Source organism: Mytilus galloprovincialis, chromosome 13 (genome assembly GCF_965363235.1).
Source record: "Mytilus galloprovincialis chromosome 13, xbMytGall1.hap1.1, whole genome shotgun sequence".
Taxonomy (NCBI): domain Eukaryota; kingdom Metazoa; phylum Mollusca; class Bivalvia; order Mytilida; family Mytilidae; genus Mytilus; species Mytilus galloprovincialis.
Window position 1 is genome coordinate 16,798,766 of NC_134850.1, and position 142,762 is coordinate 16,941,527.

General features: G+C 31.7%; 2 protein-coding genes across 5 annotated transcripts in view; both read left to right on the forward strand.

Annotated features, from left to right (window-relative positions):
• Positions 1-20,400: 20,400 nt before the first annotated feature.
• Positions 20,401-119,414, forward strand: LOC143057285 (uncharacterized). 4 transcript variants are annotated; one of them, XM_076230568.1, is made up of 36 exons: positions 20,401-20,886; positions 49,628-49,765; positions 57,532-57,638; positions 73,425-73,529; positions 80,339-80,461; positions 81,268-81,390; positions 86,913-87,011; positions 87,842-87,907; positions 89,932-90,057; positions 91,750-91,872; positions 92,847-92,969; positions 94,225-94,362; positions 95,070-95,192; positions 97,349-97,471; positions 98,123-98,272; positions 99,925-100,067; positions 100,642-100,974; positions 101,462-101,648; positions 103,489-103,614; positions 103,936-104,064; positions 104,351-104,479; positions 105,276-105,404; positions 106,402-106,551; positions 107,228-107,464; positions 107,670-107,798; positions 108,305-108,433; positions 108,758-108,886; positions 109,026-109,154; positions 109,366-109,497; positions 112,410-112,667; positions 112,838-113,095; positions 113,751-113,879; positions 114,372-114,497; positions 115,313-115,447; positions 115,843-115,879; positions 117,528-119,414. In XM_076230568.1, the coding sequence occupies exons 1-36, from the start codon at positions 20,783-20,785 to the stop codon at positions 117,532-117,534; spliced, it is 4,932 nt and encodes a 1,643-aa protein (XP_076086683.1). In that variant the 5' UTR covers positions 20,401-20,782; the 3' UTR covers positions 117,535-119,414. The 4 variants fall into 4 exon arrangements, with proteins under 4 accessions (XP_076086683.1, XP_076086684.1, XP_076086682.1 ...); XM_076230567.1 differs by lacking the exon at positions 115,843-115,879 and having other exon boundaries at positions 20,402-20,886; XM_076230569.1 differs by lacking the exons at positions 103,936-104,064; positions 115,843-115,879.
• Positions 119,415-124,052: 4,638 nt separating this feature from the next.
• LOC143057415 (uncharacterized) overlaps positions 124,053-142,762 on the forward strand; it is a 23,314-nt gene continuing 4,604 nt past the window's right edge. The window contains exons 1-5 of the mRNA XM_076230720.1: positions 124,053-124,133; positions 132,591-133,882; positions 135,446-135,509; positions 138,903-139,214; positions 141,954-142,256. Coding sequence (XP_076086835.1) covers positions 124,094-124,133; positions 132,591-133,882; positions 135,446-135,509; positions 138,903-139,214; positions 141,954-142,256 — 2,011 coding nt within the window. The 5' untranslated portion in view covers positions 124,053-124,093. The remainder of the gene's footprint in view (positions 124,134-132,590; positions 133,883-135,445; positions 135,510-138,902; positions 139,215-141,953; positions 142,257-142,762) is intronic.

The window sequence follows — 142,762 nt, forward strand, 5'->3', positions numbered from 1 at the left end:
ACAAAATATCTTTTATTACTCTAAACTGTTTCTTAATTTAAAGAGAAATGTATATACTTTCCAAGTTACAAAGCTGTTTTGTGCTTTCACCTGACAATAATTCTATTAATTAGATTAAAAATTAAAAAATTCAAAGAAATAATGACAATCAAGCACTTTCAACTTTATTGATATTGTTATAAAGACAATAAAATTTTAATACCCAAGCTCACCTATTGTTTGTTAAAAATTAGGAAGTAGTGATTAACACCTGTAAAAACATTCATGGATGTGTCAATTATGTCCCAACAGACAATAAAACTATACTTAATTAATTTTTTCCTTATTTGTTCAAGTTTGTTGTTAATTGGGGAGTTGGTTAAAATTTGTAGAAAAAAAATCAAGTTATATCTTTTACATAGAGCAATGACACTTGTCTATAGCTATTTTATCAAATACACATGTTAGACTGTACTTGTCTTTATTCTTTTAAATAAGATGAATAAATTAAGTCTTTACAAAAATCACCAAAATTAGCTTTTTTGTGAGGATAAAAAGTTATAAAAAAACTTTGTTATTGCAATCATAATCATGTAATCATAAGTAATCTAAAGTAATCATGATTACTTTAAAGAAAAGTAATCTAATGTAATCGATTACATATGAAATAGGGTGTAATTGTAATGTAATCGATTACATTTTATTAGCAAAGTAATTGTAATTTAATCGATTACATTTTAAAGTAATCGACCCCATCCCTGAAGAACAGTCATAGTCACTCTGATCCTGTGAACAATTCGAACAAATATCCAACTGTTTTTCATCGTCAATATCAGGTAGAAAATCATTAATTTGTCGTGTTCAAAGGTTATTTAAAACCAAAGCGAAACAACAAAACCCAAAAGAAAAAAACAAGGCTTACATTTGTAGGTACAGACTGACCAGAGCAAACGAATACGAACAGGCATCATGCAGATTTTTTATTCACAATGAAGCTGTAGGAAACATGATTTAGTTATGAAAGACCTAAATTTTTATAAGCTTTGTCGTTCACATGTAGGCTCGAATATGGCGTCCATTTTGCTGAACTAGTATACATTATTGTTTAGGGAACAGCTAAAGCTTGAAGTTCAAGTAGGAAACACGATTTAGTTATGAAAGACCTAAATTTTTATAAGCTTTGTCGTTCACATGTAGGCTCGAATATGGCGTCCATTTTGCTGAACTAGTATACATTATTGTTTAGGGGACAGCTGAAGCTCGCCGAATTTATTGGCTGCGTTGATGAAACATTGGAGGACTTGGGCTGTTTTCTGCTCTTTAGTCGTGTTGTTGTCTCTAATTTAATCCTGGTATCTATTATGAGTTTATTTGCACATTCCCCGTTTTCATTCACAAATACACATGTTTTGAAAACAAAACATAGCATACGCACTAGAAGACTTCAACAGCCAAAATTGTTCAAGTTCAATGTTCTAACATGGTTTTGGTGAATTACATAATAGATAAATATAAAGCAGTAAATTGTACACGTTGTAATGCTCTTCAACTTTGTACTCTATTTTGGCCTTTTAAACATTTTTTTTATTCGAGCGTCACTGATGAGTTTTTTTTAGACGATACGCGCGTCTGGCGTAAATATAAAAATTTGATCCTGGTATCTATGATGAGTTTATTCACGTATCATCCAAGAGGCTGTGGAATTTGAGATCAAATTCAGCAATTGTATGCCGTCGTTCTACTTGTTATTAAGCTGTAGTTATTTTTACATGGCAGTGTTGTTTATAACAATCTTTGATTTTAAGGATGAGACCAGTCAGTGATAACTTATTGCGTTGTAATATTTTCCTTCTATTTTGGCTAAACAAAAACCTCAACTATTTGTTTTCCATGTTAAGGAGGTGTTTTTAGGAGTAATTTGTACGTTCAAAATTTCGATATATGTATTTAAGTCCCGTTAATACACCAATTATCTTGCATTAGTCTGGCAAACCACAGTTAAATTAAATTGTTATACCGGTATACTATAACCTTTCTGCACTTGATTCTGAAAGGCTTAAGTGCAGAAACGGTCAAAATACTGTATTTTGAAGGGGAAAATATAAGTGTAAACTATTTCTATAAACTTGACGCACAGTAACTCCTGTAAACAACACAAACAAACATCAAACTGTTTTCCATCGTATCAGTTATAGAAAAGCATTAATTTGTTATGTTCAAAGAATAATTAAAACCAAATCGAAACAACAAACCTAAAAGAGGCTTAGGTTCAGACCTGTAACAAAAGCAAACGTATACGAATAGGCATAAAGAAAACTTTTGTTTTTATTCACAATGAAGTTGTAGAAAGAATGATTAAGTCATGGAAGGCATATATTTTATCATAAAAAAGGGGCAAGATAATAAAGGGACATTCAACTCACAACTTGGAAATAACCTGACAACGCTATGGTAAAAACTAAAAAATCAACAAAAACAATAGTACACAAAACACAACATAGACAAGAGTGCACACACTGAAATGTCTCGCCTTCTTTACTAATCATTGACATTATGTTGATAGTCCTAAACATAAAGCTTTATTACAACTGTCGCATAATCCAAGAAAAGTAAACATTGACCTTTGAACCATGAAAATGAGGTCAAGGTCAGATGAAACATACCAGGCATGCATGTACAGCTAACAATTATTCCATGCAACACATATAGTTGACCTATTGCTTATAGTTTAAGAATTACAGACCAACAACACATATAGTTGACCTATTGCTTATAGTTTAAGAAAAACAGACCAAAACACAAAAACTTAACACTGAGCATTGAACCATAAAAATAAGGCCAAGGTCAGATGACACCTGCCAATTAGACATGTACACCTTACAATCATTCCATACACCAAATATAGTAGACCTATTTCATACAGTATAAGAAAAACAGACCAAAACACAAAAACTTAACTATAACCACTGAATCATGAAAATGAGGTCAAGGCCAGATGACAACTACATGTACCAGTTGGACCTGTACATCTTACAGTGCTTCCATACACTGAATATACTGGACCTTTTGCTAATAGTATCTCAGATATGGACTTGACCACCAAAACTAAACCTGGTTCACTGATCCATGAAATGAGGTCAAGGTCAATTGAATACTGCCTGACGTGCAAGAGGACCTTGCAAGGTACGCACATACCAAATATTGTTATCCTATTACTTATAATAAGAGAGAATTTAACATTACAAACAATCTTAGCTTTTTTTTCAAGTAGTCACTGAACCATGAAAATGAGGTCAAGGACATTTGACATGTAACTGACGGAAACTTCGTAACATAAGGCATTCATATACAAAGTATGAGGCATCCAGGTCTTCCATCTTCTAAAATATTAAGCTTTTAAGAAGTTAGCTAACGCCGCCGCCGCCGCCGCCGGATCACTATCCCTATGTCGAGCTTTCTGCGACAAAAACTGGGGGTGCTCTCATGTGCTCCGGAAGAGTAAGTTTTTTTCTGGTACATGTAGGCTCGAATGTGACGTCCATTTCGCTGAACTAGTATACATTATTATGCTTAAGGGAACAACATAAATTCTACTCCGGGAGCGGGATTTTCTCTCTGCGTTGATGAAAAATCGGTGGTTTTGGGCTGTTTTTTCTCTTTGGTCGGGTTGTTGTCTCTTTGACATATTCCTTGTTTTCATTCACAAATATACATGTTTTGAAAACAAAACAGTGCACACGCACTAGAAGACTTAAACACTCAAAATTGTCCAAGTTCAATGTTCTAAGAGTTTTTTTTAAGAATTACGCAATAAATAGATGAAGAATTTCAGTATAATTTACATGTGAAGCAGTAGAATTTGAGATGAAATTCGGTAATTGTTAGCTGTCGTTCTACTTGTTATTAAGCTGTAGTTATTTTTACATGGCAGTATTGTTTATAACAATTTTAAATTGTATGGATGATAACTTATTGTGCTGTAATATTTTCCTTTTTATGAAACTATTTGTTTTCCATATAAAGTACACAGGAGGCGCGTTTATGAGTAATTTGTGACGAGACAACTCTTAATCTAAGTCACAATTTGTAAATGTAAACCATCATAGGTCAAATATAAAAAAAAAGAAAATGTGGTATGTTTGCAAATGAGACAACTCTCCAAAAGATACCAAAATAACACACAAATTAACAACTATAGCTCAAAGTACGGTCTTCAACACGGAACCTTGACTCACACCGAACAGAAAGCTATAAAGGGCCTAACAAATAACAAGTGTAAACCATTCAAACGGTCTAATTTATATTAAAAAACGAGAAACGTAAAACACTGATGAACCACATCAACAAACAACAACTACTGAACATCAGATTCCTGACTTCATTGTGTTGTATGCGTTGTCTTCTACTTGTATGATCGAATTTGGCTTCAATTTCGCTGAACTATTGTACACATTATTGTTTAGGGAACAGCTAAAGCCCGACTTCGGGTGTGGAATTTATTCGCTGCGTTGATGACACAAAGGTGGCATTATGCAGTTTTCTACTCTTTGTTAGGGTTGTTGTCATGCTTTGAAAAGAAAAAAAAATTGCATATGCACTGGAAGACTTTTAAAACAGTCCAAATTGTCCAAGTTCAATGTTCTAAGAGGGTTTTTGGTAATAACGCAATACATAGATAATAAATTTCAGTTTTTACATGTGGTTTCGTTGCAGACATTATCATCCAAGTGGCAGTGGAATTTAAGATGAAATTCAGTAATTGGTATCTGTCGTTCTATACTTGTTATTAAGCCATAGTTTTTTTTAATTTGGCAGTATTGTTAATTACAATCTTAAATTGTAAGGAACGAGCCCAGTGATAACTTATTGCATTGTAATATTTTCCTCTTTTTTTCTTATCAAAAACCTCAACTATTTATTTTCCATGAAAAGTGCATAGGAGGTGCGTTTAGGTGTAATTTGTGTGAAGTCTCATAAATATAACAATTATCATGCATTAGTCTGCATTAGTTTGCCAAAAACACTTTAATAAATTGAAATATACTTTTACCAATAATATATTTGCTCATGAGACTGAAAGGCGGTCCTCCTGTCCTTTATAACTTAAGTTAAAAGTACAAACAAGGGTTAACTTACTGCATTTATTTCAATGTGTTCGTCTATAAAAGCTTCAACCGATTCCATTGGTCAACATACTGGTACTCTAAACCATAAAATAAAAAATAAATAAAACAGAAACTTAAAACATGCCATAAAAAATTAAGATACATTCGTTTCTATTGATATCATTTAGGAAATAGAGAATATAAAGACGTAAATCTTGGTATATACACAGTTTGAAAATAAGTTACACTTCTTATGTCGCTCAACACTTTTCTTAAAAAAAAACACTGTCATAAAACCTTGATGATATTATTGCAGCCATATTTTTTTACTGACAGAGGATGACAGAGTATCCGGAGAACATCACCGATCATCGACGGAAAAGCTGACAATCGTTGGTCAATAAAGGAAGAGCAGGGTGCGAATCCCTCTTTAAGTTGACCGGCAGTTGATAATATCAGATGAACTACTTCGACCACACGGCAACAGAGTACCCAACCCTCAGATCTAAAATGACTTCAAATTTAACCTGTTTCTTGGATACTTCACCCATGCTACCCTTAACAGCACGACTATGAAGTTTACCAATCATGTTTAAACCAATTATTAGCAAGCAAAACAATTTTTCACGAAAAGCTTGACAAGTTAAAGTGGAATGGCTTTAGTATATAAAGGAAATTACATTTTGTATATGCACCAAAAAAAACTTTTTCATCGTTTGACGTTAAACTTCATAATTTGTTCTTAGTGCGGTGCTTTCTTCAATTTTTCAAAAGTAAAAAGTCAATGCTATGGAAATTCAATACCACATAATTATTATTTCACCCTTTAAATTCTATTATTCTTTTTGCAGTTATCGTCATTATAAATTATAAGTTTTAAAATTATTATCAAATATTTCAATATTCTATTGTAAAACATTCAATACAATTTATGTTTGACGCCCATCAAACAATTGAAAATGAAAACTTAATAATGAAAGATTAACTCTATTCGATTTTCAGACAGCCCACCTATTAAAGGTCAATTCGACTGCTATAAACTTTAATTGTCCCAATTCAAAACAATTTTCAACCAATTTGGACCAATTTTAGATAGTGGTAACGACATTTTGTTCATATATCGAGACATTTTAACATTGAACCTTGACCTCGTGTCAGTTTGGAAAGTTTGGGGGCTCTTACTTTCTTCAAAAATGATATTTTTAAAGGGACTAATTTCTTTGTTGTTTGCCAATGTGCAAACTGCATTGACGTTCTGAGAATGACATATATTATTTTTCTCACAATAAATTGAAAATATTAACTAACCTTTCACATCATGTAATGAAATATTCATATTAGTGTTTTTGACATGATGTAAGCAACAATTGCGTCCTGCCATTTTCATCTTATAAGGCAGCTATTGCGTTCCATAACTAACAGTGACCTATAGTTGCTTACTTCTATGTCATTTGGCCTCTGGTGGAGAGTTTTTTTTTTATTGACAATCATACCATTTCTTCTTACTTTAATATCAAAGGTGAGGTGGCATATACGTCAATGAGACAGCTACCCAAACATATAAATATAAACAAACCTAGAGGTCAAAGTACGGTTTTCAACAACAGATGACTTATCAAGTAGTAATAATTTTGTAACTATGCGTGTACTTCTCCAGTTCCGGCATTCATATTTTTTCTTCTAAAGCAGGACATTTGGCAGTTCAGGATGTATAAATACATAGCCACGTCCATTGCGTTATTGATATATAGTGTCAAGATAGTGGTAAGGTACTTATATATCCCCACAATAAAAAAAAAAGACACTACAGAGCTGAAAGTACTAAAATATATATAAAAAGATAAAAAATAAATAAATATGCGTCTAAGACAAAATATCAAGCAGTACACATTCAACATCATTGCTGTCTACCCGACATATAATATAAATACATGAAAACGATAACAGAATGACCAAAAATATTGTTTAGCAACACAGACCACGACAACAACTAGCACACGACTCCTCCGAAAAATAGATACACTAAAGACGATGTGTTATGATTGCCAATGAAACAACTCTCCATAAGAGACCAAATGACACAGAAATTAACAACAGATAAACAGTTTTTGGCTTTGCTCATTGTTAAAGGCCGTACGACCTATGTATAGTTGTTAAAATTCTTTGTCATTTAGTCTCTTGTATAGAGTTTTCTCATTGGCAATCATACTACAACTTCTTTTTTATATATAAAAAGAGGCAAACTGTTTATACAACACATGGTCCAGAAAGCTAGACTTTATACATCGACATGCTGTTGTATAATTTTTCAAGTTATATGAGCGCAAAACCTTTCCTTTTTGCCATCTGCACCATACAAGTGATAAGCCTTTATTGATAATTGTTCTTTTTCTAGGTTCTTCTGTTTTTGGGGTATTTTTTTTGCTGTATTTTAATGAAATTATTTGACTTCCTCTAAGTATCCTTAGATGTTGTTTACAGTTTAATTCAGAAGAAATTCCGACATAGCTAGATAATACAATTAACTATCTAATTACTACACCAATTCTATATTAATATTCCTGTAATTGTTATAAAATACACCAAATAACATAATTACAAACCTATTAATCTTGATTTAAATCTAATTTAAAAAAAAAATAACCTTTGACGTCACTTTTGTGGCGATGATCCATTCGTGTGACCGACAGTTCGTGATTCTGATGTGCTATTTATGTGTGATGTCCTATATTGTTTTACGTGTTCATTTTTGTTCAGTGGTAAGCATGTCGAAATGTATACTATGGTATTGTTCATTTGTCAATTTCTCTGTCCTGAATGTTCTTGCATTTATTTGTGCTGTATTACTGTCATGTAATGTTAGTCATTTTAGTGTTATATATAACATTGCCATACAGCGCTATGTTTGGCTAGCCACAAAGCCAGGTTAAACCCACCATTTTGCCATAAAATGTCATGTACCAGGTCATGGTAATTGTAATCTTATAGTTCGTTTCTGTGTGTTTTGCATTGTCGTTTTTTTTTTGTTGCACTTCAGTTGTTTCGTTGTTTTCCTCTTATTGTTGATGTGTTTCCCTGGGTTTTAGTTGGTAACCAAGAAACGTTTTCTCCCAATCTATTTATGACTTTTGAACAGCGGCATACTATACTGTTGCCTTAATCTAGTAATTTTTTACGTAAACACATTAGTTCATATTGACTATAGTGATCCGTATATAACTATAATGATAGCACGGAGATAGTAGCAGTGGTGGTATTGGCGTGTTTACACCAATGAATCAGTGTGGATAATTACTAGTGTTTTAATTTATTTATACCACTCAAATTCTGCTGGTATGTCAATATCTCAGGCAATATCAATGGCGTTTTAGTGGAAAAGGTGGGGGTGAAGGAATAAGAAAGAGGAAAAGGGAAGGGGGGGGGTAAAAAAAGTTGATACGAAATAAATCAGTTTTGGTGATCATCACAATTAACATTTAAATTTATACTTAAAACTAGGTATAGGAATTATATTCATATTAAATGATAACTCTGAAAATACCAAAGCCAACAAACAAACATACGATATTTGAATTAAGGGTTGACTGGGGTGTAGAAATATGGATATCGCTGGAATCCCCCCACCCCATTACACAATAAAACTGTGGATGTATAAATACCCAGTCACGTCCAGAATTTTATGTTTCGTGTATCAGCACACTATCTTCAAAATAAAGAACCCTTGCAACAAATCTTTAATGTAAAGAACCCTTGCAACAAATCTTTAATGAAAAGAACCCTTGTAACAAATCTTCAATGTAAAGAAGCCTTGTAGCAAATCTTCAATGTAAGGAACCCTTGCAACAAATCTTTAATGAAAAGAACCCTTGCAACAAATCTTCTATGTAAAGAACCCTTGTAACAACTCTGTGTTGTTTCGCTAAGTAGTCTGTTCCAAGGCAACATTCCTGTCCATATTCAACATATCTGTCCATATTCAACATATCTGTCCATATTAAACATATCTGTCCATATTCAACATATACCAACTTTCTCCAGTGAGAGTCTAAATTTCCCGTACTCCATCCCGATCTAGTACCTATATACTACCTATTACATTTATAATAGTGTTCTCGTCTTAAACATAGATATAAGATGTGGTATAAGTGCCAATGAGGCAACTTTCCATCCAAGTCAAATATTTGTAACAACTTCGGAAAACAATTATATGTCAAAGTACGACCTTCATCACGGAGTTTGGCTCACACCGAACAGCAAGCTTATTGAATAGTTTCCACTGGTCGTAGGGCAAAAAAAAAAATCAATCAATCTACATGAACTGTTAAAATTAAATCTGTGGCATTCATATATTACAGAATCATAAGAACTTATGAAAATTGTAAAAGAAATAATAAGTATAATTTCATACAATTAAACAGTAAACGAAACAGACATTTATATTAATGGAAGATGACAGCACATAAGAATATCTAACTTCTGTTCCAAGTCATGCCAGAATATAAAAAAGTAAAAAAGCAAAACAAAGTAAAACAAATGAGATGTCACATTTAGATATACGTAAAAAGGGAATACAGATTTATTTTATTGGTGGAGGAATCCAAAATGCCTGTAGAGAATCTATTGACCTTCGACAGGAACACTGACATTCTTAGTAAACTACGACATGTTGCCCACCGAGGTGCGTAAAGGAATTGAAGAGATATGTTGCATTAGATGATGACGCTAAACACAAACATTCCTTTAAATGCCCCTCATGCTCATCACAAAATCGAAGTAAGGTCACCAACACGGAAAAGACACAGACTCCCTATCTTGTTACCAATTTTGTTGACACTGATTTGAATGGAAATCTTTGCTAGATGTTGAATTGTCGAAATCATTACATCCATCTGTGGATTGAAACCCATAGAGTTTGGGATTTTACAACAATCCAATGCACAATATTAAGCCTTCTGAGAATTGTGTTTTTTCTCTTGGTCATTTTATTGTCGGTTTTTCTTTGACTTCATGGTGTTTTTTTAATTGTCCCCGTGGTATTGTTTCCTTATAAAATTGTTTGATATAAAAATCCGGAATAATGGTATGATTGTCGTGCAATGAGACAACTATCCACCAAAGTTCAATTGAAATGGATGTATAAAAAAGAAGATGTGGTATGATTGCCAATGAGACAACTCTCCACAAGAGACCAAAATGACACAGAAATTAACAGCAATATAGGCGTAAGCAATTATAGGCAACGGCACGGTCTTCGGCAAAAATAAAAATAAAATACTGTATATAGTCGGCTTTAAACGGCCCTGAAATTAATGTTAGTATGAGACAATTCAATTGAGAAAACAAAAGGACTCATTCATATTAAAACAATTTACGAAAAACAAATATGAGAGGCTTGAACCAACGACAACTACTGAACAACAGAATCCTGACTTTGGACAGGCACATAAAGAATGTGGCGGGGTTAAACATGTTTGTGAGCGGTCAAGTACTTAGAATATTACGGAGTAATGTGAAACAACACAATACTTCCCGTCAAACATAGATCCAACCAATGAGCTTTGATTAAGTACATGTTCAATGCATATTGTTTATTTTTGAAAGCTTTTGAACATAAGTTATAATTATTTATGTTGTTATAACTATGCACTTCGTTTGTCAAATTATTTTTCTCTAGTTTGCCCCCACGCATATCTTACATTTTTCTAAACTTCCTGTGGTCCCTTTTCGTCCTATGTAGTAATATTTAGAACCAATGACATTTTGAAACAATAATTCATAAACTGCACTCCCTTCTTTTATTATGTCCCATGGCAAATTCCTGCCTCGCAAGTTACTTTTGATCTGGCGTGGGTGATCTAGTTCGCAAGTTAAAAAATAATACTCATAATGAATTCCCCTATATTCCTGCTCGAATACGACACTTTTATAAGCATATTCTGATATATGACGAACATGTTATGGTTACCCTAAATACCACACGTTCTTTCGTAACAAATTGTTACCACCATGAAACACTTCTCAAGTACTAGTATGCATTAGTTTGTCTTCTTGTATTATCTTATGTTTTTGTTTTGATGTCTCATTGGTGCATTCATGTTTAACATACTTTCCATTTGAATGATTTTTTATTTGATTTCGTAGATCGAACTCAGTTGAAGGACCAAATGGTGGTTTTGACCTAAATCCCCATTTTAGTGATGACAATATTAATGACGAGAACTGTATATTGAACCGCTTAGTAAATGTTGGATCATCTGTCTGTTTTGTTTTATAAGACGCAAAGGAATTTGCTTATGTCACCCAATACCAATATAACATGTATATGAGTATACAATGTCGGATCCAAAGTTTTTAAAAAAGGGTGGAGAGCATAGATGTCCATCGAACAATACTGCTTTAAAGGAGGGGGCAGTCAAGTTTAAGAAACACATATTCGGATATAAGATGGGGCTCAAGTCTCTTTGCCTCCTTTATCCTGGATTTGCCGCTAGTCTGTGAGAATCGTCTTTTTATGGGCAAACTTTTTTGAAAAATTTCTTTGACATTTCTAAGAAAATAAGAAATAGACATCTGTAACATCCAGACGATATTTTGAAATTAGACTTATAAATATCACCTGAACCTTTCATACGTTAGAAACATGTTGAAAATGAACTCTTCAGTCATGATTTAAGGTAAAGTCTTGCATGATATATTTGCCACTGAACTTTAAGCAATCAACTTAGTTAGTACCTGTATAAAGGGGACACCTGTCTAACAAAAGAACAAAATCTTTAGTTCTGTAGAGTTTCACTCTTCACAGACGTTCAACTGATTTATGGAATTAAAATTGAAAGATATGACAAATATGTCATTGAGGCGTTTTGTTGTGTTTCACAATGACCGACATTCCTAAAAGCTGCCCGATTTACAGCGGTTGTTTACACATGTCGCAATCATCACTTATAGTGATAAAATAACAAGTTAATGAATCTTAGCGAATTTCAAGTTGGAAAAATCTTAGCAATGTTACTGTCAAACTATTCATACCTAAACGTCTGCATGTGTTCCACAGCTGGCGATCTAAGTATCTGATTTATAATAATTTTGTCTTTAGATGATCAAGGAGAGCTATAGACTATAGTATACTAATATTTGATTTCGTAATTGTAAAAACGTGATTTAATGTAATTATACTAAGGTATCAAAATTTGTTGATTAAATGTTCGGAGACCGGAAGTGCATGCATTTCCAATTATAATTCCATCTGATTACACGTTTCGAATCATTGCCAAGTTAACTTTGGCTGTGGAAACGCGTATAGCTTTATATTACAAGAACATGTTCCAAGAGCTTAACAAAGTTATGAATGTGTGCCTTTTCGTGCCAATAATGTTGACATACGAAATTGTATTGTTGTGTGTAAAGTCATTATGTTTATACTCTTACACATTTTGGGCATGTCTGCTCTTACCTATAAAGGTTTTAAATTCCGTTATTAAACTCGGTTCTTAATAATCCTGCGAATCCTTCGAGAAGAATTTGTGAAAGATCAGATAGGTTGAGTCTTGTAGTGTGTAATGGATCTTGGCGGTTTAATATAGTGAACACACGTTTGTCAACTCATGAGGGTATGAGTTTGAACGACGCTCACCGCATAGTGTTCGACTCCGATCTTTTAACACGAGTATTGCCAGTATTCTTTCGTGTCCGTCAATTATGCAGTATGCTGCTCCATTTGTTAAAAAGTCATGGTCACTGAGGAGGGTGTACTCAACAACTGCATGATAGATACATATATGTATATAATGTTTTGTTCTTTTTTTGTTTTTTTGTATGATGTATTGTAAAATTATTATGTTGATTTATGTATGCCTTCAACCACATTTAGGTAAAAATGTGCATTTATTCAATAAACTTATAAAAAAAGTATTCACTTGACAGGTTGTTGGTTCTCTTTGGAAACTCCGGCTCCTTTCATCAATAGAACATAGACGCCCAATATACCCAAGATGGACGAAAGTGGCCTTTTTAACACCAACAATCAATCAAATGATCTACTATGTATCATACAAAATCAAAGCATATGATCTCGCTTTAATATAAAATGAAGAGTTAAAACATATTTTGTGGAGTCAACAGTTGATTAACCTGATGACCAGCTTAGGCCTTAATAACTTAAACACTTTTAAACTTTTTTCGGTTCTTAATGTGGTTTTTTTTGTATTCTACTGCAATTTGCAAATGTCAATGTGGTAACCAAATGAGGCAAAATTGACCAATTCAAACTTATTTTGGGTTTTTTCATATATATCTTTATTCTCATAAACCAAAGTACAATGGTACAGAGACATATACAAATAAATTAACATAGTATAAATTTTAAATACAAATGTAAAATAGAGACATAAAGTGATTACCCAGGAGATTCTAGGCATTTAATAATAATTCTTATAAACTTGCACAGATTGTTTAGTTCAGACGGGTTGCTACTATTCATTAGACCTTGAAATTTTAAAATATTTGGTCTGTTTATAAAATGATGCTTTAGTAGCAGTTGTCTACTATCGTCTATTGCCGAGCATTCTAAAATATAATGGAACTCGTCGCCAATGTCACCGGAATTGCACAAAGTACAAATACGACTTTCTCTCTGAATGTTTTGCCATCTACCAATTTCGATAGGAATTTTTGTGTTCAACGTTCTAAATCTACAAAAAGAAGCAATATTTTTGTCATCTAAAATATCAAAGTAGGTTTCGAAATTTATACTTTTTTTGAATAATTTATAATTTAGAGCTTTTGGAGAATTCTGTACAGTAGCATACCATGTCTGTCTGAACTGGTCAGTTAATCTTAATTTAAGAGTATCATACAACCAGTTTTTACTTATAAAATATTTAGTGTTCCATATATTTGATAGCCCACAATTATCAAGCACAGATTTTACATTCTTACACCAAGCTATATTTCCATTATAACTACCAGTAACAAGATTGTATAGAATAACAGGAAGTTTCTTATTTTCCCCAGTTACAAGCTTTTCCCAATAATTAATAGTACGTAATTTAATAAAAATATCCAGTGGGAATCGGCCAAGTTCCCCATATATCATATAATCAGGCGTCGATTTTTTAAGATTAAGCAGTAATTTACAAAATTTTAGATGAACACGTTCTATAACAGAGGTGTTACCCATTCCCCAGACTTCACACCCGTATAATAATATAGGCTTAACTACTTTGTCAAATAATTCTAGTTGACATTTAATATTCAAATTATGTAATCTCCCCTTTTTAAGAATATCGTACATAGCCCTTGTTGCTTTATCAGCCTGTGCCTTTTTTGCTTTTGTGAAACTTCCTGTTCTAGAAAATAATACACCAAGATATGTAAATTCTTCTACAATATCTAACTCAATATCAGCATATTTAAAACTAACATTTTGTAGTGGTCTACCTTTAGAAAAAATTACTATTTTGCTTTTAGGGACATTGACTTTTAATTTCCATGTATCACAATATTCTTTTAAAGCGTCTAATTGTTTTTGTAGATCTGATTGTGTTTCTGACATAAGTACAGTGTCGTCTGCGTACAATACAACAAACAGTTTTAAATACATACTTAGTTCGTTCTCTATTTGATCTGATAAAGATTTCAAACCATTTACATTTTTGTTCTGAAAAAAGCTTTCTAAATCATTTAAATAAATAGAAAAAAGTATGGGAGATAAATTTTCTCCCTGTCTTACACCTACATTACATGGAAAGTAGTCTGAATATTCCCCATCACTAAAAATTCGTGATTTCACATTTTTATACATATTAAATATAGTGTTATACATCTTCCCATTCACTGTATGTAAAATGAGTTTTGACCAAAGACCAGATCTCCAAACTGTATCGAAAGCTTTAGCAAAATCAATAAAAGCACAAAAAAGTTTTTTCTTTTTTTGTCTCAGTAATTCAAATAAAATATGCAGAGTAAATATACTGTCTATAGTGGAATAGCCCTTTCTGAAACCAAACTGGTTTTCATTTAACAACAAATATTCTTCCAAAAAGTTACTCAGTCTTAAATTCAAAATTGACGTAAAAAGTTTACCCATACAGCTTAATATAGTTATTGGTCTGTAGTTTTGTGGATCTGACTGGTCACCTTTGTTTTTATAAAAAGGTATACCATTACCAACAAGCCAAAGTTCAGGCACTTTTCCAGTATCAAATACAATATTGAACAGTTTTACATAGATTGGCATGAAAATCTGAGTGGTGCTCTTAATATATTCATTAATGACGAAGTCATCGCCACAAGCTTTGCCATTCTTAAGATTTTTGATGCATTTAAAAATTTCATTTTCCGTAATAGGACTGTTTAATAGTGAATTAAGTTCGTTATTCTCATCTATAATAATTTCTTCAACAGCGTCAGGATCTGACGAATTTAAATTTTTGAAAAATTCAAAAAGTATATCAACAGGAATATTATTCCTTTTTTTTTCTTTATACGAGTTCAATATCTTCCAAAATTCTTTAGAATTACTATTTTTCAAAACATTCATCTTTTTTCTCATGGCTTTTTTATGCTTGTTAATAGAAATGTTCATTTGCCTCTTATATTCACGTTCTGTATTCTTCATCTCCTCTCTTTTTAAACATGTTTTATTGTATTTATATCTTCTTTTTGATATTCGAAAGCACCGCCTTTTTTCCCAACATATTTGGTCAAACCAAGGTTTAATAACTTTTTTTCGACATTTCTTTTCATGTCGTTTATAAGTAAAAGATCCAAACACCTTCTCGGCTGAATCCAGCATTAAACCATTTACAGATTCAACTATTTTATTAATATTTTCTTGAGCCAGTATACTGGTATTCAGCATAGTTAAATCATTATTTAATTGATCGATTTTATTTCTATCGATATTTCTCAAAAATTCGGCTTCTTTTTCACAATCCCATTTTTTGAAGCCTTTTCTTTCATGACATGCCAAATCGTTTATTAAAATGTCATCGCATTCGACGATGTTATCAATCGAGTTGAAGACAAGCTTACAGTTCAGAGGCGAATGAACATCGGAAAAAAGAGCAGAAAAATCAAGTACAGACATATTTACAACACATGATAACAAATTGTATGTACAAATAAAATAGTCAACTACACTAGACTGGCGAGAAGTAAATAAACCTTCTTTATCGCCATCAACCCTTCCGTTTAAAATAAATAGATTGTTATTTCTGCACATTTCTAAAAGTAGATTTCCAAAGTGGTTTTTTGTCTTGTCGCAACTATTTCTAATACGTAGCATATGAAACTTGTGTAAATTGTTTGAAAAATCAGTATTAAAATTATCCGATGTGTCATGATTGGTATTTTTTATTTCATAGAAGTCTAAATTGGCAGCAGTTCTGCTGTTAAAATCACCAGTAAGCAAAATAGACTCATGGTTGGCTGAAAATTTTAGAAATTCTTGTTCAATTATATTTATTGAATCTGGTACCTTATAAGTAGAATTTTCGGGTGGTATGTACACTGTACCAATCATAACATCTTGTTCTGTTTTTAAATAATTGGCTGAAATTTTAACCCAAAATACTAAATTACTCTCGGATTCTATTGTTTGCACATAATTTTCTAATTCATTTTTATATCCAAATGCAATACCACCTGATTTGACTTTTGATTTAGTTTTTCTATTTTTCAATTTAAAAGTATAACCTGGTATATCAACATTATCAAAATCATCAGTTTTTGTTTCTGTCAAGCAGATAAAGTCATAACATTTAATGAGTTCTATAAATTCGGGATATTGCATTCTGTTCATAATCCCACAACAATTGAGCGACAATATATTTAAGTCTATTGAACTGTTAACTTTTTTAGAATCTCCATTGGAATCCTAATTGTATGGGTTAGGAGTCGAAGATATGCGTCGGCGTCGTTTCCGGTCTTGATGGTGGTCCGGTGTGCGCATTTGAGATGTGAGACTGTCAGTGGGTTCAATTTCCGAAATTTGGTCGTTGTACATTTCACCATCTACATACAAAATGTCTCTAACTAACTTGACAGTGTGTCCTTCTTCGCGTTTCTGTTTCATAACTGGGTATAGGCTTTTGCGTGCTTGTTCAATTATGTCAGGAAACTGTTGATTAACACCAAACGGTTTTCCTTTAAGCCTGTACGTATTTGAAAGCGATCGTGCCAGATCTTTGTAATATAAAAATCTGGCCACAATCGGTCTAGGGCGTCCGCGTCTACCTGGTTTGGCACCATATCCAAATCTGTGGACATTGCCGAATTCTATCCTGTGTGTTACATGTAGGAATTGCTGTATGAAATCTCTGATAACTTCTTCAGTGTTTTCTCCTTCGGTTTCCGTCAAACCAGTAAAAACCAAGTTATTCTTCATTGATCTGCATTGAAGGTCAATAACGGTGCTCTGTAGAATTTCGTTTTCTTGTTTTGCGTTATTGACGACTGTTTTTATTTCATTTCTTAGCTCCGACGTGTTATCTGCAAGGTCATTTGCTACTTTACTAATTGATGATTTAACCGATCTTACATCTTTAACGTTGTTTTCGTGATTTACCTTGAAATCGTCCATGAAGCCGCTAATTCCCTGTAGGTTATCATTAGCATCAGTTTGAATTTTTTTCATATTTTTAACTTCTTTATTTAGTTCAGTGTGATCATGTTTTAATTGGGACATTTTTCCATCGTTGCTATCACATTTACTTTTTAAGTTTTTAATTTGACATTCAGCTTCTGCAACTTTTGAGTTCATTTCTGTGAATTTTGATAATTAAATTTGTCAAAGTTCTGTTCATTTGATTAACTTGTGACATTCCCTTCTCGATAGTTGTAAGTCTCTCATTCATACCTAGCATTAATTGATAGACATTTTCTAAAGTTACACTTTGTTCGGGTTGCCCGTATAGAACATCTCTGCTGGTATTTAACATTTGGGAGGTATTGACATTTTCTTCTTCCATTTTTTTATCCACTCGTATAGAGCCTCAAATTGCTTTGCGACACTTGACTACAGTTCAGTTTATTGTCCAATACCCCCGGGTTACAGGTAGATTGTTATGGTCTCTGGAATTTACGTATGTTATGAATGAAAGAATATATCACACAAATTTTGAAATAAATCTGAAAATGTCATTTTCTATTACTAAATCAGATAAATTATCTGGGCGGAAGGTCCCACAACTAAGCATAAATTGAAGCATCTACGAATTATCCACAATTACACATCATATATATATAGCAAATATATAGCAAATAATTGACTTATCTGAGGAGCGAAAATTTGTACGTCTCCATCTTACATTGTTTGACACCATTCATTGATTGCCTTTTTAAATATTTGCCTCTATTTGAATTAATGTAAAAAAATATAAGATGTGGTACGATTGCAAATAAGACAACTTTCCACAAGAGACCAAAATGACACACAAATTAACAACTATAGGTCACCGTACGGCCTTCAACAATGAGCAAAGCCCATACCGCATAGTCAGCTATAAAAGGCCCCGAAATGACAATGTAAAACAATTCAAACGAGAAAACTAACGGCCTTATTTGTGTAAAAAAACCGACAAACATAAAGGTAACTCATAAACAAACGACAACCACTGAATTACAGGCTCCTGACTTGGGATAGGCTTATACATAATGTGAATGGTGGCCTATCCAACAGAGGATGGGGCCAATTGTGGTTTTTTTTCGCGTCATAAACTGTGAAACAAAACTTTTCCGGGAATAGATTTAAAAATCACGGGGTATTAGTGGATAAAGACTGGAACCCCTTCTCCACATTGAAGCTCATGTTAAAGAACCACTTTCAGCTTGTTTAAAAAGTTCAGATCCGTGTCAACATTAAACGCAGTAAAAATGGCGCGGTTTACTTTGACACGAAAGTACAGATCCAGTAAGGCAGGTAAAGTTCATTAACCACCGATTTTTATTTTAAATCATCAGTCATATATTTTCATGCTTTGCATAATATTGACGTGAATATATGACTAATTATATTACATGTAAATATTCATGCTAATTAAGCACGACAGCGATAAGTATGAGTGTAGGAGTTCCTAATGAGTTCGATCGAAGAGTTTATCTAATTACCAACAGAAATATTGTGGTTCTTTATACCCTCGCTTGAGCATGCTGTTTCTATTTTCAGTTTGTGAATCACAAGCAGCGGTTGACTTTTCAGGGAGCATGTGGGTCCAAGCATCTTCACTTGTTTCTACAGTTAAAATCCGTAAATAAAATGTTCTGGCGTAAAATTTAGGGTGTGAACTATTGGTTCCACTGCATGGAATAATACAAAACCACATAACATGTGCATATATTAATCTTCCAAAATGATGGTGAATGCCGAACTTAAAAAGCAGGTGTGAGGAAGTCATCCCTGTAATATTAAAAACAGAGGTTCCTTCCTTTATTTTAATGAAAATTATATTAAATGTCGATGAAAAAGATACCTTAATTACTCAAAAGCTGAATATTATTGGTCATTGCATTGAAAACAATTGAATCTTTTCCACAGTAGACAAAAACGGTGTCCATCAATGAGCTTGCAAGAGCAGCACCACAACGGGTGATATTTTGAAAATTGAATATTTGAGTGTTGAAAATGTTGAACAAGTCTCGGATAAATTATGTAAATATTTACAAAAGGTTTTAGATTTTCGTATATCTTTGAACATTTATAATCTGCACAATAATGAATGTCAGTTGATATAGATAAAGTAATTCTGATAAACATATTCCTCAAAGCGAATACATGCAGATTCTGAATCTACTAATAATTTCATTATTTCCAAAAGATATAAAGGCAAGCATTACATGAAATACCAAAGAAAATAGTAATGCAACGTTTTATTACACGAGTATAAATGGAGCACTCATTTACTTTGATTTATACTACAAATCTTGATTTACTCTTATGAATGTAAGCTTAAGAAGCCAGAAATATTAAGATCGGTTGACAAAAATGTTTCAATCTATACTTCTTTATATACCCTCAATCGTCTGCAATTACTTTTGTCACAACGACCCCTTTAAACACCTGTTTAAGTAATCAGAAGATAGTAGAGTACAATCCATACCCTTTAATTACAACTTAAACGAACAATTTGAATGCGGATTGTTTATCTTTAAGGGAGAAAATTTCAACCTATATTCAAAGTTTTGTTGTTTGAAAAAAAATCTTTAAATTTTCATCCAAGGCGTGACAAAACATTGAATTCTTTCCGCCTCGGTTTGACAACTCGCGCGCGACTTGCGTGTCGTCTGCCAGAAGTATTCATTACATTTACTTCAATACATTATGTGTTCTTCAATACTTGAAGTAAGACAGTAGCATAGATTAGCCTAGCTTGTTTATTTTTGTCCTCAAACCAGGTGTAATACAGAATATTTACACTACAACGATTTAGTCAGTACTTATTTAATGTGAGGCAATCATAGTCACTTTAAATTTTCTGTCACATGGAGTTTTTAATAGGATAAAAAATATTGGGAAAATGACAGACCGGTATAAATAAAATTGTACTTGTGCGGTATTGGAAAAAAAGTTTTGAACTTTCGAAATGTAAAGTGTATTTAATATTCAAATTCGTAGTTATTAATATGTTGACTGCATGAGATTAGAAGAAGTGTGATATTAGATTAGTACAAGATAGTGGATTAGTATATATTGTGATAAAATGGATAATTTAATTTCACTTAGTTGGATTTTAATATTTTTTTCCTGTAACTGGGATTTAGTACCTGCACCAAACTACGAACAATATAGATTACGACCGGGCATGTAAGTAATACATGTATATTCATTTTAAAAATGGGGGATTTAATTTATGCATGTATATTTTCAATTTTAAAGATTGGGGATGTAAGTTATACATGTATGTATTCAATTTTAAAAATTGGATGTAAGTAATACATGTATATTTTTAATTGTAAAAATTGGGGATGTAAGTTATACATGTATATTTTCAATTGTAAACAAATTCGGGATGTAAGTAATTCATGTATATTTTCAATTTTAAAATAAAACTGTACTAAGTTACTTAACATATTTAAGTGAAGTTTCATGAGATGATAAAATAATTTGATATTTTTTTTATACATTTCACTTTAACTTCGTATAGTAAATGGATTATATAAAATTGCATGTAAGTAATACATGTATATTCAATTTCAAAATCAAACTGTACTAAGTTACGTAACATGTTTATGTGTAGTTTCATGAAATAGTAAAATAGTTTGATATTTTTTGTACCATTCCACGTTGACTTTGTATAGTAAATGGATTACGTAAAATTATTTGATATATATATATGCAAGATTTCACTTTAACTTTCTTCACATAGAATGAAATTTTACTTATGATCCATGCATATGGAAGACTTCATTCATTCATTGAAAAATTAACTTCCATGTTTTTTTTCTGTCAGACTAAACTGCACGTTATCACAAATAAGGACGCTTTAAATAACATTACAAAGTAAATATATGCATATGCTCTTAAATTTCTGCATTTAAAGATATAAATCAAACATGAGATTTATAAGTTTGTCAAACAGAAGATCTTTAAAGATGTTCCTTTGATATATATATACCTGCATATATAATTATCTTTTTTCTTTGAATGTGGCGATATGAGTAAGATGCGTAGGGTTTAAATGACTTTTGAGCAGGATACGAAAAGCATATCTCTTCACTATTAAGAACTGATGGTACTAATAGACAAATACTTTAGTCCCCGTTAAGAATCTAATTTCATTGAATGTAATGTGGCGATATGAGTTAGATGCGAAGGGTTTACATGACTTTTGAGCAGTAGAAGGAACACTTTTCTCTTCACTATTAAGAACTGATGGGACCAATAGACAAATACTTTAGTCCCAGTTAAGGATAAAAATATAATGAGTTCATACTGTAAAATCATAAGTTAGACAATAAAAACATGTGACCACTGAACGAACATTTTAAACTTTAAAAAAAGTAATTGATAAAATGTGTTAAAAGTTAAGTAAACATTTAGGAACCTTGGAAAAATTTACAACTCCCCTATATACAGTTTTTCCTATATAATCTATAATGAATGTAGTTTAAAAAATGTCGGTTTCTTATTTTTGTTTCTTAAAGCTGATTGAAGGTTAACATATTTATTTATTTTTGAATAATTAAATTCCAAATTTTTCTGTTTATAAAATATCTTAACAAAATAGTCGTTAAGGTGTATAACATTATCCTGTTTAACTTCCTCTACAGAATTATTTGTTTTTAATTTTTTCTGCATGTTTACTGTTTAAACAATGTTTAATTAGAAGACTTCCGAAAGCTTCAAATTTCTTGTCTGTACTAGTACTCCGAACGTAAGGTTGACATGACCTGTGTCAAGATGGCATCATTTTAATATTTTGATATTTATTTTGATAATATTAAACCTAATGAAAAAGACGAATTTACATAATCTATCTTTTATGAATGATTTTGTAAACTGTCAGAGCATGATTGAAATATGATCATATTTTTTGCATATTTTGCACGTTTGTAGATAGTTAGTACTTTTGAATAAGTGTTTTTTGTAATGTTAAACTGGAAAAAAACGTAATTAATTCCGTTCGGATCAGCGTCACGGTATTGACTTTTCTTTTATATTTCTGTGAATTATGGAATTTGTGAATTTTAAAATCACGATGAATTAAATGTTATTAGCCTTAGAGTGAATTGTCGGAACAGACTTGACGAATAAACACATAAATGAACCCTACTAAAAGGTGCACTACGTACATGTGTGCATATTTGATGTATTATTTTAAAGAAAAAAAAATCAATTTGAATTTTAAAGACATTTTAATTCAGTTTGCATTTAAGTGCTTCAGGGACGATTTGTTAATGTTATTTTATTATCTCGTCTTGCAAAACGTCTCGGTAAAGTTGTAACAATACTAATACGTTGTTAATGATTTTAGGACTACTGATTTCGATTTTACTGGTTTGAAATTAGGTCACTTCTAATCAAGATTCTTTGTTACCAGAACATTTATAAAGTTAAACAGAAAATGTTCCAAACAAATCAATGGACGGCAGTTTGACTTTCGCACCATGTTATTATGTTCCCCTGTGTGATGCAAAATTTATACACGTATCAAATATCAAGTACCGCCCGCTCAGATTTGCGGTAGACCTCAGATGCTGACAATGGAGGTGTATTTCATTATTGTTCAAGTGCAAATTAATAAAAATATTAGTGGTGAATTTATAAAAAGCGATTATTGATGAGAGACGTCAAGCTACGAATTGAATATATTTTAAGATGCTGAGAACATGAGATTCTAGTATTGTAATGTTAACAATGTAACAGTAAAAAAAATGACAGTACTTCATTATTTTAGTAGTCGGTTTTCGCAGACAGATCTTTTATAGTACAAGAGTCAAAGTTTGGTTACCTCATAACCAAATTACATTCTAGTTAGTAATAAGAGTGAGACTCACTTTGATCTTATGAATAAACGGTAGTATGATTAAGTGAGATTTGTGAGGTTAATGACCTGATCTTTCTTCTATCTGAATTCTCTAAGATTCGCAGTATGTTGTAAGACCGCCATTGATTCCATGTCGCCCAGCTGACCTAAATACATGTACAGAGGATAAATGGAATTGACGTTGATTCTGATAGAACCGACCGATCTTCAAATACACCTTGCAGGTTTTTTTTTATGTTTCTGCTGATTTCTCAAAGGCAATCATACCTCATACCTCATGCATCTTCTTATTGTTATATTTACAAAGAACTGCAAATCATTGTCGTGGAAAGGGCAAACTTTGAGCATCATGATGTAACTGTATCAACTGAGAACAATACTGCCGACACAATTTTAATCTTTAATTAGGTGCAACACGAAAGTATCAAAAAGACTAACCGTTAGACAGCCTCGTGTAATCCTTTCATTTTATACAGAACAATACTTCAGACAGTATCTACAACTTAGTACATCACGAAAGTATCAAACATGCAAACCTAAGACAGCATCATGCATTCCAATTTGCACAGAACAATACAGAAAACGTCAACATTTAAAATTTTGTACAATAGGATAGTATCTATGTTAGATTTTTTTTATAAAAGGATAAAAAGATATTAGTTGTTTTACTTGTCTGAGTTGACGACAGAAGATATAATTGATACTTGAGGTTACCCGTTGACAATCACACCCTTAATCTCACCTGGAAGGTAAATTGACTTTGATCCTCATAAATTACAGGTAACAATACATATTTTCTGTAACAGATACTTGTTTGATCTTCAGCCACTTGTGTATTAATGATTCTCAAGTGTAATGGGAAAAGATAAGTTTACTTTTTGTCTTCTGATTGCTCCACCGACGTCGTCTATGCAAACAGGAAGGGATTATTAATTGAATAAGACAACATCGATGATAATATTTACTTATGAAAAGACGGTCTTGAATGAATAGATAGACCAATGGATAATGGATCATCTGTTTCATACTTATTTTGACACAAAATCGCTGCTTGAACCAGAATATAACCAGAGCCCATGTTTGATTTGATATCGATGCAAGTCCTTGTGGCCTTTTTCGTTTAAGACGAAACTATGTGTAAAATTTGTATGAAATAGTAAAACCCTTTCCATACAGATCCTCATGTTTCTGGATTACTCAGAGCATTGACTTGTATCATGGTATCATGGTACATTGAAGAAAGTTCCCCGTGCTTTATTTTGTAGTCTGAGCGGCTCTTAAAGTTGCTGCTTTATAAAACTATAAACTATTTAGTTCAACAAAATAAATTCACTGACTCTCTGGAATTATTCAAAATGTATCTACACTGCAATACAGCATGCTTCACTTCTGATTATTCGAGGTCCTATAGTCCACATGCAGTGTTGTCGATCTTGTGTTAGTAAATAAGTTCGAAATGTACTAACGAAGCACTCGTTTCATCAGTATAGAAAATCACACCAGAGCGATATTTATTAGAATATAATGCACGAGCAGAGATTAGATTGGTACTGCAGAAATGTCACAAGGAAAGTAAACATGTCAAAAATGCTGTCTACAATACAAGTCGAGACAATCCCAAGAGCATACACATGTAAAGCATTATCATTGAGAACTAAATACCAAACTTTATGTGCATATGTCATTTACTTCAGAGACATTTATATATAAAGCTTCGAGATTGATTGTTGCTTGCTAATCATCTCTATAAATATGTCATGCATATTTAGAACAAGGACAGGTTCTGCAAATAGGGTCAAATTGAGATGGATCATGAAAAATTGAAATGCTACTGGAAAATTTGGATGGAATTTTGGCCTAACCGAAACACGCCATCTTTGGACCTAATAAATAGTGGCTGAAAGCATTCGTTAACGTGCAAAGAACATGCCACTATCCCATCACAATGCAACCGGCCAATTCTTGTTTGACGTGGCTGCGTAATTTTACATCCTGAACAGCTATTTTTTTGTTTAGTGTGGATGTGCCTCTTTAACATTGGTTTAACCGCCGGGTGGGATAAATTTTAGATGTCCATATTTTAAACCTCTGTGGGTCACTAGCTTTTTGACCACCCATTTCAAACTCGTCTATTCTGACATCTGTATTACATAAGACTTTTTGGCCACCCATTTATAACTCTTAAACTTTTGAATCTGATTTGCATAATCTCAAGACATTACTTTTCATAAAGTTGAATAGTTATAAAGATCAGATTTTTTATGCCGATTTTAGGTCGTCCCCTTCAATCATGCAATACAACAAACACTGCGAAACATTGTACTATCTGTTTTTTGCATGCAGCGTCGGATCATAAGTATGAATGAATCATTCAATGGTACATAAAATAAAAATATTAAAATTTAAACTAAAGAAGACAGGCTTTTGCAAATACTCACCCACCATAAAGAAAGTCTATATTTTGCACAGTTTTAGCTACAGGGAACATATACAGTCTTTTTAAAATTTTATAGTCCCATGTTACTGAAATGTAATTTTAAATGCAACCATAACAGTTAAACTGTATTGTTGAGATTTTCTAATTTAAAATTTATGTTTTAAATATAATTAAAATGTTTATATTATAATCCAAGCAGAAACCTATAAAAAAGAAATAAACTGCTTGGTCACACATGAATGATTTTCATGTAAATTTGACTTCAGAGGTTGGTGTATCTAAATAGAGACACCCTTTTCTAAAGATATAACGATGTTTTCTTTTACCTTTCAAAATAAAAGTCATAGTATTTGATCCAACGCATTAATCATATGTTTGGTTTCCTTTGTATAATTTATAATCTTGCCACTGGACAAACAAAACTGAGAAGTAACTATTTTACATTGTTTGGAAATTTAAATCTGACCTCGTTTGACCCATGTCCAAAATAAGATAACGGACAATATGTACCATTGGCTATTTACTATGTGACTTGGGTTGGGAAATTTGAATCTCACCTCGTTTGACCCTTGTCCAGAATAAGATAACGGACAATAGGTACCATGGGTTAATTACTATGTGACTTGGACTATCTGTACTTAATGTTTTCAAAACTTATTAACTGTCTGTTAAATTGATAAAATGTTTACCTCTTGCAATCTGTTTTGTGGAGATCCAGTTCACTACATCGGAAATAAAATTACTTAAACATTGTAAGGATGGATTTATGTGTGCATATGATTACTTATAACCTGTTGTATGTCGTAAAAAATAAATTTGATTTCATTTTTATTTCTGTAGTAATATAAAACAAATCTCTTATCATTTATAGTTCGACAGTTTTATTGCAACTGTCTAAATACTATAGAACTTCAGTGAAAGAATAAACCAGGATTCAAAATAGTTTTGTTGTAGTTCAGTACCATCCCAGAGATCATAAGAAACAAGTATCAGGACTTTAATCGTTTTATTTCACAACTACTGAATAAGCAAAAACTGCAACCTTCTTTATGAACGGATTATAGTCGTCAAAAAAGAATAAACATAAACATCACATGCAATCCTTTTAACAGAAGATATTTTATCTTAAATTTTGCACAACATTAAAGTATCTATGTTAGATTTTTGATAAAAGGATAAAAAGGGTATTAGTTATTTTGCTTGTCTGGGTTGATGACGGAAGATATAATTCATATTATAAACTAGTTAAAAATTACATCATAAATCTTATCTTAAAGGGAACCCTGAAAAACTAATATAGCTTTATTACGTGGCTTTAATTTTTTTACCAAATGCAACAGGACGTGGATGCGTATTTATACATCCCACAAAGCAAAACAAAAATATGCTTCCGCATGCATTTTACTGCTGAATGGAAGGATGTTCTGATAAACATATTTCTATAGTCAATCAAACGCTTTGTTCCGATAGTTAAAATAAAACTTTAAAACATACAAGTATTAAAACTAAAATTGTTAATGAAAATGAAAAACAACATTATACGTCAGAAGCGCTTCCTTGATTTACCTTTTCCATGAACGTCTAAAGCCGAATACTTGAATGTCAAGGATTTATCAGAACAGTAACCTACGACACAGAGCTATAATTGACCGTCTGCAACATGATTATTGCAGAAATGTAATGAATAACTGTTGTACAATGTAACACTCATTATTTACTGCAATTATACTGAAATTTTCATCTATTTCTGGTTTCATCTGTAGCAGAATGCATTTGTCTTCGTTGAATTTCATATACTTTTTTGTACTAAGAAATCTTGGCTTTTTTTCTTATAATGAATGTAATTATTAGATATTAATAATGACATATGTGTTCCTGACATAATTAGTTTAACACGTGTAGCAGACAGGAAGAGATGTAAATAAATGTGTTTTATCTACATTGTATCTTTTTGTTCTTGTTTATCTGTTTGTACTTTATTATATAAAAGAATTAACAGTAACAAGATCGGATTGCAATACATTATTAGTAACACCTAAGCAATTGTTCAGTACTTCCGCCTACTAGTATATTTTTGGTAGTTCAAAGAAGATATGCCTGCTCTGTTTGCACGTCTTTAGTATAAGTCGTTTAATTTTCGAAAACGAATATCGTACTCAGATTCAGAAATCAACCAATCAGAATACTTGATTTGTTGTTTCGAGCACACATTTTGTAACTTGAATACTGAGTTTATGATCGAAACTCAAGACATTGATGTCATTAAAATTAAGATGCACAAATATCGTACTCAGACTTTGAAATCAAGCAATCTCAATACTTGATTTGGTATTTCTAGCACACATTTTTGAGAATAGTTTTATAATCGATATGCCAGGGAAATATTTATTTTTCTTCTTGATGACCTTTATAGATATATAAAACAAAATATAAAAAAAATCAAATAAAAATGTGGATTTTCAATAATCTTCCAGCTAAATTTCTTCAATTATTTCATTTGGCACAGAGAACAAGTATGTAACAACATTTTCAATTTTAGTCCTATTTTGTGTACTGAGAACTAAACAAAACCTTATCAGGTCATATAATAAAATTGTCCTCAAAATCTTTGAAACGGTAGACAGTTTATGTCAAACTTAGTCCATAAAACCTCCATTAACATTTTCATGACCCTGTATAAGGCTAAACGGTTGAGAATTATCGTATAGAGATACAACTGTGTATATATTACTTATTTCGATTTCATTTAATTACAAAGTATACCAACACAGTAATTCTCTGAAGTATCTCTCGAGTCCCACCTTCCAATTATACTGACAATTTGGTTTAAATCGATTTTAACAGTTGGATAGTTTTAACGATTATTGCATATAAACGTAGTAAATTGATAATTTCTTTTTATCTTTAGAGATATTTATTTCATAAAATAGTTTCACGAATGAAAAATAAGATAAGTTCATAAGCTTGATATATACAAATATATTTAACAATTGAGTAATAAAAAAATAAGAAAATTACATAGACGGAAAAACTTTAGAGTTTGATCAGTACGTTTCTAAATTTATTATTATTATCATTATTGTAGTTGTTTACTTCATTGCTTAAGGGTAAATTATAAATCACAGTCTTCCTTTCCTGTCTGATCAAAACCCTGTAATTATATCAGTGAAATAACTGTAGTTTATTCTTTTGATCTTGAAAGAAACGTCTTTTTAAAAAGACATTCTTTGCTCTCATTATGTAACGTAATGTCGACATTAATGATTAAAAGACTTACGAAACAGTGCAATAGGTTTTAATTGTTAATTGTTAAATACTTGATTTGAGAGTTGTCAGTATTTAAGTTCCCACTTTTAAAGGTGACAGTATTAAATTTATTGTATATTATAAGTTTAATGTAATTTGTATTTTGTATTTTGTTTGTCACAAACTGTACTTTATATGCTTTACGACAACAAAGTTCCCACTTATGGTAAGCAGACGATAAGTATGATTACTGTTCGTTAAAGTATGCACATATCAAGTGCTTCTTTCATAAATTTCAACAAAAAAATTAACAAGCGTAGAAAGGTCATAAAACTTTAACAAATTTTATATGTTAGATGGTTATCTTGTTAAAATTATGAGTGGTATTATAATTTCTTAAGAAGGCACTTGTTGAGTTAAGATTATATTTTTTTATCTGAAAAAAAGTCGGTACGATAGTTTTTGTAATGTCATTGTATATGGTTCAATTAAACGCTGAAGGAAATAAATAAAAAAGATTAATTCTGAATATTTACTTCTCAAATAATGTACCGTCAACGCATGGAAGTTGTCGGTTATTTAATAGTTATTATGTGTGACATCTACACAGCAATCTTTACCACCAAAAAATATTGCGGTAAAAACCCTCGTGTAAGTCATATTTATTTCAGTTTCACTTACGATCAATTAATTATAAGCGCAAGATTTTTGTAAAAGAGTCACTCGTATACCCATTGGATCATTTGGACACCGATTTGAACAAATACCAGTTAAGAATGTTTTCTATTCTATAATACCACGTTTAATGATATAAATCTCCAAGTGTCTCCCTTTTTTCGATTTTTCATTTTTTTTTTTTACATAAAGCTATTCATTAACGTCTTGACATATTGTTTAATTTCAAAAGTTTGCTACTTTTATCTCAAGACCGTCGTTGTTAAATTCAAAGGACAGTAAGTGCACCAACGCAAACATTTTTACTTCATAAAAATAAAGCTAATTTTCAAGATCAGTTAGTCATTTGCGCCATAAAGCTAGGTTAGAGTTGTTTGGCCGAGTTCCTAAGATGTTCCCACTCTGTACTTGCCAGTACTCTAAAAGGACCATATATGCGTAAATACAGATCAAAGCAAGTGCACAACCAACGCATACATAGGAATAAAACCACCATTTCTGGATCTGTTAGTCATTTGCACCTAAAGCTCAGTACGAGTTTTTAAGGTTTTCCTTTATAATACTCATTCACACTAAATATATATGGTAATTATAGGCATCTGACTATGTTGTTTTCAAAGCATGTTTCTGTCTTTTAGCAAGACATTCCTCTTTGGAGATAACCATCACAGTCCTAACGTCGTGTAAACTTTAATTGACAACAATTTTGTTATTTATTTGAGATAAAAGTAACATGAAAACGAAAGCATGTATCTTTCATTAAGTAAAACATGCTTTAATGGCGTTACTCTTTGCTTAATTGCAATAGGAATCGATGGCAGGCGATGTTCTTTCATTCAATGATTTTACCATGATACTACAATAATTAGAAACTGGCGGTTTGTAAAAAAAAATTGAAATCTTTTTTCGTTTTTTTTTTTCATTGCATCGTCAGTAATGCTTTCGAATGTTGAGTTTGAATGTCCCTCTGGTATATTTCGCCTCTTTTCGATACAAACAAAACAGGAAAAGGAGATGTGGTGTTTACGTATACGAGATTATAGCCAACCGACACAAAAATCAAAAGATGTTAGAACTCTAAAGCAGACATACGTCCTAACAAAATAAAAAGACGTAAATTGCTCCGGGTAATAGAAATGTTTTTGATAAAAACAGCGACTATCAAAGATATATACCATAAATAACAAAATTTCTTGAAATGACAAGAAAACATTTACAATGTTCCGAAAGACAACCACTGACTTGATAAAGAAACACGAACACGTGGCGAGCTTGTTGAACTAGATTTTGAGATCTTAATCCCATGTTTTATGTATGGAAGTTTTTACATATTCTCACATTATACAATATAAATTATTATAAAATTTAAGGTTTTATAACGAACTAAAATAAAATTTAGACTTAGAAAGACCATGCCAGCCAAGCAAATGTAACTTAAGTATGTGAAATATTTAATCCCGCACTTAATGGCATATATTTCATTTGTATAAATGGTTCATATAAAAGTAGACTGCCAAGACTGAGAGGCCACAAGTGCAAGATGAAAGTCGAATGTAAATACCAGCATGCTCTTTTCATTAAGAGAAACACGTTTTATGGTGCATGATTATTCATTCATAGAAACTCTCCCATTATCTCTTCAAATAATATGTTGTCATTTTTGAACAGATACAAGACGAACCATTTACTCATTAATCGTAATCAAGAAAACACTACATGAAGTATAACGGAACCACAAAAAACAATAACAAAAAACGGGGGTGTTACGGAACGCAATCGTAACTACTCGGTCATTCTCGTAACTACTCGTCCATTCTCGCGGCTCCTTCGATAACGTTATTGTAGAAGTAACGAGAATGGCCGAGTAGTTACGATGACTACGGAACGATAAGAACATTCTGCTTCAAATGTTGCATCTGATTTGGCTTTAATCATACTTTGGCTATCAATAGTTTGTAAATCTAGCATTGATGTTTCAAGTGAATGTTAATCTTGATTCTCGATATATACATAAATCACAAACATGCACTAGTATTTTAATTCAACCAATGAATAGATGGATTTGGCTATCCTTTAATGGCAGCAGCTCCTGAAGTATTCGAGTAATGAATTTATCCTTGGCTGCTTACTATTTTATATGTCATGACCAAATATTGGTCAGTTATCTAAATATATAGTTCATAGGGAAATTTTAAAAATGTTATATGTTTAAGGCCTTATGAATTGTGTGAATAAAAAAGTTGTTAAATGAAAGGAGTAAATATCTTTAGGTCAATTTCAGGTATAAAGATGGTCAATTATACATTTGATGATATTCACGCCACTGGTTGTGTGTGGTCAATATTAACAACATGGGGTCAATTTCCAAATATAAATGACTTTTAACGAATATATATATAAAACATAAATTTCGATGACCCTTATTTAAACAGTTTAAAAATATACAGAAATCAAAAAAATATTTTTATAGTTATTAAATTGTCAATCATTTCACATCTTCTCATTTTATATGTACTTACCAACTTATCAATCATTCAATAAATCGACCAATCAATCTATCAATCAATCGGTCAGTCAATCAACCAATTTATCGATCGACAAATCAACCAATTTATCAATCAATCAAATAATCAATTAACAAATTAACAAGTCAATCAAACAATTACAACCGAGTTATCATCATTACTATGACTGGCAAAAAAAAAAACAAAAAAACAACGTGTTAACTTCTCAGTTCAACTTTTTCATACAAACATTCAGGTCTAATAAATTAAATCTGGAAAAAAAAATGTTTCCTTCTGGTCATTATGAGGTCAAGCTTGTCACATTTTCACTTTTGATGTTTTTCACGCCATAAGTTGTTTGTGGTAATTTTAGCGACATGGGGTCATTACTAAAATATAAATTATTGTAAAAATACTATATAGAACCTTGACCTCTGCTGAAAAATTGCAGAAAAATAGCAAAATATTTCGTTTAGTAATAACCACTCAATCAATTTACACTCATTATTGTTCTCTCTATTTTCTTACAGCAGTTTGAAGGTTGTTGCACCTTTGTCTGGTTAATTGCACGTTTGATCATGTCTATACTAGCGAATTCCGATGTCGTTTTATTATTAGTATATCTAAAACCTATACTGATGGATGAGTAAATATCTGTTTGTTTTGGAAATGTTCTTTATTTTGTCGTGTCATTTGCTTAACATGATGCAACTTAAAAACTATTCAAATATAATTTGATTGTATACATGCTCATACTGTTGATTGAAATTGTTCTGTTTGTGTTGGAAAGATTCCTCGATGCTTTGTAAGATGCATAGCTTCCTAAAAAATCTCAAAGTTCTAATAAAATGACTTACAAGTTTGTTATGGAAATATTCTTCATGTTTGTCTTGTCAATCGCTTAATATATTGTAATTCAAAAACTATTCAAAACGAATTTGATTAACATGCTCAGTCGATTGTTATTTTTTGTTTGTTTTGGAAATTTTCCAAGGTGTTTACCGTGTTTTATAAGATGCCTATTGTCATAAAAAGTCTGAAAGATCAAAAAAAAAAAAAATGATTTACAATTTTGTTTTGGAAATGTTTTTCATGTTTGTCTTGCCACTTGCTTAGCATGATGTAATTCAAAAACTATTCAAATCGAATTTGATTCACATGTTTAGAAGATTGCAATTGTGCTGTTTGTGTTGGAAGGATTCTTCGATGTTTTTGAAAGTTGCCTACTTTTATACCATATCGACACTTCACCCCAAAACATTATTTATAAGTTTGTTTTGGAAATGTTCCTTATTTTACCTTATCACTTGCTGAGCATGATATGATTTAAAAACTGTTCAAATGGAATTTAATGTTCATGCTTAGTAGATTGCAATTGTGCTGTTTGTGTTGGAACGATTCCTCGATGCTTTGTAAGATGTCTATCTTCATAAAAAATCTCAAAGTTAAAAAAAATGACTTACAATTTTGTTATGGAAATATTTTTCATGTTTGTCTTGTCACTCGCTTAATATATTGTAATTCAAAAACTATTCAAATCGAATTTGATTAACATGCTCAGTCGGTTGTAATTCTTTTTGTTTGTGTTGGACAGATTCCTCGATGTCTTGAAAGTTGCATAGCTTCATACCAAATCGACACTTCACCCCAAAAAAGTGATTTATAAGTTTATTTTGGAAATTTTCCTTATTTTGCCATAACGCTTACTTGCTAAGCATGATGTAGTTTAAAAACTATTCAAATCGAATTTGATTCACATGTCTAGAAGATTGCAATCATTTTGTTTGTCTTGGAAGAATTTCTTTATGTTTTGCCTTCATACCAAGTCGACATTTCACCCCCAAAAATTATTTATTAGTTTATTTTGGAAATGTTCCTTATTTTACCTTCTCACTTGCTTAGCATGATGTAACGTAAAAACTGTTCTAATCGAATTTGATTTACATGCTCAGTAGATTGTTATTCTTCAAAGGTTTCTTGATGTTTTTAAAGTTGCTTACGACATTTCCGTCCCAATATAATTTGATTTACAAGTTCAGTTACACCAATTTCAATGTCTACCTGCCGTTTCGTAAGGCATATAATTTGTCCTAATTGACCGCAAATAATGTGGTATTTTGATGTGTCTACCAGCATTTTATTCACATTGTGCAAACTTAAAAGCTTCGAAGCGACCTAGATGAAAAATGAAAAGAAAAAACACAATGATGACTAAGAAGACACTCTCTACCCTAATTGGGTTGCATTAGCAATATTGCCTCTTTCAATAGGGAATCAACAATTTGACAAGACTTGACCATGACAGATGGAATGTCTGATGACCTCACATGTGATCATTTCACGAAATAAAGCATTGAATCACTATTTTGGTTCTGTATATAATCAATTAAAGAATTGACGATCAATCTTTACTTAAAGCAAGGGTATGTCCAGGGGTGACCATACTAGTCATGCAAAGGATAATTTAATTATTAAAGCGAGACAATACTCGTTGAAGAGACTTGAACTGATGCTATGTAGGTCAACAATCCATTTTACTAATTTGAGTATGGCTGCATGGTACCCTAGTACACAATGATATTACTAGTAGAACATTCTTATTTTAAATTTAAATAATTTTTAATTGTATGCCAGTAAGTTGCTGATTAGAAAGAAAACGTATTAAGGGTTTGCTGAAAATAATCAGTCAAATGGGATTTCAGATGCTAACCCCTTACGTGACAACAGAAAATCTTTGTCAATTGTGAACAAGGATCTACATTTACAATGGAATAATTTGGAATTGCCAAGCAATCAGCATAAAGAGGGCTAAATATCGAAAATTTACATTATTAAAAATGGTTTTAAAATCTTGTTTAAAATGTTAAAATACATGTAAAATAGTATGTTTCATATGTTTTAACCGCAATCATCTTTAGCAGATTTACATGTCATTTTTTGACACTAATATGTTTAAGTTTATTTTTATATTGCACTCGATTTATCTCCATAACTTTTTAGACAGGACTGCACTATATTACTTTCGAAAAGAAACTGTATTTAGCTGACTGTATTATTTTTTAAAACTATAAACATTTTGTTTAGAATAAGACAGGGTTTAACGACGCATGAAGTTTTTGTATATCTTATTTCAATCCTTGATATACAGCTTATAATTCATTATGAAATCCAATGCATTACTATAAAAATAAAGAACAATATTTTTCCCGCCAAAAAAAAGCAAAAACTTTTACAATTTTCGATTGTTTTTATTCTCAAAACAAATGTACTTTTCCATAATATTGATACGGTTATCAACTGAAAAAGGCATCATTTATGAAAATGTTGTTATTTTGAATTCGTCAATTATCTACCTTAAGAGATTCTCCAAGCTAAAGGGCATATTCTTTTAATTGATGAAAGTGGCAGACATATTCGCATTTTTGCAGCATAAAACAAATGAACATCCTTATCTGTACGAAAACAAATACAGTCAACATTAAGTTTGTTTCTAAACAAGGAGAAAGTATGAAATAGACAGCTTCTGTTAAATAATTTCTTACATTGATAATACGTTGTATGCAGCTATTGTAATGGGCATGCATTAGGCTGCATTCTTATCTGAGATGAGTAAACCCCATTTACTTCTCCTTACAAAATGATTGCAATGTCTAGGGAATTTCTGAAGTATCTGAGAATGTCCTTTTATACATTTACAAAATAAATAAAAATAAAAATCAGAAATAGAAATAGAATTTGCTTTTTAGAAAACGATATAGTTTTAAATATTCTTGTTGCGTTAAATTAGCATTTCTGGTCCCTGCTTTATCAAAACTCTCCGAGTTAAGAAGGTAAATAACCAAAGATGTATAAAACGGATGGGAATGTAAAGAACTTAGGAAACCTTTTTGTGGATAGGGTTTGTAAAACGCCTACTTCAAAAAATTGTTTTGTTGAATTAAATGTTTAAGTAATTCCTAGGTTGTGATCATCTTTGTTGTCCTTGCACTTGCTGAGAGTTTTTTTTTATGATCTAAGGTAAAACACAAAAACAAAAATGTTTAAAAACATCTTTTGAAAATCTGAAAAAAGGACTTTGTAAGGGAGCATTTGAATTCAGTCAGAAGTATACCCCAAATCATTATTTGGTCCAAAAGAAAATAAAACAAACAGATGTGTAGTTTGTGTGATAAACTTTTTGAACAAGATTGACTTTGATGTTTTTTTTTTGTTTTTATGTGTTTTTCTTCTCTTCTTTGCCGATATGTTTTAAAAATTAAAAACAAAGAACAAAAATAAGAATGGTTAAAATAACTTGCAAAATGGTCCATTGGTCGATTTTCTTCGAATGCATACAACCTATGTATGTGCCACCAAGATGATCAAATCCGTACTGTAACCTTAGGGCGTTTGGCGGGCGACCATGTAACCTAACAGCCTTTTTCACAAAGATCTGTGACTTTAAAAATTGTTCAAGCCAGTGAATCAGATACAAGTGTAAAACTGTATCGTTTGCCTAAAAGTGCGGGAGTGATACCCTTTTGGAGCCCTATATGTTATATGTACATTTGTTTTCTAAATTGCCATCTTTACACGATTGTAAATGACAATGTTTTACATTTAAATTAGCAATCAGCTATTCTTCTAGATTCACTTCACTTTTTAATGCAAAATATGTGTTTCTTTATCGTTTTCTGTTTATTGATTGGTTATTGGACAGATTTTTCAATACAAGATGGGGGTGTAAACGCAATCTGGAAAATATATGGGAACTGCTATATATTATTGATACATGACGTCAGCTTAGTTCTGGAAATAACCGAATGTTCGCTTGACATTTAAAAAAGATTCTATATTAGAGAGACAACAAATAAAAGAAGAACACTGAGAAGCTGTTTAAAAGTACGCTTTGAATCCAGCAAAATCGGTAAATATACTTCCGGTACGTTGATATTATTGCTGTCGATGGTAGACTGTTGGTTCATATGACGTTGATACTCTTGCCGCGTGGTGGACGGTTAGCTTCGATGACGTCGGACGATATCCTTGCCTTTACTATCCCTAGCCCTAAAACATATTCCTAACTTAATTTAAATACAAACTGATCCATAACTTTGAAGGACAGGTTCATAAAGTAAAACAGGATCATGAAAATATTTGAGTGAAACAGATCGCGTTCACTGAGAACTTTGAAGATTTTACAATGAAATGAAATATAAATGTTGTCATTTAGGAGTGCATTACATTAAGTTAATCAAATTACTATGTCTTAGATATGGAATGAATGCATGTTGAGTGAGTTTTTATAGACATTTCTGCCTACCATAGCATTTGAGTTATTTAGGATATCTGTATTCCTGCTCAAAATGAGACATTTTGTCACGCACGAGTTGTTTTAAGATTCATTAGCGTGTATCATTTACAAAATCTTTGTCTAGGAATTTGATTTTCTGCTTTATTTGTGTAATACTTTCAATTTTTCTGGTACAGTTCTATGTCTATCAGCTTAACATGTTATATAATAATGGTGTTTACGACTGGCAAAACAAAAACGTAATCACATACCAGTAGACTGGTGCACCAGTATACCTTAGTGACAAACACTAACAAGTAGATTGGAGGCATCAAATGAAAATAGCGAGACTTGGAATACATGCAGTAATGTTATGACAGGTTGACAAGATATTTATAGGTGTAACTATGTTGACAAGCAACCCGTATAAAAATAGGAAGATGAGATATGATTGCCAAAGAGCCAGCTCTCCAACAAAGACCAAACGATGTAGTCGTTAGCAACTATAGGTCCCCGTACGGTTATCAGCAATGAGCAAATTAAACTATGAAACCTGCAAATATGAAAAATGTAAAACAACTGAATCGAGAAAACCTTGTTATTTGCAAAGTACAATACTATAATGTTTAGATAAATTGGGCACAGCTTTTGCGATCCAAAACTTACATACTAGTATATATGTATCACTCAGAAACGTGTCCTTCCCCCATAACGTGTCCACATCGACGTCAGCTATAACTGAGTAAAGGACTAGTTATATATCGACAACAATCGATCCCGTTTTGTGGTCGGTCTTTATTGAGATACTGTAACTGAAACATGGATATTTGAAAAATTTCAGTGAAACATCAGCCCATTTTATGTAGATATAGGAAGATGTGGTATGAGTGCCAATGAGACAACTCTCCATCCAAATCACAATTTATAAAAGTAAACCATTATGGGTCAAGGTACGGTCTCCAACACGGAGCCTTGGCTTACACCGAACAGCAAGCTATAAAGGGCCCCAAAAAAAAAAAATACTAGTGTAAAACCATTCAAACGGGAAAAACAACCATGCACCGGTTACCATATGGTTTTCATCTATTGAAAAGCGCTCACACGTAGAAGACAGTTATATGTGATGTTAAACTGTTGTAAACTGGACTTGTGACTTAAGGTAACATTTTTTGACCAATAATTAATAAGCAGGACAAGTTAATGTGACTAAAACATGAGACATATTCATTGCTGTAAAAAACGAATGTCAAAACTTTATATACTGTGAAAGAAAAAAAGACATGACATACATATTATGTCATTGTGGCCATCAGGATGAGAGGGGCAATAAACAAACATAAGTCGAAAAAAACCCAGACGTTATGACTCTAAAAGACAGAAGACGAACAGACATACAACGGTATGCACAACACTATATAGAAAACTTATGTTTTGACAATATAAACCAAACCAATGACCGGGGATGAAATGCGGAAGGGCATGCAACGCTAGCAAAAAACGGAAAATAAGAAAACTGCGGAAACTTAAAATACATTTTTTCCAAAGTTGGCATATAGACATAAACAAAATAAAACGTGTAATTTGTTACCTAGAACCACAGAATATAATTAGCAAACGATAATTACTGCAATTTTCTGGTTAATTTCTCTATTTTGGCAGTGTCAATACGTAATGTTTTAACCTGTAGAGCTTTTGTTGATAGATGCTTATATTTAACAAGAAATAAGACATTTCTAAAATGTCTGTAATAAGCTTTTAACGAGTAAAGGATATGTGATGCGGTTTTGGTTTGACTTTTTGTTGAAGGTCGTAGGGAGACAAGTAAATGTAAACATTTCTGTATAATTAGGTCCTTGGCAGATAGTTGTTACATTGGGAATCATACCACATCTCCATATTTTGGGTTGGTAAAACACATACGAATAGAAATTATTGATATTTTATGAAAAAATAATTAGAAATAAATGAGATGCGAAAAATCCACCAATGAGTCAACAGCCTCACCAATACAAAACAAAACAACAGATATCTACAAAAAATGCAAAAGGTATACTATGTTTTAACCCACCATTTTTTGGAAATACCTGTATTAGGTCGGGAATATAGCTGTTGTTATTCATTTGTTCCGTTTAGTATTAGCGTTTTTTTTCTTCAGTTTTTATGATCTTTCTCTAATTGCTGGCGTTCAGTATATTTGTTATACTATTTTTTCATATAAACAAAATCGAGTAAACCAGCGATTTTCAAAGATTTTTGTAAGGAGATATGTACACTAAGAACATTTCAATACGTAATCTAAAAACTAAAACCCACAGGCATTGAACTATCAAATTTAAGACTTGGTATATCTAATTTTTTTATAGATTTTATCTATCAGTGACACTTAATTTGACTTTTTGACAGTACATTGATGTAGGTCTAGTGACCAATGTGGTTTTATCTATCTTTACTCTATTTGTATATGCATTTATATATAATCTTGGATTAGAAAATGCACTTGATATTGATTAATTGATCAGTTTTACATATTTATTTACCTTATCAATGGTAAACATTGCAGAAATGTATGCATATAAAAGGTTATTTTTAACATATAAAATTTCACTTCAGCGTCATAAAAGGACGGAGATCTACCTCTCTTAATCATATCTTTCTTGTTTGTCGTGTCAAGATGAATTTAATGAAATAAAGCTATAAGTGGCCCCTCTACCCCTGCCATTTTAGAATTTCCAAATTTCCTATAAACGATTGAGATTCATACCCGTCAACTACACGGTTTTTGTTTGTTATGTCAGACAAGATGCATTTAACGCTATATAGGGTCTGTCCAAAGGGTCACACTCATTCCCTGCTATTTGAGAATTTTCATGAATGATATACATAAGGCGAGTATAGAGTGGTTGTCCCAACTCCCTCCCATTTAAGAATGTTCAATTATCTTGAAAATGGTTGAGATCCTCTCCGCTTAACCCCTTACATATTTTACTCAGGGGTTATTCCGACTCCCTGTCATTTAAGTTTCACATTTCTTGCAATAATTTTAAGCTCCCCATCCTAACCCATGTACATATATTTTCTTTAACGACAAGTCACGTTGAATCGGATTATCTAAAGGGTACGTCCCCAGGGGTATATGTATGTATACATGATAATTTTGTGTAGAAGACCTTCAAACAGCATCATGTCACAGTCATTACTTGTTTTTTATTCAGGAATCAAACTACTGAGACACTTTAATGTTATAAATAGCAATTGTATATAAACAAATCATTAAACAGCAATTGCCAATTCAGTGACAATTTAAGTCCATTTGTTTAGGTATAGATAGACGACATTGTGTGACAGTTACCGGAATTTTTCCGATTTCATGTTTAAAGTTCGTTTCCTAAACAAATATTGCATTTCTTAATTAGAATAACGGACGGAATTTGTCTGTGTCTGTTTGTATGCTTGGGAATAGCTGTTTTGAAATGTCTTTAATGAGGTAGTATTCGATCGTAGAACAATTTCACCGATTAGGAACATTGTTTAAGGAATTGATTAATGAGAAACTTACGCTGTATTGTTGTAATTTAAAATTAAAACAGTTTGGTTGTTCTGTATACGTTGTATTTAAAATCAATAAACAAATTTGAAACATGTAAGAATCAAACATCGTTAACTGCATGTGCAATGAGGTTGCAAAAGAGTTTTTTTCAAGATTTTAAGGTTATGATTAGTAAAGCTTTTTTTGTCTAGATCAATTTAAGATTGTTCGGTTTTTTTTGTAAATTTCGTTTTTTCTAAAGATTTATTTAAAAATTTCAAAAAAATGTAGTTTTCTTCATTTTCACCCTATTCTGTATCTGTATAACTATCGAAAAATATCTAGATGAGCGATAGAAAGTAATAATATCGATCTCGTCTCTATCTCTATTTTACAGAAACATTTTTGGATATTTCCTGGACTGACATGTATAATTTTTGGTTATATTTTTGTCTTCTAAAAATGCTAAAAATAAATGAGACCAACATGATAAAAACATTTTAAGAAAAAAAAATCGACCTAAGCAAATTGCTCATCAAACACACAGGGACTTTTTGGTAACCGGAAACAATCTTCTTGTCACACACGTTTTCTACTTTAAAATTACAATCACTGGAAGCTGTTATTATGTCCTTCGGATACCACTGAAAAGTACTTCGGAGACTTTCGATTTCTTCTGTAATTAGATATTATTACATACGGTTCGATGAGCTTTTTCTTTTTTCGTTCTCTATAATTAATAGATTTTCGGGTTAAATAAATAGACTGAGTATTGTATGATAGCCGACTATTATACAATTACGTTTTTCCTTTTTACCATGCCGTACTATTTGAAGAATAATTGATTGTTTTCTTATGCAATTAAATTACTCGAAAAATTCTTGAAGGTATTTTTTTTTCCAATATCTTAAATCAAACAGTATCTTACTACACAATAGCGACAAGGGCGGTAAAGAAAAGAAAAAAAGAAAGATCTAGCTCCTTTTCATACGTGTAATGCATTTTAAGGGGTTGATTTATTCAAACACAATTATAGATTAAGTTGTAGTATATATAGCAAGTGTTCTTTTACTTTTGGTAAAAATAGAAAAAAATAAAACAGTTATATATACTGAGGCTAAAACTCTTGTATCGATGTGAGAGCACATTTTGTAATTTTTTTTAGATCCCTGTTAAAAAAATAACCCAAGTAATTCTGATGATAGTTATCGGTCCATTGTGCTGGGTTTCTGGAAATATTTTGTTCTTGGTTAACCATTGACAAAGGCAAGTTGAATAATTGCCGTTACGTTAGTTGAATTATCCTTTTCTTTTTCCAAAACGAACACATCTTAAAAATCTTTTACTGAAAGTTATCTTTCTCTTTTGTTTTCTCTTTTTATCAACTACATAATTAATTTCTTTGAATTTGGAAATTTATTAATTTCATAACTTTAGAATGGAAACAGAGAATGTGTCATAAAAATTTACATCGGATTTTTGCCGTGTTCATTCGCATTTTGATATCTTAAAGTCTCAAACATTTTTTCTGTGACTATCTTACACATTGATTAAATGTCTAACCTATTAGCTGGTTGATTGATTATTACTTGCATTGTACGGTCAGTGGCAAACCTTTCATACATATCCATGATGACAATGAATCAGCTAGATCTCTAATGTACGTATTAGACAGGTTGTGCAGAGTAGGTGGAGAGAGATGAGAACCGTGGAATTTTAAGTGCCACTTGTGACATTTTCGAATGAAATTTGACCTTATTTGTACATGTTTGTGAAACAAGACGTGTGCTACATTTGGAGCAGAAATTGCTAACCTTACTGGAGCCCTGAGTGTTTGAGGTGTTCGTGTGATCAGTCTTTTGTTCTTCGTCATTTAGTCGTTCTTTGTAATTTTTGCTACGTTTTTCCTATGTCATTGCGTTGTCAATTTGTCTTTCAACATGAGTGTGAATATATATAATTTTCGTATTTTCCGCCTACGTCTTAAAAATAATATGCATAAGTATCAACTATAAAAGTAAGAATGTGAATTACAATACTGGAATATTAGGTTGGTATGAACCTTTAATCGGATTCATTATCTATGTTTAAAATTTACACAATAAACTGCTATAAAATTTAATGCTCTCAAATCTACAATCGACTCTAGTTATCTGTGTGAGTCTTGCATTTAGAATGGAACATTATTTTTTTTCATATTTTCCCAGTATTTGAAGTATTTTTGAAGAAAATTATTGCATTTCCACTAATTTTTTAAAGTATAATTTGAGTTTATCAAGATTATTTCATATTTGAATTAATAATATCCAGTGGCAAATTTTTGCATGCATGTTTAGGACGACTTTTGTAGACGAAACGCGTTGTATGCATGTAAACAGTCAAATATAACAGTTAGAATTCATTGGCTTTGTTGGTTGAAATGTTTTAAGTTTAGAGTGATTAAAATGTAGAAATTTATAACTACAATATGATGTTTGTTGTTGTTCGTCATTTCTGCATGTTTTCTTTCTTGTGGTATTCCTTCAAACGTTTTGCATGTCTCGAAAAGTTAGACATTTTTTCGCAAGGCTGTTTTGTCGTTATGGTTCTACTAACTCGATTAAAAGTATTTGAAAACTTTCCAATGAAGTAGTAAATTACAGGACACCCATTGTGTAGAAACGGTACTTTTAGCTTTAATATTTAGTTTACGAGGTTAGTAGTACTACTTTTTAACTTAAGGGTTATATTATATAAGATATATTACAAATATATCTATTTTTTCTGAATGAAACATTTCATTACAATTAATTGCTGAATCAGCAGATTTTATGCAACAAGGAATTTGTTGTTTAAAATCTGTCACCACGAGCTTTTTTTTCAATAAGTTTTTGTTTTTTTCGAGATCTTATCATTCACCAAAGAGAATATCTTTATCGTTAATACTTTAAATACTACGTTTAACACGATACAGAGCACTGGCATAAAACATATATAAAGAATGGAGCACTTTATATACAAATGTATATTTTTCAAATTGAGTCCAACAATGATAGATTTTCAAATTTGCGTTATCAGTTTTTTGTTCATCCCTCAGCGGGGTTTGAACCATTGGGTCTGTGACATCGTAGGCATCCTAGACCAATTGACCACCTATAGATTATATCTAATACTGCGTTTGGTTTTCCTCGTCGCCTCTATCTACTGTGGTAACACAGAGCATACTGTATAGTAGCAAATAGGCGGTGTACCTTTCAGATCAGCTATTTCTGTCTGTCGTAAAGGATAATAATGATACTTATAATGATACTAATGCCGCAACATCAAGGTTTAATATATACTAACACATCTTGCAGTGGAAAACGTTATTGATGACGAACTGACAAACGACATTGCAATGCTGTAATGAAAGCTTGAATTATAATATATGAGAAGTCTTTTATCTTCATTAATAATTTAAGACATGTCTATTTTAAATCCATTTTATAATCTATCTTAATTAAATGTTTTGACCCTCCCTTCTTGCTTAGTCATTTTGGTGCTACTTTAATTGATAACGGCACTCTGTTATGAATATCTCCAACATCTTTCAATGTTTAACTAGCTTTTGGTATATATGTTGTACCTAAGAAGAGTTATGAAATCAAAGTTATTTCGTAACTAAATGTTACACTTCCGATTAGTGTCTAGTTTATTTTTAATATTTCCGGTAGATGGACATTTGAGATTGCGAATAGCTGCAAAAGACCTGTCAAGATTGCTTAGATTAACAAATTTGATACGGAAATGGAATTTGTTATGAAATTTTTCATTTGAATGATTTGAGTATACATTTTATCTTCCAATAACAGAAAGTGTTATTATGGTAGCTAACTCATATACATGTAATGTACTTTTATACTTTTATGATACAATTTTACCTGTTTTGTTTTTTGGTAAAAAAAGTGAGTCTAATTACCTCATTTGTTTACTTTCTGAATGCACGTATGTGTTTTTTATAAAGATTATATCGTTTAATTTTTTTTAGTTTCACAAAACTGCTTTATAATCCTTACAAAATTTTACATGTTGCACAACCCGTAGCTTAAAAAATATCAGCGAGTCGTACTAAATAATTGTTGATAGCATAATGTTTTCGAATTATAATTTCGTCTTGATATTACTAGTAGGACTTTGTTTTTATTTTTTTGTAAATACCAACTGTGAAATTGACACAGTCCTCGTGAACCTTGGCGCAAATATTTGGTATCACTTATCGTTTAAGCATCGATTTAAAAACACGGAAATTATCCGAAAATGGTACATGGTACTATCAAACATTCCATCTGGCAATGCATTCCAATAACAATGATTAAAAAATTGATATTTGTTTTGCAAAGTCATTAAGATGTTTATCTGTGGGAAAAACAAAGCAATTTTAACTAGTCCTCCAATGACAAACAAAAGATCTCCATTTGTGGAATGTCGTAAAAGGTTGTCGTAAAAGGTTAATAAGTCTGTACTAAGTGTTAATTTGTAATTATGAAAACTTGTAATGGTTTTATATTGTCAATTTTGTACGTGTTTTTACAGCAGTTTGTAAAGTTGTTTTTGACAGATTAACAAACTGCCTAGACGGATACGATTTTGCACTACATTACCCTAACATTGTATAATTAAACACGGATTTAGTCCAGATATCCTTCAACACATATGTTGTACTTTATCCAGTTAGTGATTTTCGACAAAGCTGATTTAACAATTATTACAATTCCAATTTTTTTTTATATTGAAAACGTATGTGTTAGTCAAATATTACATATCTAACTTAAAGATGACTTCTTGGTCCCAATTCGATATTTCACCTCCTACCTCAAGCAAATTGGATGAATCATGTGTACTTAGTATCTTATGTTATTATTACTGCCACGAACCTGTCGACTTCGATAACGTATCCACCCAGATATATTGTAGTTTGGCTTCAGAACACAACAGGCATGATTTAGTAGATACATATCGGTACAGTTAATAATTGTCTCAAACGTATACAGCAGAACTTCCAGGGTCAATGTTGCCAAGAGAAGACTACCAACCCCCTTATTCATTGGTGGCAATAGAGGACAAACCCTTCATACATTGAATACGAAAGACAAAGATCAGCAATCTTATTGCATTTTTATCTTGCTGAACTTACCAAAATCAAAAATTATATTAATATACCGGTTTCTTTTCGTTAGAGGATAACATTTTTTTTCTTATTTCAACTGTGGGCACTAGCTAACTATAAAGAAAATCAATCTGCCCATTGTATCTTGATGCTACCTTTCTTGTCTAGGTTTGGCCTCTTTAGTTTTTTTTAGCCCTTCTACACGTTTGTATTAGATTTTGGACTTTTAAACATATTTTTACCTCAGGAGTTACTGAAGAGACATTAATTGTCGAAATGCCCATCTGGTGCAGTAAAGTTGGTACCGCTTAAATCATTGTGTAGACATTTTGTTCATCTTGAACTTTTTCATAGACACGTATAGCTAATTGAATTACACATATCATATTTGGTATCGTGTCAATACAAAGAAATACGGTACCTATACCGTTGTGTGTGCCGCATTTGACTTGAGTACATCAGTCACGTAAAGATGTTTGAATTACACGTATCAAGCATCAATTTGTTCATCGTGTCCAAAGCAAAATGCAACATACCGTTGTAGTGAAATGCATCACACATGTACAGATGCTTGATAACACGTATTTTAAAGTAAGGGTTTCACTTTCGACATTGAGTCTATGCCAAAATGCCAACTACAGGTTTGTGTACCGTATTAATCTGAAATTCACAAGACACGTATAAATGCTTGAATTACACATATCAAGCCTCGGATTTTATTTGTTCGTCTCGTCAATACAAAATGCACCTACCGTTGTGTGTACTATTAAAGTGAAATGCATACTCATATTTCTGTATTAAAGACCACCTTTCGTGTAATTTATCAAATTTAACACATTCACTGAGTCATTATAGTGTCTATTTTATGGTTATGTAATGAATTACTAATAACATTTCATGTTTTAACGACAAAAATGGTTGTAATTTCATGCAAATTGAAATTTACAAGCATTGTTAACAGTTGTTTTGTAGCGTAAATAATTCATAGTTAACAGGTTGTAATACTATGTTTCACATCAACATATTCTTTTTTGTCAAAGAAAAGGTCTTGGCGTTTGTGAACGTATGCAATTGTAAATAAGTAAGTCGGTAAACATTTTAAAAGTCGGCATACATATACACAATAAGAATCAAACATAAGCTCTGAAGCTTTTAAACCGACTATGAAACAATTGTAGACCGCAACAGTAAAAACAATTATAAAGCAGCACTGTTTGTAATGTTCATTTTAATTTGAGAGCGCCACATATTTAATGGAGTTGATTCCGCGATTGATGGAGGTCCGATATTGCGCGTCCAAGTGCACATTTCACCTTGACCGAACTTTAAATGTACTAGGATTTAATGGGGTTTTCTGCATTACAATTAAGATAACTGTACTGTATTTGAAGATTTCTGGACATCAACAAATGATTTGATTGTCGCGAATAGAGAATTGGCAATGTCATGTAATCGCCATGCAAATCTTCAATAACTGCTATAATAGTGTTATTAAACGCGTGTTTTAGTCCCCTTTAAAAATTAAGTATAGCATAGAGGTGAATAAATATCTTTTGAAATTTTTATTTGATAGTTTCCATCTATGTATGTACTACTGTCAAATTTACTACAGACATAAAATAGAAATAATAAATAAAGAAATACCGAAAATACCGATTTAATTTATAAAGGTCACGCGGTTTGATTTCAAAGACTATGAGTTATAATGCGCTATAATTGTAAGATATAGACATATCAATAAAGTAATTATTTATTTCGCACAACCATTTATCAGATGCAACCTGGTGGTTGGAATGTCTCATTTGACAACGGCTATTGTGTTAACCTCGTTCGCTGATATCATACATCATTGTTCGTGTGATACAATCATTTAAATATTTAATCATTTGATGTACAACAAGTAGATGCATTTAAAATTAATTTAAACAAATTAGTGTCTTTATAAAACATATGGAATATGTCAGTACTAATCAATTAAGATTTGTATTTTTAAACAAATCAGATAAATTCCAGTCCATGTACTGTCGTCTGCAAGTCAAGAAGTCAGTCTGACGATTTTTAAAACGTAATGATGATCTTGCAGCTATCATGTCGTAAAAATACCTGACTCATGCAATCATGTCAATATATTTCTTAGGGTTTCTTTTTTCAATGTCCAATATACACCAACTCGCACTCATCTTATTTTTGGGACACTTAGATGTTGTTTTTCCAATTTTTGCAATACTTCTCAATTTGTCGTTATTCGTAATTTTTGCAAAACTACGATGTCGGTTTTTCAAATTTTCGCAGAACATCGCTTTGCATGGTTATCCTCTTAGTTTGTTTCCTCATTTTTGCAACACTTCGCAGTGTTTTAATTCTATTTTAAGCATCATTCTGCGATTTTTTAATTTTAATTTCCATTGTTGTTCATTTGTATTATCAAATTTTAAGCGTTATATATAAAAAACGTAAATCGTCACAAGTTAAACGAACGAGCGTAAACAATTCATAGAACTTCATGTAAATTCTTCGAGCCTTATCTACATTATTTATACAATAATTACGCAAAATATATATTACTCTAATATTGCAAAACAGGTCTAATGCATTTAATAAACACGATGGGAAGGCCAAAAGCGATTATAATCAAACCTGATTTATGCTCATATCAAATATAAAATTTGGTTAATATCGTTAAAAATTACTGACAAATATTAATAAATTTGATCACTATCTTTACAACACCATGAAAATATACTCCTAACATGCACGTATTAGAGACATAAAGTTGCACAAGAAGTATAGTTTGAAATTAAATCGAATAGATATCTATTTTTCATATCAGTAAAGTATTATCTTTTTATTTTATATTAGAGATAAACAAATATACTATTGCAACAATAAGAGGGTTGCATTTAAATAATGTTGTCCGTTAGTGGAGTCGAATGCTACAAGTACAGCAGTAATGACCTTTCCGGAGCACATGTGACCATCTCAAGTTTTTGGTTGGGTTCGTGTTGCCGTTTACTCAAGTCTTTGTAGACTTGTTTATTTTATTGTCGGGGAGGGGGTGGGGTAGTGGATAAGGAGAATATGAAATAGAATTGAGTTATTGCTTTCACTTCTTGTTAGAATTTATTATCCATGCAGACTGACGGATTCGTTTATCATTTTCGTAACGAAACAAAATAAAAAATATATTCTTCACTTTAAGTTTGAAAACATTCTCGCAGCTTGGGTAAATTGTCAACGATTTCTTTGCCCCTAAAATGCATTTTTATTTTTCAGGCCAAACGTGTGTCCTTATCAAGATGTACAAATGATATTAGTTAGAGTCCCATGTGTTCAAAGGTATACGAGAATGGTTAAAGTATGGAAACCAAATTGCGGAGGTACAAAAAAGTGGTGCATAGGCCATGAACGAAGGTAAGTTATCCTTTGGAACTGTTATAGCTATTTGGAAGCAAACAAAATTCAAAATGTGATGTAATTGCGACACTCACGTGCACCGCGCCGCATTATTCTAATATAACCATAAGTCCTGTTCTGTGATGGATACACATAAAAACTATCTTACTATAAGAGAATTACATGTATCTTTGCTATTTAAAACACTTATTGAATCGATGTTTGAATACTATCACTCAGAAAAGTAAGTTTGTCCATTTCTTAAAGATGGTTTATTAGAAACGCATAAATGGAAAATAAAACTTATATGATATCGATATTGCAAATGAAATAAAACACTAATGCATTAAGAACGAAAATATAAGTGAAAGTATATTCATATGACTAAAAGTGCGAGGAGTTCCAAAGTATCTGATGTTCGGAATAAGCTGTGCAATCTTGTTAAAAGAACAATTAAAATGTTCTATCAGTATCATGTTGTTGTTTACGACTTAGTATCCGACGTTGTTTGGTACGTTTTAAAGACGGCGAATAGCTTACGATGTAGTTTCCTAGCATGACGCGTCAAGAAGAAACAAAGAACTCAAGATATAAAGCAACATTTTTACTGCTTGAATATATGTCTTTATTGATGTTTTATCGTTTACTTAGAAATCAGAACAAAGATTCATATAGAAGACCATAGCGTGAGCTGTTTCATATTTCAAACCTATGCAGTATTTTATTGACAAAGTTTGCGTGAGACTTCACTTTCGTTAAATAATCCTTCAATTCCAGTGCCTTGAATACCAAATAATTTAATAATTATAAGAAACCGTAATAAAAGAAAATTGACAAAACACATCTGCTATTTCCGATCCGTATTACAATTACATGTAACCGTCATTTGTAACGGATTAATTGATTGGTTCTAAATCAAGTGCAGTCCCTTACGTTACTTATTCATTAATTGACTGTTCGATACAAAAAAAGCCGCTTACGTTCATCGATGTCCAATAATTGTACCTTCTGAACTAACGAAATGAGACATGCAATTAAGTGTACGAACACATGGACATTAAAGAACAAACTAGCGTTTCATAATTACCTGTGTTTCCACTGATATATTTCGATTGTTTTCCAGACTTCGTAATTTCTTTCAAGTTTGAATAATTGGATAATTCGTACATTGAAACTTCTGAAAGACAGATCATTAGATTGCTTTATTTACGAAGAGAGGTCATTAGGTTGGGCATTATAAAAAAAACTTTATCCAATTAAGATAACAAATAAATAGTCAAACTGGTTCAGAACCAAATGCCAACATAAAAATAGGAAATTCTACAAATACAAACGTTTTGTCAGTCGGCTTAAATTTGCAATGACAGGATAAAATAAGTAATTAATTACGTCATAAGATAAATGCTAAAATCAGAGCTAAGTAGAATGAAATTAGCTACAAGAAATTTACACGACAGTACACCAGATTATCTGAAGTTATAATGGCTCATACATATTTTGTTTAAAGGAAAAGTCTTCTTCATGGGTATTTCCCCAAAATCCGCCACATATAAAGTTCTTGCAGGGTTGATCTTTTGTTATTTTTTGAACTTTGACATTTATCGACGAAACCATTTTGGTTTGACCATTTATAATGTATTGACAAAAGAAGCATCTCCTGTATATATATGAGTGTATCGTCCATGGTATGTCAGGGATATTTGCCACTGGAAATTTAACAAACACCTTGTTTAACGTGCTTGTCGCAATGCAAAGACCACATGAGGATATGTCAGGTTGACAGGATACGCTAATTTGGCTCGAAGCTGGACTATAATTATACGATCTTACTCCGAAATACAATTAACTATGAAGCAGCAATAACGAATGTTAAGTCTCTGACCGAGAATCAAACGCCATAACCTGCTGCACTCTGGCCAATCACGTTATCCTGAACGAGACCACATAGATCTACATGGTTTCAAGTATATAGTATAACGCCATTTACTTATTTCACCTCTTTAACATCATATATAAGTTATTTGTGAATCATGTAGAATGGCTACATTATTCATTATTCTTATAAATGTCATGACAACCCTTACGTCTTAATGTCATAGAAAAGAAAGAACCTTTACAAAAATAAAGTTTCTATCCGAATTGCCTATAATTTCTTGAGACATATTTTATGGGTCACTTCTTGTAACGAACATCTTGTCATTATTGACATACTGCAGTGAAATTTACATGACATTATCAGCGAAACCTCTAATTACCCACACAACTATAATGTCACTTAATGTGTCTTCTCTCTGCTTTCATGTGCGGCATTCCATCAGCGGTTTTCTATAGACATGGCTTTTAAGGAACTATGTGTCATTGAAGCTATTATAAAACAAGAATGTGTCCTCTGACACAGTGTCCGCTCGCACTATAATTTGTCTTGTTCAGTGAACCCTTCAATCACGGTCAAAACCTCAATTTGGCATCCAAAAGGTTTACATCATGATAACATGTGTACTCAGCTTCAAGTTGGTGTGACCACAACATCAGGGTTAACTACCTTAACCAAAAAATTTGACCTAAGAATGTACTGGTTTCACACTTTCTCATTATCGTGTTCTTAAATGGGCCATTGGTGGCCGAGTGATATAAGGGAGCTACCATTTGATTTTTATGGGGGGGCTAGGATGAAAAATTTTGTCCTGCATTTTTTTTAGCTGTAATCTCTGTCCTGTCTTTTTATTTTTCACTCTGTTTGGTCCTGCTTTTTTTTTTTTTTAGTTTATTCTGACTTTTTTTTACCTAAATTGTCGTCCTGACTTTTTTTTTGGCAATTGTCTCATCCTGCCTTTTTTTTTACTCAAAACTCCTGTCCTGCCTATTTTTTTCAAATTTCATCCTAGACCCCCCCCCCCCCCCATAAAAATCAAATGGTAGCTCCCTAAGTAGTCAAACTACTACACCACTAGTCAGTCAGCACTGAAGTTAACGTTGTGAGTTCGAATTTCAAACCGGACAGGTGGTCTCAACTCCAATCTCATTGACAAGGATGTCATTTTTCCTACTGACGGTCAGTGGATCTTTTCGGGCATTTCGGCTTCCTTCTCGAATAAAAACTGACACAATAGAGTTGAAACTGGCGTTGAAGACCAGTCAATCAATTATGTTCTGAAAACTTGAAGTTAGGGTTAAAAACAGTAATATGCCATATTAGTTGAAAAGTATACACCATAATGAACATATGTATTAAGTTTCAAGTTTATGGGATTACAACTTTATGACAACCTACCTTGACAAAAAACTTAAGTCGCCACGGAACGGAAGGACGCGCAGACCAGAAAACGCAATCCCCCACTGCTATCGTTGGCGGGGAATTACATACTCGAAAGTTACATATATCCATATATTGTGCCGAGTGAGTCATAAACAAAAATGCAAGATTAATTATTGCGATGTCAGGAATTGTAATTGTATATAGATATACTAGTATGTATCAGTTATCCGAATACGAGTTCTTATTGTTGCAATACTTACCGAATCAGATATTTCGCCATAATAAAAATCTCGCAATAATTTGTGAATTTACAGTATCAGTAAGTGTTGTTGGATACTTATGAAACCGTTAATTATGTAGGTTCGACATTTAAAATATTAACCGTTCGCGACAATAGCATTCAAAAGGACCAAAACAGAAAAGTAAGTCAAATTTCATCTAAGATCACCTACGCCTTATAAGCACATTAACCTTTGTCAAATTATTTATCAACTGAAAACGAATTAAGTTATTTCGTGAATTATCTTCATGTCTAGTAAATAATATACTATTTTTTTTAAGTGGTTCAGTTTTAGCAGTTTTTAATTCAAGTTTAAAAAACAACGTTTCTCGAGTATTTAATTCGAGATGATTTTTTAAATGCAAAATAATTAATACAAATTAATGGTCTCTTGGTGGGTCGGTGACCTACCATAACGAAATGTCATGTTCTTGTCAGAAATAAACATAACATCGAATTACCAAACATAGCATTTATATTATCTTGAAAGTGTCACATTATTATGAAGTGGAAAACAATAAGTGAAAATTACAAATGACAGTAAATACGAATAAAGTTTGTGTGAGGTATTCAGCATGAGGTATTCAGTGCACATTTAACTCGAATGATTCTGCTCCCTCTATCGGTCAGTGGGATGTATAGCAATCGATATCATAGTAAGTCGAAATATAACGACTGGATTAGTCGGGTTATATAAGTGCACATTAAGATAAACAGAATGACAAGCAAAGGGAGCAATCAAGTTTCGAAGGTCAAAAGACAGTTACAAGCGAAAACAACTTAGCGAGGTTAGTTCGATTAAATACGACGGAGCAGTTGCAGCATCAATTGAAGATCACATGGTAAACGCCGAACGCGGAAAAAATCGAAAAGTCATACAACAGTTCACAAAGCTAGTCATAGAAAACTAAAGAAAAACTCCAATAAAATACTCTTTCGTATTTAGTTAGGTTCCACTTCTGTGTTTGTTCAAAATGGCAAAGCTGTGCAATAACAGTTACAATATATAGGACTGTGGAATTATATATGTTCATTACAACTATGCTATTGGAATCTATTATATTAAATCGAGGGTGTGTCTTCAAATCATTCGTGTGCATTTCACTAAAGCTGTCAACTTGTCATACGGTTGTCTATTCTTTTCCTAACCATTTGGTGACCCAGAAACAGCTAGATTTCTGTTTTGGGGAACTCCTTTTTCATTTGAATAACTAAATTCAATTCAATAGTTTAATTACCATTCAACACATGATATGGGTTTGTAACAAGAAATTAAATAATGAAAATAAGATATAACTACAAACTAATATATAGATTAGTTTCTAGTCAACAGCTTTAATTGTAGTATTTTACCATCTATACTACTTTGTCACTTTTGGTAACAACCAAATCTGAATCAGTAGCGGTCCACAAACACAGACGGTTTAAAATGGTGGCCCCGTATTAAAAATCCGAAAAAGATAACTTGTAAAGAGATCTCAAACTTATATTCTGGAGCGCTCCTGTAGTAGGTTACTCCAGAAATTAATCGCCACTCGCGTAGACATGGCTTTCCTACGTAAACAATTCCAATATTATATGTTTAAAAGTCTTGTTTCATTTGCCAGTGTCATGGCAACCAAAGCGTTTATACATGTCATAAATTAACCTGCTTCCTTACAATACGGCTATCATTCCTACACCGGCGAAATAGTTCTGTAAGTGTTCGTAAACAGATTTGTTAATAAAATGACATTCGGACTTGATTCAGCTTGTGAGTGAGAAGGCCAAATTTTCTTCTCTTAAACAACCCAAATTACTATAGTAACGTGTATATTAAAGAACCATCTCACGATCTTCCTCTTTCTGTTATGTATCTATAATAAACTTTAAATCATCAGCTTTAAATTTAAAGATATAAAATATTTAAATCTTTCCGAAAGCCTATCATTTGAGCACATATTGTGAGATAAATACGGGTAATACGGGCTTTTAAAACTATAAAAAATAAAACCTCGTAACAATAAACAAAATGAAACATTAAGTATACAAGTAATTGAGAGCGAAACGTGTAAGTGCAAAGAATAATTTGTTCTAAATGTATTTGTTGGGTGGTCTATGTCGAATTTTACTGTGAAAAACTTTTGGATCATAGCACAACACTGATGTTATATCAAAAACCATAAAGCAATTTGTTTAATAAATACAAATATCTACCGGAAGCGAAACTTACTAGTATTACCGAAATTAAGATACGCCGACTAATTAATTTTTGGCTCCGTATTTCCTTTGATGCAAACTTGTTCAAAAACATGTAACAGTTGTAAAGATTTATCAAAACTAAATAACAGTTTTTTTATATGAAGAAATGAAATTCTTTAAAGTATTTATCTATTTTTCGATTCCACTTTTTATTTAATATTCGAAGAAAGGGGAGGGCTCGCAAAAAAGAGGGGAAAAACATAATTAAAAGGATAAATGTAAATGTTTAATCGGTGAAAAGTTAAATCGATCTTTGAAACTTACTAATCTACTACCCCCTACACCCCTCCTCGAAAAAAATAAAAACAAAATAAATTTCTTAAAGTCGGAACATTTCTGTAAAACTACCGATCTATTTTTATAGCAAGATTTATTTCTGTAATAAGAGACTCACAGGACCCATATATGCAATTACGCAACGTATCCTATGTACATGTATAATTAACATTCAGAACCCATCAATTAAATTCCCGATTCAAATAAAAATTCACCCGTACTACAATTTATTCACATGCGTATAATTGTCAATAGGATCGCAGTTAAATAAATCAAGACGGCGCTATAAGCATTAAAATTAATGAGGTCCATTGACTTCTCTATTAATTATTTACAAAACTTCCTTATTTCATTTATTTTTAACTTATTAACAAATTAGCCTTTGGATTTGTCGATAAACAAACAGCATCTTAAATCTAGTTACATCATCAATTTAGTTTCGGAGAAAAAGTACAATTCTCTGAATGAGGGCATGTCTTTTTTACTTTTGGTTTGATTGAAGTTAGATTTCATACCTATACAAACTAGGTAGATAGAAAAATACACTAGAATAAAAATGAATCCACAAAACTGACATGCCTTGCATACTTGCAGTTTGACGCCATTATCTAAACCTTTTTTTCTCTGATGGATAGTCTTGATATCTCTGATGGATAGTCTTGATATCTCGGATGAATAGTCCTTAGGTCTATATTGAATAGTCTTTTGGTCTTTGGTGGATAGTCCTTTTAATATCTAATCAACAGCTGTCTCATTGACAATATACCTACATGTATTTTCATATCGAAGTATCAAGACATAAAGAGTATAGACATAAGAATAATCGACTAAGGTACCTAAGTGCTATTAATATATTGTGAGTATGGGGTAATATTACTGTCACCGGCTGTCACCGGGGAAATAAGGGTGACTTGTCGGGTGTGCAACAAGAGCCTGACTGAATGGCCTCTTGTTACTGAAACTGTGTGATGCACCTGATCACACAACGAACGATTGCTGTGAATAGCAATGAGAACTCTGAATACTGGTGAAAACTAACTACTGAGACTCTGGAACTAGCGATGAATAAACCAATAATTCAGCATGGAATACTAATACTTTTATTACAGATGGACTGTGTTCAGTGTAAAGTCCTGAGTCCAAATCTTGCTTATTGAAATTATAAGCAAGTATTTATACACAATTGAAATGACAAGAATAGACATAACAAATAACAATTAATTTGAGTGATATTGTTCACTGACAAAGGTTAAACTATTTTTAGAACTTGAAGAATAGATATTAAATGATAATCTGATTATGACAATTAAGAACATACATTATGAATAAGGTAAAATGTCACTAATTAGGTAACAGATTGAAACATGTCACTCAATGTCCAAACTAAGAATTAAAAAGCATGTTGATTTTAAGTCCTGGATACGAAATGTAAATAGAAACGAAATTATAAAATAAAATGAATTATAAAACACAGAGAATTAAAGTCTAAAATATCACAATTGAGAATTTTGTATTAAAGTCCAAAATAATAAACGAAGCTGCTTTTTCCCTGGTCACATTACTATCGGAGTCATCAGCAACGGCGAATGATTTATCATTACTTTAAACATGTATAACCGATTGGACTTCTTTTAAACCTAATACAATTCATTGCTTGTCTTTTTACAATTCTTATGCCAAAAGTTTTAATTTTTTTTTCTTCAAATACTGTATCGAATTTTATTGTTTCAGAACCCATTACTACAAGACAACGAGACAACGGTACCAACACCAGTACGTCACACGGTATAAATGTTGTCATGGCTGGCAGGAAGTAAATGGTCTTGGTTGCATGTTTCGTAAGTACTATATGATATATATTGGCACACTTTTGTTATCCTAGTTGCTTTTATAGCTTACTCTATAGCTACAATGAGGGTTTTGGGTCATGGTTCCTAGTCATATGATGACCAGTCGTTGTTCATATCTATGTCCCTTGGTCTTTTGAAATGCAATTGACTCATTTTATATTCAATACAATTATAGCAGAAAATTGTCTTACTCAATCGAAACACTGCTTATATTAAAATGTTTGAGAACATTTGAACTAGGCTTATCACCGTTTTTGTACTTACACGAGACCCACGATGAGTTCCACTTGTGGAATAGAATTTGCTTACCCCTCTGGATCACGAGAGATCATCCATGTCATGATGACTCTGAATGGGTAGGGTTCGTATTGCTCTGTTTTTAGTTGTAGTTTTGTGTAGTTTTGTCTTTTGTATTTTAAATTGGTCTTTGTCTTTTTTTGTCGTGGTACCAGTATTGCAAGTTTATTTTGGACTATTGAGTTTGAGTTGGTATCTTTCGCCTTTCTTAAACTATTACCACTTTAACATGTTTATTTCATACGCTTTTCGCAGTTAGTTGATTGGTTCTATTAGAAAGTTCATTGAAACAGACACTTACAAAGAAGTGAAGTACATGTGCAATATCATACAATGTTGTAATCTTCGTAAAATTTGGCAAAATATTTATCTTATGAACCTCAGGTTGTCTTGCAGCAATTATGTTTTAGGGATTTTTTTATATGCCTCTAATTATTTCAATTGTTTGCATGTTGTTATTATAAGAAAATTCTTTCTCGTTAATCGTTTTAGTTTTTGTTAAACATGCATAATTTACAAATAATTATAGATTAGAATTGTTTAGATCAATGTTTGCATAACCATACATCTCCACAGTGACACAACCAGTCTTTACCAACATGGATTTGAATACAATGCTGATCAATATACAAGTTTAAAAAATGAAATTTAAAGAATGAACTGATATCGATCTATCGATTTCCAATTAACGATTTCTTTTATAAAAGTTTTTGAGATTAGATATCTTTGAAACTTGAACTGAAATAATCAGAAACTGCTGTGTTCAAAGTTCTTCAAAACTCACATAACTGCAGTATATGTTTGAATAGTCTGAGGAACAGTTATCGAATATTATCATGATTGTATTCATTTGAATTGAGTCTACATACAATCTAATTAAAAACCGATCTCTAATCGCTCCTGTTTCTGATATGTCGCGTGGGAGATCTAACGAAACCCGCTTTGAACAGACAAACAACAGAACACAAAGCACAACACAGAAAATTAAAGACTGAGCAACACGAGACCCACCACAAAAACTAATATGAATATTGATGGATGCTAACCAGGACATGACTACTTTTGCCACAAGAACATTTTGAAACTCACATTTTGAAACTTAAAAATAAAGTATTACTTGGATCAGTTTTTTTCACTCTGACTTTAAACCCGAGTTTAAAAATGAATACGTGGCTTTAATATTCCACATAATGACATAGCCACTGATTTACTTAAGAATTTATTCAATTTGATTGTTTTTTGGTCTTCCTGTATCGATATTCGATATTTCACTATTTTATTAGATTTCATTTTTTAATACAGGTGCGTGAACGCATGCAATATTTTCTTGTAATTCCGTACGGTCGATGTAGCATAATTATTATAATGATGTAATAAAAAAAGAAATATGATCTTTAAGAAAACGACCTTTAATCTGACCTATATAACAGGTCAAACTTTAGGCTATAAATCAAAATTTTATTAAAACAGTAGCTTTCTAAATAGCAAGTAATTGTATCTTACACACACAAAAAAATCGCGTATCATACGATTACGCCGCTGGTCTTTTGTTGGTTATAGGTTACATCCTTACGCTTTATGTGTTCGACCTAAGGACCTTTTAAGTATAACTTCACAAGAAATTATTTGTGTCAAAATGTATTTTGTTTGCATTGCTGTACATCGGCCAATTTTTCATATCCGTTTATTATTTTTTTGTTATGTTTTTTTTTTTTTTTTTTATATAAACATGTTTACTCTTTTTGTACTTGTGAATGATATATATTTTAAATGAAATGTAATCACTTCTTGAGTCGGAAGTGCAATATACAAAACACAGATGTTATTCTTTTTAGTGATTGCATTTTGATACAAGATTATTTCAAAGTTGTATTAATAATTTGATTTTTTTTCATAATATTTGTAAAAAAATAAAATGGTTTGATATAACGATAAGCAACTTCCTATGTTACAGATAGGGATTTATTTTTGAAAAATGTCTTAAGTGTCAAACAAAATTTAATTTACTGCAAAATGCAGATATGAAATTGTGTTGGGTGTATTTGGATCTCATGTATCAGCCCATTCCATGACAATTGCATGCTTGTCGTTGTAATACAAAGGTTTGCCTGATTTTCGAATTATTTGTAAAATGTGTTGACAATCCTTATAAAAATGCTCAAAGCTTAAATATACGTCCAGATATTCCATTGATGAGTAGTAGCCGATTTTACTTTGATATTACATAATTTTATTTTTTTAAAGGTTCGTTTAACTTTATAATGTTTTGTTGCTTTAAGATAATTTTATGAGACAGAGTTATGTTTAAAGGTATAAAGAGAAAATGTTTGAAAGAAAAAAAGCCCGAATCACGAAACAAAAAATACAAAGTTACTTCAAAAGATTACAACATCTTATTTGTATAGTACATCGAAATATGTTATCAAGCCGTTGGCATGTTTAGGTAAATGAGCTACTATAGTTTACACTTTATGTGTCGACCTAAGGACCTTCTTAGTATAACTTTTCCGGTAATTATTTGATGTGAGTAATGCATTAATGCAGTATGTATAAGCATTTAGCTCTTACTATTTTTTATTTCTTTGGTTTTAATTGTAGGTATACGTTTTATGAATACTCTTATGTTTAAATTGATCTTCAGACTCACTTCAGAAAAATCTAAATAAAATCCTGATGGAATATTACTTATTCATAAGTCGGTCACTGTGACCTTCTTATAGATAATTTAAATGTTTTTCTGTTAAAGCGACAGATGCTTGTCATTTCACATTTGTTTTACGTGAATTTTTTGTACACAAATCAGGCCGTTATTTTTCTCTTTTGAATTGTATTACATTTGTCATTTTGGGCCTGTTATAGCTGCCTATGTGGTATTGGTTTTACTCATTGTTTAAGGCCGTACAGTGATCTTTAGTTGTTATTTTCTGTGTCATTTGGTGTCTTGTGGAGTGTTTTCTCATTGGCAATCACATCACATCTTCTCAATTTTAGTTTAACCTTTTGGTCGTATCTTTTAAAGTTTAAATTTGAAATTTGTGTTTGTGTTTTAGAGATCTGTTGTTTTGCCCATACATGTAGCTTTCAATTCTCATGTTAACATGACAACCTTTTATTTTTATTTTTTTTTAAATCTGCTCTTTTTTCAGCACAATTCTCTATGCTTAAAGAGTCTTATTATTTGACTACATTCAGTCTTTATGTTTCTGGTTTTCCAGTTAATAAATTTCTTAGATATGATAAACTTCTGAAAGTATTCATTTGATATTGGTATTTAATTAGTATGAAAAAAGAATGCTTGGATCCATATGTCTTCACATGTTTGAAACAAACGGCCGCATTAATTTAAAGACTATATTCTCAATTATAAGATAACTTTTGTGAAAAAGAAAAGTTTGCATCACAGGTGTTAAGAGTCAGCTGGTATTCTTAATTGGTCTGTCTCAGGTTCGCAGGTATTATATTCAACGATGCATCTGCATGTTTTTGCAGTTGCCTTGCAAAAACAGGAGTGAAAGAATCGTATTTTCATTTAAAACGTTCTAAAGATACAGATTACAGCTGTTGTCAGTGTTTCTGTATCACCAGAACGTTTTATACTTGTCTGGTTATTCATTGCTACATTTCTCATAGAAAATAGTTCCTTTGATATAAGTATATACTTAAAACTTGATATACATTCTTTTTGGTAAAAAATCTTAATGCAGACAATGAAGTTAATAGCTCTTTATGAAAGTGTTGAACGATATTAAAAGGGCTCTCAAGTTGTAAATTGCTGGTTGTTTATTTCTTTGAACCAGAAATATAAATCATATCGCTGCAGTTAGTGATACACAACATTTTTTTCCCGCATAAAACAATTAGTTTTTTCAAACTTTGAATCACGAAGCTTGCGGCTGATTTAAAAGATTTGAATTTAACTGCATGTGAAGTGCGGAGAAATATTTTATCGCAAGATATGACGTTGTAAATTTTGTTTTAGAAAGACTAAACAGATATAAATTATGTGGAATGCAGGGGAGGAGGGTATCTTGAATATATCATAAAAGAAGAAGAGTAATCTATTTACTCAATAATACAATTTATGGGGTAAATAAGAGGTTGGATATCTGTATGTAGTAAAACAGTTGGATAAGGACTGATTGATACTTTAGTCTGGGAAAACATGATTTATTTATTAGTTGTTATTGGCTTTGAATTGGTTTCAGTGACCGAGATTACTATTAGATCAGAACTTTTTGTCTTTTGCCTTTATGGTAGTTGTTGTGTGTCATGCCAATCAGATGAATCTGAATCAAGCAATTTCCATTTTTTCTGTTGTTCTTATGTTGTGCTCAGTGTTACACGCATATTACCATTTAGCGCTCAAAACATGTCCATATCCGCCATATTCTATATGCGCATGATTAAAGCGGGACACCATTTATTCAGTAGTTGTCGTTGGTTTCTGTCGGTCAAAGTTTTTTTTAAGTCTGTTATACGGTGGTTGTTATTGATTGCTGTCGTTTATATAAATATTTTGCGTTTATTTCTTTGTTTTTATATGTTGAAATTGTATCACATTTTTTCATGTTGTGGCGTTCGTTTAAAGCTGACTATACGGCATGGGTTTTGCTTTTAGTTGAAATCCGCAAGGTGACGTATAATTAGTTAAATTCGTTTCATTTGAAATAGTTTTATTCAATAGTCGGTAAAAAAGATTATTTCAGTTTAAGGAAATGGGGAACGATATGGTGACAAAATGAAGAGGAAGGGGACTGCATCATAGGCCTTGGCTAGAGAGGATGGGTGATACCAGAATATAGATATAGGCACGCCTAAATGTAAAACCAAGAAAAATATTAAACTTTTAAAAATCTTAATCCCTTGGCAATACAACATTACATTAAAGCCAAGAGTAATATCATACTAATACTTACACTTTACTGTCTATTTCATAAGGACTTGAAATAAGATTAAAATATTTATTCATTTGGAGATTAGGAAACAATCGATTGAAATTACATTACCCTTTTAAAGCACTTCAAAAATGAACAAGTATGGATTTAAAAGACAAGACTTTAGTTATTTTTTAAATAATGATCATGATGATATAGGAATGATACGTATTTTTTCTTGTTGAAAAAAGTCAACATTTGGTGATATATGATTTGTCAGTAGTTTACTCAGTCCTTAAAGTATGCCAAAATAAATTACATGTAATTTGTAATCATTTGTGTTTTTATGAAGTTGAGTTTCATGTATTTTACTAAAATCTGACAAATAGGAGTTGAAAGCAACAACATTGCAAATGTGAAAATAAAACTCAAATTGACTGCAGGTCTCATAAAAAAATGGAAAAATGGAAAATACTTGACAATGTACTCTATATTTTCTCTTATAACATTTCTGGTTATTGAAAAAAATAGAACATTGTCATACCTGTCTCATTTATAATGATTTTTTATTTAAAAAAAGCGCGTAACAATCGTAACTTAGGGACTTTTTTTGCCTAGACCAACCGCTCCTTCTTTGGCCGTAACTAATGCGTATTTAAACTGAAGCGTGAACTTCACCGCTGACTCATCAAGTTTACATTCGGACTTATAGTTAGGTTGTGAGTTAGTCGGCCCAGTTTACAGACCAATGACCTCTAGAAAAAAATGCAAGGTCGATCAAACGGTTCTTCTGTCTATAATTTGATTGACAGTTTATGTAGTGAGATCCATATTATGAATGAATTATTGTCTGTAAATAACAATAAAGTCTCGTTGTCTTGTCTTTGAGACAGGTGGCAAAGATTACCGTTTAGATTATGCCAATCTTTGATTTACTTTCAATTGTATTTGTTAACGCAGTGTAATTTGAGACACACGACTTTTCCGACCAATTACATATACTTTTTCAAACACTTAATACGAAAAATAATATACTTTCTTTTTTGGAATTCCATTCATAAGACAAATAAAAGTTTCAAACCTATTTATATAAATAATGACATGTCCTTTACTCAATTTCCGTTTGCCACTTATAGTGTGACTTAGCTGAATTTGGCAAAACTTTTAGGAATTTTGGTCCTCAATGCTCTTCAACTTCGTACTTTATTTAGCCTTTTTAACTTTTTTGGATTCGAGCGTCACTGATGAGTCTTTTGTAGACGAAACGCGCGTCTGGCGTATATACAAAATTTAGTATTGGTATCTATGATAAGTTAATTAAGTATATTTGACCTTATTAGTTAGATGAATTTTACAAAATTAACCTCATACGAATTGTACTATTTTCTGTCTCTTTTGGAAAATTACCTCATCACGTGATTTTTCTTTTGATTCATACATCTTTGGCTTCCTACGCTTAGGTTTGTGGTTTGCTGATGGAGGTAATTTAAGAAAAATGCTCTGAACCAACGAAATTGTTAATAATTAAGTGTTATTTTCATTTATTTGTATAGTTTTTTTCAATATGTAGAAATTCTGCAGTTTGTTGAACCAGCAGAGGTATTGTTATGGTCGCATTACAACACAAAAGAAATAATTACATTCTAACGAACATATTTGTCACTCAAAAATTAATAACAATGTCTTAGCACCAAGAATATGGATCTGTGCAGGTGAATTATACAGATAATATTCAAAAATCAACATATTGATTGATATGAAAGCAATTTATCAAATAGCTTCAAAAGTAAAGGAAAAACGCTCAATATTAAAGTTTCTGTTTATTAAACTTTTTTTGTAATATGTATGAAAGCAATTTATTAAATAGCTCAAAAAGAAAAGAACATGGGTCCAATATCTAATTTTTTGTTTATATGAAAAAAGGAAATGACTTTTTTTTTAATTTTTATGAAAGGAATTTATTAAATAGCCTCATGAGGAAAGAAAATGTCAACTTTTTGTTTACTTGAAATAAGGAACTGACTTTAATGAATAGCTTCAAAAGGAAAGAAAACGCGCTCAATGTCCAAGAGTCTGTTTATTTAAATTAAGGAAAAGACTTTTCCCTATAAATTATTTGCAATGATATATTACAATTGAATCTTTGAGATATTACCGATAATGCTATACTTAAAGCAAATCATAGGGTATGAAGTCCAGTGGCAAATATTACACGATCTTAATGAGCTCAAATTTCATTACGTTTTTAAATCGCTTTTGCCATTGAGTGTGATATACTCTAAGGGGGAATTGGCACTTACTTTTCATAAAAAATGAGTTGCAAATTATAAAAACCATTCCGAAATAAAGATATACTTTCGATACAATAATAGTTTTGGTCTTGGTCGTTGATTTAAACCGCATGTTACAGACACTCATTTACCTCAAAACTTGAACTAAATACATCTTGTCTTTGATATATAAAACTGTCCAAATAGATTATGTTTTTCAATCCAGTTTTTGTAAAATAACTATAATCAAACCCTGAACAATATAGTAATTATCATTATCATTACAAAATTCTATATAGTTTTTATGTAAAACATGGGACAGATAATAACCGAAAAAACATTTGAATCAATAATTTTCTATAGTGGAAAGTAACGTACGATTTATCATATAATCTTAATCGGCGGTACGAGGTTTAACTGGCGCGACATTAGTTAATTTTTATAGTTTAAAATCGGCCATTATGAAGCTATCTAGTGAATTCTTTCTATTAGACCGTCATAACGTAAGCGGTTTTAGAAACCTTTACTAATATGGTCATAAATTGTTTTAACTGATAAAAGTCGTAAATAAAACTTTAAAAATTGCAAATGCTTATTTTACCGCAATAACTTTGAAGTCTGCGAGGTTCATCTTGCCTCAATTATTTCTTAAAGAATCATTTAGAAACCATGTTCTCTTATTTATCTAGGAGAAAAGCCTGATAGAAAGCTATTTTATTATCTTGAATATATAGCATAATAACGCACCAGAGTGTGTATTTTGTGTTAAAGATGAGTTTTTTGTAAAATAATAAATGTACAGGCAATTAGCAATGTCTGATGAATAGGAACGTTTGAAGTAAGCAGTTCAAGTGTTAGTGTTCTTAAAAGGAGCAATATCATTAATTACGTCAACATGGAAAAATATTGTTAATGGATTTTTTTAACTCTCCTACTGTAATTTCCCTACTTATTGTCCGTATTTAATATCTTTTTCTGTCCGAGACATGTTCCTAATTCTATATCCTATGCTCACAATAGGACCGAAGCCACACCATTAGTTAACCAATCAGAACCGATATTTGTTGTTTTCAAGATGACGAGAATATTGATGAAAGCCATAGCTTCTCACCGTGAAGCAACAAGTGTTGCACACGATATCACGATATCATGCAAAGTATATAACCGTTCGAAAAATTCAATATTTAGAGAGTGTTTGTATAAAAAGTTCAAAGTATTGTCAAACATGAAAAGACTACCCACTTACAAATTATGCAGTTTCAAACCAAAAATTAATTATTTTGAATACAGAAAGTGAGTTATATATTACTTTATTAAAAGTTGCGACGGACGAACGGACTTTGTTTCAGTTAAATTCCAAATTACAAACTATTCAAGTAGAAAGTTTTCTGTGTCACTGACGCATATTTTACAGCTTTAATTCGAACACGAAGGACACAATAATGTATAAACTGCAAATTTCCATCAAAATAATAAATTATATGGAACTCTTATAAACACGTATATTTTTTTCTATTACTTAGTTAGCGTACTTAAAATTATAACAACAAATGAGAACCTTCCCAAAGTGGTCCTCAATTATAAATATAAACAGTTTATTTATTATGCCCTATGACTTTTCAAAATTTACATATATCCCACAATGGTCCTCAATTAAAAAAAAAGAGCCGTTTATTTCTTTAACTTATGCACTATGGCTTGTTAAACATTTATTTTCCCCAAAGATGGTCCTCAAATAGAAATATACACATTTCATTTTCTTATTCACTATAACTTTTATTTTTTTTAAACTCTCGATTTCTAACAGACTGTCATATTCGTTTACAAAAAGACCGTATCGAGCCTATCATTTTTACATTAATGGCGCTATCTTTTGAAATCTAATAAGAATTGATTGTACAATTCAACCAAGACTGACAGATGTCACTATACCTCACTATATTAAAACAGGTTAACTTAATATCATTTTATGTTATGGATATTACAGGTCGTCTTGAATCATGCTAAAAGTGTATCTGGTTTCATTCATATTTATTTAACATGTCAGTTTTTATATACTTAACTTTAAATATGTAAAGCACTGAGTTATATATGCATTGGTGTATTTGTTGTAAGTAATACGCGTAAAATTCAATTTTCTACCTCACTGGCATGTTAAATTAAAATTGTTATAAGTATTTTGTATAACTATTTAGTAACACCTGCGTTTATGAAGTTTATAAAATGTATAACTTGCTTATTGAAACTTTCGTTACATATACCCATAAATATGTAAAGATAACAAATTCATTTCCTATAGCCATAAGGCCCCTATGTCGACTTGGCTTACATAGTCGTCCATTTATGTCCTATCAAGAGGATTTAACAAATGCTTTGTTGTATCATGTTTACTAAGTCTCCATTGTGCATAGACTACATGGACATCTATGCTTTAAAGAAATATAATTATTTTCTCATTGGCTTCATCTAGAGTTATAAGACATTACATTATGTACGATTGCATGCTGATGGAATAAGTATAGAATTGTGCATAGAACAAAAACATATCTTTTAAAGTTCGGTAAGAATAATCAAATTATCAGAGGTATCCGTTGCACTTATTAGAAAAGATGACGTTATTGTAATCTTTGAAAGATGTCTTCTAGTCGCGTCAAGAAAAATCCTTATTTCTGTATGCATCGTTAGTATAGATTATATTTAAGATCGTAAGATTCAAACACTTACATTCGGATGTGATTCAACAACCAGAAAGTTTCCCTTATTATATAACATGGGCTCTAATGTCGAGAACGAAGGTACTAATTATAACTGCAGTCTATAATTGGCAACTGCCATAAACTTATCCATTCTAGTTAGTTTAGTTTTTCAAATATCAAAATAGAACGCAAAGGTATCCCGTAAAATACTTTTAATAATCAACGGGGTGTTGTGGTATACTCTTGATTTCTTTACCACTAACTACAGTTATTGGATAACTCGTTTTCTTTTAAGAGTTATGGAGGTTTTGAGTGGTTGACTATTGTTTGTGGTATCATTATTGGCAATGTGCATCGATATTTCAGCTTCCTTAAGCTTTTTCGAATATTAATTCTAGTATAATTATGAAAACACAGATGACAAACGTCAGAATAATTGATTTCGTTAGCATCTTTTGGCTATTATCCTTGATTTAGTTAGTGAAAATTATCCTCGTTATTAAAACGAAGATGCTTGGCAATTCGTTTAAATACCATATCACTATAAAAATGTTTTTGTCTTTCAAATAATCCGTAATGTCACTGTAGCACGCATAATACCTCAGATCTATAAATAATCTCTTAATTTAATTGAACCAGAATTTCAGGACAATTTTATTGCCGATATTTCAAGTAGGAGACTGTATGTTCCTAAATCAAATATAGTCTTTCTAAGCAAAATCTAATGAATATAAACATTAACTACGATACACCAACACAGAAATAAAATCTGTCCTTATTGAGTGTACAGTTCTTATTAGACGTGGTTCAGTATTTATACATCCCGTTATTGTGCTATAGTATTTTTTATATTCTTATCTTTCTTTTTTTAATGGGGTTTGTCTATCTATTTTTTTGTTTATCTTTGTTGACATATTTGCTTGTTGTCGTAGTGATACAGATTATAACACAAAGTTGACTGCTGTACCTCTATTTTTACTTTTTTTACCATACATGTCTGTGTGTTTGGTTCACACATCGTTGTCAATATAATGGAATTTTATTCGACTGTCATGTAAGTGAGATGTTTAGCTAGCTATAAAACATTTAATCAACCATTTTCTACTTAAGGAAAATTCCAGGTATATAGCAGTTGTTATTCATTCGTTTGATGTTTTCGAGCTTTTCATTTTGCCATTTGCTAGACTTTCCGTTTAGAATTTTCCTTGGAGTACGGTATTATTGTTATTTTACTTCTCGTTATACACATTATTTGAATTGTATCTCATAATTAAAATTTATAATGTGTAACATAAGTTTATGTATACAAAAAAAAAAAAAAAAAAAATCAGCTAAGACACAAGGCTCCTAATTTTGTTCGCCAGACACACGTTTTGTCTACAAAAGAATCAGCAGTGAAGCTCAAATAAAAATAAGTCAAATGAAACAGGAAGTTGAAAGAACCTGAAGTGCATCGAAGAATAAAATAAATTGAACATACAGCTAAGGTTCATGTAATCTATTCCTTGGGTAGGACATCCTTTATTTTCCAATAATGTTTGTGAACAGATAAATGTATAAATATGACAATATCAGTGGTATTTATATCATACCGTTGAATACTGATCGCCATGTGTGTTTTTATGATGTGGATTGTTCTCTATTGGCCATTCTGTGATGTAAAACTATGAATTTATCCAGGACAACAGAAAACAACAATCAGGGACGATAAGAAATGACATTACAGTATGCGTATTACAAACAGTAATTATTGCTTATTGTTGACGTAATGTATTATACTGCGATTACACTCCGAACGTACCTTTTCAGAATGTTTAACTTGTTTCAAATTGCATGATCTGTTTCGCTGTTCTCTTTTTTCTCCTCGATTTAGTGCAGTAATTTACATCTGATGAACCGTATATCAGAAAAAATAGATGTGTCAATTGTGTTAAGTTTTTGGTGAACAATTTCAAGCTCTTGGCACTACCTTCTAATTAAGACGACTTTTTACCTCTTTTTCAAATTTCATAGTCATGAACGCATATTGAATCATACGTTTTAATGTTGCAATTGACATTCTCTTTGAAATATAAAACTGTAAACTTAGATTTGTTTCCATCTGCAAAAGAGCAAACACATGCGTTTATTGGTTAAAGCGGCTGTGAAGTATAAACGTTTGTCTTTATTGCATATTTTATGTACCCACTTTCTAACGTTAATTGTTCGTAATTTCACATACATGCAATCAACATAAAGCTGCCTATTTTTTATTCTAATTTTAGAAGTTTTTCTGGTGTACATAGTGTATAGGTGCAAAAAAGGCAATGCATCATGAAATAATTTTTTACTCAGCAGTTTTTAAATTGCATGTTGTAGACATGTGGAAAAAAGATGTGGTATACATATTTTGTATTGTATGAACATGTCTTCAAATTGTTGATACATGCATGTTTTAAGCACATCTTTCAAACATTTCACGCCAATATTGCTAAATGTAAACATTATAAATCTAAAAATTTGAACAAAAATATTATTGTAGCGTTATGTAACAAAATTAACAATTCAATGTAGACAATAAATGTTTCTTCAGTGACGCTCGAGTATGCACTATCATTTTAGCAGATGATAATTGGTACAAGAACATTTTGTTCAAAAATACAGAAACAAACAAATACCCGAGACATATCATGTCTTGCTTTTGCCTCTCTTGCAATTCTAAAGATGTCAGTATTTTGTGGATATAACTTATAAATCATTACCTATATTTTCATTTGGCATTACTTTGTTTTGTATTTCCATTGTCTTCATAAACCACGGCTATGTTTGAAGTTAATTTGAGAAATAGCCATGTAGATTTTCCAGGTTTAGACTTATAAAATACAGCAAGTTCTATTTTTCATGTCACGACCCTTAATGCGAATCAACACCGAATCTTACATGTGCATTAAAAGAGGAATCTGCTGTTTTTGGAGAGGTTCGTGTTCCTCGGTCTTTATAGTTTTCAATGTAGTGATTTACAGTTCCATGAGATTATAGTTTGTGTAGCTTTGGTAAAGCATGCCCCTTTTTGAGAGATCCTAAGCTATTGTATCCTAAGTATGATACTAGCTAACATATACATTTTCGTAGTCTAGCATGCAAAAGGTAAATGAGGAAGAAAAATCATGTCACAGCAATAAAATAATAATTCAAACTGAAGTATCAATTTCGACACGACTACAAAAAGCTAACAAAACCGTGGTAAAGTTTCTTATCTGAGCATAACAACCTGACATAGAAATATGTGCAGTTTTGTGTCTATGTTACCTATGTGTCACAATCTTGATGTGTATATGTGTCAAGTAACACCTTCACCTTTGTTGTATTAGGTAATACCTCGAGGAGATCAAAGGTGTTTGTAGTATTTAATTACAGGTGACGATATTGAGTGGATTGCCGTTACATGAATGATTGAAATGTAACAAAGTCACATCCTATACACATGTCTTTACACATTATTATAATTCAAATATAATTAAGAATCTAACCTTTAATGTAACTGTTTCATTATAACCAGTCTTGATCGATAGATTGAAGCTTCAATCTCGTACAAAATTAAAAATGTTTGGTAGTTCAAGAAATATCAGGCATTGTAGCAGAGGTTTTGCTGAGAAGTTGTACTGTTTTACAATGTAATATGGAATTATGAAAAAACTAATCAACATAGACCACAGCTGTTAATTTGTTAATTTCTTTCCAAATGTAAAAAAAATAATAAAATTCTTACATCTTCTACAAATATTTTTAAATTATTTGAAGATTTGGGCGTTCTTGAATTGGTAGCCTTTGTTATAAATTCATGCATTATTATATCCTCAGCATATAACTATTGCTATGCTTGTTCCGCTACATATCCGTTTCTTAATACAAAGCAAACTTTGATAATTAAAATATGTCTAGCAGTGCATTCTATTAACCTATTTTACCTTATGTTTGACTATAGAAACGTTGAGTGAAATAGGAGGTATATTGTCATTATAAAAGTTAAACATGCAGTTGCATTGTCAAAATAGACATTTTAATTGACTTTAAACATTTTAATGTCACAAAACCTTGTTCATTTAAGAAATAAACAAGAAAGCTGTTTGAGATAACAGACTTCCCTTGAAGGTTTCATAGTAATAAATTTATATTTTTGTACTTGAAAGTGAGATATAAATTTTTTTTGGTATTTTTTTTTTCAAGTTGACAATTTTGATTTACTGCACATATTTAAAACCTTTCTCACAAAAAATAAATTTTAAAAATCGTCTCTAAGAAGATGGGAAAAGGAAATTCATAAACTAGATTTTGTTCGTTGTCAAAACGTGGTTTAGACATTGACTACATGTACCTAAAATTGGCAGTTGGCTTTATTGTGTACATTACTCAAAGTTCAGATTTATACTATTTTTATACGATTTGGGTAATGTGGCTATAAACATACCTGAAACAAGAATCTTTACATTCACCTGTGACTGCATTTTATAACAATGCTACCTTGTTTTTCCATAAACAGGGATATCACTTAAAGTGCAACAGTTTAAGGGTTGAATATTTTACAAAATTGTGATGTAATTATTCTATATTTCAACGAAATCATCAAATAAAAGTGTCACTTTTATAGTTTTGTATTTTGTTGCACTGTAGAGCATATGGCAGTAGAAAGATTGATGTATATTCCGAAGAGAAATGTGAATGTCTTTAAATTAGATGAAATCACCCGCCACACGTGTATTTGTCTGCCTAAAGATAGAACACCATCATTGCTTTGTTCTATCGTATGGTTTGAATGCTTCATTTTTTATTTTAGGGATGTTGAATTACGAACAGGTCTTTGTTAGTCTTTTTATTAAACATTTGTAGACTTTGAACTGATGAAAACTTGAGTCGTTTTGGAAACTTTGACTTGACATCTGTCATCTGTGCATCTTCCGTCTTGTCGTCGTTCGGTAGTTAGTTGTCTGGTTGACGTGTACTCAACATTCCCTTTACAAAAGTATGACAGTGTCAATGTATTTAGCTACTCCAGAGGTTAATTTATCGCAACCATCTTTTGTTCTACACTATAGGTATAAGAAGATGTGATATGAGTGCCAATGACGGGACAACTCTCCATCCAAGTCGCAATTTGTAATAGTAAACCATTATAGTTCAAGAACAGTTTTGAACACGGAGCCTTGGCTCAAACCGAACAGCAAGCTATAAAGGGCCCAAGAAATGACTAGTGTAGAACCATTCAAACGGGAAAACCAACGGTCTAATCTACTTGTATATAAAAAACGATAAACGAGAAACACTTATGAACCACATCAACAAACGACAACCGCTGAACATCAGGTTCCTGACACTTTCACGGGGTTACGCCTCACCGAAAACACTCGAGGGGGAAAGCAGCATATTGAATATTTTCATTAATATTTCTATAACTGTACAATTAGTTAACCGACTACTACACATGAATAATGCGCCTTATTACATTTTATTATGTTTTCTATCGTTTCTTACATAGAACAGCATCTTATTCTTGACCATGTCATTTAATTTCCGTATATTTTAAATTTCCAGTATTCGAACGGAAACGTCTGTCATCAATCATTATTGATATTAATAGTATTGTCTTGTTTCTAATTTTAGGGCAATGTGATCCAAACTCATGCTACAATGGTGGTACATGTTATGGTGGTTATGATCAGAGATGTAGATGTACACCAAACTTTGAAGGCACAAGATGTCAACATGGTAAGTATTCGTTGAGTCATATAATAGAAGATACACGATATCAACATGGATGGTATTACTGTAAACCAACTTATTTTTGCGGATTCTTTATTTCGCGTTTTATCCTTGTTAGTCCACTTCGCGGCTATTTAAAAACGCGCTTTCCTTCCACTTGAAGTAGTGTAATAAGAAAATATCTAAGTTTTACATATTCGCGTTATTTTTCTACTAGCGAAAATAAATCGCTCTCGAAAATAAGTTGGTTGACAGTTTCTTAACCATATGGTAGCGACAATAGGCTTCTCTATCAACATGAAGGCACTTAACTAAGCGATATGGAGAGGCGTTTACCATGTCAAAAGGTAGATACTTTATACTGAACCATGTAAGATAATATAAGCATTTGGTGTTGCCATGGTCGGTCTTTACTTACTAATGTGGCTGAGAGAAACATTTACACTGCCAGCCTAGTAAGTACCAAACGAGAAAACCGTCCCCCTTTTCCCCCAAAAAAAATCTTCAACACGTGATCGTTGCTGTTAGGAAATTTTAATGAATTGAAAGTTCACTCTGTAAAATATCAATTGATAATCAACTGTAAAGAAGGTTCTATCTACTACACTGACTCCTTAATTTATTATATCAGCATGGCTAGTAAAATAGATACAAGGTAAACATATAACATGTCTTAAATGTTCTTAAAATGATACACATATGCATTAGATTTAAATAAATGCCCAATTTAACCACTTGTAATCCGGGTAATAAATGATCATTTCGCTGAAATCAGCAAAACATAAGAAGTATCTACAAAAAGGTTGGTTGATTAATAAAATAAAAACAAAATAAATATTTCAAATGATTATTAAATGTTCTTAACATGATACACATATGAAATAAATTTATACAAATGCCCCATTCAACTACTTGTAATCCTGGCAATTAATGATCATATCGCTGAATGTTGCAAAACATAAGAAGTATCTACAAAAAGCTTGGTTGATTAGTAAAATAGAAACAAGGTTATTATATCAAATGATTATTAAATGTTCTTAAAATGATACACATATGAAATAAATTTATACAAATGCTCCATTTAACTACTTGCAATCTTAGCAATTAACGACCATTTAGCTAGACGATGCGAAACATAAGAACTATTTACCAAATAAATGCTTCGAAAATATTTATTCTATAACAGTAATAGGCAATTATTTCTTGTTTCATTGATATATTTGCACTATATTATTAGTATAATGTGAACACCACTTATGAAAGAAATTCTTTTAAATCCTTTTTGTATTTATATATATAGATATATACAGTGAATGTATGCTTTTAAAAATAGATTAGCATCCTGCAATTATACTGAAGAGATGAGTAGATGATCATTTCTGTACACTAAAAGTAAATACTTCGTGTAATGTATCAGAGATCCTTGTTTAATTCCTACAAGAGGGTAACACCTCCCGAAACGAAAGCTTATTTTTATAAGCTAGAGTAATAGGAGGTGATAAGGCCTCTGCTCAATGCTAGGCGGTGTTGTAGAAGTTAAAAAAAAAAGTACAGGTTCCAGCCCCGGTGCCGGGGAGGAAGTTACGAATCAAATCTACTCTAACATCGTTAGGTTGATTTTCTAGGCACTTTATATATATATATATATTTATATATATTTATTCATCTATCGTTTTCAGCCTTGCGGATGACGATACAATCTTGCTACTTTCGTAATGTACAATCTTACATGTTTTCTTTTTTTATGACTGCCTTTGATTATGATGTAAGAGTAGCAGGCATAGAATGCGGAGAAGATTTTTTTGGGGTGGGGGGGGGGAGGTGGTGGGGGGAAAACCGTCATAAAGATTGAAACTTAATGCAACTTAATTATCATGATTTGATTTTTAAAAGAGGACATATTTATCTTGATTTTATTCAATCACACGGTAAACACCAGAAATATTTAAAGCCTTGTGCAATTGAACATTAAAATATCTAAGTAATACATTGTACATATTCATGCTTTTTCGATACCTTTACATACATCCGAGTGTTTCATTACTGTTTTAGACATATTTGTTACAATATCGCTTCTACGGTTTTGTAACATTTTGCATTAAACTACATATCTTACCAGAATGAAGTTTTTGCACTTTTAAGACAAAACATATGTTTACATCCATAATGAATTTTAAAATAAGGTTAAGAATGTTATTCTAATCATTTTTTAGAAAATGTTAGAAAGGTTGCAAAAAACTACCCCTATTCCATCTTTTAAAGGTCAACTAAAGGCATTTAAAATTTGCCGCCCTTTTACAAAATGAGACCTACGAAATACGCCGTTTCATTTTGATAGTAATTCATAGGAGATCAATTGTCTATGCATCTTGACCATTATTTCATTGGTACGTTATTTTGTTATAGATACCACCATATATACGATGATATATCATCCTAACAAAAAAACACCTTTTTTATCTCGTTAAGGCTTCAATAAAATGATAAATTTGACATTAAATGAGATAAAATCACATCACCCTGTCACACAAAGTATTTTATTTAATCAAAATTAGGAAAATCTGACATTTTTCATATCGAATACTCTAACGTCACTGAACTCAACAATTAATTTATGACCCACACACTTCTGTTTCATTAATCAACTATAAATGTTATTGTAAACATGTCAGATTGTCTTACTGTAATTAGAGAACCTATTTGACAATTTTTCCACCTCGACACGAAATCAGGGTTTTGACAAGTGAAGGATTCTAAGGTAACATGTTTTATATTGCAAATATCACATGTTAGATCGTCGATATACTTCTTAACAACCCCATGGGATGAAAATATGCTGTACTTGCTCTTTCCTGTAATATTTGACCTAATATATTAGTATGATAGTATCAGCTTTCCAACTCTACCAGCCAAAGTTGAACTTAGCTAATTTGGTTATTATTTTTATGTCCCTTTAAGTCATATAACTTGTAATTTTTACGTAATTCACACGTCCCTGGTGTTTAAATTTATGGTTTTATCGCTCGTTGCTAAAGTTAAAACATGAAAAGTGATTCGGACGCACGAAACGTATAAATTGTTACCTGCTATTTTTATTTAGAACATTCGATAAAACACTGCTGCCTCTTATATTGTACTGAATATCTTGTAAACAAAGGTTCCATTCTGTTAAAAGATATCTGTCAGTAACCAACTTAAAGTACAGAAATTAACTGCATTTTTTTATTCTGATCGTAATGCTCGTTATAGTCCTGGATCTTAACCCCTTCAGGATTTTCATGAGCCAGGTTTTGTTCCGCTATTGGCCCTATTTTGTTATTTAGGAACTTGTTTGTTTAATGGTGTGTTGTGTTTTCAACTTAAGGAATGGAATAAACTAAGACATATGAAATCATTTCTGTTTAAACATCACATGTATCTGCTACGTTTCTGTCGATTTAGTTTATTTAAAAACATTAAGCGTATTAAATAAATAGATAACGTTAAATTTCGGCATGTGGGCACGAACGCCATAGACCTTAAACGTTTAACTATTTTTAATTAGGTTCCTTCGCTCTTATTTCAATTTGAACCTTTTGATCCATATTTTGTTTCCTTGCGAATGTTTTTTCTTCTCATTTTGTTTATCCTTTGTACAGTTAAGTTATGTAATGAAAATGGATACTTTGATGAAATGAAGATTAAAAATATTATAATAAGTGTAAGGACGTGTAATACACTAAATAAGCTTGTAATTGAATATAAATGAACACTTCACAAATAGATATATATTGTGCATAAAAGTTACTGTAACTGAAGAATCATGTTTACTTGATATTTTAAAGACGCCTTTTGCAATAAACATTAACGTATTTAGTAGTTTGACATTTAAAATATATAAAAAAGAAAGGATTTATCATTTAGAAAATAATAAAAGGAGTAGGTCCGGTAAGGACCGATTTTGGCCTCAAATTTCAAGTTTATCTTACGAAAGATTTTGACCACTTTTTAAACACTTAAGTGTCTATTTCATTTGAATCAATTAATTTATGTGAAAGATTTTAACTGATATAGTCATTAAAAACAACCCGATTCAAGCTCAAATATGAAAAATCTACCAAATATGCCGAAAAATGTCACTTTTCAGATAATTTTTGTCAAAAATGAAAGTGGCCGCATCCGTGTTCATCCTCAACCTTTATATATGTTATGTATTATCATAAAATACAACTTACAATTCAATATCAAGGATGAACACGAATGCGGCCACTTTCGTTTCACACGAAAACTGTCTAAAATTTAACTAAAATGCTAGAATTGTGAAGATCTCAGTAATTTAGCATGACTTAATGGTGCTAGTACCCGATATACGTGCATTGTATTGTCAAAAACAACCCATATTTATGTAGCAGAAGCATTCTACAGTCCAATAAATAACTAAAAGTTTACATTTTAACAATTTTGTAAAACTGCTATATTTTGGGGCCAAAAAGGGGTCTTACTGAACCTACTCCTTTAGCGTACACCTACATATATTCATCACGTAATATAATTGATAGTTTGAGAGCGAGAACTGCGTATTTACACCACTTTTTGAAAACGCCGTTGAAATTTAAACCTCAGATTAAACGCTTTCGATTTCGTCTGTATTTGTTCAATCCAAACAGTGGCTAAACTCCTATTTATTAAGTTAATATTTTGTTAAATAGATACTAATTCCAGTCAAACAAAAATGCAAGGGTGTTTCCTATGTCTATAGGTCGTGGGTTCGATACCCGACCATGGTCAAACAAGAGACTTTCGAATTGGCATTATCTAGGCACATGGCATTAGAGGAAAGAGCAATGGCGGGAAGGATCAGAGTGATTTTGATGTGTCGGGGAGGGTGGCAAGTCTTCCTGTGGACTTTTACCTTGTTAACTAGTACGTAAAACATCCGTCTCAGTGTCTAGTAAAACAGGGTTCATGATTGTCTTAGATATGTATTCAATTTATCAATGGACGATAAATAGCCACACATTCATAACTACCACCAATGAGACATTTTCTATTGAAATGCGCATCTGGTACAGTAAAATTGGTGCCACTTAAAGTAATTAATTCTACACAAAGATGAAAAAAAAAAAACAAGATTTGTAATGAAAAGACCTTTGTTACTTATTTTTATTTACAATGTAAAACCAGTATATCGCAATAAAGCACATGTTGTTTCATTTTTTTGTGTAATCAATTTAAATGTTTTATTATCATTTAACAGGTAAGAAATAATTATAAATGTATAATGTAAATTAATCTAGTTACTTTTGTCGTCATTTTATTCATTGCATTTTAAAGACATTTTTAATTTAGTCTCTCATACTTGTAGTTAGCATGATAGTACATGAAAGTCTGAATATTTAAAGTTGCTCTTATCAAACGTCCCTTTGCCTTTTCGGTAAAATAAACGACAAAATCGTAAACATTAGGTTATTTTTACTGATTTTTACTTTTCTTTATTGCAACGCAGTAATTGTGCAGGCCCAGTCAATATCAAAACCTTTTGATATCAATATCTTTAAGCACCAGACAAGTCACTGTGAGACTAGTACTTTGGGAATAAATTCATAATGTTATTAGAAATATTTATAATGCTTTTTCCAGTTTGTTATTAAAACATCTTATCGTACCTTTTCATTACTGCGTATATACTGATAAATCTGTTTCAAATCTGATCGGTATCAAGCTAGGGGACGTCACTCGTCAGTAATTTTGCGCACAACTTCGACATATGCATTCAGTATGTCAACAGTGAAATGATTCCATCTATTAAAGTTTCTATAATTGTTCTTTTATCTATAGTTTCTGCTTCATTTAAATTTTGACTGGAATAAATTATATCATTGCCTTCATTATATAGTTATCCAATCCATCACAAAACGAGAACGTTAACCTATAAATTCATTTGCTATGATTAATATTCTTTAAGTGTTTCAACATTTATAATTTATCTTGTCTTACATAATTTTAGAATCTCTTCTGTTTATGCTCTAGTTTCAAAATTCATATTGTTAAATAATATAGTAGATTGACTTCATGGCAAAATAGAAAGAACAGATATATCTTGTGCCTGTACAGATTTTAAACAAGCTTTATCTATATAACATTCTTTGAATGCTGTTGAACGAGAAAAGTGTTAAAATACATAATCCAGTCTAGTTTGGAAAATTTCAACTTTTGCTTTTGTTTAAAATTTTCTTTAAAAACACCGTTTCATTAACTTTTATGTTATCCGTCAAAGTATACATTCACACCTGATATCGTTGGTGTACGTATTATAAGTGAATTATACTACAAGTGTTTGGTGTCACCCTATGAAATCAAGCCTTGTTCGCGTTTGGGTTTTGGAATGACAAAATGTTGATGCCCCTTCTGCTAGGTGTAATTTTTTACAAATGCAATTTACTATAAATTTGTTTAGTAACGTTAATGTTATTTTGATTGCAAAGAGGCGGGGTTTAAAAATGCAAGATTTATGCTTGAACAATATGCACAATCACAAGTTATGTTTCCGTTTATAAAAAAAACTATCGTTCATCCGGCATGATTGAGCAAATGCACTAGAAAAGGAAAAAAACCTTGATGTAATACTTGAAGACTTCATCTTTTGATTTTACAGTCGCTTTCTCGACGCCAGATTTACCTTAGCGACAGTAAAATCAACGATTTGACGTCGATAGAGTACAACACAAAAACAATTCTTGAATTTTTAAATATAATGAAAGCAAAATGTGTTACCCACCCTCCCAAACAACATACAAAAATATTTACCTTAATTTTTAACGGTTGATTTATTTCAGATGTTGACGAGTGTCGAGCAAACAATGGCAATTGCGAACATAAATGCTTCAATTCCATTGGTTCATTTTACTGTGGTTGTCATGAAGGTTTCCAGTTGGCAGAAGATGATAAAAGATGTGTTGGTAAGAAAGACACGATAATAATAAAAAAAATCAGAAACATTGAACAAACTTGAATAAAACAATCTGTCTATAATTGCTGTATATGACATACAGATGAATTATTATACAATACAGTTTAAAACATTATCAGTTCAACCGACATTTCTCAATTAGTACAAAATCTCCGTAAAAAATAGATTAAAAAAGGCGGAAGATACACTAGAGACAACATCATATTTCATATATCAAAAAGAAACCGACAACACCATAATAAAAAGAAAATTAACGGAGGTCAACACAAATCCGTATAGAAACTAAAGACTGAGCAACACGATCCCCATGAAAAAAAAACCAGGTTGATCTCGTGTGTTTTTAATCGGTAAGCATATACTGCTCCACACGTGGTAACCTTTATCAAGAAACAAATGCAAATTAAAAATAGAATTGAGATAATATTTTCAAAAAATAAAACAAGAGTATAAACCTTAGTTCTTTGTAGAGGGGGCCGGGGGTTTCAAAAGAAATAAACATCAAATCCCAGACTACATCATGATTGCACGAAAAAGATGTACAGACAGCAACAGTCATCACAAGTTTTAAGTAACAGGAACCCTACAAGACAGCGCGATAAAATCAATTTCTTTTTCTAATTCTGCTTCTTTATCAGAAAAACGCGTCGGACGCATGCAATGTCATTTTGTCTCTGGAAGAAAGTAGTCTGACAACTATAACAGTTTATATAAGTAGCCCTTGAAGTACTATCAATTAAATATTAAAATATTCTGGCCTGAAATGAGGTTTTTTTTATTTCTTGAATCTATTTGTAGATATTGATGAATGTTCAACCAAAAATGGAGGATGTCAACACAGATGTCAAAACAGCCATGGTGGCTTTATTTGTCTTTGTCCAGATGGATATCGTCTGCATGCCGATGGCAGAACATGTATTGGTAAGCAGCTAGTCAATTCTTACCTTAACAATTTTGTACCTAAAACTACTAATTCGTACCCTAATTTGCCATTTCGTTACAATGAAAAAAACACTGCGTATCATAGACCAACTGCATATAACAGTTCGTTTCATATAGACTCTATTTTTCAGGTCTTGTCGGTTATTTTTAGATGTGAAATGATAACTGTAAGACGAAGGCGCGTTCTGTTATGCAAGCGGGTGTATTTACTTGGTGCCGTAAGGACGGTTAAATAACAATGGGTTTTTATCTTTTTTATTTTCTTTTAAACAGATTTATTATTCGACTTAACCTTCACATGAGAGTAAGACAGGATAAGAAACATACCATGCTAAGTTTAATATTATATGGTATAATTGCACTTGTAATAGTCAAATGTGCTAGCACAAATGCGTTATTTCTGTCTAATTTATACAGAAAATTGTGCAATTCACTGATTTATATAGAAAGTTGTGCAATTCACTGATCGCTTCTGCAAAGTCTGTTTATTGAAAGATTTTGTAATTTCAAAGTAGACGCCATTTGGAAAATATTGCCGGCAGTGTCACTGCTGCTGTGTTTCGTTCTATTAATAGCACAAACTATTTGTCTGGATTGCTGTAAGAATTTTTTAATAAAAATGACAGCTGCTAATAATCTCAAACAAATTAAACATATGAGAAAATGAGTTATAAGTAAAACAGCATCTCATAATTTTTTTAAATTAATTCCAGAAAACGTGAACCTAATAATTGAATAATTTAAAATATTTGTTTGTACTATTAAGAACAGTAAGTTGGTCAATGTCATTATGAAATTGGTTAATTAAACATGTTTTAAATGGGTGAAAAATCGAGATAAACATGAAATGTATGATATAAATATTGGTTCATGATTACAAATAGCATGTTTTATCTTAAATTCGTCTCGGTGTTATTACATTTAATTAAGTAACAAATTCTGTAAAGCTTCACATCAAACGATGTGGGTTACAAAAATGTGTCGTTACTTTTATGTTTTATTTAGTCTAAATTGTTCGCAGCTCGGTGGGAAATTTTAAGTTTCGTTCAATATTCACTTTTTTTTAAAACACTTATACATATCATATATTTTCTTCGCTCTGTCTATTTTTGTAAAACTGCTAATTTCAAATCGAAAAAAAATAATAATCACACAACTTATCTAGGAACGCATAGAATGATTTCAAAAAGTATGCCATTTTCATAGCATAGTTTAGCTGTTTTAGAAATTTATTAAAAGGTATTGCTCGTATGTCCTAAATTCACAAGATATACATAAAAAATAAATAAATAAAAACTACACTTAAATTTGACAGTGCCTTAGAGTAAAGAAGGTGTAACATTTTTCTGCCGAGGTCTACTGTTCTCTCCGGGTATTCCGACTTCCTTCATAAAAAAAAACAAGACCACCACAATAAAGCCAATATTGCTGAAAATGGCGTTTAACACCAATAATCAATAGTTCATTATCATTTAATGACCAATTATAAAAAAATATATTATTTTGACCGGAGTTTGCATTCTGTGCCCACACAAACTAGGCGTTGTAACTATTTGATAGTTCTATCCTTCGTCGCGTATTTAAATGTGAACTTGTTTAGCCTATTTATACATGTTATATGAAACATTTTAGGTGTTTTAAGTATAAACACTTCAACTACTTAGCATCTAACAGGGGAAATCATACGATAAAACAATTTATTGGCTTGTAACAGCTTCAGATTGATTGATATTGCTACTATGAGTAATAATTATATAATAAGTTTGATTTCAAACGATGCAGGTTTGGTGATAAAATACCTCTTTGATTATGCAATTATGCATGTTTATCGAATACATCTGAAACATAAAACTCCTAAGAAATATATCAAAATAGAATATATTAAAAAGTTGTTTCATTTCAAATTCATGCTTCATAACATCTGGATTTAATTTTACTGGAATTTATTTCGAATGTAGTCGGTCAACTTTTGAAATGAAACATGATAAACATGTCACGCATGCTTTACATTCTGTGCTGTTAATAAATATTCTTTCCGGTTTCAGAAAAAATCGTGCATATTTTATTGCGTTGATAATAGGCTTGAGGTTACTGATGAAAAAACAAATTTTCCATAAATTTTGTAGCACATTGTAGCACATTTTAGAAATGAATAGTATCAAATGGGAATCTTCCATAAATTTCCAAAACCATGATAGAAATGAAATTTCTTATAAAATACATTGTATTAATCGTCAACCGTGTTTATTACGTAAAGTGGATAGTACCTTTATTAGATGTTATCTTCCAATTCATCATCTGTGTCGATTCAATTGCTAAGATCTGTGGTAAGAACAATAAACAAACGAAAAGTAAAATCAGGTTTAAAAAAATAATACTGGTCATTTGCAATAACATCATCAATCAAGGCCGAACTTAAGACAATCACTGCTGTTTAAATAATTAAATTTGAATATCGAAAGTTGTCAGGTTATGAAAAAATCTTTCCTTTCTTATTTTCGTATTTTTCGTCTTTCTCCCTTTTGTAAATAAGAGCTTCATCACTGTTTTTTTTTTCTCTAAAAATGCATTAGAGAGGATCGCAATGGTCCTCAACTAAGAACGTTCTAGGTGTGGTACTTTATCAAACCTGTTGAACCAATTGTATTGCACCTTTATGTGTGGTCATCTGGACACTGAATAGGAAATTTAAACCGTTCTCAGGTAGCGAACACAATAATAAAAATTTCATGGTGGGTCATTTTTTACTGTGTGTCCATAATGGATTAAATGTCATTTTATGGTCCTAACAAGTTATAAATTTGATTATGGCAATTTTAAGTACAGGTTCTGGTTTAAATGTTTTGATTTGAAGACATCAGTCAAATGGTTTATTGTTTGTTTTCTGATCCTTTTTTTGTTAAGCCGATTTATCACCACTTGTATTTGAAAGAATGTATCTCTTGTTTGTCAATAAGACTTGTCTCAATTAGTATTCAAACTATAATTTATTGGGTTGCTCAGACCGATAGATATCAAATTCATCTTCTTGTTTAATTGTTAATATCGAGTAGCTCCACGGGTTAACCGGGGCCATATAAAAGAGACCATTTATGAAATAGTCAGTTCAATTATTAACGGTTGGATTTCAGTTTGCTATTTATTTCATTTTTTTTTATGTTAAAAAGTTTATGAGAGAAGTTATAGATCACCCTTATTTATTGTTTGTTGTACCCACAGCCAGATGTTATTTTAACAATAAACAACTGTATGTGTTTCTATGAATCACTAATATTTCTTTTGAAGGTTGCAAGGGTATGTATAAACAAAGTCGTGGTACGAATCGATTGTAATAGTGATTTTCACAAAACGAAAACAAACATAGCGTTAATTGTATATGAACAAATTAGCAATTATTGTACTTTTAGTTTATTTGAAAACATCATTTGTGTCAAAACAAATGTGTTTATCAATATGCAATTGCTAATGTCTTTTTTCAAAAGAGATAAAAGTTGACAGAAATGGAGCATATTCTGCAACACTGCGTGTAAAGATGAATCGAAAGATGTTAATGATGACCGATGATAAATTATGTTGCTACGGCTGGCGTCTTTGTGTCTTTTTATATATTCGTTAGCTTTTGAGAATATTTTAGAGGCTTGCAATTAGAAATTCAAACAGCGTTAAATGGTATACATACATACAAGAAGTTTTCTCCTTTATTTCTATGAGTGTGGTTAAAAATGTCAACAGAAGTACCATTGTTCATTAGTTGAAAATTTTCTTGTCCAATCACTTTTTTTGTACATGTAATAGCGTCGTCTATGAATTATTTGTCCTAAATTAAATCCTACAACGCAATTAATGATATTCATATTTCTCATACAATAAGTTTTCACGAAGCCGCTGTCCTGAAAAAATGAATACACTGATGTCATGTCTTAGTTTTCGAACTTTAAAAAAAAGTATAAGAAAGTTATATAACGGAGATATAGTACTTAATAAATTGTAATAAATTTTCAACACCTTGGTAACAGTAAATTTAAGTAAAACAATTTACTCTTTGTCAAATTACTTTTCCGAAACATGCAGCGCTTATGTTGTGTTGATTTATTAAACTTTGGCATACAGGTCGGAATTCTTTTGACTCATTAATAGTCATTATTTGTATTCCTTAAGGATGTACTAAGGTGATCTTAGGTAAAATTAAATAAATCAAGAATTTAAAATTCATGCTTTAAGCTGGATGAGTATTAGTTAAGGATCAAAATAAGCTAAAAATATTGATAGGTCATGGAGCTCCGTTTCGAGTTATTTGATGTATAAAATATGGCGGGAAAAGGCTGGCTCGGACGTTTACCTTATATTTGCATTGGTATTATTTGTGTCTAAAATCAAAAGAAAGAAAATCAAGAATCTGCTTAAATTTTGTTAAATGACCTTTTATGAGCTATTAAGTCTTATATAAACAAATAAATGGGTGTTATGGGGTAATTATTAGATGGACATGTTTCCATTATTATGCATTGGTTTGATTTTCTTAGTTTTTTACATATGATCAATCACCCATATGTTCTATTTTAAGATGTTAAAATAAAATAAAGGTCAAGCTTAATTTGTTTTGTGTCTATTCTTAGACATTGCAAACTGAAATGAAGCTGTATATTGATCGCTAATATACGTGCTATAGCAGTGAAATCTCCTCTTATGTACAAATATCTATTTAATTTCTCAGCCATGAAATCGAATTATCGAATTCCCAGGTGTTTCAAGTATCCATGATGGCAAATGTTTATTGAAGTTAAAAAATAATTTACAAAGTATCTCATTATCACAGTGATTAATTTTAACGAGCCTGTACATTTTTGTTTAAGAGTATTACTACTTCGATTATTTGTTTTATTCATGTTTCAAGTTTCTATTTGAAAAGATTCGTTAAGCTCTATGTTAAGTATGATGATTCAACTTCCAATAATAACGATTTCCGGAATTGAGAGTTTAGTATTTCTATCTTTTCATCTTTGTGTAATGATGTCATTAACCGCAGAACTATATTAGTATGTTACGTTGAGCAGAGTTCTTTTTAACCATTCTTCAAAGTTTTTGGCTTTGTTTACTTTTCATTTAATTGATCCGACGTTATTTGTTCCCTTTTAGGATAAATAACTCCTGTTTTCACACTTTATATATCTATTTCTGATACTATTAGCAAATCACTTCTTATGGTCGACCAACGCGCGCCACAGAACATTTAATTTAAACAGTTAGAATATCTTCCTTATTGGAAGCATTTCTTCTGGTATATACTTTTCATTTTGATCAATATTTATGCACTACCGGAGAACGAAGCAATGAAATAAAGGTATTCTTCATAGGACTGTCTTATTTAGTTTTGTACGTTCTGATTGGTCCATATGGCATATCCGATGACACTCAACTGCGCGGCTTATTTAAGAAGACATTTATACGATAACATTCTTATTGCATTATTTGACAGTTATTTTATGAATAAAACTTTTCAGACAACTCAATTTCGATTATTAACAATACTGTGGAAGAATACGCACCAAGCAAAAGGAAAGAACCACAGTTTGTTTCCGGTAATGCAATAAATCCTCAAGGTAATATCTATGAAAACCAGATACAGCAACCTGCACGTAACCTTGATGACAGGCAACGCATTAACCAGTTTCCATCTGAAAACATTGATAATGGTACTAACTGCATCCTGTGTTGTTCCGTTTTGTTTCCCAGATTTTCACTATCTTCATTGTTGTTCTGCACGTCCTGATTTTCGTTGTTTTCGATTTTGTTTGCACGTATTACCCTCAGAGGACCTCTTTGTTGATTTATTTTCTTTCTCTAATGTCCTGTTTCCTTCTTTACCTTATACTGCTATCATTTATCTCAAGTTAAATTTGTTTTCTTCTCTTGGTTCTTGTATTGCTTCAATCTGTATTTTATTTTGCGACGTTTTATTTTTCTTGATGACATATTTATTTTTCTGTCAAGCATAGTGTTTAGGCATTTGATATTTCCCGCATGCCTGTTTAGATATGTACAGTTTAACTATCAAAACTTTCTGGTGTTTTCACATTATATGTTTTGTATTTCATCATTAATGCCATCTTCATTTATACATTGTATGTATCTTATATCAATTCAAAGAAGGATAACTCAACTTGATTTTAGTCAATTTTCTGTTCATTATTTTGAAGTCTTTATTTTCATATCATCTTTCGTTTTTTGTATATTAGTAGTAAACAGTCTTATTATACTTTACCATTCTGACCTTTTGGATATAAACAAGTTATAAAAATCAGTCATATATATTGTACACCATATATTGTACACACTTTTTTTATACTTTATTTTTTTTAATAAAATACGATACTGTACAACAATCGGTCTTTTATACTGTACACCTTTGATAATACTACATTCTTTTTAGCTTATGGATATAAACCACGTTATAAAGATAGGTCATATATTAAAATTGTTGACCTGCGCGTAAAGGGTAAATATATGAAGCATTTGTCTCTCTTGGATGTTTTACCATGCTTATATGAATATTTGAAGCATGTGCTGTCTTAACTAAATATTTCAAATTATTAACACGGAAGACAAATTGTACTGATGCATTTTCTTCCATGAATGCTTGACTTTTTATATTTCAAACTCTTGAACTGTATCGGTTCTATGCAAGTTGTTCGTAGAATTCTAATTCATCGTGAATGTGTGAATCAATTCATTCAAACGCTTGTAGTCTATCCTTACATTGCAAGATCTATGACTCATCGTGGAGGGATTTGATCCTCCTCATATGAAACAAATTGAACTCATTTCATGTAAATGTTAGTTATTAACTATGTAGCATGTGCATACTTATACTAATCCAAAGTCTCAATTTTGGATGGTTTTGATATGTGACTGATACTATCCAGTGCTGAGATCCAGTGTTCGATCTATTAAACTCTTCTTGGAATGAGGAACTTAACCCTTCATTGTAAAATTGGCTGTTGCATGACTTAATACTTTGATGTGAGAACTCATGTATATGAGAAATCATGACCTCTACCTCACGGTTTTACATTGATTGTTATTTTGGATACAAATATATATACGGTTTAGATTTAGTATATGGTTGTACAATTATGAGTATCCTTTCAATGAACACTTTAACCTTTTACTGTCTTTCAATTCTTGTGTTTCATTATTTCATTAGTTAAAAATAAAAAAACCCTTCCATTCAAAAATGTGATAACAGTGACATGAAAACATACTCTTACATTATTATCATATTCAGCAGAGTTCTTTTGATGTTTGCCATGTGATATACAATAATCTGTATGAATGAATTAGTGAATGCATTGTTTTTACTGATATGCAAACATATTGCTGTGCATTTCTCTTTGTTTTTTTTTCATGAAACTATAGAAATATTGCCTAGATTTAACAGTGCATGTCTATGATGTTATTAGATTTGATTTTTTTTTATTGAAATATCAACAAATGTAATTTATTTCTGATTTATGTACTTGGAAATATAAGGAATAATCTGGAAAAGGGCTGGTATATAAAAGAGGATTTTGCCTCCTCGCTTTCATTTTTTATTTTAATGCTTTATTGACTGATAGATATATTTCTATGGACAATAATCCCTTGTTTATCACGGTTTATCACTGTCGTATTATTGCGTATGTTTTACATAGTTGGCAGATTTAGAAGTCGTTATTACATTGGTTTGTAAATTTATAACTGATGGGAACGTCATTCTTTTGTAAATTTCTAATTCTTTCAGACGTCACTCACCAGAGACTCTTAGAGTTAAATTTGCATTGATCATACAATTGATAATATAGTATGAAAATAACAACTGTTCATAGATAATAGTTGTTTTAATATATAATATGTTTGTTTCTTTTCAGCTGCTGCTGTTTGTAAATATTTTTCAAATGTTTTAACGTGATGAAAAAAGAAATATTTATGTTCATTTTATTAGGACAGAAAATATTTGCAATGTGAATTTCCTAGAGCTCTTTGTGAAAAGATTGAAAATGAAAAATAGATAATGATGTATCTTTTATTTTAAAAACATGTATATGTTTGCTAAGTACAACGTATCCATTTTATCCTTGCTAACGGTCAATGAATATAAGACATTATAATAATGAAATTGGATTTATTACAATAAATAGATTTAGCAGGGGACATTTTCATAGTTTGTTTATTATCCTCTTAAGTCAAACTATCTTTATTCTAGCTTGACTTAACCCACTAAAGTACAAAACATGTTTTTTTTATATACAACTTATTAATACTTTACATTCTGGATTTTTGGACAAACCTTTGAACTTGCTTATTTAGCTAATTGTTTTCATTTTGGTTTTACTTTAATGGACTTCTTTGTAAATATTTTCAGGGTTCTATCAGTCTGACAAAGACCTTTCAAGTCTGGAAAAGCTTCAGACTAATTTGTTAATACAAAGATATTTTGCAGTAAAATGATAAAGTAACACACTATGTTTTAACCTTTTTCAGCTGTTTCTGGATGTACCAGAAACCAAGGAGGATGTGATCATATCTGCGTAGACAGTTATAACGGTCATTTCTATTGTCGGTGTCGAGAAGGTTACCAACTACAGTCTGACGGGAAATCATGTAGAGGTATAGTAAACACAAAATATTGGGAGGAATGAAGTGAAGTATATCAGCGGCGGACTAACTATCAAAACAAATCCAAAAAATGTTAAATCAGTATTGTAAATGAAAGACAGTGTTAAAACTGAAAAAAAACATAAAAATATTTTTTTACTAATTCTCATTTTAATAAAATTATCTTAAAGAATTGTTTCCTTATAAGACCATAAAGAATTATTTTGTATGCGTGAAAATTCAATCTTAGACTGTCAGCAAATGGAATATAATATATAAATATGATTTTTTCCTACGGTTTAATCTAGATTATTAGGTCTTTCAACTTTTCGTGGAAAGACCTTTTGTTTTTCTTCTGATTATTATTTTTTTTTCTGCCGTCTGAGATGCTTTTTCGTTTTACAACATATCGAATGGATGTTTGGCCAATGATTTTGTACAGTAATGGGGGTTTCAAAACTCACCCTGTGTGACCGAACACTTATTCTTATAGGAGTTATCTCCCCGCGTCCCCTTTTTCTTGTTATCGCTATATCTCTAAAACCGTAAAAGATTTTTACAAACTGTTTTCAACAAATTGTTCGTCTACTCTTAAGAATGTTTTGTTTTATTTTGACTGGAGTGATCGGAAGACATCTTATGGGAGTTGTTTCCCTTTGAAAATTTAAGATAGACGATATGTTGGATAAATTCATACGGTATAAGTCGTAGAAGCCTACAGTCTTTTGATATGAAGTCCTTGGTCCATTTGAAGGAAATTGAGGTCAAGGTCAAAGGTCAAGGTCATGTTATAAATTTAGAATTTTGCTTGTTATCGTTATTCAAAAGAAACTGTTACAGTTAATGATATGATATTTTTGCCAAATTACTGTTTACAATAGGGCGCAACTTCAACCTATTCAGTCGAAGTGTTTTGGTTAACTCTTATAGGAGTTTTCTCCCCTTATGTATTTAAAATCATCATTTCTCCACAACCATACAAGTTATTGACCTCGGACCTTCCAATTTGAGTTCACTAATCCATGACCTTGAAATTGAGGTCAAGGTTGAAGGTCAATGTCATATTCTAAATTTTAGATTTTGCTTGTAATCTATATTCGAAAGAAACTGTAACAGTTAATGATATGATGTGTTTGCCAAATTACTGTTTACAATAAGGGGCAACTTCAACTCATTTAAGTCGAAGCGTTTTGGTCAATCCTTATGAGAGTTTTCTCCCCTTTTGTATTTGAAATCGATATTTCTCTACAACCATACAAGTGATTGACCTGGGGTCTTTTGATTTGAGATCACTGACCTATGACCTTGAAATTGAGGTCAAGGTCAAAGGTCAACTTGACGTTCTAGATTTTGACCTTTGCTTTAAATTCTTTGTTGTTCATTATAAAACAATTAAGTCTTCTGCATATACCTCTTAATCTTATTTTTTCATATCAGTTTGAGGTACCAAATTACATTAACAAGGAGTGACCTTTTCTAACATCTTTTTTTTAAATTTCATTCTTATTATCGAGGTGGAAAGACCTTCAATTGTTCTCTGAAGAATTGATTTTTAATATATATAGGAATCTTTCTATATTACACATTACTTAATATACATGTAAGGTATGTATTTAAAAAATTTGAATTGATTGACGAGTCATTTACATGACCTTATTTATATATTTCTTTTCAACTTCAATTTCTATTTATCTTTTGTTTCAGTGTCTAATCCATGTCGCGCATCAAACGGTGGATGTGACCATATATGTAAAAATGACAACGGTAGAGCCTCTTGTCACTGTCGGGATGGATATAAGATTTCTAGAGATAGCAGAAAGTGTCTAGGTAATTCGTGAGGACTTATATTAGTTGATATTCGCACAATAGTCCTTTTATTTCATGGAAATATTTTAAGGATGTACTTAGGTGAAATTTTAAAAATCAACAAACCAAAATTGATACTATATGTTGAAAGAGCACCAGTTAAGGAACAAAATAAGCTAAAAATATTGTTAGGTCATGGAGCTCCTTTTCGAGATATTTGAGTTTTAAAAAATGGTGGGAAAAGGCTGACTCGGACTTTTACCTTACATTTGCATTGGTATTATTTGGGTCTCAAATCAAAAGAACAAAAATCAAGAATCTGCTTAAATTTTGGAAAATGACCTTTTATGAGCTATTAAAGTCTTCTATGAAAAGAAAAATGGGTGTTATGGGGCAAAATATTTTACCCTGTTTTGATGGGAAAAAAACCAAGGAATCCGACATTTGACACCAATTTCCAAAATCTCACCTAAGTACATCCTTAAGGGAACATTATGTTTAACATTCAAGAAGTCAACAACACCAGGTAATACAATGGCAATCAAACATTGCACCATTTTTTGTAACGTTCTACAGTTACTATTACGGTATTGTACACATGTTTTGATTGTTTAAAATTAAACTAGCTTGCTGTTCGGTGTGAAGGCCATACTTTTGACACAAAGGTTTTACTTTTACAAATTGTTACTTGGATAGAGAGTTGTCTCATTGGCACTCATACCGCATCTTCTTTTATCCACATATAGACTTAGTTAAAGGCACAATCAAAATTTGACTTTTTAAAAATGTTTGATTAATTGATGAAATTGAGGAATTAAAAAAAAATAATTCAAGCTGGCAGGCTCATTGATTTGTAATCCAAACACGCCTTTCGTCTACATAAAACTTCTGTGGCGCTCGAAAATAAGCCAAAATCAATGCCGAAGTTTGCGACTTTTGTCCGATGTTTTGTATTGTTATTCTTTATTCTTTCTATTTATTTTATTTATTTTTAGACATTGATGAATGCACTAATGAAAATGGAGGTTGTACACAGTCCTGTATCAATACTGCCGGTTCTTTTAAGTGTACCTGTACACCAGGGTACCAGTTAGGTGTAGACGGTAGATCTTGTTACAGTAAGTGCTGTTTTTATTACAATTATTTTCTGTGTTGATCAGTTAGAAAAGCTAGTAGCATATTGGCTGTTAGAAATCGTTGTGTAAATAAATAATTCATTTGATTTAGTGCTAACTAGTTAACTGTTCCTAGATGAACACTATATGATATGATATCATAAGACTGTAGACTACTACTTTTATTTGTACACCTGTGTCTTCCATTCAAGTCTGTTGAGGAGTAAAACTATATGATAATATGTATGTCTGGCAGAAGTATCATTCTTTAATTCTTCTCAACTTCTATAGTCAGATGAAATAAAATAATGATACAATTCAAAACCATATGTTACTTTCATGTGGTTGAATTTAGATATTAAATATGTAAAGGGAAAAGGAACTAATACATCAGATCTTTCTCAGAAGTCCTTTTTAACATAAAAACAATCGGTTGCACTGAATAAATTCATGTTTTGATAAAGAAAAAGAAATTCTCGATGAAATGATAATGATATTTATTATTTTAATGCTGCATGAAGATGCTAGATGCTATTATGGTAGGTAAAAAGAATCTTTATTTTAATCATAACACACATTGTTACATATAGAAGAAATTAAAAAGACATTATCTTGCTGTAATTCTTTTCCATCAATAAAAAACTTTTATTAACTTAGATTGCCACTTGTTTTAAATCATAAACAATGTTAAATTGTTATTTATAGGCAATCATACCACATCTTCTTTTTTTTATATTAAATGTACATGATAACACTTAGAAGTATCTTTTATTTTTTTACAAGAAAACATTTATGACAAACACAATTTATAATGAAGTAAAAGCTTACAAAAGTAATCTCATAAGTTGATTTTATAAAGTAATAGAAATAATAATAATACCAAAGTAAATGTTTTGTCGAAATAAACTTATGTCATTTATTCTAACATGCTTACTTTAAGAGGTAAGGAAGGCCAGTGATTTAGAGTTTATGAAAGGTAATTTGAATATTTATTGTTGTTTATTTATATGTGCTAGTAGACATATTGTACGTGTGCAACAAAGAACTTGTTTTGTAAACTATAGAAAATTAAAATTTCCCCAGTATCTATTTTATGAATGGGAAAAAATCTAAATTATCAAATCTTACTTGAATTTTATTATTAAGAATTATAAAATTGTAGATATTTTTTTTCAAGGTATGATACCACCTCATGGCGTATATTATACTTCACATTTCCTTTACTCGTTAATAAAACTCTTAAATTATTTTGTTATAGGAATTGAATTAGAACTGGTAGACAGTTGTGCAATACAAAATGGAGGATGTGCCCATAAATGTCGTCATGGTGATAAAGGTCCCGTATGTTCCTGCAGGAAAGGATACTTCTTACAAGCTGATGAAAAGTCGTGTGCAGGTACATGTTTAACCCCTCAGAACATTTGAGACACAAAGGCTTGCTTTATTCATTTCAGGCAAATATATATGTCTGTAGATGCCAAAATTCGTTATACACATTTAATGAATAAGGAATAATGATCTTTATAATAATCTTCATTTCAAAATCCACCAATAATGATATCTGATTTCAAGGACTTGAAATGTGACTAAATTGAACAGCTATTTTATTTCATGTTTCAAAATACACTTTTATCAGTCAAAAATATTTTAATGTAGCTTTCTTTTGTATCAGACGGTTTCTATCAAATAAGAACATAATAAGACCTTACTTTGACTTGTAATGGTCTTTCTGTTACTTCTTGTGACTTGGATGGAGAGTGGTCTCATTGGCACTCATACCACATCGTCTTATATCTATATAGGTATCCTTTAAAAACATGAATTTAAAAGTAACGTCTAGCTATTTGTTTTGATTTGTAATAATGTTTTTTCTAGATACTATTGTCACTTTGTAATGGAGTCTAGAGAAATAGAAAATAAACTTCTCTTAAATATAAAAACGTTTTTTATTTTATTTAAGCCAATCAAACAAAATAATCTTTATCATTATCTATCCAATGTTATGATATATTAATGTATGTACAATACTACACACAAACTCTCAATAAGTATCAAACTTACTCCAAACTAAAGATTCATCCTCTTTCACCTGTTGCTTTGTAGACAAAGATGAGTGTGGATTAGGGGACGACTGTTGTACACAGTTATGTAATAATAAACCTGGTGGATACTCGTGTGGATGTCGACCTGGGTTTGTACTTAACCATGATGGATGTGTATGCGATGGTAAGTTATTATAGGGCTGCTTCTTCTTAATGGGGTTGTTTAACGACATGAGTAACTTATTAGCGTCTTGCACGGTCGAAAATTATAGACTTTACCCACTTTACTGAGTTATGATATGTTTAATATGCAAAGTGGAACGAGTCACTTACCAACAAAAAGCCAAAGTAAACGGTGAGTAAAATCTAAGATGGAATTTGTCCAGTTAACATACTAGTTAACTCTGCAAACATGAGTATTATATCTGCTTCCTAACAAACAGTTTATTCCTAACGGAACTGTTGGATTGTATGCGTAAAAGTACCAGGATTATAATTTAGTACGCCAGACGCGCGTTTCGTCTTCATAAGACTCGTCAGTGACGCTCATATCAAAATATTTATAAAGCCAAACAGGTACAAAGTTGAAGAGCATTGATGATCCAAAATTCCAGAATATAAAATAATGTCCGATCTTTTCACACAAGATAATTTATACAATTTTAATTTTGTAAAGTTGTTTAATTCAGTTTGATTGTGGATTGCACAGACACGAACAAAAGATAGCATAAAGTTCTATTTAAACGAAATATAATGCCACCAATAAATGTTAATTTCTTAAACAGCTGAAAAGAACCTGCAGATCAACTCAACATAGGAATAAATAGGCGGTTGTGTGTTCCGTATATGTCTATGATAATGTATTTGTTACTAAGACTTGGTCTGTATATGTCAATTTTTGTGTAATTGTTATTAAAGATACTAGCTTTGTCTTCTGTATTCTAGTATGTCAATTTTTATACGCCCGTCAAAATTTTGACGGGACGTATTATGGTATACAAATGTCCGGTGTCCGTCCGTCTGTCTGTCCGTCTGTCTGTCCGTCCGTCTGTCCGTCTGTCCGTCTGTCTGTCCGGCGTAAACATGTCGCACCGTAACTTGAGAACGACTTATCTAAATTTCATGAAACTTGATATAGTTGTTTTTTATGATGGTCAAATGATCTGTATACTTTTTGGTGAAAATAAGATTTAAACTTTTTGAGTTACGGCACTTTGTAACTAAAACAGGGGTGTGTTTTTTTTCACATGTCGCACCGTATCTCAAAAACCATTCTTGATTATTGCTTAAAACTTTACACACTTCTTAGTTATATTAATCTTAATATCTGTATACTTTTTGGTGATGATTTAAAATTTGATGCGACTGTCATACAAGTGAGAGGTTTAGCTAGCTATAAAACCAGGTTCAATCCACCATTTTCTACATTAGAAAATGCCTGTACCAAGTCAGGAATATGACAGTTGTTATCCATTCGTTTGATGTGTTTGGACTTTTGATTTTGCCTTTTGATTTTTGATTTTCCTTTTTGAATTTTCCTGGGAGTTCAGTATTTTTGTGTTTTTACTTTTTGAGTTATTGAGTATTTTGTAAAAAAGGGGGAGGGTTTTTTACATGTCGCGCCGTATCTCAAAAACAATTCTTGATTATTGCTTAAAACTTTACACACTTCTTAGTTATATTAATCTTAATATCTGTATATTTTTTGGTGATGATTCAAAATTTCATTTTTGAGTTATTGAGTATTTTGTAAAAAAAGGGGAGGGTTTTTTACATGTCGCGCCGTATCTCAAAAACAATTTATGATTATTGCTTAAAACTTTACACACTTCTTTCTTATATTAATCTAAAGATCTGTATACTTTTTGGTGATGATTCAAAATTTCATTTTTGAGTTATTGAGTATTTTGTAAAAAAGTGGGAGGGGTTTTTTACATGTCGCACCGTATCTCAAAAACGATTTATGATTATTGCTTAAAACTTTACACACTTCTTTGTTATATTAATCTAAAGATCTGTATACTTTTTGGTGATGACTCAATATTTTATTTTTGAGTTATTGAGTATTTTGTAAAAAAAGGGGAGGATTTTTTTTTCACATGTCCCGCCGTTTCTCAAAAGCAATAAATGGTAATAGCTTAAAACTTTCTCAGAAACTATTTATGATTATTGCATAAAACTTCCACACAAGACGTCGGGCGTATCATGCGCTCATGGCGCAGCTGTTTATTGTGTATTTGCTACTATACAATTCTTTTGTGTGTTCTCTATATGTAAATAATTATTATGTATTTGCTGTTTCAAAATACTTATCTTCGAAGTGTACAACTATATTTCCAGATGTTGATGAATGTTTGAATGACAATGGCGCCTGTGAACAAATATGCGTAAACTCAGAAGGTTCCTTTAGCTGTGCTTGTAAAGAAGGATTTCGATTGGCTCAAGACAGACGTAGATGTCTCCGTATGTTTTTTCTATTTCATTGGTGTAATAGTGGCGTTTAATGAACAAAAATGGTCAGGTAGAAAAATAATGGTTTAAGAAAAGGACCCTTCATGTTCATCTATAAAATAATAAACATTCACATGAAAAACGCACTTAATTGTTTATGATCAATTAGCACATTTTGACACATTTTAAAAAAAGGAGAAGGTACGAAAAGAATATAGTTTTGATATGTTTTTTTTATCACTCATATATATAGAGTATTTGAACTTGTTTAATATGTTTTATATTTTTTGAATGTTTATTATACAAATACAAAGTTTTGCATGCGAATTAAATAAAACAATTTCAATGTTATTATGTTGATAGAGAAATCCTGTATATTTCAATATTTCTAAAAAGTTGATAAAATTGGACCAGGGTCTTAATAAAGTACAATAGACGAATATACTGTTAAACCACCATGTACATTTACATTTAATAACTTGTTTTGATTTATGCCATTATATTAAACTAAGTAATTCATTTGTTTAGAGGTAGTGGCGAACATTTAAATATCTTAAGAAAAAGTAAAATTGGTAATGATGGTCATGAGCCTTTTGATAGAATTCTTTTTAGTAATTACATGTGTTCTTATCATATTCTTTATGTTATGTTGTTTTGATTTAGTATTAACCCCAGTGACTCCAGCTCCCACATTGGGACCTGGTCGTGGTGACCTTCCAGATCTTAGATTTGACACCACACCTAAAGCTGTTATTCCGATCACGGAATCAGAACATTTAAGAGATGCAGTTATTCAGAGTAAAATTACATTTGGTAGGTAGATTATAAATGACAGCATTCAATGATTTCTTTATGCAAAATATTAATCTTGATATATTTTATATTTATACATGCAGCCTTTAACGGAACACATGTTGGTAAGAATTTTTTACAAAGATATATATTTTTTATATCCAGATCTATTGTACATAAATAAATTAAATCATTTAAATGACTTTCAGCAAAGTTCAGCCCTTTTTAGCTCACCTGGCCCAAAGGGCCAAGTGAGCTTTTCTCATCACTTGTCGTCCGTCGTCCGTCGTCTGTCGTCGTCGTCGTCGTTAACTTTTACAAAAATCTTCTCTGACACTACTGGGCCAAATTTAACCAAACTTGGCCACAATCATCATTGGGGAAATCTAGTTTAAAAATGTGCGCGGTGAGCCGGCCAACCAACCAAATAAGATGGCCTCATGGCTAAAAATAGAACATATGGGTAAAATGTAGATTTTGGCTTATATCTCTGAAACGAAAGCATTTAGAGCAAATCTGACAGGGGATAAAATTGTTTGTCAGGTGAAGATCTATCTGCCCTGATATTGTCAGATAAATCGGACAACCGGTTGTAAGGTTGTTGCCCCAGAATTTGTAATTTTAAGGAAATGTTGCCGTTTTTGGTTATAATCTTGAATATTTTTATAGATAGAGGTAAACTGTGAACAGTAGTAATGTTCAGCAAAGTAAGATCTACAAAAAAGTCACCATGACAAAAATGGTCAGTTGAACTCTTAAAGAGTTATTGTCCTTTATTGTCAATTTTTGTCAAATTTTCGTAAATTTTTGTCATCTTGTACAAAAATCTTCTCCTCTGAAACTACTGTGACAAATTTAACCAAACTTGTCCACAATCATCATTCGGGATTATAAAGTGTCCGATGACCCTGCCTGCGAATCATGATGGCCGACATGGCTAAAAATAGAACATAGGGTAAAATGCAGTTTTTGACTAAAATCTCAGAAACCAAAGCATTTAAAGCAAATCTGACGAGATTGATTTGTTCGTAAGGTCAAAGTCTATCTGCCCTGAAATTTTCAGACCAATCAGACAACCGGTTGTTAGGTTGCTGCCCCGGAATTGGTAATTTTCAGAAAATTTTGCAGCTTTTGGTTATTATCTTGACTTTTATTATAATTCTTTATTTGTCGGAGTTCAACTATTGCTCTATATTTCATTTCACTTTTTAAATGATTACTGTAACATTATGAAGAAAATAACTGACGTTTTATCTTTCCTTATTTTGAATTCCCTTTCTATATGTTAAATCGGGAACAATTGTCCGACGAAGGAATTTGCTTTAAAGATAAACTACATTGTTGAAGTTGAATAATAAACTATATACATTGATATATGTACCCTTCAATATATTTAAGCTAAATCATAAGTTTTGTGTTTAACTAACAGTGGACTTATATATCTAAGTAATTATTAATTTTCGTAATTTGAGAACACAATGCATTCTGAGGACACCCAATTCCTTGTTTTTATGTTTTTTGTGTCCTATAAAGTAACAAAAAATTGTATGTTTGCGAGTACTTGAATTCGTGTCTTCGTCATACACACGAAAACAGGTAGCCCATTACAATACTAATGAATTCAAAATACTTCTTTACTTCATAGATCTTTGTTATTTTGTTTTCTTTTATAGAGTGCAGACTTGGAACATTTGGTGACGAATGCGAGTATGACTGTTACAATTGTCAGAATGATGCAAGATGCACTGCAGAGAAAGATGGATGCATTTGTACAACTGGCTGGATAGGTCCGATCTGTAATGATACATGTCCAAAGGTAAATTAGATGCAAAAGTAGTTTCTGGATGCTTATGTCTCATTTATAATATACGATTCAAGATATAAACCAAATTTAAGGGAATCAAATGAACTGTAAGAAAATAAGAGATCGAGGTTTTCAACTGGGTAAAAATCTTCGCTCTGCATCTATCGCGCACCACAAACATCAACTTACAGGCGAAAATTCGATAAAAACATTGTCGTAGACGGTTCTGTTGTGGCATGGTTTATATAATAATAGTGCTCCGTAAATTGCACCACTTGTTTTGGTTTTTAAATGTAGAAATCAAGTTTGTTTCACGTTTTACCTGCCAAAACATTACTGCTATTATGAATGTGTTGCTCATAAAATGATTTCAGGGAGTGTGACTTGTGTTTTGAAATAAATGTCAAATGGGGAAAATTAAACAAAATTTATTAAACGTTTTGAAGCTTTTAATATCATGGGCATAAACATTACGCTAAACCATTCATGTATGTTGTCTCGAACCTACAAGTTCAATGGAATGTAAATGCAATATACCTACAAGCGTTTTCAAGTATTGCTATGATACGTATTTTTATTTCTCTAGGGACATTTTGGAGATGGTTGTAATGCTCTATGCACCTGTCAGAATGGCGGGTCATGTGATGCTGTTACTGGTATTTGTATTTGTCCACCAGGTGTCAAGGGCAACAATTGCGAGGATGGTTGCCCACCTGGGTACTACACACAAAACTGTGACCAAAAATGTCCGACACATTGTCCTAATGGCTTTTGTAATCGAATTTTTGGTTTTTGTGAATGTGCTGTTGGATTTTTCGGACCGTCATGTAACCATCCATGTCCAGAATGGACGTATGGAGCGAACTGTTTGGAACAGTGTACATGCCATCATGAAAATACAGAGACATGTGATAATAAGGTCAGACATTTTTTCTTTTAATAGTATAAAAGATATACATTTTAGTTTTAATTCAAAGATAGTTCTTAAATATTACTGAATTATTTATTCGAATTGAAAGTTGATGTTAAGGAGAAGGAAATGAGGATGCAATCAACCAAACGACAGAACCTAGACATGTGCATACGACTAGCAACAATAAACAATTATCTATGGTATCATATTCTGTCTTCTTACACTTGATAACAAAAAGTAATTTTTAGGGTTACGGTAACTGAAGAATAACATACAAAATGTTTCAAATTCATTTTGAAGAAGTGAACTAGAATTAATAGCTAGTTTACAAATTTTAGAAAAGAATACCATCTTACATTTTACATTTATGATGTGCTTTAGCATTCATCTCAGGTTCTTTTCGTTGAGTATTTGTCGAAAAAGACATGTCGATGATGCATAACAGTATTTGCTTCATATATATTCAATTAATAATTAAGTTTTTCTTTACTAGATTGGAAAATGCATATGTAAACCTGGATTGCATGGTAAGAATTGTGACCAAAAGTGTGAAGATGGTTTCTATGGTAGACAATGTCAACAGCAGTGTAATTGTCCAACATCCTTCAAATGTGACCACGTGACCGGAACATGCCTTTACAACTGTCCAGCTGGTTGGATAGGAGAACGATGCGATCAGAGTAAGAAAATTGACAACCTTGCATTCAATATCATAGTTGTTTGATGTTTTAACGGTTTTCTCTTAATTATGAAAAAGAAGCACTGCGCAATTTTGAGATTCGTATAATCTGAAAAAAAAGCTAAAAATATATTCTGTCCTAAAAAGAAGAAATGAGTTAGAATAATTTGTTGAAGAAGACAATGCTTATGTTTAAAAAATTGTCACGTAGATTGAAACAATCTTGCGATACAAGAAGCGAAGGCCAAAACCTCATTTGCGCATAATGTTTAATTGCAATTTAAAATGGCCTGTATCTCATAGTATTGTACGCTTTCAATTTACTGGTACATAAATAGATAATCGAATAGTAGATGAATTGGAAACAACTATCTTTGTTTAGATTTTGTAAACCTGTTTTATGCAGCCTTTAATTCATGATGTGTCTTGTAATTTTAAATAAAATAGAATGATTTTCCATTATGATAAGATTCGAAAATAATGTACTGAATGTAAAAATTGCAGAATTATGGATCTATTATTTCCCTGCAATCATGAACATGATTCATTGTAAGTGCAGAAGCTGTTATAGTTTCCTGAAAATATATGATAGATATAACAAATACTATAAATATTTACATCTCTGAATTAAAATATCTTTTGTACATTTTAACATACAAGTAACGTACTCAATAACACATAACAGACCAAAAATAAGGAATACATTTTGCCATTTTGTTTTAAAGCTTGAAATTGCAAATATCCTACTGGAAGAATGCCCTTTTTTACCTGAACATTTGTGTTTTTCTGTATCCGTATCGAAGTATAAGAAATGCAATATAAACCTCATATCATAGTTTATTCAAATTTTCTGAGAACATTCACTGTATAAAGCCTCATTGGTTCCCATCGCAAATCAAAAACTTTGCAATTTATTTATGCTAGGGCGAAGGTATCATTTTTTAGCTTCGCTCTAAGTATATCTAGTTTATTTTTTTTTTCAAACACAACGTCAAATCGTTATTCATGGTTTGATTTATAACCAGGTTTGAAAAGCAAACTCTTGTTTGTACAGTCAAATAGAATGTTTTTCCTTTATTCATTGCTTTTTTAAGTTCAAAACAGTAAAAACAGTGTTGTATTGTTCATTTTATTGCATGCTAAATTTATAGTTAATTTTTCTTCATATACGTTTTATGTATATATCACATGTCTTATTTCTGAACTTTGAATAAACGCTTTTTATATTTCATATTGTAGATATACTTTATTCTCTTAATTAATAATTTATTTAACTGTTGTTTTGATGTTGTAATGCCATCTTAATTTGGTCGACAATTGACATCTCTCGGATTACTACAGATTTCATTCACTTGTCGTTGGAGAATAAATTCGGCCCCTCTTGCATCATGATTGATGACATCACCGAATAAGCAGTATGAGACATATCATATGTGATGCCCCTTTCCTTACGACAGTATGCTGTACACTCATTTCTACGCTTGCTATTATTAAATGTCTGAGAATACAAACGTATCACGCATTTTAAAGCATTATCACAAAGTAAAAAATATCATTGCTGGGGATGAACAGTAGGAACTTACAACCTGAGTATATGTAGTTATTTAGTAGACGTCTTTAAATTATATTTATTTTATGTGCTTTTATTTTTTTTTTATAGTAATTAATTATTGTAAGGAAACGATTTATACAAGGAATGCGTTGGCATATCATGTTATTGTTTATGTTTGCTTTTTAGAATTTGAGATTTGTAGTGTTATTATTTTTAATTTCTATCTTTATGTTTACGTCATTTATATGTTTTTTGTTTGTTTTCTTCTCCCTCTTAACACCATGAATAGGTTGTCCAAAGGGTAAATATGGAAAACATTGTAAACGCAATTGTGATTGTCGAGGAAGTCAGTGCAATCCAGAAACGGGCCATTGCGTCTGTGAGGCAGGAAAACGTGGGAAACATTGTAAACATAGTGAGTTACAGCTAACAAAACTACTAATACTATGGACTAGTTATTTAGTCAATTACTGCTGTAACTAGAATTTGCTTTATGGCAAGACATTACAAAGTGTCGTATGTCAACGTTTTGAAATTAAATGCATTCTGGGTAATACTTTAAAAGTATATATCAACACGTTCTGATTGGTGAATTTATGGTTTCATAGAAAGTGCAATTATGAAGAGATATCTAAAAAGAGAGATAAAACAAAAAGTCATAAACCACCTATCCAATCCCTCGAATTAGAGAAATAGGCACATGTTTTAAAAATTAAAAAAAGTGTGTTTATTACAGAATGCCACCCTGGAAGTTGGGGAGTTAACTGTATGAAGAAATGTCGATGTCAAAATGACGCAAAATGTGACGCTGAAACTGGAGAATGTATTTGCGCAGATGGCTGGTTCGGACGAGAATGCGAAGAAGGTGATCTTCCTGAAATAAATTTTAGTAATTTATTCTTAATCATCATATAATTTTGTGTGTTTAAAAGACATTTTCCGAGTGATTTGAGACAAAAGTAGTTAATATATATTTTTTTTATCTTGTTAATCAGAAATGATCTTAAATCTGAAGAAAAAATACGATAATATCATTTTCCAAAAAAAAAAAACACCACACAAAACAAACGAACATGTTATTGCAAATATAATGGGAAGGTTAATATCATACTATTGAAATATAACATGGCGATTATTATACTTTAATTCAGTTTGCCCCCAGGGAAGATTTGGTGCTCAGTGCCTCTCTAGATGTCAGTGTGAGAATAAAGCTTACTGTGATCCTATGAATGGCAAATGTAACTGTACTGCTGGCTGGCAAGGACAAACATGTGATAGAGGTAATCTAGGCTACTTTTAATAAGCAATTATGATTGTTTTAATAACATAAATGGTGCCAATTTTTTCCTGCACCAGATGTGTATTTCGACAATTAATGTCTTTTCAGTGTAACTCGAGGCCAAAATACTTGAAGATCAAAAGCTTATCAAAAATATTGAGAGCTATGAACAAAAAAGCACCAAAATGTAAATCCAAAGCTTGGCGAGGAATCAGAGCGTTGCATTAGGGAGATACGTTCCTTGATTTTAAATGAGTTCCCAAATTTTGTAACAGCAAATTGAAATAACATAACATCCGTATTTCATACCAGTACGAAAATTCTGGCTACTGGACTGTTATTACCCTCGGAGACTTTCAACTTTTAATTTAAATTATAACCATTATAATTGCACATATGTATACCAAAAACAAAAGTATTGCGAAATTGAAATTATTATTGAAACTTTTATGACATTTTATCAGTGGGTCGTAGTTGATATTATTACGATTATAGGAGAAGGGTGAAATGCAGCATATATTAGAGAATGGCAACTGGGCATTTGTCAAGGAGACATGTATTGGAAAAATGCAGATTTGTACTTAATGCAACTGCAGAAGTTTTACAGAAATACAATGGACTACTGCTTTAGGCTCGGCAGGAGATTACAGAAACTACATTGCATTATTTTTTTATTTTAGAATTTGGCCTTCATTGTACATTAGCGGTACATACAGTGTTACCAAACAAGAACTGTAGTTCAAAGAAATTTTATCTAATTCGTAATTAATTTATTATTTGAAATATGTTTCTTACAGAATGTCATCCTGGTACTTTTGGAGCAAATTGCGCTCAAAAATGTGACTGTCATACTAGTGCCGAATGTGATCCTGTTATAGGAGAATGTGTCTGTGCCCCGGGCTGGAGAGGATCTAGATGTAGCGAAAGTAAGTAACAGTTTGTTCACGAAACATGATTTAAGTCAGATTTTCTGAATCCGGAATTTAGCCCGCTAACCCCTACTTTTCTTTTCTTTCTTTTCATAATCTTAATGTCTAAAATTGAAAAGCCATATTCGAAAATCTTATAAAATCCTTGTTATTTTTCATAGTTTGATAGTTTCATAGAAGAAAAAGCACCAATGTTAAATATATGAATAATCTAAAGAAATCATATCCTTCCAAATGTTCAATAGCTTATATCTTGTAAACAAACATACAGACACTTATTATTTTTTGCTTTTCTAGCTCCTTTATAGATATGCTATCAATTTATAACAGTCTTTTAAAAAGCTTGTTATTTTGAAACAGAATACCGAACATCCTTAATCGAAGTACAGTTCAATATCAGATGCAGTTCATGTTTCAAATGATTTCAGAGTAACGCTGCGTGAAGTACATACTTTGTGCATTTCGTTCAAAACCTTATTGTATCTAAGTGTAAAAAAAATAACAACACTTTTACTTCTTTTAACACTTTGACTTCATAGTCAAAAGAAGTAAATGTCCAATACCTTTAAAGTCTTTCGGTTCCCTTTTTTTTCGTAGTGCTATCAATAATTCAATACAAAATTTGTTTTCTTAAAAAATAACTCATCAAGAAATTAGGCTACCAATATTACGATACTTTTATGAAAATAAAATATTTTTGCTTCCTTTCATTGACGTGTCATTCAATATGATCGGATTTACAACATCACCATTGAATCTGAATAACAAAGCCCAGTGACAATCCTTTGATACTTTTCCTTTATTTGACATGATATAATTGGTTTTGTTTCGACTTCTAATTTTTGCTTGCCCCATTGATATATTTTACTATTTATTAAAAACCCGATCCAGGATATAACCACAGATGTATAGAATCTAAATTTTATGAGTTTTGAACATCAATATAACATCAATGTGTCTAATCTCCTATCAATCTCCTTACAAAATATTACAGAATGTCAAGAAGGAACATATGGACCCGGATGTACACAGGAATGTAAATGTGTGAATGGAGCAATGTGCGATCATATAAGTGGTGCCTGTGTTTGTTCGTCTGGATGGAGAGGAAAGTTTTGTACAAAGGCGTGCCCAGAAGGATTTTATGGTATGTCTCTTTAATTATTAACGCCTCTTTGGCGGTTTATATTTTATAACGTCATACAGCAAGATATTTTATTGTTCTGAACAAAAAGAAAAATGAGGTAAACTTCAATTAACACCGCCAATACGTAACATGAAAAAGCAAAACACGTTACTTCGAGCATTTGAACAAAGACATTTAAGTAACAAGTACCAATGCAACTCTGCTATGAAGAAAATTAAAGGTAAAACATCAATTTGCAATAAGTGTCCTATACCAGAAGTAAGTCATTCATATTTTTAAAGAACAATATAATATCCAATTATTATAAAAAGTGATTTCAAATGTTTCAAAATTATAATGATTATCATGCAACATGCATACTCTCACTGTTTCCCCCCAATTACTTGTGACATCATTTGACATAAAAAGAAACACCACTTATAAATAAAGGCAACAGTAGTATACCGCTGTTCAAAACTCATAAATATATGGACAAAAAACAAAATCGGGGTAACAAACTAAAACCGAGGGAAACGCATTAAATATAAGAGGAGAACAACGACACAACACTAAAATGTAACACATACAGAAACCGACCAAGCATGAGACAAAATCCCACGAGAATAACAAATACTTATAACATGTAAAAGAATCCAAACAGAAACAAAATCATAATACTTAATCTTATATTATCTAGGAATTGACTGCAAGAAAGCATGTGACTGTGGAAATGAGGCTGAATGTAGCCATGTTGATGGAAAATGTGCTTGTGCTCCTGGCTGGATGGGAGAGAGATGTAGGAAGAGTTGTGCACCTGGAACGTATGGTCAGGATTGTACTGAAACCTGTGTGTGTCATAACAATGGTACCTGTGATCCCGTTAGTGGAACATGTATCTGTTCTTCTGGATGGAAGGGAACCACTTGCGAAGAAGGTACAAATAAGAAAGTTTATCAATAACTATTATAACTTCAAGGACGTTGAAGATAACTTAAACTTTGAAGTAAATGACATTTTACTTTCTCTATTCTAGTTTCTGCAGAGTTGTTTGAATTATTCTTTAGGAAATGTTAAAATAGCACAAAATTAGAGAAATGTTTTTTTTTATTTGATTTTACTTCCTTTTTAATAATTTTCAGGTTGTCCACCAGGCTTTTATGGTACTAACTGTTTGTATCGATGCTTCTGTATGAATGATGCCAAATGTGACAACATCAATGGAAAATGTAATTGTCCAAATGGGTACACCGGAAAGGCGTGCGAATTAGGTGAGTTAATAAAGAGTCAATAAAAGTAACAATAGATAGATTGATGTTTAATGTCCAGTGACAAATGTTAAACGCGTATTATGACAGGAACATGATCATTTGATATAAATACGAAAATTGCTTTACATGACAATAATGCTTAGTCGTCATTTCTAGTAGATAATATTCCGTAGGAAGACATGTTATCTTACTCGAACACATTACTCCGACTCCTTGCTCGAACCAACAACCCCTAAAAACATAGGAGAGTTCTGTAGCGATGACTTTGGTTAGTTACAAGTTGAAAATCAGAACATACATATAACAGAAATGATGACGCTAGACAAAACGCATGTTGTCTTTCAAATTTTCAGGAATTACAGAGCTAACAGTTATTTAATTTACCTACAGAAGTTTAATTTATAAGAATTGTGAAGCCATGCAAAATCATTGAAGAAAGTTATACACGCATTTTCATCGTATTCATTTAACATCTGGACTTTTTTTCATCGTGTCTATTTTTTCAGGTTGCGATAATTTCCACTATGGACCTAACTGTGCTCTGGATTGTGGTTGTATCAACAGTGAGTCATGTGATAGGTTTAGTGGTAAATGTAGCTGTAGTCCAGGTTACCGAGGTGATAAATGTGATCAGGGTAGGTTGATATAAATATTTATTATGTTTCCACTAGACGTTTTTTTTTATTGGATTGTCTTATATTAAATAGTTAGCTTCATTTTAGTGCAAAGATTCATTTTTTATGCACTGCAAATAAGCAAGTTATAAAAAATGTCTTTATTTTCAAAATGTATTTGGTCATGAGCAGTAGTTATTGTTTAGTAAGATATAATGCCGGTAGGAGGTAAACTTTGCAATGTGACTTGCACATGATGTATTCAAGATATTTTCAATTAATTCTGTTGTCATGTACAGAATTAAAATATGCCTCATTTTCATATTTTTTTCTTACAAAATATAGTGTGTCCTAAAGGTTTCTTTGGTGACAATTGTATAGAAACATGTGACTGCCGCAACAACGCCACTTGTAACCATGAGAACGGAGAATGCATCTGTAAACCAGGATGGAAAGGCCGCTTTTGTGACAAAGGTATTATTTGTACTTTATATGAACAGGACCGTTTTGTAATATTTCTTTATCTAGATTTGTCATTACCATTAAATATTCTTTTAAAAATTTGAAAACGTCTCTTCCAATGTTCTTATATCAATATTATGTTACCTTGCAGTTTGTGCCAGTGGTTCATATGGCGATGATTGCAATGAAATATGTACCTGCGCCATAGATGAACCATGTGATCATATGACAGGAGCCTGTAGATGTAATCCTGGGATGACAGGGGATTCATGTGAACAAAGTACGTACATATATGTAAACAATAATTCAATTGAAATGAAATTAATTTGTAAAGTTTATTCGAAAAGTTTCAGGGAATCAAATTGAACTTTTTAAAATTTAATTTTTTAAAATTTCTTTTAACATTGACTAAAATTCAACTTTTCCTACATGTGCACTTAGTATGAAAATTCTGATCATTAAGAACAAATTTTCAACTATTATTTTTTCAGGATGTCCAGAAGGAACGTATGGGGAAGAGTGTAGTCAGACATGTAACTGTACTGGGCAAAACTTTGCGTGCAATCCAATTAGTGGACAATGTGTATGTAAACCAGGACACAGAGGAAAACATTGTTCAAGAGGTAATTAGATGTGAACCATGAGCGTCACAAATAATACGCAATCATTCATCATTTTAGATTGTAATTTCTAAGTAATTTATCATTATATTTTTGTAAATAAAAAGGCAGGTAAAAATCAGTTTGTATATATTCAATAGTTTAAAATGTAATATTAAGAGGGTGTTGTTTACTCGCAAACATTCGAGAAAAAGTTTTGTTTACAAAGTGAAAGCTATCTAAATCTACCCGTTTCTAGATCGAAGACATATAAAAATTTAAATGTTGGTTATACCGTTATTTTTTATTCACCTGTTTTTAACACATGTCTTTTGGAGGAAAAACATCGAATCCGGAAGGATTTGAATGAGATGTCACTGTATGTCGAATTTTCAATGCTTACACACTTATAAATACTAACCTCCTTGCACACTAGCTACGATTTCAATACTTTAATGTCAGACTTGCTTGAGTATGTCTGAATGTAGACAGCTAAATTGTATGATTCAATCACAAGTGTTTTTTTTGTTAAAATGTATCAACACAATTTATTATCATGTGTGTGTTTTGTTTATCTGGTCTTGATAAGGACAAATCATCGATTACTTTCTGAATATGTTTTCACATTTTAAATACTTCGATCCTAACAAAACAAACCATACTAAATTTCTTGCGTCCATTGAATATTCTCAACAAGGAAAGCATTTACATTTTAAACTTTATGACATTATACTTCCTCGTTGTTAATTTCTTGTACTACTAATATACATTTCCTACTAATTTGCTGCTTGGAATATAGTTATTAAGCCAACGAAGTCAAATAAAAAACATAGAAAAGGTAGAAAAACTCGTCATCGGAGAAAGCTAAGACGAAAAGCTAAATTAGAGTTGGAAAGAAATGAAAGATCGGGTATGTGCATTATTTGAATAAAGCTCTTTTGATGAAATTTATTTTCAAGTATTTGCGATTGATTAGTTTTTATTTCGTCAATTTTTAATCCAGATGAATTTTACTATATGTATAGTTGTCATAACAGGAAAATCATTTAAGCTCTAAAAATGTATAACATGAAACACCTTTATTAAGTTTTTACATTTTTTGCGAAATTAAAGTTTTCCATGTTAAACACCATAACCATTATACAACCGGTATACATAATGAATATGACCCTAACAATGATCGTAAACAGGTGGTCAATGACTATATATTTAATAAGCTTTTCATGCTGGAAAGAAGGTTTATGACTTTGTTTTCGTAGAACCCTTTTTTATAATACCACTACGTCTCATTTGGTATTTAGTACTTATATCATGCAGAATACTAACAGTAACAATCCATTGCATATAGCTTTTAAATGGACTGGTATGTACAATCAGAATGTAGATGTAGTATTACAATCTTTCATTTTTTTTTTTAAATATCATGGTAGAAAAATAAAGGCAACAGTAGTATACCGCTGTTCAAAACTCATAAATCTATGGACAAAAAACAAAATCGGGGTAACAAACTAAAACTGAGGGAAACGCTTTAAATATTAGAGGGGAACAACGACACAACATTAAAATGTAACACACACAGCAACGGACTAAGCATTAGACAAAATCCGATGAGAATAACCAATATAACATCAAAACCAAATACATGAAATTGGGATAGAAAAGTACCGTGACATAACCAATATAACATCAAAACCAAATACATGAATTTGGGATAGAAAAGTACCGTGACATAACCAATATAACATCAAAACCAAATACATGAATTTGGGATAGAAAAGTACCGTGACAATACATGAATTTGGGATAGAAAATCGATGACTTACTCTTTATTTTATGTTACATATTTGCAATTTAATGTATTTTAAAAACATGGTAGGCAGGACAACGCATTTTTATATATTCTTACGCAAGCATTTACGTTTAAGTTTAGAAACTAACATATATATTGTTTAAAATCAGATTGAAATTAAATAACAGGTGTTATTTCAAAACAAACAATTCTGCTATATTTCTAAATAAACGATATCGACATCGATATCGTCAACACAATACTATCGGCGTCTTTCAAATACATTTAGCCTTTTTTAGCTTGATTAGCACAATTTATTACTGAGTTCAAAGATTATGTTGTATACTAAGAATGTGTGTGCCCTCTGACTGTTTCCAGATTGAGTTATAATTTTTTTTGCTTTTGTATTTTTGTATTTTCTATGGTTTCGGAAGGTAAAAGTGTACAACCTATTCTTTTGGCGATCTTTTTATTTATTAAATTTTAATCATAATAAAGCAATTATGTTTTCAAACGTCTCGTTTATAATGGCACTTTATACACATACATATTTTATTATTCATTAGCTACATGTATGTTGATTTTTATCATTTGCAAAAGATTTATTTTGTTGCTTAGGTACACACTTATATGTATTGCTTCTATACATCTACTTCCTATTATTCTTCAATCTTTAAGCCTGTGAATAATGACATCATTTGTCCTATTGTTTATATTTGCAAATTTGAACATTCCGGTAAAATCTTTGTTACCTGTTTTATACAAAACAATTGTATTTGATATCATATGTCCGTTTTAAACAAACCTATTTACTTTAGTGTCGAATCTGCTTTATCCAACAATAAGTTAAAAATAACTATATTTTTAGTCATTAATCTTTTGGTTAATTATCGCAAAAGTACTGTGAAAACCATTTTAGGCGTTCAGTATCTTGGTTAAAGTTGTCATAATTGTTAGAATTAATTCGTTTTCTAAAACCAGCACAATGTAGTACAGTTTGTCACTCCTATATACTACTTTATTTGCAAGTTTTCCTACCTTCATACAAAAATTAATGACGTAGAACACATGTATGATATATGCAACTGTGACTTACGATATCATGTTTTCTTTGATATGTAATTTGAATACATTTTTAATTTTACAGGTTGTAAAGAAGGACACTTTGGTGCCAACTGTGATCAGGGTTGTCAGTGTGAAAATGGTGCTTTTTGTCATATCGTTACTGGAGCATGTACGTGTAAAGATGGATATATTGGTCCTACTTGTACTGAGTCATGTCCTTCCGGGAGGTATGGTCCAAACTGTGGTCTGACATGCAACTGTCAGAATAAAGGATCATGTGACACGAGAACAGGACAATGCATATGTCCGCTAGGTTACCATGGCAACAAATGTCAAAACAGTGAGTGTTTTAATAATAATTATACTATTCTGCCTCGATTTGTTTTTTGAAAGAAGTAAGTCAAATCTTTTAAAAATATACTCACCCAACCTTACAGTTATTATAAAGATATATAAAGAGAATCACTAACATAAACACAGTATCAAAAACATGTTTTATTTTGCTTTCAGTGTGTGTAAATGGAAGATACGGTATTAACTGCACTGGAATTTGCCGCTGCTCAGAAAATAGTCATTGTGATCATGTAACTGGGCGGTGCAATTGCAATCTCGGATGGATGGGTGAATCATGTGATCAGATGTGTCCGCAGGGAAGATTTGGTCCAGGTTGCATACATACATGCAACTGTCGAAACAAGGCCACATGTGACCCTATATCGGGATGTTGTGGTTGTTCCTCAGGTTTCTATGGTCAAAGTTGTGAACTAGGTAAGAGATAAGACACAGACGAGTGCACGCGCAGAAAAATATGACACAGTTTGAAAAAGAGGGGTAAAACTTCTCAAACCTACTAAACTAAAAAATACATATAGAGCACAAAAGTGTGTTCAATATTTCAATGTTTTTTTAGGTGACGTTTACATTTCAGAACAGTCATAAAAAAAAACAGATATTGTTTTTTTAAAAATTAAGAATGTATATACATTATGTGCAACCGTGGTTCCTTGGTTGGGTTTGAATATTTGGTACTTTTTTTGTTTCATTAGTTCAACATTTGTATAATCTTTTCGATTTTTTTTTAAACTTTTGCCTTGAATAGCACGAAAGAGAAATTATTGTCTAATAAGTATCTGGTGCAGTGCAATGTAAACTTATTTGGTTTTATAAATATGTAATTACTCTCTGTGTCTGCCTCCATGATAGCAAGACATAATTGTAAGACTATATAGCAACAATTCGTACATTTATCACTACTAAAAAGTATAATATACTGCATCAATTTATACTTTGGATATAAACTATATATTTCATATAGACTGTTCTTCTAGAGCCAGTTAAATTTAACTGCCAGAATTTAGAAACAGTTACTTGAAATTAAAACTCAATTTATGTAATTCCAATGTTAATGTTTTGTGCTTTTCAGAGTGTCCTGTTGGTAGCCATGGACCATATTGTTCAGAGGAATGTGATTGTGTCAATGGAGGGAAATGTAACGCCATGACAGGCCAATGTAAATGTCCTCTTGGTTTTATTGGAGATCAGTGTGAAACACGTAAGTCATAACTTAGGCTTAACATAGCTATTTTCTACAAAACTATCAGTTGTAAAAAGAAAAAAAAACCAGTTATATTTTAAACCTTCAAACCTGTATTTTTCATCTCTTGTGCGACTTGATTATATTAGTTATCAATCAATATTATTACCTAACGTTATTTTAACTGATCGGGCGGAGCTTTTGTTTTAATTTTCATAAGAAGTTGTGTGTGATACGGAGTATGACCGTTATAATTATTATTGAATTCTAATCACCTACCAGTGTCACCAAACGCATATACAAAAGAACTGAGTGCATGGTATGTGACGAATAACTGGACACTTTATTGATGAGTGTATCCTCCTACCTATAGATGGACTGGTCTTAAATGAGCGAACTTCTAAAACCCCGCCCAATCAAGTGAAATAATTCTAGTTATAGTTCACTATAGTTCATTATGGAATGACATTTTGCACTTCATACTTCAAACATAGAATTTGAAAATTTTAGAATGTAAAAGAGGAACGTTTGGCCGGCATTGTAGAGAGACATGTGATTGTGGAGAAGCAGAATGTGATCACATGACAGGAAACTGTATTTGTCCTTCAGGATCAACAGGTCCTGATTGCAGAAAAGGTTAGAATCTCGATTTGTTTTTAATAACTGTTCAGTACAAGCCACAGAGTAAATAGAAACAAGCTGGTGTATAAGCGCAAATGAGGCAACTCTAATTCCAAGACACATTGTGCATGTTGTGTAAAACAATCAAGCATTATACTGTAAACTAACTTATTTTCGCGAACGATTTATTTTCGCGACTTTCGCGAGGAGAAAAACAACGCAAATATAAATCGTCGCGAATAAGTAAATCTTTATTTATCTAAATCAAGTAAATAAGAAAATCGCGAATTTTAAAAGCCGCGAAATGGACTAGAACTATTATTACGCGAAATAAAGTATCCGCGAAAATAAGTTGGTTTACAGTATGCCAAAGGACGGCATCCAACACGAAGCCATGGCTCACACCGAAGAGCAAGCCATAAAGGACCCCAACGTGACTAGTGTAAAACAATTCAAACAGGAAAACTAACATTATAATCTAAATAAAAAAACAAGAAACGACAAACATTAATGAACCACACCATTTAACAACAACTACAGAACAAGAGGTTCCTCACTAAAATCTATATTACTATAAGAATAGAACTGTGTTATCAAAAATAATTGATTTTTTTTGTAGTTGTTAATATCAAAATTGATAATTCAGTTTCAGGGATAGTATAGTTATGTTACATACTGTTCTTTTGAAGATCTTTGTTATTATCCTTAAGATAAAGGAAACCTTAGTAAAGATAAAAATGGAAAACATATAATTCACTAAGTTAATAATAACGATTTATATATCATTCCATATGTTGAAATATTTGAATATATAAAATGTCTGCTTTCAGCATGTAGCAAAGGTCGGTTTGGTCCCAATTGTGAATATTTCTGTGACTGTGATAATGAAGGAACATGTGATCCTTCGTCTGGTTCCTGTATATGCCAAGATGGATTTATAGGTCCAAAATGTGAATATAACGCAGGTAAGGAAATATGTCTATACATACTAATTCAAATTGATAGTCAAATATATATAACACATAATGAATAGGCTGAATCCGAAATATATCACAACACAAATGTATTATTGGTAAAATGTATTGTTTCATTTGATTATATGTACTGTTTACACTATATTTCATCTCACAATGCACTGTCTATTCTGGTTAAATGGTTCGATACGTTTTGTGTATTTTATATAACAAATGTACATGATGTTCTAAGAACCTTGTAAAGTAATAAAAACTGAAAAGTGTAAGTACTATCATATGATTATTTCACTCTGAGGTGCAGCTACATTACTTTTACGTTGAAGATAAATTCCTTATTGTCTGAAACATCTATATCATAAAACTTATTACATATGTTTTACCTACAGATGACGAAACCACATTACAGATGCAATCTATATATTTGTAAGCACATGTCATTCATGCATGGTTTGATCTCATCAGACAGCCATTGTTTATCCTGAACAGTCATTTCAATGAAAAGCATGCATGCATATTTTACTTCTAAAACATATTTTTTTTGCTCTGCCAACTTAACGTGATTGACCTCGAACTTTTTAAAAGCTTTATTTGACAGTATTATGTAAAATACTTTTTATACTAGTAAACCTTATAAGCTATAGTTTCAGAATGTGTACAGATGCGAAATTTGAATGTTGATGTATTTTTAAAAATATTTTGGTTCATATTTGTTTCTGAAGTTGATAACCAATTACTTTAATTCATATTAAATAATTTACATTGTTAGTTTACTTCAATTGAAATCAATGTTACATATTTTATGAGTTTTGGAATTATTTAGATTTAATAAACATCGATTGGACGATTGAATATCAGAACAATTTACTTTATAACATATGACTGCGGTTCATTACAAGGTGAAATGATTTGAAAACTATAAGAGCATGCTTGAAATGACTGTCCCAACTAATGGTTTAATAGTGAATGATTTAATAATAGTTTTTGTTTGGTTCCTTTCGCCTGGTTTTGTTTTATTTATCATTATTAATTACTCACTATCATTCGTTAAAGTAAATTTTGTGTGTTACAATGAATAAATCACTATTATTAACAAAGCTTGTGTCATTGGACTTTGATTTGCATTCTATTTTTGTTTGGCATAACTATTTTAATTTGCTGGTGTTTGGCTTAATTACTAAATATAAGCCCTGGGTGATACTTTTTTTTAAAGCTTTTACTATTATTATTGTTTTCAATACTGACATATTTTAATGAAAGCCTTGGTTGAGATAATTTTAAGGCTTTTGCTGTTGTTGTTGTTTTCTATAATGAAATATTGAATCGTATAATGACTTTAAGTAAATTAAAGTATTCAAGCAAAATATCTGTGTGATCAAGAAATATACATGATCAAAATGATCAAAAAGTGCCTTTCTTAAAGTAACTATATATTTTCAAATTTTTTATTTATTGCATTTTAGATACTCACTGATATGTTTGTTTTCAAATTTCTAGCTACCTTTGTTTAAGATTTACCAAACTAGAAAGCTTTAAATTTTACTTTTTTTATGATACCATAACATGAGGTAAATCAAGAAACAAAACACAACAAAAAATAGAAATATTAAAACAATCTCTTAATTAGCATGTTGTTTTATTCAATATGAAGAAATTTTTATAAAACTGTATTTCCTTTTATATGTCATGCAAAATTAAAATGCCATGAAACATACACTGACATTTGGCATTTAGCAAACAGACTTATTGATTTGTTTATCTGAATAAGATATTGAGATTTTTGTATACATAATATGGATGAATATAACAATATGCAAGGGTCTTTTATGAAATCCGTTCCATACCATTTAATGTTTTTGTATTATATACAAATAAAAAAATATTTCACTTACCAATAAGAAGAGTAAAACATAAAAAAACTCCTGATTTCATTAATTTTTCTATATAATGGGACATTATTATATATACACACCAAACATGTATTGAATGTTTTATAAGTAATTATTTGTTGGTGTTATGGTAAACATCGGCAATATCTATAAAATAATTGATGTTGGAATTTTTTATCTTTCAGTACCTGATGGTCCAATCAGAGGTGATATACCATGGGCTTTGCTATATTACAATGATGGGCATGGAAAGAAGTGAACAAAGGGAGACTACTCTGAAAATGGGAGGTTACTCTCGGCTGGGTGCTACAATGCAATCTTTCATTTTGACATTGATATGATCTCATTATATATTCGCTTTAATTTGGTGTAACTGTGATTTGTAAATAACTTGAAAGGAAGAAAGGAGCATATGCTTTTTTCTAATCAAAACAATTGTATTTCAAGGGGATGAACATATTCAAAGGGAGATAAATCTCTTGAAATTATTGGTGTATTTGTAATAGCAAGTTCCATACATGCTTTTTAAGCATTCATATGAAATAATAATCTGATGCCTTGGAAACTTACTATAAAATAACTAGAGTGTTTAACACAAATCTACAAGTTATTTTGAAGAGTAATGTGTCTTTGCTCAGGTCTAAAGACTAAAACAATTAAAGCATTTCTTAAAGCGTACTTTAATTGACTTGGAACATTCCAAATTGAGATCAAGATGACAAAGGAAATTGAAACGTTAAATATTGTAGTTATTTCTAGATAAGCATATAGATGAATTTAGTTTTATTGTAAATAAGAAAGTAATGTTAAAGTATTAATGCATAACAAAAGAGATGAGCTTTAGTCGTTTGTTAGGACTAATTTATTATTGATAATTATATGTGTAAACTAAAAATCCAAATTTAATCTAATAAAATACTCATTCATTTGTATTAATTCTAACCATTATCTATACAAAAATATATTTCTAGTCAATGTACATGAAAGTGGCATCATTATCATGTATATATACATCATAAATATATTGCATGTTTTATAAGTAACACTGCATATCTTAAAATTACTTAGCACACGCATTTTCCATTCTTATCGATTGGTGATCACGCAATGGTCATCCTTGGTTGACAATCGATGAGAAAAGTAGAATAAATCACAGTTTAATACATTTTTATTTCGTGCATAATCATAGTTCGTAGATATAAATATCACTGGAAAGGATAGAAGCATGTTTTCAAAATTAGCTAACAGATATACTATACAGTATTTCACAGTAATAATAAGACTGTCCGAACATCATATTATATATGCTTCACAACATAGAATAAATGATCGAATGAAAGATAGCGAAGACAAAACATTTATTTAAACAAATGGTTCGACGATTGATAAATAGTGCAAATGTTATTCTTAGCCAAATGAATAGTCTCTAGTTGGTGAACTGAAAATTGAATTTATTCTTTACGAATTACTAATAATATAAAATGGATTATTAGTTCTTTCATGGTATGTCAGATTTATTTTGTGTTATGGCTGTTCATAAAATATGATTTATTATGTATATTTGTTGTAATATTCATTTTGTCAAGTTTGGGACTATTTTAAGCCAGTATGTTTATTTGAGGTTTATTTCATGATTCAATCAATTTCATAACACTTAAATGAATAATTCAAGTGTTAATGCATTTGAGAAATCCATTTGGAATCATAACATATCAAAGATTTTACATTTGTTGTACACATTATTGAGATAATTGTTTATATGTTTTTATTGCTTATATGTATGGTGCTGTATATGACAAAAACGTAAAATAAATACCATGGGGATAAAAGATAAAATAGTGCTGATATTACTCTTAAAAATTGTGATACTTATTTTTTCTAATATTTCACCAATTAAAATCCTTTTTAATTTTATATCGATATATATCTTTCAGACTTTTCAAGTAATTATTTACAAACACAATTTTGTATAATTGATTCTGAATTTATAGTCGCAGTTTATCTTTTGCTAATATTATTTTAAAGAATGAATTGAACTGATTTTTACCACTAAAAAGCCTATTTAATATTGTATCGATCTTCTAGCATTTTCCCGTATCAAAAACATAATTATGTAAATTATTCCTCAATTTATAGTACAAAAAAGACAAAAGAGCAACATCTAGTGTTAAACGTATAATTGTTATATATGTATGTATGAATGTTAGATATTGTCATATTGTCATATTGACTTAAATGATAATCTTCTTGTGCTATTATACCAATTAATACTACAATAGAAACTATTCTGTGTATATGTGTGTAGTTGAAAACCACATATGCTCGAAGGTTGGAGTATGCAAATTACCGACTTTAAAAAAATATAAATCAAAATAGCAGACTTTGAAATATACAGTACTATGTGAATGATATTGATTCTAACCTCATAGCATTTGTTTTGATATTTTGTGGTTAACTATTTAAAATTGTGTCAATACATTGTTAAATAATTCAATAATTTGCAACATAGAGGTCAACCATATTTGTAAATTGAAGGAAAAATAATAACCAGTTAAAAAAATGAAACACTTTTATACCCCGTACTTTTTTGAAAACATTTACTTTATGAGCTTTGATTTATTTGCCTTTATATAACAGCAACTTCCGTTTCTGAATTAATACACTTGTGATGATACATTTTAAACCTGTAAATTAGTTAACCAAAAGTAGTCTGTAAAATTCAATTTCATACCATTCCCCAATGGCAAAATGCTTTTGGGTCTTTGCAGCCTTCTCGTCACCGTGAAAACTGTTACAACATCGTTGACGTTCTGATTTTACTTTCAAATCGCTTTTGCAAAATTGCTACCATTTTCTTCTTCAAATTTTTGCTTTTGTCATTGTCATTGTTGGATCTAAGAGATAATTATTCCATAATAATATTTCCGCTGCTCAGCGTTCTTACAACACTTTCAAACATTCACATGATCTTGTACAAAATGTATAAAATCTGGTTCATTGACGGAATAGATATGACTAGAAACAAACATATTTCTTTTGTTTTCATTTTCTGACTATGGTAAAGGTCAGTCTGTATACCTCGAATACCTTCTGATATTTGATACTATAAATTCACATTAGCAAGTACATAGCATCAGTTATATGTTAATTTGTTCTATTTGTTTTTGTGATCAGGGATATACTGGTCAATAAAAAAAATAAAAAAAAAACTTACACTAAAACTTGAGTTTTTATTTCATTTCCATGATATTATAAGAATCTAGCAAATTCAAATCAATGTGAAACAGTAAGTAATAAATTGCTGCTTGATAAATTGATATTTAAGCAAAGTTGATTTATATAAAACAAGAATTTGTCCATTTTCCATATTCAGTGAACCGTGAAATTGGGGTAAAAACTCTAACTTGGCATTAAAATAAGAAAGATCATATCATATGGAACATATGTATTAAGTTTCAAGTTGATTGAACTTCAACTTCATCAAAAACTACTTCGACCAAATACTTTAACCTGAAACTTGCACTATCATTTTCTATGTTCAGTGGACCGTGAAATTGGGGTAAAAACTCTAATTTGACATTAAGATTAGAAAGATGATATCATAGTGAACATATGTATTAAGTTTCAAGTTGATTGGATTTCAACTTCATCAAAAACTACCTTGACCAAAAACTTTAACCTGAAGCAGGACAGACGAAAGAACGAACGAACGAACGAACGGACGGACGCACAGACCAGAAAACATAATGCCCCTATACTATCGTAGGTGGAGCATAAAAACTAACACCGAGGAAAATTGTAAGCGTAAAAACCATAAGCAAATGACAAAGTCAAACGTTCAAACACATCAATCGAATATATAACAACTGTATTCCTGACTTGGTACAGGCATTTTATTATGTAGAAAATTGGGGATTAAATCTGGTGTTATAGCTAGCTACATACTATTTCCTGTAAACCCCATCCAGACCCTCTGCAATGGTATATAATATCAATCTTGATTTTTTTGTGTAGTATTTTACAGACTGTAACAGTTATCTACCTTAACGTCTTTCGTTGCTGTGTTGAAAAAATGACAAAAACAAGCATATAGAGAAGAGATGTCAGACAAGGCACCTTCACACCTACGCTATTTAAAGAAATATTTACATTCGTCATGAGCAGCTCGTTGACATGAAGCAAACTATATATAAATAGCAGAAAGCTGCGAGAGGGATACTGTAGAGTGTTGCCACGAAAAAATATTTTCAATCGAGGCGAAGCTGAAACGTACAACTTTAATTTATAATTTTTGATATAAATTCAATTCATTGTTCTTTAAATGGTCGAATTTTGATTGGTCCTGAAAAGAGGGTGGCATTTAAAAAATTGTCCTCCTCTGGACCATGGGATGGCGTAAATTATCACCCTATCAACATATCCAAATAAAGAATTTTGTCATGAAGTATATTTATAAGTGTTATGTGGAATAACACTGGATAGAAGAAATACATACGACACAGTCAGATCGATTTCATGATGCCTATAATATTTGTTGTTTTGTCATGAATAAAAAGTAAAATAACAAAATCAAAATCTCCGACGAAAATTTATAAAAGGAAAAGTCTGTAACCAAATGGCAATATCAATTAAAGTCTTAAACACATGAAACGAATGGATATCAATAAACTCATCATAGATACCAGGATTAAAATTTTAAACTTACGTCAGACGCGCATTTCGTATAAAAAAAAAAAGACTCGTCAGTGACGCTCGAATCAAAAAAATATCAAAGGCCAAATAATATACGAAGTTGAAGAGCATGTCATATTCCTGACTTGGTACAAACATTTTGTTATGCAGAAAATTGTGGATCAAACCTGGTTTTATATGTAGCTTAACCTTTCAATTATATGACAGACGCATAAAATTCCATAATTATGACAACTATGTGTTGTTATGTATTTATTATCAATCAATATGGCGACTATGTTCAATGACAGCAAAATAGCTCTCCCAAATCCGATTTGAATTAGTATTGTTCATGTAATTTTTTTAAAATATGTTCTTTCATGAATCATTCACAGATTGTGTAGTGTAGCACAAAGTCATTATCAAATGTAATACATAAAGGTTTACTTTTACTGCTGAGGTTTTGAAATTAGGTCCCGTTTGTCAATGATTTAATGGTAAAGTAAATAAGTAGTAGTACACTTTTTGAGCTGTATTTTAAATTTAATAAATATATCCAAATAAAGGGGACCAATAACAAATAAATTTTTATAACTTTGTTTTCAATAACCGATTCTTATTTTGTCCGACTTATAAACAGTAATTATTGTATGCAAAAAAAAACCTCCTTGTGTCCTTCTAAGCCCCGGTCACAACAGATCGTACGATTTTTTGTCGTGAAAGGTCTATAAAAAAGTTGTCGTGACACTGTCTTGCAAAATGTCAAACAAAATATTTCGAGTGGTCACATCAACTTCAACGTGTCCACGATGGTTTCACGATAAGTACAGTACAGAAAAAAGAATTGGTCGTTGGTTTGTCGCAAGTGAGCCGTGCGAAAGTCGAGCGACAGTCGTACGACAATCGTGAGTTGTTAGGGGTTATTTTGCAGATTTTCATGTCATGGGATGCACGTTTAACTGTCGTGTCACTGTCGTGCCACTGTCGAACGACTGTCGCACAACACTCTCTACTAGTAGAACTACTAGTATATAAAAATACCCGATTTATTGCGTGCCATTTGCCATTCGCTTTCAATATTGTTCAGTGTTATTATAAGTTCGGTCTAAATAAACGACGTTTTTCGTATTTATTTAATTTAATTGTTCATCGAATTTAAACAAGGATGACCCCGAAAAGAAAAATTAACAAAAGAAAGGTGGTAGCAGTAAACGTGGGTTATGTTGACTAGACGTAGGATCCTCTACCACAAGCTGAAACATATGACGATTCGTAAACTCCAGGAGACGAGCCTGCTGTTAATGTCGTGACTGTGAAGGGGGACGGGCAGGAATCTACGGACTTTCCCGCCGAATTGTATTATTTTAAATAAAACAAAAGTATGTTGCACGACGAACGTACCACTGTCGTACGACAGACAATTAATGTGCGATAGTCGTCAGATTGTCGTATGATTGTTTTATTTTAATGTTTTATTTTGGTGCCCACAACAATGTATTTATCGCACGACTGTGGAAAGACACTCTTTCGACAGCCACAAGACAGTGACACGACAAAAAATCGTAGAGCAAAAATGGTGCATATACAATTTTCGTCCCACGACACACGACAGTTCCACGATGCTGGAAATATCGTGCGACTGTCGCACGACGATCACAGATGACCCGCGATTTGGCCAAATTTCATTTCGACGTGGCGCTGCATAGAAGTGTCGTGGGTTCGTTGTGACCAGGGCTTAAATGAACATGCATTTTCTATGTCGTCGATTATCGATTATTGATGGTATACCCTAGTTCAATCGGAGACATTTTAAACTTAATTACCAGTAAAAATAACATGTGTCTGATTGTGTGATTGTTTATGCTAAGTATTATAAAATTCCGATATTGCCGCTGTATTGTGTTTTTAATTAAGTGGGTTTTTATTGCAAAGATGAAAACAATATCGAGTTCCCCCATCATTGTTTTTGTTAGAACTAAAGTTACCCCAAAATAATTCTTTAAAGTAATAAAGCTTGTAAATTAGATGTGTCCGACATTCATGAATTAGTGGTCAGATGATTCATTCTCAATTGTAAAAAATGTTGATTTGCGTTTTGGTTCTTTATGCTCTAAAATTGGGTAAGTATAACTTACTTGTGCCATGGTAAATGTTGTTTACATATTTTCTTGTTTTATAGTGATCAAGATAATAATACATCGTTGACTGTGTACTCCTATTTTTGACATGTTCACCTATTATGTCTGTTTATTTTGTTCCTACATCATTGTCAATATAATGGAATTGTATGCCACTGTCCTACAAGTGAGAGGTTTAGCTAGCTATAAAACCAGGTTAAATCCACCATTGTCTACTTCAAAAATGACTGTACCAAGTCAGGAATATGACAGTTGTCCATAAGTTTTGATTTAGCCGTTTGATAAGGTACGTTCCGTTTTGATTTTTCCTCTTCGTATTTTGCAATAATTTAAAAATAGAATTTTGATTTTCCTTCAAATAGCATTCATAAATTTAAAAAAATACCTTATATGTTTGCTGCAGTTTTGACCTAGATATTCAAATGTTTAGAGAGTTAAAAGAAAATAATAATTTTAATAGAGCCACAGTGTCATTTAATATCACTATGGAACGAAACCTATGATTACCATCGGTGTTGTGTGATTGACAATGTTTATTCTTTATGTATCTATGTGTTGACTGTTAACTGTTGTTTGTTTGTTTATCCTTTCTCTTTTTCGTTTGCTTTCTTTTAGTTTTGGCTTGAGAAACCTCACTGGGCACCCTTTTTTTGGAGCTACGGAAAGTCTTGTCTCCTCTTACTTTCATTTTAATTATAAAATTATTTCGAATGTTTGACTGTTAAGGGCTCTTATTATTTTAATCAAATCAGACATAACAGTCAAGGGGAAAAGTTATCATTATATCACGGTGGGTATGGTTGTCCTGCGAGAGAACGTACTGTGCTGGTGATTCGGTCCTGACGGGTGCTGGTGATCAATGAAAAAATGTAAACAAAGACGAAAATGATGATTTTTGACGTTTTCACTCATAAAAAATGGAAGAAAACGGTTGAGATTTTTCAATTTTGTTTCTTATGGGTTCATATGTAAACCATTAAAAAGTTGACCCTCTAAACTGTTTCAGTAAGCGTAACACAAAAATGCTCATTTTCAGAAAATCTAGAACTGAAAAAATAAAACAAAAATGCTCATGGAGTCCGCTTTCTATACAGCAATCCACACGACAAAACTATTTTGTGAATAAAACATTGCAATTAATTAAAATTTAGCATTTTCTCAATTTATTCATGTCCTGATACTGTGCTGGTGGGTCCTGTCATTGTGCTGGTGGGTCCTGATACGGTGCTGGTGATTTTGGATAAGAAGTTGGTCATATTTGAAACAAATGTTACAAAATCAATAAAATTGGGCAGATAAATGTTGTCAATAGGATCTATGACTCCTATTTTAGCTCTTGTGCATCCATTTTGGCTGTTTAATATGTGTTTTTAAATGATCGTAACTTGTATTACATAATTACATAAAAGGGCAACATCTTTCGTCCAATATCAGATAACAATATATAGTATCTAAAATAAAAATAGTTTTATTAAGATATTAAATGCCCCTTACATTGAGGCTTCAACAATGATCAAAGCCCATGCCGCATAGACTTGTTTGCTAGCGCTCCGCATTCCCCTCCCCACTTCCACCCAACCAACCTTCCTCATTTCCTCCTTCATTGTTACAGTGGTGTACCAACACAACAAAATAATAACACAAAGACACACATTATTGAACAACGAATGCTCGCAGGTACTGAACATGCGGAAAGCTAGTTCAAAGTCGCATTTCCAACTAATAGATAAACTATGTTCTCATATACAAAAATCCAAATCGTGTCGATTAAAAAAGTCTCAAAACTTAAGTTCACATTTTAATGTTTGATGAAGCAGAACTTTAAAAGTGTGCAGTGAATCTTGTGCTCACAACAGTTATTGTCATAATTATGTTTGCATAAGACTTATAAAGGAATAAAGAAGGTACCTATAATATTTTACACTTCAATTTAATAATCATGAATGGAAGGAAATGGTACGGAAGATTACATAGGACAAAAAGAAATTGATAGTTTTTTTTGACAAAAGACTTAAACGCTTCTTTGCATTATATAGAACAGCTCTTCTATAAAAGCATGCAAAAAAAAACTTTGATTGACTTGCTTGCTATGTTTGCTTGGATGTTTTCAAACAATAGGGAGGCGGAGTTTCAATACATACTGGGATTAATTTGATTGGACAAATAAAAACTGAGAGGAATTGAAGTTAATGTATTAGAAGAGCTGTAAATTCTAAGAAAAAAATCTTGTTGTCGTAGATGGTTAAATCCTCAACAAAATCTCAATAACTTTGTTAAAACGAATAAAGGTTTCAAATCAAATGTTCGTGAACTGTTTAGCTTCCACCCTAACGAGGCATGTTAGCTGTTCGAATGCTGTTGCAACTGACGCACGGAAACTTTCACATTTCCATCTTCTTTACTGAAATATTTTACCCAGCTCATACTTGACAGGATTGTTATCCTAGTAACAGGTATAACCAATGAATTGAACACGTCAAGTTAAAAATTCCACAATACTATATTATTCATTTTATGTGTCTATTTGTTCGAAAAAAGTCGAAAAGTAGAGAGTTTTTCTAATGTCATGATTATCAGTCGCTTTCTAGATCTATGCTAAGCATTTATTTCAGATGACATGGACTCCTCACCCTGGTGACCCTGCTGCGTTTCATAACTTTATCCGTATACATATATCAACAGATAAACAAAAGGCTGCAACTGGTATTTTTGTATTTAAAATTATTCGTTGTAACGAGAATTTTTGTGGTGAATGGAAACTGTGAAGGTCTAAATCTTAAATTGCTTATAAATGTTGCTGGACCCAGTTTCGTTATCTGATCTGAATTTTCTGAAATGTGCAAGGTAAATGGACATTGGCCTTTTGATTTTTTTACTCGGTAAGTTTTGCCCTAATTGCTTGAACTTTTGCAATATTAACGCCGATTTCAATGAGTGTGTAGACAAAGGGAATATCTTTGGTTATCTTGCTTGTTGAACAGAAAAGTCATTGTTATGTTATGTAAACTTCCCTACTTTAAGAGTAGACTAGTCCGACAAATGACACATCTTTCTGTCTGTAGGACAAGGCTACTTCGAAAGGAGGGTAATATACCTTACCTAACAATGAATTCACGGTTTAGCTAACAAGAAAGCTAACCAAAGATATTACCTTTGCCTACATACTCAATGGAATCGGCTGCAACTAAAAACTCGAATACACTTTAACAGACAATGGTCATGTTTGTTGATGAATATTGTTTTTCCTAGATTCACTCTTGAGCTTATATATGATCTTATAGCGATTTGGGTTGATAACCAGTTGAAATAAAGCCAGTTTTTTGTGTGTGTAGATTTGTATTGTTTTTAACTGTTATGACCTTTTAAAGTTAAATGTAGGTGTTTAATCTAAGAATTTCTTTTTTAAACTAATATACTTGTTTTATACTCAATTGGTAGTATGAAGATACGAGATATTTTAACTTTTTGAAATTGAAGGCACAATTAATAAAGCAAACGGTAGTTTCAAATACTTTTAAATAGATTTTTAACGATAAAGTATCCTTGTGTTGATCCCATGCTAAACATAACAAAAATCTCTGTTCAAAGGTCTGTGAATTTTCTACAAAAAAAGTGATTTTATTTTCACCAAATTCTCTTTTTCTACTAAATACAATAATGAACTATAAATAATAATGCTTTGCAAAAAGTTTCCCCTTGATATATGTAAAAAATTATATCTCTATTATTCCTTGTCTGTGCTATTTTGATACTATTGCAGTTTGCACATTTCGTAATTGACAGGCCACAGAAGGGGTCATAAACCATACACGAAAAGATAAAAATTGATCTAAGTACTTTTAAATTTGCATCTCTGAACCCCCACCCCCGGCTTGTTTTTTTAGGAGGGTGTCTAAAAATTGTCAATTACAGACAGCCGAGTACGCATTTTACTTTCAAGGCGTGATTACGTTGATTGTTAAAGTCCTGAAAACGGATAGATGGCAGGGGCGTAGCTACCCGGAGGCACGACAGCACGTGCATCCACGTCGTTTGCACAAAAAAAAAAAAAAAAAAAAAAGAGAGAAAGATGAATTGGTCAATCGGAATCAGAGACTGTTGGTGTCTTTTCCGTCTATCCCGGATATTAGTTTGACTACCTAGTTACAAGTGTTGATGAAACTCTTCATTCAGAAAAAAGATCGTAGCTCCGAAGTTGCATGCACATTGATTCGGCATGCAAAAAAAGAAATGGCAAAATAAAAATTTATAAATTGAATGTTAAAGGAAACACCTATGTTGTCACTTTTTTTAATTGATGAAATATCATTAAATAACGACATTTGGTTTCAAAATATTTTTTTTTTTTGGAGATTATGACAAAATCGGAATGTTACTTGTATCTTTTACAAGATTTTTACTTTTGAATTTGTAATACTCAGTCTAAGATATGTAGTTTTGGAGCACATTTAACCGTGTACAGTTCATCAGTTTGGAATGAGATGTACCAATCGGCATAAGAATTATCAGATCCCTTCGATTTCGTTGAAAATATGCCGAGGCGATGTGGTTGACAGACTACTGGAGCCAATCACCCTGCAAACACGCCAAAACAGTATTGGAAAGTCTCATTATTTTTTGCGTTCATAGACCATATGATAAGGCAACTGGAGAGTGGAGTCGCGTCAAGTTATCGGAAAATCGCTTCTTTGTGCTGTATCTGCTTCATCGTGTTGTAGGAAATATCACAAACGAACAAATCTCAATATTGTCTGAAACATACGAAACTGACCTAGCATGTAATTTTGACGAATTCAATTGGGAGGTCGCTCGATGCCGAACACGTACGCTGGTTTATAACATCTCGCGAGTGCTACCATGCCATGATAGCCCTGAGATCTATCAGTCACGGTACTACGTATGTAATTGAAAACAAATGTACGATAAACAATGAACAACGAAAGTTACATAGCATTACTGCATATTCATCGGGATTTCAGTGTGAATGTTGACAAAGTAATATAGAAGTTTGTTTCTGCGCAGACCCGAAGAGCAGATTTTGGACAATTTTGAGTAAATTATGTATCACAAATATATGTTGTTTATGTATTACTATATTCAGAAGATTTATTAAAAGTTTTACATTCATAAATTTTTATCTACATATAGCTCCTCTTTTAACCGTCCTATGACCGAAAACCGAAAAAAAAAAAATTCTGCATAATAGGGTCCCTATAATTTTTCGCCTCGCTACGCTCGGCAGTAGTTGCTTTTACATCGTTTCTTTCTAGCTACGCCCCTGGATGGGAACAAAAATGTTTGATATATCTGGTTTTAGATTCAGTTTTTTTAAATATAAATTAAGGCTACATTTTCATATAATAATACTAAGAATTCACAATATCATAAAATGCAGAAAAAAATGGATGAATTGAAATATCTTAGTAAGGAGTCATTACTACAGAGATGGTGTGTTTGACACACAAAACGTAAAAGCTTAGTGATATTACCAATATTATAATAAAAGTGTATTTTAGTTGGGTAATTTTTCCATTTACTTAATTTTTTCAATTAGAAGTAAGGCACATTTGATTTTTATTCATAAAGATATTTAAATATAGAAAAGTAGGACACATTGTTCACTTCCTCCCCAGTAATTCTTTATCAAAGATATTTATTTATTTTGGAATTTTGAAATGAAAAAGCTAAGAAATCTTAGTTTTGTTAGTGTTCTCTAGGTTATCTCGTCTTCATTCTCTGACATATTCTAGTCTGCCCTTTCATAAAATAGTGTATTTTTTTTTAATGTTCTATCGAACTTTCGAAAAAAAATACCTGATAACCGTTTAGACAAAAAAATTATGTTGAAAAAATCTTACAGATACAGCAAGTGATTCTTAATAGCTATAAGATACATTTTAAAATACAACTTTTAAATCTTACGGGAAACTATTCCAAGCTTAAAATTTTCACTGTAACCTCGCTCTAACTTATCCCCTACTCCCCCCCCCCCCCAAAAAAAAAAGAAAACCAAACAATCAAACAAACAAATTCGCAATACTATTGTCATTCTTATAGTCATCACTCAATTGTTCAAATGTGTTTTAAGCTGCCAAAGACATTTTTATTTTATGGGTTATTGATGAAGGTCGTACGATGACGTATGGTTGTTAACACATACTTTCTTTGGTTTCTTATGGAAATTTGTCCATTGACAACAAACATACCACATCATATACTTTATATAAGTATTGTATAAATTACAACGTATTTTCATGATCTTGCAAAATGATCGTAATCCCGAAAAACGTTAACATATTTTCTTATCTTAAAAGGGGACAAGAAGGGTTCCATTAACAGGCCAATAAATAAGATTACAGTTAATTTACAAAAAAAATAGGGGTATGTTTTCTCTCATAATAACAGTAAACAGATTCACAAAAATGTCAATTTCAAGAAAGTAGACAACAGTTAATTAGTCAATAACAGTACAGCATCAATGATATAAAATATATGACACTTTTAACTAAAATATAAAGGCACAGAACCAGGACATAGGAGCACAGAACCAGGACCGTTTTTCTTATCACCAGCACAGCGACAGGACAATTCCGTTTAACGAACTTGCACGACTTTTTCAATATAATATTGTTGTAATATACTTTGCATGGTACTTATGACGCATCAGAGAAAAATTAAGCAACAAAACAGTCGTTTTATTGCCGTTCTGATACAATGTAAACAAACCCACCAGCACAGAATCAGGACCCACCAGCACCCGTCAGGACCGAATCACCAGCACAGTACGTTCTCTCGCAGGACAACCATACCCACCGTGTATATGCGTAATTTAAATCTATGAATCTTAAAAATGTCAGGGTAGCTTGACTTCAAAGACAACCTAAAGAATGAGCTATAAACCAAAAAAAGTACAAAAAGTATAGAAAAAGCCGAGCGAGGAATGAAAAAGTTTTGCACGAGGGATATACATTACTATATTTTAAATAATTTACAAAATTTTGTAACCACAAATAATTATTATAAATATTATGTTATAGTTTTATGGGAATTTTACAACCTGCCATCACATTTAATGATAGGTATTTTGAACATTGCCTTAAAGCGTGATTTGGCTAGCCACAAAACCAGGTTTAACCTACCATTTTTTCTCTAAATGTCCTGTACCAAGTCAGGAAAACGGCAGTTGCTATCTTATATAAAAAAAGAAGATGTGGTATGATTGCCAATGAGACAACTCTCCACAAGAGATCAAAATGACACAGAAGTTAACAATTATAGATCGCCATACAGCCTTCAACAATGAGCAAAGTCCATACCGCATATTCAGCTATAAAAGGCCCCGAAATGACAATGTAAAACCATTCAAACAAGAAAACTAAAGGCCTCATTTATGCACCAAAAATGAACGAAAAACAAATATGTAACACATAAACAAACGACAACCACTGAATTACAGACTCCTGACTTGGGACAGGCACAAACATACAGAATGTGGTGGAGGAGGTGTAAAATATGGTTCGTTTGTTGCATTTGCGGGTTTTTTTTTGCACACAGTGTATGTTGTATCATTGTTTTCCTCGAATAGTTGGTGTATTTTCCTTAGTTTTAGTCTGCAAATAAAGGCAACAGTAGTATACCGCTGTTCAAAACTAGTAAATCTATGAACAAAAAACAAAATCGAGGAAACAAACTAAAACTGAGGGAAACGCATTAAATATAAGAGGAGAACAACGACACAAAATTAAAATGTAACACACACAGCAACGGACTAAGCATTAGACAAAATGCAATGAGAATAACAAATATAACATCAAAACCAAATACATGAATTTGGGATAGAAATGTACCGAGACACGTCTTATAATAATGTGAATTCACACTCATATTTGTTTTCTCTCGATCGATTTATTACTTTTGAACAGTAATATACTACTGTTGCCTTTATTTAAAACACACTGAATACTTTTGTATCTACAACGTTCATACGCAGGTGGATAAAAGGACTCGTATTAAGATTCGTGCAAATTAATCGATGACAAATTCACCCAGTTACATAAGGGAACCTATTACCTGATGTCTTACATACGCAGACACAGGGTAGTAAAGAATGTCGTTTGCTTCACGTCACTTGATAAGGTAAAAAATCACATTGACGAAATATGGATGAGGTCATTTATTGCTTTAATTTAAAAAAAAAATACTTTTTTAGATTTTTTTTTAGTCTGTTCATTTTTCTCAATTATTGATTTCTATTCTCCTTTAAACGTTTTTTTCTGTATTCTTTACATTTATTTACCTATTTACTCTCTCCTTTTTGCGTTCCCTTGATCTGTACCTCTGCACATTATTCCATATTCAGTAATCCCTATGTATACAATTAAAGCAGATTTATCACTAACTGAATATAAAGTGATAGTAAAACTTGCATTTTTGTTTTAGGATTATGTATGGCAGACCAAACACTAGTTGGTACAGAATTTCTTTTTGTTGTTCCGATTGAGTACAATTCGTCATCAATTAGCAAATCTTACATTATCATTAACAACCATGAAACAAATATGGCTTTTGTTAGTGTAAAAACCCCGAAAAACCCTAAACTGCTTGATAACAGACTCGACATCACTGGTAACTCTTTTAGAAAAATTATAATTCCAGAAGATGTGTTCAGTAGATTATTCGACCCTGCACAAGAAAATAGCATTTATATTGAAGTGACGAACAGCGTCAACATTGACGTCACAGTTGTCATCTTAACTGCGTATGATTCGGATTCTTTCTTCGTGTTCCCTCTTTCACTTCTAGGAAATTCCTATAATGTAATCGCACCAAAGATGTCGAACGACTCGTATTCGTTTGTGTCTCTGGTTTTCCCCGAGTTTAGCAACCAGATCACTCTTACCTTCCATAAAATGGTTGATCTTGTAGATTTTAATCAAGCAATAGCTACAAGCATTACTTTGGTAAACAACATCACCGCCGAGGTCAATATAAAGTACGCATACAATGTGATTATCTTGTGGTATGATGACGATTTGACTGGTCTTCAAATTACAAGTAACACAGATATAGCAGTGTTTGCAGGGTGTGCGCACATGACCTTTCTTAATAATGGAAATCCTAAATTCTTTATGATCGACCAAGTACCACCAACTCTCGTCTTGGGACGAGATTATATTATAAGCAGATTTGGATCTCATCATCTTGGAGGTGTATTTATCCTTACAACTTCTGATAATACTTCAATAATAGCGTACAATGAAGATAGTTGCATGTATCACAAGGGTCATACTAATGATTGGGATTACTACGAAATGAACTCAGATATTCTTTTCATTTCATCCAGTGAACCAATAGCAGTTGTCCATATTTTAGAATCGGGTACGTCAAAGCCGTCAATGTATTACCCCACTCCAATGGATGGATTTCAGAAATCTTATGAATTTTACATTCCACCTTCATATGAACAGTGGGATATTTTTGGTATCACGGTTTTCACGTCCGACTCTAGCAGTATCATGCTAAACTCTCAATCGGTTCAGGCTACTTCTACAGGTTCAAATGACCTGGACATTGGTGGTGTGTCGTATTCGGCGCTGGTATATACCCCTGATCCAGGACAAATCAACAGAATAAATCATACCAGTGCAAACTTTGGTGGTTATGTATACTACGAACGTAATTCCTCGCTGATTTTACACACTCTTGGAGGACATTATTTCCAGAGAAATATGGTAAGTCAACTCTTTATTATTTTTAGCTTTTTTTCCTAATGCTTGTAATTCAAAAGTTTGGTTGAATTGCTTGCTTTGTTTGAAAAAACATTTGCTCAAAAATTATAAATAAGATTGACATCTGCAATCAATAGATATTGAGGGCTTTAGCTTATATAATGTTATCGGATGCTTCCGCAAACATTTACACATACAGAGTGAGCAAGCCAACCAAACCTTTGAACTACATGCATTAGGAAATTAGCTCTAAAGCATTGTATAAATCACAAATGTAACTTCAATACACTACCGATCACTAATTGAAATTCAATTTATTTTATAAGTTTATATACCTATCAAAAATTTGTCTTCAATACATATCACTTACAAGTGTTACACTAAACAAACGTTGTTCTGGATTAAATTCGAATATCACGGGCCAGGCCATAATTAAATTTCAAACAAATATATTGCTTACATGAATTATTTCTTAAAGTCATAAGAAACCTCGGTATAAAAAAATATGCATATGTTTTTTTATAACTTAATGGATAGTTTGCATTATACAACTTATGTACATATACTTTTAACTGGTGAAAATTCTTTAATTTGTCAACATTTACAAAAAGTAAACTTATTTTTAATTGCTTCCTTCTAGGAAGCAACTCCCCGACATATTTTCTGTATGCATAGTGACCTGAGCGTAACCCTCCTCGTAAAAACCCGGTGATTGTAATACGCATGGATCTGTCATTAAAATAAACAATAAATACAGTATATGATTGTACATGTTAGACACGTGCTAAATACTCATGCTTTTTGTTGTTTGTTTACTATAAGGTGACAATCGGTAAACTTCGGCTTAAAAACACGGCATTTAATGAGCAGCCATATTTTTAAAATCATAACAGACAGAGAGAGAAAAAAAATTGACGATTTTACGATATATTGGCGTAAAAATTGAGAAAATCGTGCACCGAGGACTAAGTTTATGATATATACATGCATTGGTTCAAGAGTTGTAAAAACATTTTGTTTCACCACTCACTCGTTTCATATGACTTTAAATAATGCTAATCCTTTTTGCATATGTATAAACAATTGAAAATGAATGACCCGTTACAATTGTTACAGATGATTTATACTCCAATAGACCATAAGATGATATAGTATATGCGACGTGTGACGTTAACGAAATATGAGGTGTTACATTTTACTCAAACACTTAAGGAATGACTGTAATATTTTTTTCTGCCAATGAAGAATTCGAAATGACATCAAACATGTGGTGCACACTGAAGCAGGTAATTTACAAATATGTACCACATGTTTTTTTTGGAATAGAAAATCAAAAATCTTAAGTTACTCTTGATGATTAAAATTCCTAATTTTGCGGAGTTTATCATAAAAAAACCAATGACCGTGACAAAATTAGGTCTATGAGCTGATAGACAAAAAAAAATTAGCTCATAAAGAGACATATTAGATTTAAGATTCAATGGTTTCGTCATAGAACTGACAAATAAATACCACTTGCTTAGCGGGGATAACACTTGTACTATGTAAAATTTTCTTCCTTTGCAGACTTGCAAGTCTGGTAACAACATCCCAGGATGCATTACACCAAACACAAGTTGTCCATATTCAGGTAAAGTTTAATCATACGACAAGACAACTAAGCTTCATTGGTTCAATATGAATGTATTCATATCGTTACCTTAATATCAGATATACTAAGTACAGCTATTTCTGTAATCGAGGCAGGGTCGTTAATTATTGGTTCTAGATATAATGCAGAGATTTACCCTGTGCTGCAATTACATGTAGAGCATGTTTTTGTTTCCAGGGCTTCCTATCGAAAAAAAAGGAAAAGTGCCTTTCAAGAAATAAAGACAGAAATATGGCATAAATATTTTTTAATCGCAGCTGTGTCTCACATGAAGTAAAAATATAAATAAAGTAATTTCATAAATGCTTAAAAATAATCTCGGGAAGTGTTGGACAAACTCTTTCCACGATCAATTGCTGTAATTGGTCAATATTTTCTCGCATCTGCGTACTTCAATGCAGCGAGTGTTAACTTCGAGATGATCAACAATTAAAACACAGTGACTGGTTTGTAAATGTATACTTCATATGCGTTAATATGTTGTTTTTCGTTATATTTCTAAGGATCCATAACGTATAAAAGACAAAAGACAAACTCCGGTTATAAATCAGAATACATTATTCGTATGAATTAAGGTAGCACAATACAAAGATTTTTCATCTCCAATCAGACATCTTTAAACTGATATAATTCCACTCATCTTTCTTTAAATTTCATAAATGAGGTACCAAAAGAAAGAAGAAAGATTAATCTTTTAAATTGTGATAATTTCATTATGACATAATTATTACATAATTGATTGTTATGTAATAAGTTGCCATATTGTGATGTCCATACTTAAATGAATTTAGCTTCTTTGTCATTCATAGCATCCCAAAATATTGTATAGATTCTTGCACAACACAGTTTGACCTCCAAAACTGTGTCTCAGATTTTTCCTATTGCATTTCATCCTCTCATAAATCTTCAATGAAGTTTGCAACATCAATTCATAAGATACCACTAAATTCAATTGGGTATAAAATTTGTTGTATTGATGTTTTTGGAAATCTGAGACACAGTTTTGGAGGTCAAGCTGTGTTGTACTAGAATCTATAAAATATTTTGGGATGCTATGAAGAACAAAGACGATAAATTCATTCAAGTGTGGACATCACAATATAGCAACTAATTACATAATAATTAATTATGTAATAATTATGTCATAATGAAATTATCACAATTTGAAAGATTAATCTTTCTTCTTTCTCTTGGTACCTTATTTATAAAATATAAAAAAGGATGAAATGAATTACATCAGTTTAAAGTTGTCTGATTGGGATTGAAAAAATGTTTGTATTGTGCAATTTAATGGCAATGAAACATCAAGCCTAGGTCACAGAATTCATACGACATCTAGCAGTCAAAAATCGTCTATGTTATATTTCATGATCTTAAAAAGTTTCTCGTAATTGTTTGTGTTTTTGGTTTTGTTGCTCGAGATATTTTTTTCTAGTAATTTCCTAACATTTAAGTTCACGACAACATTCACAGAATCTCTTTGAGCGAATACTTAGTATGCATCAGAGATAAAAAATTTACATGCTTTGCTCGTGATTCTTTGTAGTATTAAATGAAGTACTAGAACACCCCTCGAAATCGCGGGCATATACAGCTTGTGAACTGTTGTAGCATGATTTTTTTTAAAAAGATATATTATGTATGGAAAATTTCATAAAAAGGTATCAAAAGCCCTCTCCCTTTTTCCAAAGTCCGATATTTGATTACTTTCTGTTAAATTCAATCATTTTCGTGTTTCTGGCCTCGGACCAGAATCATTCCTCTCCTTTGCTACAATGCATCTTTTGGTAAAAGTCAAATTAAATTAAAAATTTACACCGCTTCAAATATGAAATAACTTTAAGTGTAACTGCTTATAGATATACCATTATTAGTCTTACAAAATATGCTTCTAGGACAATCCATCAGTCAGTGCTTTTTAAGAGCCTTATTAACATGCCAATGGTAGGATATGAATCTTGTATAAATGACTAAGACCGACTACTGGTAATTTGAGGGGTAGTCGGAGGAGTCTTGATCCCGAAATCCAGCTTAAAAACATGAAATCCCGAGATGCAGTATTTAAAGAAATTCATATCCTGAAATCGAAAAATATATTCCCGGATCCCGTAAGGATCAATCCCCAAATCCCGAACTTAAAAACACCCGATCCCGACGTCTCGAAAAAGGTCCTGCCTCCCTCTAATCTCTACCCTACTTTCATTTTTGCCAAATCACTACTTTCACTTTCGGCAATAGATTTTTATGCCCCATTTATGGGCGTTATGTTTTCTAGTCTGTGCATCCGTGCGTTCGTTCGTTCGTTCGTCCGTCAAACCCGACAATAATTAGTTTATGTTTAATCCAGTTTTTACAACTAATGCAGTTCAGATCATATTGATACTTGACTTTTATGCCCCACCCACCTACTATAGTACAGGGGCATTATGTTTTCTGGTATGTGCGTCCGTTCGTTCGTTTGTCTGTTCTTTCGTCCGTCCGTTCGTTCGTCCGTCTCTTCCGCTTCAGGTAAAAGGTTTTGGTCGAGGTAGTTTTTGATGAAGTTGAAGTCCAATCAACTCAAAACTTAGTAAATATAGTGCCAATGTGGCATCCGTGTACTATGGACACATTCTTGTTTCCACATGTTTTACTTATTTTAATAAATATGCAACTGGTATCACCCCTTGAATAGTAAACAGAAGACAGAATACAGAGAGTGTCAATATATTAAAATAGTATTGTGTAGTTTACATGTAGATAAACGCGAAAAATAATTGTGCACTCTAAGGAGGTATAATAGTTGTGGTTCTTGCGATCTAAACACCATGATATGGAGAATGCTCTGATTGGCTTATTTATTTTTCATTTTTGTTATCTATCATACGATTGGTTGTACTTTGCATGTTTCAAACCGGAAATCTAATCTATGACTTAAAGTCAGTCTGATGACGGAATTAATATCCGGACTCTTTTTTTGCTGTTTTTCTCCAAAAATAACTCAATCTGAATAATCATAAGAATGGATGACAAATGCGACTTTGTATGTTACCTATAGAACACAGAGGCATGATGATTAATTTATTGTGGAAGGAAGAGAAGCGACACACAAAATGAGGTCTTCTCGTTTAATAGTATAGATACACATTTTGATTCCTCCTCATGACGCAAGATAACTATATTTGCTAGATGCTGTTCACTTTGCATTTTTACATTGAAGAACACAGCTCCTGGTCATATTAATTAATTATAAACTATAAATTAGAAAAAATTATAAATGATGTGTCTCTTTTGTCGTCTTCAACTTTGTCCCTCGGTGTATTTTTCCTTTTTGAGTTTTACTTGTATATAAAAACAAACTTGACATAAATATATATTATTTTTCAACTTCAGCTCCCTCTATTAGGATTGCGAATGAAAGCTCCAGTATCCTTTATGGTGGCAATATTACACTGCACTGCCTTATTGTTGCACATCCTGCCATTACGACATTCAGCTGGGGTATCAACACATCCACAGGATTTACTGACATAACTTCCGGTGGATCATACTCGGTAGAGACTGATACCTCTGCAGGCAACAATGGACAAGCTAACACAACATTGACAATCTCGAATGTCACTTTTGTCGAGAAAACATATACTTGTCGTGCTGGTAATAATATTGGGGACGAATTTGTAAGCGTGACGTTATATGTTCTTGGAGGTAAGATTTCTCTAAATCAGGGGCGAATTCATAATTTGAAATAAATAGACCTCTAGCCTTATAAACAAATAAGAAGATGTGATTTGGTTGCCCATTAGCCAACTTTCTATCCAAATGTCGTAGAAGTAGGCATCTGCAGGTCACCGTACGACCATCAAAAATGAGCATAACCCATACCGAATATGATAAGCAATATATAAAAGGTCCATAGACTATATCAGCCATGATCAGGACCGACAGAAGATTATTTATTATGTATTTATGTAGCCGTTAAGTTTCATTATTTACGAAGTTTGATGTTACGATGGACTGGCATCATTGTTTATAACCGCACTTGGTGAGTCGTGAAAGTATAACCAGGAAGATTTGGACAATTAGGACTTAGATATAAATTAAGATCAGACAATATATTTTAAGTGCTATAGTGACAATTTATTAATCCTTTTATCAAACCTTTTACATGTCTTTGTGTCTAATTAATTCTATTGTTAAATATATGTTTGTCGTGATGGAAATCACTCTGACCATGACAAGTTAATCCGTTGGACACTAATCCTTTTCTATAGTAACTGTTTTTTATATATGCTTTTGTATGATATTTTGTAGTCAGTTTAGGTCTTAGGTCTGGTACTGTCCGGACCTTGCTAATAAAGTTTAAAGTATTGGTATACCGTCTTTGAATCACTATAACACGGAAAACGCCCGGTTATATATTGGTTGAGGTACCCGCGGCACGATCTTGAGCTAGTTCCCCGAAACTAGTATATATAAATACCTCCAGAAGCAGCAATATGGAAGGACCTTGGAATTACCAGCCTTGCAGAAATGGACATCCGTTTCCGTTGAGAAAAGCCGATACCTGTTTGGACTTTCTATGCAAATATTGCGGTAAGACATTGAACGTTTTCACCTACCATCAGTGTTATGCAGTTAACGCTTATTGTTACAAGTGCAGACATCCTGGACATTTTGCTCGCATGTGCAGTTTTCACGTTAAGCCATGTGAAAACCCTAAACCGAAGAAGAAATCCAAGTCGAAATCCAAAATTCAGAGAGATAGTGACCGTATGAGAACGTTTATTGAGAAGAAGCAAATGTCTCAATTTCCGTTTCAAGGACTTGAGGACAAGGAACTCTCCGCTTTTACGTGCTCCGTACAGGACGAATCCGCGAAACTACACATTAACAAGTTGAAAGAGTCTAACCTAAACTTTATCAAAGAAATTGCTGTGCTGAAGTGTGAAAATTCTAAATTAGATGCAGTAATACAAGAAAACGTGATGTTAAGGAACAGTTTGGACAATTTAAATTTGGAACGTTTAAAACATGTTCGGTTAATCCAAACAATCGAGCTGGAGTTAGCTGAACATGCAAGTGGAACTCAAAATTTTGAAATAGAAATAATGCGTTTGAAAGAAGAAAACCGTAATTTAACCAACGCCAGACAGCGCTTAACAATGGAGTTTAAAAATACTGACATGCACTACAATCGCATCTTAAATGATATGGAAGCCGAAATTCAGAGACTGAGGGAAGAGAACGTAAACAGTAGACACGAGATTCAACATCTAGATATAAAACATTCAAACCGAGGTGTGCGTTCGACCCTTGCAATTTGCTCGCGTGGCAATTCGCAGCAACATCATCGGCGTGGAGGAGGATACCCACGACGATAACAAAATTCATTCGGCAACTCGGAGACCGAGTTTAGGTGGAGTAGTGGCGAATATAACCAGGAAGATTTGGACAATTAGGACTTAGATATAAATTAAGATCAGACAATATATTTTAAGTGCTATAGTGACAATTTATTAATCCTTTTATCAAACCTTTTACATGTCTTTGTGTCTAATTAATTCTATTGTTAAATATATGTTTGTCGTGATGGAAATCACTCTGACCATGACAAGTTAATCCGTTGGACACTAATCCTTTTCTATAGTAACTGTTTTTTATATATGCTTTTGTATGATATTTTGTAGTCAGTTTAGGTCTTAGGTCTGGTACTGTCCGGACCTTGCTAATAAAGTTTAAAGTATTGGTATACCGTCTTTGAATTACTATAACACGGAAAACGCCCGGTTATAAAAGCCCTGGATTGATAAAACTATTACTTTAAAATTTGTGTTTGTGGCTTTTATGCTGAACATGCATGCTATAATCAGAAGAGTGAGCAAAGAATCGTCAGCTCGGAAACCTGCGCTCACAATCATGCATTACGCGTTATGTTATTTCACTTAATACCAATTACGTTAGTACAAATAACAGCCGTCAATCAACACGTTTTTGTATTGTTCGTGACTTAAATACGTACAGATTTTTACCCTGATCATATACTTGATATTAAAAAATATGTCATGTTGAGGACGGATATTGGCAACTAATGCTAGTTGCGCGAGAAGGGTAAACTACATCCAGAATCGCTTTAACAAGCGTGGACACAGATCAGTGTGTATACTACGAATGTGTGTTTGAATGTTTGACAGTGTGTTGTGTTCTGACAAAAAGAGTTCTCTGTTCTGTGTCAAAACTATGTTAAACAGTGACACCCCACCTGTACCAAACACTAAGAAGAATAACAGTGTCATGTGTTCAATATTTAGTTTTAATGTTTAAGATTGTAACGGAGGAGACAAAAATTGCATGGATTACCAAATAAATCTGATAAAATGTATTCCACAACTTTGATTTTAGAAAGCAGCAAAAACACAAAATTATTAAACGTTAACTTTTTTTCAGATTTGAAACCTAATGTTAAAAGTCCAAAGTATAGAACAGCTTTAAGTGGAGCTATCATTTCGTTGCCATGTGCTATCGTTGCGACACCTAGTGTCGACTATGTTTATTGGACAAGAACGACAAGCAATAAAATGATAGACATGACCAAAATTAGATACAGTGGGTCGACAACTACTTCACCCTCTTTAAATATAGATCTAGCTCGTACTTCCGACACCGGAGTATATAACTGCCACGCTAACAATACTGTCGGTAGTACTAAAGGACCTGATTTGGTATTGGTAGTTTACGATAACACTGCCGGTAAGATTCGAAAATATTTTGTTGTAAATTTATAGAATGTGTGAATTAACCCATTTTTTTTTTCGATTAGTCAGTTATGTTTATTCTCATGTCGAGCCAAAATATATTTATGCTTTATGTGACAACAATTGAACAAAACCTACATTTTCAGAGACGGCTCATGAAGGGTATAAGTGTGACTTTTTCGTTCTTGAAGAGTAATACTATGATTCTCTCATTGATATTATTGTTAAATTATTTTTTTTTGATATCTTCATCATTTGATATTCAAGATTATATCATTCGGCACTTAAGGATGTATTCTTCTGACATTTCAGTCTCATTGAAATCTCGTTCTGATATTATTTCCAAAACATGGGTCACAAGTGGAAAATAAACTTAACTCTGTGAAAAAATAGGTATTTCCAATGAGTAGTTTTTGAGTAATCAGCTTTTAAAAGTTATTACCAATTAAGTAAGTCTTTTTAGCCAAAATCTTGCGAAAATGGGTGAGGGATACAAAACAT

What these genes read in the sequence shown, in the direction of transcription:
- LOC143057285 (XM_076230567.1), top strand. Translation starts at nt 20,783, where the DNA reads ATGGATAATTTAATTTCACTTAGTTGGATTTTAATATTTTTTTCCTGT. An exon ending in TGTTGACCTGCGCGTAAAGG is followed by an intron (nt 87,908 to 89,931) that starts GTAAATATATGA and finishes AACCTTTTTCAG; the next exon opens with CTGTTTCTGGATGTACCAGA. An exon ending in AGGCCGCTTTTGTGACAAAG is followed by an intron (nt 108,887 to 109,025) that starts GTATTATTTGTA and finishes GTTACCTTGCAG; the next exon opens with TTTGTGCCAGTGGTTCATAT.